This window comes from Microtus oregoni, unplaced genomic scaffold, assembly GCF_018167655.1.
Source record: "Microtus oregoni isolate MIOR12 unplaced genomic scaffold, Mior012 000140F_ref0000409, whole genome shotgun sequence".
Lineage (NCBI taxonomy): Eukaryota > Metazoa > Chordata > Mammalia > Rodentia > Cricetidae > Microtus > Microtus oregoni.
The window spans coordinates 410,877-549,368 of record NW_024544790.1 but is presented as its reverse complement, the minus strand read 5'-3'; the positions used below and the strand labels follow the sequence as shown (position 1 = coordinate 549,368).

The following is a 138,492-nucleotide window of genomic DNA, read 5'->3' as shown; positions in this document are numbered from 1 at the left end:
TTAAAAGAAAACCGAAAGGGAGACTGGGAAAGCTTGGGGTGTAGGTAGAGTGCTTTGTTAGCACCATGAAGCCTGGGTTTGAGCCTTAGCAGTGTCTTGAACTGTAATGTCAGCATTCGGGAGGTAGGGACAAAACCATCAGTCCCAGCTACACACTCAGCTAAAAACTCCCTTTTTAAAAGGCAGGGATGCTAGAAAAAAAAAAGAAAAGAAAAGAAAAGATCTTATGTAAAGGACGTCTTGGATTTCTGAGGAGCAAGCCATCTGTCTGTAAATTGGATCTCCCTGGTTTCACTGGATTCTTCCTCACATTGACCATCTCCCCTTTTGCAGGAGAAGACTTGTTAACTGGTATCTTCTATGCTGTGTAGAATTTAGTATGACAGAATAGAATTATCAATGTGACATTAGTGTGTTGGTACAATGGCCATCAGTCTAGTTCATCTTCGCTCCTTTTGGGGTATCTTGCAATATATTCACAACACAATTCAATACTTTATCATTTTCCTCCATCTATTATATTCAGTAAGACAGAATCTCGTGTGTCCCAGGCTGGTTGGAACTGTGCAGCCAAGATTACCATGAAGGCCCAATCCCTCGGCCTCTACCTCCAAGGCACAAGGATACACCATATTTCCTGGTTTATATGGTGCTGGGGATGGTACCAAGGCCTTCGTGCATGATAGGCAAGTACTCTACCCACTGAGCTACATGGTCAGTCCTCTTCTCTCACTGTTCTAGAATCCAGAAACCTGAACTGCCAGAGTTGGTTCCTGTCCCCAAGCTTGAGGTGTCTGGGGAAGTCCCTGGCATTGCTTGGGTCATAGAGATCCAGTCTCTGACTCCAACTTCACATAGCCTTCTCCCCCATGTGCCTTTGTGTGATCCTTTCCTGTCTCTTTATTTTTTTTATTTTATTTTATTTTGATTTTTGAGACAGGGTTTCTCCGTAGCTTTTGGTTCCTGTCCTGGAACTAGCTCTTGTAGACCAGGCTGGTCTCGAAATCACAAAGATCCGCCTGCCTCTGCCTCCCGAGTGCTGGGATTAAAGGCATGTGCCACCACTGCCTGGCCCTTTCCTATCTCTTTAAAGGAGATATCTGTCATTAGACTTAGAGCTTACCTAAGACTAAGACAAGATGATCTTTATTTCATGTGAATTGGTGTTTTGCCTGAATGTATGCCTATGTAAGGGTGTCAGATCTTGGAGTTACAGACAGTTGTGAGCTGCCATGTAGGTACTGGGAATCGAACCAGGATCCTCTGGAAGAACAGTCCAGTGCTCTTAACCACTGAGGCATCTCTCCAGCCCCTCAGATGATCTTATTGTAAGATCTTGCTGTGATTCTAGCACTCTGGAGGCAGGGGCAACAAGACTGCAGCAAATTCAAGACCAGTCTGCTCTCCACGGCCTGCCGAAGTTACATAGTAAGACGCTGTCTTAAACATCACAAGACTAGGCCAGACAGTGGTAGTGCAGGCCTTTAATTACAGGACAGCCAGGGCCACACAGAGAAACACTACCTTGAAAAAAAAAAAAACAAAAAAATCACAAGGCTGGGAACAGAGCTCAGTTGGTAGAGCACAAAGCTCTGGGTTCAATCCCAGCACCCATGCCTCTAACCCCAGGACTCAAGAGACAGAAATAGGCTGATCAGATATCTAAACTGGGGCTGAGGAGACGGCTCCATCAGGAAAGGACTTGTAATCCTAGCACTGAGGTAGAGAGACAGGTGGATCCCTAGAGTTCACTGGCCAGCCAATCCAGCCAAATTGGCAAGCTATGGATGCAGTGAGTGACCCTACCTCCAAAACTAAGGTGGGCAGTGGTTGAAGCAAACAGTGACCATCAACCTCTGCTCACCCGCAGACAAGTATGTGTACATATACATGAATATGAGAACACACACTGAATAAATAAACGAAACAATGAAAAACACGGACTGGCTTTGGGGGATCTTATTCTCTTTGGATGTATACCTTGCTCAACTTGGATTAGTGGGGAGGGCCTTGGATTTCCCACGGGGCAGGAGGCCTTGCCCTCTCTTAAAATTGAAGGGGGTGGGGAGAGGGGGTGTGGAGGGAGTGGGAGGGGAGTGAGAGGAGGGGAGGAAGTGGGAATTTGGACTGGTATTTTTTTAAGTAATAAAATAAAATAATAATTAAAAAATCAGGGGCTTGAGAGATGGCTCAGAGTTAAGAGCACTGGCTGCACTTCCAAAGGTCCTGAGTTCAATTCCCAGCAACCACATGGTGGCTCACAACCATCTGTAATGAAATATGCTGCCCTTTTCTGGCCTGCAGGGACATATGCAGGCAGACCACTGTATATTTAATAAATAAATAAATAATAATAATAATTAAAAACAACAAAGTAGAAGGCAACTAAGGAACAGCTGAGATTGTCTTCTAGCCTCCACAGGTATACACATACATGCACACATATACACATACACACATGCATGAACACATAAATATGTGCTCACACACACACAACTACAGTAGAACTAGTGGATGACCCAGCTATACCATCCCAGGGCATACTCTCAAATGACTATACCCTGTCACAGAGACACTTGCTCGGTTTATGCCCACTGCTGCTCTTTTCACAAGAGCCAGGAAATGAAAACAGCCTAGATGCCCATCAGCTGGTGAGTGGACAATGAAAATGGGATTTTAGCCAGTCATAAAAATATGAAGTCATGAATTTCACAGGAAGTAGATGAAACTGTAAATTATCTCGAGCAACATATCTCAAACTCAGAAAGAGAAATATCACACCCATTCCTCATACAAAGATCCTAGATTTTAATTTTTATATGCATGTATATATGTAAGGGGTGAGAAGTATATGCCATGATAATATATACAGACATAGAAAACTAGAAAAGGAAAGCAGATTTTAAAGGAAGGTTGGGGAGGGGAGGGAGGAATAAAACAGTGTATTAAAAGAATACGTGTGGCATGGAAGAAGAAGGGCGGTGTGGGAGAAAAGGGGCCAGTGGAGGAGCGACGGATTGGAGAAGGAGAGCAAGGGAGACAAGAAACAAAAGCAAGTGAGTTCCCATTACTGTGTATAGTGATGTCGACTAAATAAAGAAGAGGCTAGGAATGGTGGATTGCCACTGTAATTCCAGCACTTTGGGGCTGGAAACAGAAGGACCAGGAGTTTGAGGTCATCCTCACCTTCACAGTGAGCTCAAAGCCAGCCTGGGCTGCCTGAGATCTTGTGGTTTGTTTGTTTGTTCAAAAAAAAACTTAGCCCAGTGTGATATCACACTCCCATAGTCTCTGCACTCCAGATGGAGCTCCGTGAGTTCAAAGTCAGTCCAATCTTACAGTGAACTCCAGGCAAGCCAGAATTATGTGTAAGACCTTATCTAGAAAAGAGAGAGACTTATTTTAGTAAGGTTATACAAAAACAAAACAAAACAAAACAATTCTCAGCTGGGTGGTGATGGTGCATGCTTCAATCCCAGCACTTGGGAGGCAAAGTCAGGCAGATCTCTGTGAGTTCAAGGCCAGCCTGGTCTGCAGAGCCAATTCTATGACAGCCAGGGCTACACAAGGAAGCCCTGTCTCGAAAATAAAATAAAAAAATCTCCCATGTATTTCCTATTCCTATAATGTATCAGGCTTTCTTTTGGGCTGTCAATCAGCTCCCAAATCATGACACGGAGACATTTTCTTAGTTATGAATACTCCACCTTAGTTTAGGCTTGCCCCACTACCTCTTATAACTTATTTTAAACTGTTTCTCTTCCTATATGTTTTGCTTCAGGGCTTTTTACCTTTATTTCATTCTGTATGTCCTACTCTGTGGTCTGGCTGGCTACGCCTTTTCTTTTTCCCTGGTTTTCTCCTCTCAAGCCCAGATCCCTCCTCCTGCTTTACCCTCTCTGCCCGCCAGCCCCATGTGTCCCTCTGCTGCCTAGCTATTGGTCATTCAGCTTTTTATTAAACCAATCAGGTGCCTTAGTCAGCCCAAACAACACACCTTTACATTATTAAATGAATACAACATAAACAAATGTAACATACCTTTACATAGTTAAATCAATACTCTGCAACATAAGCAAATGTAATACATTGTTGCCTAGTTAAGAAAATATTCCACAACACTATAAAAGATGAACAAAACATAGAAGCCTTCATCTCTCTTTGGAGCTTAAAACACTGGAATATAGGGGCTAGGCACAGTGCCATGCATCTGTGATACCAGCAGTTTGGGAGGCAGGGGCAAGCGGATTTTTGATAGTTCCAGGCCAGGTAGGGCTACATAGGGAGGCCATTTTTTTAAAAAGCACTAAAATATCATTCCTTTTTTTTCTTCTTAGTTCAGTTTATTTAGTTAGTTTTGAGATAGTCTCATTCTGTAGTCCAGGCTGGCCCTGAATTTGTGATCTTCCTGCTCAGCCTTTCACGTTTGGGATTACCAGTGCATAAGACCATATCAGGCTTCTTAGTCTGTTTTAGTTAGAGTTTTTATTGCTGTGAAGAGATAGAACAACCATGTCAATTCTTTTTTTTTTTTTTTTTTTTTTTTTTTTTTTTGGCTTTTCGAGACAGGGTTTCTCTGTAGCTTTGGTGCCTGTCCCGGAACTAGCTCTTGTAGACCAGGCTGGCCTCGAACTCCCAGAGATCCGCCTGCCTCTGCTTCCCGAGTGCTGGGATTAAAGGCCCATGTCGATTCTTATAAAGGAAAACATTTCATTGGGGTGGGTCGCTTATAGTTTCAGTTCAGAGGTTCACAACATGGCAGTGTGCAGACAGACATGGCGCTAGCTACATCCTGATCAGAAGGTAACAAGAAATGGTCTCTAACACTGAGCAAAACTTAAACAAAAGAGATGTCGAAGCTTGCCCCACAGTGACTTACTCCCTTCAAAGAGGGCACATTTATTTCAACAAGGCCACATATCCCAATAGTGCCACTCCCTATGTACTCACGGGGGCCATTTACATTCAAACTACCACATTCCACTCCCTGGCCCCCATAAGCTTGTAACAATATCCTAATAAAAAATGCATTTAGTCCAACTTCGAAAGTCCTCATAGCCTATCACAGTCTCAACCATGTTTTAAAAATCCCTGGGACCCATGTAGCAGAAAGAAAAAAAGACTACAGGATATATGTTACCATTCTAAAACATAGGGAAGGGAGCATAGAGAGGAAATGCTGGGGAAAAAAGCAAAACTCAACACCAGCTGGGCAAACTGCAAACTCTGCAACTCTGTATCTGATGTCAAAATAGTCTTCATATCTCCAATTCTATTCAGCTTTGTTGACTGCAGCACACTTCTTTCTCGTGGGCTGGTTCCACTCCCTGTTAGCAGCTCTCCTCAGTATCCCACGACTCTGGCATCCCTAACATCTTGGGGTCTCCAAGGCAATCCAGGTTTCAGCCTCGCAACCTCATGCAACAGTCTTGGTTTTTCCTTTTGTTTTTGTTTTGTTAGTTGGTTGGGGTGTTTGTTTGTTTGTTTTGAGATAAGGAATAACTGTATGATCCAGAATGATCTTAAACTCACTGTGTAGCAAAGAGGTCTCAAACTCCTGATCCTTCTGCCTCTGCCTGCCAACCTGCCAAACTGCTGGCATTGCAGGTGTGAGCTACCATGCTCACCTCTTGGTCCAGTTTCAATGCCGTTTTGAAGTTCTCAAATATCCTATGAAATGGGGAAGCTCCTGACCAAATTCTTACGCTTACAATTTTAGAACTGCCATAAAAGAAAATGTTAGCCTTGCAAAGCTAACCACAAGCTGACAAACAAGAAGAAATGGGAACTAAGCCATTTATGGTGTTAAAAATAGGCATTCCAAATAGTAACAGTCCCACCCTGCATCTGGGTGCTTCATATTCATTTCTTTCAAAAAATTTTTTTAAATTTTTAAATAATTGATTTTTTTTTCAGATTAAGTGCTGTTAGAATAAGTGCTGTCAGAATGGCTAAAATAAAAAACACCACTGATAGCCTTTGCTGGAGAGGTTGTGGAGAACGGGGTACACTCACCCATTGCTGGTGGGAATGCAAACTTGTGCAACCACTCTGGAAAGCAGTGTTTCGGTTTCTCAGGAAATTCGGGATCAACCTACCCCTGGATCCAGCAATACCACTCTTGGGAATATACCCAAGAGAGGCCCTATCATACAACAAAAGTATATGCTCAACTATGTTCATGGCAGCATTGTTTGTAATAGCCAGAACCTGGAAACAACCTAGATGCCCTTCAACGGAAGAATGGATGAAGAAAGTATGGAATATATACATATTAGAGTATTACTCAGCAGTAAAAAACAAGGACTTCTTGAATTTTGCATACAAATGGATGGAAATAGAAAACACTATCCTGAGTGAGGTAAGCCAGACCCAAAAAGAGGAACATGGGATGTACTCACTCATATTTGGTTTCTAGCCATAAATAAAGGACATTGAGCTTATAATTCATGTTCCTAGAGAAGCTAAATAAGAAGGTGAATCCAAAGACAAACACATAGGCATCCTCATGAATATTAACCTTCATCAGGCGATGAAAGGAGACAGAGACAGAGACCCACATGGGAGCACCAGACAGAAATCTCAAGGTCCAAATCAGGAGCAGAAGGAGACGGAGCACGAGCAAGGAACTCAGGACCACGAGGGGTGCACCCACACACTAAGACAATGGGGATGTTCTATTGGGATCTCACCAAGGCCAGATGGCCTAGGTCTGAAAAATCATGGGAAATCCGGACTAGCTGAACATAGCGGACAATGAGGAATACTGAGAATTCAAGAACAATTGCAGTGGGTTTTTGATCCTACTGCACGTACTGGCTTTGTGGGAGCCTAGGCAGTTTGGATGCTCACCTTACGAGACCTGGATAGAGGTGGGCAGTCCTTGGGCTTCCCACAGGTCAGGGAACCCTGATTGATCTTGGAGCAGATGAGGGAGGGGGACTTGATCGGGGGAGGGGGAGGGAAATGGGAAGCGGTTATGGGGACGAGGCAGAAATCCTTAATAAATAAATAAATTTAAAAAAAAAAACAAAATTACAACACACTATAATGAAAAAAATATATAAATTTGTAAAAGAAAAAGAACAAATTCATCTTCAGGGAGCTGTATATTTACTTAAGTCTATAATTTCCATGCTGTTGCATATATTACAGCACTTAAAAAGAAATAAAAGTTTATGATTTATTTAAAAAAAAAAAAGAATTTGTTGTTGTTGTTGTTAATTTGAGACAACGTCTCACTGTGCCGTTCTGGCTATCCTGGAACTCACTACATAGACTAGACTGGCCTTAAACTCACAAAGAACTGCCTCCCTCTGTCTCCCCATGGTGAGATTAAAAGAATACACACCACTACATCTGGCTTCTTTTTTAATCTTCATTACATTTTGATTTCTTTGCGGGAGGTGGGCATGCTACAGCATGTGGGAATTTGTGGAAGCCCTTTTTCCCTCCACCATGAAAACTCATATTTTAAAGATTTGTTTATGTGCACCAGTGTTTTGCTTGCGTGTGTGTCTGTGTCATGTGCATCTTAGAACTTGATTTATGGATGGTTGAGAACCACCATGTGGGTGCTGAGAATTGAACCTTGATCCTCTGCAAGAACAAGTGCTCCTAACCACTAAGTCATCTTCCAGCCCCTGCAGTTATAACTCTTAATGGATACCCATTTCAAAGGAAATCGTTCAAATAGTCTTCCTTTTCTCCTTAATGTGTGATCTCTACATGTCAAGTTGAGCATGGTTGGCTTCTGTTAAGGCTATGTGTGCTTGCTGTCAGCATAAGCACTAATAGTAGTTTTAATATGGGTTTTCCTCCCATAAAATTTGCTCTGGAGTTTCTAGGTTTTCAGAGGTCCTTGGGATTTATTTACAAAGTCAATAAAATGAAACAGAGCCGGACGAGGGAGCATTCCAGAACTCAGGAGGAGGAGACAGGAGGGGGGGGGGGAAGAAGTTCAAGGTCATTCTTGGCTACAAGACAAATTTAAGACCTTCCTAGGACGTGTGAGACGTGGACACTAAGGAAAAAGAAGAAGGAAGCAGAAAAGAAAGAAGGAAGGAAGAAAACACAATAAAAGCCCCATAAAATACATATGTTTTGAGAATGTTTGAGTTCCTCACTTCACATAAACAATGTCGATCCCATGAGAAAGATTCAGATTTAAGCAAGCACACACATGAAAAATGTCTAACCAGTTGTGCTGGTGTGGTGATATTTAGTTCATGCTAAAACAAAGCTTGTCTGAAGATCAGAGTGTGGAGCGAGCCACTAGTTAGCCATAGAGGCCAGGCAATGGTGGCACACACCTTTAATCCCAGCACTCGGGAGACAGGGGCAGACTGATCTCTGTGAGCTCAAGGCTATCCTGGGCTACACAGTCTGGACTGATCCAGTCTCAAAGAGAAACAGAGCCAGGCTGTGGTGGCTCACACCTTTAGTCCCAGTATTTGGGAGTCACATATCTTTAATCCCAACACTAGGGAGGTGCAGACAGGAAGGGATATGGCTGGCGGAGAGAGGAACTCATGGCACTCAGACTGAGGACTTGTAGAGACAGGACACCCCATTTGGTCTGAGTATTTCATAGAGGTAAAAACTAGCAGCTGGCTGCTCTCCTTCTCCGATCTTTCAGCTTTCATCCCCTAATATCTGACTCCAGGTTTTTGTTATTAAAACCAATTAGAAATTGTACCACATGCTGACTAGTTTTTGTTTCATTTTGTTTCCTGAAACACAGTCTTCCAGTCTGGCCTTGAACTCACAAAGATCCACTAGCCTCTGCCTCCTGGGTGCTGGGATTAAAGGCATATGCCCAGCTATGTGCTGGCTAGTTTTTATGCCAACTTGACATAAAAACCTCTATTGAAAAATTGCCTCTGTAAGATAGGGCTATAGGAAAGCCAATAGGGCATTTTCTTAATTAGTGATTGACAAAGGAGGGCCCATGCCCCTGAGGGTGATGCCATCCCTGCATTGGTGGTCCTGGGTGCTATAGGAAAGCAGGCTAAACAAACCATAAGAAACAGACAGAACTCTGTAAGTTTGAGGCCGGTCTGATCTACATAGTGAGTTCCAGGACAACCAGGACTAGCTGCATAGTGAGATGCATCTCAAAGAAAAAAAATTAAAAATGAAAAGCATGGCCCAGTGGTGATGGTGCACACCTTTAATCCCAACACTCAGGATGCAGAGGCAGGTGGATCTCTATATAGGCCCTGCACCTGTTCAGTTTGCGGCTGCCCAGTGGCAGAGGCAGTCACTCTCCTGGATTCCTCCCTCCCAAAAATCTCTCTAAAAGGTTTAGGTGAGACCTTCTTTTGCCTGGTGGGGTGGGGCTGTAACACTTTCACTGCTGGAGGCCTTCCCCTAGCAGCACCAAGTTGTTACAACTTACCTGGGGAAGTCGGAGATGAACCGCAGTGGAGCTGAGTGGAGCAGGGCTGTAACACTTCCAATGGGAAACCTTCCCCTAGCAGAGCAGTTGTTACACTCCTGGGCACTGGAGTCGAACTGTAACAGCTTCGCTGAGGAAGTCCTCTCCTGCCAAAGCACAGCTGTTACATGGAAGAAGCCTTTCCCCAGAGCAGAGCTTATGTTAGCTGCTACTTCCTGGCTACCAACTGCCAGAATACTCTTCCATCCGAGATGTAACACTCAGCATTCCTTGGCTCCTAAGTGATCCCTTCCATTCGAGCCATAATGCTTACAGAAGCTGTTTAGGTATTTAGGTGTCCGTGAGACTCTAGGCTTCAAAGAAGGCAATGTTGTCCTCAGGAAACAGAGGTGGGCAGATCTCTGTGAGTTCAAGGCTACCCTGGTCTACGGAGTGGGTTCCAAGACTGGCTCCAAAGCTACAGAGAAACGCTGTCTTGAAAAAAAAAGTTCAAAAATCAAAATTCATTGTATTTATGGTGAGTGGCTAACCCTCTGAAGTAACAGGAACAAAGAGGACAGCAAGCGAACCTGTGGCAGTTTGTCAGACATCAAAAGCAAGGATTTGGAGCTTTACCTCATAGGGGCTCACTGGTGATAGACAGGTCAGTTCTATTTCTTTCCCTAGCTCATTCTGACCAGGGCAGCTATTATGGTCAACGATTGATATACTCAATCCTTCGCAAAATGACTTCCATCATATTCCTCTCCGTGCATCCATGCCTTAATTAGACCCTTCACTACCTTGTTCCTTACTCTAGACAATGTAATAGTGACAAACACTAGACTTAAAAGGGACTTGACTATTAGGGTTATACCTGGAACCTATTCAGCCATTACCACATAAAGAAGGCCAGAATGACCTGTCAGAGACATGTGACTCAGTCACCCTCATCACTCCAACCAACAATCCAGAATGTTCCCCAGGTATATAATTGGTGCACATGAGACAAACAGATGTTGTTTTGAGACAGAGTCTCACTATGTAACCATGGCTGGACTAGAGTTTACTATGTAGACCATCCTAGCCTCATACTCATAGAGATCCACATGCGTCTGTCTGCTGAGTGCTGACATTAAGGGTTGCATTACCAAGCCTGACAAGGCAGTAGTTTCTATGAATAAATACTCACTAGAGAAAACAGAAATAAGAAAATATTTCCCTGGTTATAATATATTATAGCCAGTATCTTAGTTAGGGTTTCTATTGCTGTGACGAGACACCATGACCATGGCAACTCTTATAAAGGAAAAACATTTAATGGGGGTGGCTTACATTTTCATAGGTTTAGTCCATTATCATCATGGTATGACATGGTGGTATGTAGGCAGACATGATGCTAGAGAAGTAGCTGAAAGTCTTATAATTTGAAGGCAACAGGAAGTGGTCTGAGACACTGGGTGTGGCTTGAGCATATATGAGACCTCAAAAACCCACCCCCATGGTGACATACTACCTCCAACAAGACTCCAATAAAACTATACCTCCTAATAGTGCCATTCCCTATGAGCTTATGGGAGCCAATTACATTCAAATGACCACAGTTGATATGAGTTTTATTGGTTTCTTGATTCCTAATCTTTTTCTGTACATATTCTTTTCTTTTCTTTCTTTCTTTCCTTTCTTTCTTTCTTCCTTTTTTTGAGTTTTTTGTTTGTTTGTTTGTTTGTTGTTTTTCAAGACAGGGTTTCTCTTTGGTGCCTGTCCTGGAACTTGCTTTGTAGACCAGGCTGGTCTTGAACTCACAGAGATCTACCTGCCTCTGCTTCCCAAGTGCTGGGATTAAAGGCATGAGCTACCACTGCCCAGTCATTATTTTCTTTATGGTTATAAAAATTAGATTTCATGCCGGGCAGTGGTGGCACACGCCTTTAATCCCAGCACTCAGGAGGCAGAGGCAGGCGGATCTCTGTGAGTTCGAGACCAGCCTGGTCTACAAGAGCTAGTTCCAGGACAGGCTCCAAAACCATAGAGAAACCCTGTCTCGAAAAACCAAAAAAAAAATTCGATTTCATTTTACTTATTTATTTTGTGTGTGAGTCTATGTGTGGGAATTGTGTGCCATACTGCACATGTGTGGAGGTCAGAAGACAACTCTTGGGAGTCACTTCTCTCCTTCCACCTTTATGTGAGTATCAAGGATTAAACTCGGGTTGTCAGGCTTGGCAGCAAGTGCCTTTACCCACTGAGTCACGTCACTAGCTCATAATCATTCTATATAGATAATTTTATATCCTGCATTTTGGGGTTTTTTGTTTGTTTGTTTGCTGTTGTTTTCAAGATAAGGTTTCTCTGTGTAACTGCCCTGGTTATTGACAGAGGTTTCTGTCCCACCTGGTCCCATAGCTATTCAGTCCCAAATAAACACGCAGAGGCCTACATTAATTATAAACTGGTTGGACTATTAGCTCAGGCTTTCTTTTTTTTCTATTTATTTATTTATTTATTAAAGATTTCTGTCTCTTCCCCACCACCGCCTCCCATTTCCCTTCCCCTCCCCTGATCAAGTCCTCCTCCTTTGTCAGCCCAAAGAGCAATCAGGGTTCCCTGCCCTGTGGGAAGTCCAAGGGCCATCCACCTCCTTCCAGGTCTAGTAAGTTGAGCATCTAAACTGCCTAGGCTCCCACAAAGCCAGTACGTGCAGAAGGATCAAAACCCAGTGCCATTGTTCTTGAGTTCCCAGTAGTCCTCATTGTCTGCTATGTTCAGCGAGTCCGGTTTTATCCCAGGCTTTTTCAGACCTAGTCCAGCTGGCCTTGGTGAGTTCCCGATAGAACATTCCCATTGTCTCAGTGTGTGGGTGCACCCCTCGCGGTCCTGAGTTCCTTGCTCATGCTCTCTCTCCTTCTGCTCCTGATTTGGACCTTGAGATTTCAGTCCGGTGCTCCAATGTGGGTCTCTGTCTCTGTCTCCTTTCACTGTCAGGCTTTCTTATTAACTAACTCTTACATATTATATTAACCCATAATTCTTGTCTGTGTTAGCCATGTGGCTTGGTACCTTTTATCAGTGAGGCATTCTCATCTTGCTTCCTCTGCATCTGGGTGACAACTGTAGACTGAGCCTTTCTTCTTTCCAGAATTCTCCTGTTCTGGTCACCCTGCCTATTCTTCCTGCCTGGCTACTGGCCAATCAGCATTTTAGTAAACCAGTACAAGTGACAAATATTTACAGGGTACAAGACCATTGTCCCACAGCACTTCCCCTTCTTTTTCAAAACAAGAACTCTAAATCTAATCTCCTTTGTTTAGCTTTTTTCCTATCCATAATCCAAAACAACTTGTAATCAACATCCTAAAAAAAGACAAATATCCATAATCCATTTTGGGGTAATGTGGGCATAGTTTTCTAGGCTACTTCCTGCAGATTGGGAGCACTAATATTCTTATAGGAACCTAAAGAAAATTTTGGATTATGGTCAAGTCCTGACTAGAATATTCAGTGAGACTTAATCATCTCATCCAGCAGTCTTGAAGCTGTTTTGGATATAGAACTCAGAGGAAACTCCAACAGAAGTCCTCTGAAATGTTGGATCATCTGGGCCATCTGCTCCTATTGGAGATTTTTCAGGGGGTCTTCCTTGATTGAACCTGATTTTTTTCTTAACCAAAAATGAATCCACAACCTCTTATTTCCTGTGGAAACAAAAGCAAAACCACCTCTCCAAAGTAACATATCTTTTGACTTAAATTTTGAAATCAAGGCATTTTCAAAATGTATATGTTGGATTAATCCAGCAGCATTTATAATCAAATGTCTTTTAGTAACTATTGTTCCTTCCTTAGCATTCAAACAATTCAAAGATAACACAATAACATACAGTATCCAGATTCTCTGTGTATTTTCCATTTCTACGTGGCCTTATTATAAACTCTATTTCTGCTATTTTTACTTTTAATTCTTGGTTTTTTGAAACAGAGTTTCTCTTTGCATCTTTGGCTGTCCTGGTACTCACTATGTAGACCAGGCTGGTCTTGAACTCACAGAGATCCACCTGTCTTAAGCTCCCAAGTGCTGAGATTAAAAGTGTGTGCCACCACACCCAAATACTCTCTTTTTAAGGACTTTATCCTTTTTCTTTTCTCTCCCAAGCATACATATATTTTTAAACATACTGTAAACCATTTAGGGTTTTTTTTTTGTCTGAATCTATCTTTACTGTTTATCTTTCTTTTTCTGACCACATGAGTCTTTAATTTGCTAAACAATATGGCTAGGATTAAAGCAGTGGCTTTGAGGGTTAGATCCACCCCATTCCTTAGCTTTCTGAGAGTCTAGCTTCATTGTGAAGGTACTAGGGGGAGCCATGATTATTGCCACAACTATATGGAAGTTTCAAGGTCCCTGCCACCACTAAGAAACAGATCCCACCGAAGAAAATGCTGCTACCAAGAAGCTGTGCACTGTTCTTTTTGTGTCTAGAATTACTTCCCAAGATCTCTCAGGTTTTATGTGGATGTGGTTGTCCACATTGGTTCCATTTGTTGTTGGAGGCTGTTCATGCATTTCCAGCTGTACAGACCAAAAATAATCACTTAGAAATTATATCATTTGCAATATTGTTTGGCCAATAGCTTTAGTGTATTGCTAGCTAGCTTTTATATCCTAAACTAACCCATTTCCATTAATCTGTGCATCACCGTGAGGTCGTGGCCTATGGCAAAGTTTCAGCAGACTCCAGGAAAATACATGGCTTCCCCTGACTCTACCTGTTTCCTCTACATATCTTTTCCAACCTGGCTATATTTTGTTAAGCCATTGGCTGAAAGTAGCTTTATTTATTAACCAATAAAAGCAGTACATATACAGAAGAATTTCCCATACCACCTGGCTGTCCTGGAACATGCTCTGTAGACCAGGCTGGCCTCAAAACTCACAGAGATCCACCAGCCTCTGCTTTTACCCTGCTTTTTAATTTATGCTATCAAGTATGTTTCTCATAAATTACTCTTTCAATAGTCCATATATAATGAATTTTCTGGGGGCTGGAGAGATAGCTCAGTGGTTAAGAGCACAGACTGCTCTTCCAGAGGACCTGGGTTCAATTCCCAGCACCCACATGGCAGCTCACAACTGTCTGAAGATCAGTTCCAGGGGATCTGACACTTCACACCAATGCACATAAAATAAAGTTAAATAAACCATAAAAATGTTAAAAAATGAATTTTCTGATGAAAAATGAACTATAATTTCTCCACAGTTTCTACAAGATTAGATATATGATATAATAAGCTTTTGTATAGATAAAGGTCCTACCAAATTAGGATTCTTTCTTCAGAAGAGTTTTATTAAGCACAACAATTGGATGAAAGCCTATAAGCGTTGTATTAGTTACTTTTGGATCACTATGATCACAATACCTAAAAATCAACTCAGGGAAAAAACTGCCCTTGCACAGCAGCTTGGATCAAGGGAACAGAAGCCTTTGATAGAAGACAAGTGTTCCCATCACAGGGAACCAAGAAGAGAGAGTAAGGCTAGAGCAAAGGCTGGGCACGATCTTCAGAGTCCCACTCCTAGCGACCTACTTCCTGCAGCTAGGCCATAGCTCCAGACATTTCTAGAACCTCCCAAAACAGCACCACCAGCTTAGAGCCAAACATTTAAAAGTTGAGCCTGTGAGAGACATTTCTGATAATTCTAATATTCAAATAACAAATATTAGTTAGGACCAATAAATAGTGACAAAATTTTTTAAAGGATTTCATTATTATTTACACACCTATCACCAATGTCTGGATGCTCTTTTGCTTTGCTTGCTTGCTTGCTTTCCTTCTTTTTAAGATGAGGTCTTGCTATGTAGCCCTGGCTGGCCTAGAAGTCCCTATATAGATAGATCAAGTCAGTCTCAAACTCACAGAGATACATGGCTCTGCCTCCAAAGGGCTGGAATTAAAGTCATGCACTACTAAAAGTGGCCCATCTTTTATTTTGGAAAAATTTAAATTTTTGATTGCATTTTATTTGCTGTTTGTTTATTTATTTGTTTGTTTGTTTGTTTTGTGGGGTGTGGACACATGCATACCACAACACACATGAGACAATCAGAGGATAACTTGTAGGAATTGATTCTCCTACTACTTTGGGGGTCCTAGGGCTTGAACTCAGGTCATCAGGCTTGGCAACAGATGATTTTGCCTGCTGAGCCATTTTACCGGCCCCATCACATGTTTCTTAAAGACAGGGTCTCACTGTGTAGCCCCCTTCACACACACTGAGCTTACAGATGTGTACCGCTGTATCCAGTTATGTTTGTTAATTTTGATCTGAGAGGAATTTTGATTTCTATTTTAATTGTTTCTCCAATAAGGTTGAAGAGCTGGAAAGTAGCATTTTTTCCATGCCTGTCAGAACAATAGGTTAGCTGATTTTTATGTTGCTTTGGTTTGGGTTTTGGTTATGTGAGCCAGGGTCTCATTTATCTGAGGCTAGTCTTGAACCCCTGACTCTTCCACCTCTGACTTCTGCATGCTGGAATAACATATATGCATCACCACACACAGCTTAGTTTCTTTTTTTGAAGTAAGTGTTTTATTTTTTAAATTAAACTATATTTACATCATTTCGGCCTCCCTTTTCTCCCTCCAACCACTCCTATGTACCCCTCCTTCCTTTCTCTCTCAAACTCATAGCCTCCTTTTCAGCTGGATTTCTTAAAATAATTTTCTTCATATGATTCACACAATAGCTGCTTCCAAACTTGTTCCTATATAGGAAGTATCTGGAAATAGCTATCTGTTTGAATCTGTGCTTGCACAGCAATGTACAAATACTGAAAGAATGCCAGTTGTCCATTTCTAAAAATGGACCTATCTACATGAAGATTATTGGTTGAGGCCTAAAGCTTCCCCTCCACTACTCCTGGCCAGAAAATTCACATCATGATATTGTCCTGATTTACAGATAACCACCTTGGATGATTATCTTGGAGATCTTTGCTTAAAACTAACTTAAAGATGAAATTCTGAGGTCATACCTCCATGGTAGAATATTTACCTCTCATGCACAAGGCCCTGGATTCAATCCTCAGCAGAATCCATATTAGAGAATGTAAATCGACTATCAGGTAAAATGAATGATAGTCACAGCTCATAAAATGAAATAGCAAAGAAGGATAAAATGTCATTTCCAGATCCTTCTTCACTGGCATAATGACACACACCTTCAATTCCAGCACGTGGGAAGCTGAGACATTGAGATCTCTATGAGTTTGAGGGCAGCCTTCAGAATGAGTTATAGCTCTGCCAGGGCTACACAGAAACCCTGTCTCAAAAATTATCTTTTGGGACAGTGGTGGTGCACACCTTTAATCCCGGCACTCACTAGGCAGAGACAAGTGGATCTCCAAATAAAAGGCCAGCTTTGAGCTTGTCTGTAAAGCTAGTTCCAGGACAGCCAGGGCTACACACACACACACACACACACACACACACACACACACACAAACTGTCTCAAAAAAAAGTCTTAGTATGAACATGTCAGAATGAAACCCATCATTTTACATATGCTAATTTAAGAAAGACTATATTGTTTATATCTCTTTAGATATTGCTTTAATTTATAATGTATGTTAACAGTTATGCAAACATCAGAAATTTATAGGCAGGATGGATGGCAAAGCATCCAGGTTAGGAGATGGAAGAGAAGTCATCAAGCCTTCCTTGATGCTTTGTGGGGAGTGGACTGGAAGAGTCCAGAGGGCAGCGGGAAGAGCACATTCTGCTCAGCCAATAGCTAATGGTGGCTGGGACTAGGTTAGTGGCTCTGAAGATGGAAAGAAGGGTTGGGTTGTAGTTCAGCGGCACAGCCCTTGCCTCCTAGCGTGGGTGAGGTCCAGGCTTCTAGCCCTAGCACTGAGAAACAAAAGAAAAAAGTGAAAATGTAAGGAATTGGCGGCGGGGGGGGGGGGGTGTCTCAAGCTACTTGTGACCGGTAGACTCAAAAGAGAGGCTTGGCAAGCATGGTGGCACACTCCTGTGATCTCGGCACTTAGGAGGCGGAGGCAGGAAGACCAGGAGGTTAATATCAGTCTTGGATATGCATTGAATACAAGGCCAGTCTGGGCTACATGAGACCTCGTCTAAACAAGCAAACAAAACAAAAAGGAAATTGCTTTTAGAATCCACTTTCACCACACCGTAATAGACTCATTTATTTATTTGTTTTCATTTTAATTTTTTGTTTTGAAAAATAGAGAGTCTCACTGTATAGCCCTTGCAGGCCTTAACTAACTATATAGATCAGGCTGGCTTTGAATTTGTGGCAATCCTCTTCCCTCTCTCTGCATTCGAAGTACTGGGATTATAGATCGGGGTCACCAGGGCTGGCTCATTTGTTTGTTTTTGATTTGCTTTGGTTTTGGTGTTTTGTTTTTTCTTTGATTCTTTAATTTTTGATACAGGGAGCGAGGTGCGCCAGGCTGGTCCCAAATTGGCTACACATTAGAGACGGCCATGCACATATGATCCTCTCATGTCCACTTCCTAAATGCTGGGATTACAAGCACGTGCCACCATGTGCTTGCTTGCTCTCTCTCTCTCTCTCTCTCCCCCCCCCCTTTCTCTTTTTCTGAGACAATGTTTCACTGTGTAGTCCTGGCTGTTCTAGAACTCGCTTGGTAGAGCAGGGTGGCCTCAAATTTGCAGAGATCCACCCAAGTGCTGGGATTAAAAGTGTGTGCGGCCACCACCCAGCTTCGTTTGTGTTTTTTTTTAATAGTAAAAAAAAAAACATTACCCCTAGATGAAAATGCCAAAAAGATAGGTGAAGATTGTTCTAGAAAGAAAAGATCTTATACCGTCAGTTGTAATTTAAATTTGAAATAATTACTCTGAAGGAATTGGATGAAGCAAGTACTTATGACTGATGACTGATGATTCATAATGTCTAATCTCCAAAAATAACTTCTGAAAGAGAAATCGCTTACGGGTAGAATGTAAATGGCAGAATCAAGGATGTTTCCAACGCAATAGCTGAGCCATTAGCTGACTAGCACTGTCTCATACAGGGATAAGGACAGCAGAGTAAGGCACGAGGCGATGGCTCCACGTGAGGGCTACGCTCTAGGTTGGGTGGCAGAAGATGAGGGAGATCATATGGGGGGAAAACTCCAATCAAATGGTGATTGGGGGCACTTTCTTCAGTGAGATAGCCACTGATAAGGTGCTCGCGTTCCAGTAAATACCCTCCCATCCATGTTTATGATGGTAACCCCATTCAAACTCAGTGGATCACACACACACTAAGATAGGAAAATAGGAGAGGGACTTGTTGGAAAGAAGAAGAGTTTCTGTGGGAGAAAGAGTGTCAGTGAGCTGGGGATGATGGGGGGAAAGAATCTAAAGTCCAGTGTATAGATGTAGAAAATTGTCAAAAATGAAAATGATGTATAAAGGACCTAGCAAAGGCACATGGAGCATACTCTTTACCTGACCTGTGAATACAATAGTGGGCAGTTACATTAAGACGATGAATAACTAAATGAACCAATGGTAATGCCACATACACGCCTTTGGATCCTAGCGCTTGGGAGGCAGAGGCAGGTGGATCTCTGAATTCAAGGCCAGCTTGGTCTAGGAGTGACCAAGGACAGCCAGGGCTACACGGGGAAAGCCTGTCTCAGAAAACCACTAAATAAATAAATAGCCAGGTGGTAGTGGCACACGTCTTTAATCCCAGCATTCGGGGAAGCAGAGGCACGGGGATCTTTGTGAGTTCAAGTCTAGTTTGATCTGCAAAGCTAGTTCCAGGACAGCCAGGAACCCTGTCTAGGAAAATCAAACTAACTAACAAACAAACAAACAAATATAAAAATCAATTGCAAAAGCATGTTTAAAAACAAATTTTAGAAAAAGAAAAAAGTTAAATAATTTAAATTAAAAAAAAATCAACCCCCCGGGCGGTGGTGGCACACGCCTTTAATCCCAGCACTCGGGAGGCAGAGGCAGAGGCAGGAGGATCTCTGTGAGTTAGAGACCAGCCTGGTCTACAAGAGCTAGTTCCAGGACAGGCTCCACAACCACAGAGAAACCCTGCCTCAAAAAACCAAAAAAAAAAAATCAACCCTCTAAAAATAGTCTGGCATAACGGCATATGAATGTAAGGCCAGCACTCTGAAGGGGGAGGCGGGGGGGGGGGGGGAATCAGGAGTTCAAGTCATAATGGAGTTCAAAGCCAGCCTCAGCTACATAGGGCCTCGACTCCAAAATGGTGAGAGCAGTCGGAGGTGCAGCCCGGTGGTAACGCACTTGCCTAATATGCACAGTACCCTGGCTTTGATCCTCAGGACTACAGTGGGGGCAGGGGCGGGAGGGTAACGTCACCCAAAACTACAGAGATAATAAAGATAGGCGTTAAGAACATATAAATTGCAGTAATTTGTGATAAACATAGGAAAAGATTACCTTATTTCTCTAAGACATTTTCTCCCAGCTCCGAGCCTGTGTTCTGACGGATGATGTCAGAAGGGCCTCTGAGAACATTTGCTTCGTCAGGTGCTCATCTCTAGGCTCTGCCAGGAGAGGGCGCTAGAGGAAGACTATGAATCTGGGCGCTAGTAAAGAGACTTCCTTCTGCCCTTCTGCTTTCTCGACCTTGGCCTAAGTAGCTCCTTCCCTAGGGGGAGAGCACCCCTCCTTGAAGGCTCTTAAGCTTCTAAGCATTCTAATTCCAGTCTCTTCCTTCTGTTCATTCAAGAATGACAACCTAAGAATTTTCATTTTTATCCTAGCCTACTTAAAAACTTCCGATATTAAATGATGTGTGCCTGGATTGGCAAATTGGATCAGCAAGTAAAGGCGCTTGCTGCCAAACCTGAGAGGATCTGATGTTGCTTCCTGAATCCCATATAAAGGCTGAAGGACCCAGGCATGGTGGTGTATGCCTTTTATCACAGCACTCAGAAGAGTCCAGACTGGTCTACATAGCAAGTTCTAGGACAGGCAAAGCCACATACAGAGACCTTGTCTCAAAGACAAACAAACAAAAAAAGGTGAAAGGAGAGACCCTAATCCACAAAACTGTCCTCTGATTTCCAGCATGCATTGTGGCGCATGCGTGTGCACACACAGACATGCACACTATGTCTATATCTACACAGTATAAAAGCATGTGACTAACGTGGTTTCTGTCTCATTATATCCCTAGCTGATAGAGATTGGAAACTATAAAATATAAACTGATGTCATTTTTAAATGTAGATGTGAAATCCTAAATCAATTGTTTTGTTTTTGTTTTTCAAAACGGGGTTTCTCTGTGTAACAGTCCTAGCTGTCCTGGAACTAGCTATTGTAGACCAGGCTGGCCTCGAACTCACAGAGATCCGCCTTCCCCTACTATCTGAGTACTGGGACTAAAGGTATGCACCACCGGGCTCAAATTTTATTTTTTTTTATTGATTTGTATTGAGCTCTACATTTTTTTCTCTGCTCCCCTCCCTGCCTCTCCCCTCCCCTTCAACCCTCTCCCAAGGTCCCCATGCTCCCAATTTACTCAGGAGATCTTGTCTTTTTCTACTTTCCATGTAGATTAGATCTGTGTATGTCTCTCTTAGGGTCCTCATTGTTGTCTAGGTTCTCTGGGATTGTGATTTGTAAGCTGGCTTTCTTTGCTTTATGTTTAAAAATCACTTATAAGGGGGCTGGAGAGATGGCTCAGTGGTTAAGAGCATTGCCTGCTCTTCCAAAGGTCCTGAGTTCAATTCCCGGCAACCACATGGTGGCTGACAACCATCTGTAATGAGGTCTGGTGCCCTCTTCTGGCCTGCAGACGTACAGACAGAGTATTGTATACATAATACATAAATATTTTTTTAAAAAATCACTTATGAGTGAGTACGCACCGCCCAAATTTTAATGAACTCAACATCCAAACAGTTAAGATACAGCCTGCAGCCATGACCTGGACTATCCAGGTAGAGTGGGCCTAGTTTGCCAAACCATTTATTTGTTTGTCCCCTCTTTCAATATGGTCTTTTATCAGATCTAGTCAGGAAGAGGGGAGACAATAGTGACCCAAAGGAGAGCCATTCCTTCCTGGAGCTTACTACCTTCAGGAGGGACAGCTGATGCTACTTCAATAGTCACATAACCCCATGAGAGCTGGTCATAAGATGTGTAGCGTGGTGAGGAAGGTCATGGAGAACTTACATAAAGGAGCCTGGGATTGAAGATACAGATATACATATAAATAAAGAACTATACGTAGATATCTTTCTGAGTGAGCACATAGAACAGCACACACAAAACGTTATTTGCTAGGTAGTAAGAGAAATTGAGATACCAATTTGGCAAGAGCTGAGAAAGCAAAGGCGAGTGACCTAGAAAGTAAGACTGAAGAACTAGACAGCACACCAAGTCACAATAGACCCTGTGAGTCAAATCTACAATACACCTAAGCAGTGGTGCACCGGTATGAGAACAGATATAGAAGACAATGGAACAAATTGAGATCACATATCTGTGGCCAAATGATTTTTTTTCTTTTTGAGACTGAGGTTGTATTTATTTGTAAGTTATGTGTGTGTATGTCTGGGCAGACAGAGTATGTGCAGTGCCCATAGAGGCCAGGAGATGGCGTCAGATCCCTAGGACTAGCGCTACAAAGCCTTGTGAGCCGCCATGTGGGTGCTGAAACTCGTCTCAGCCTTCTGGAAGAGCAAGCAGTAAGTACTCTTAACCACTGAGCCATCTCTCCAGCTCATGGCCAGTTAATTTTTACGAAGGCGACAACACCAATAAATAGAGAAAGAAGTTGGGCAGTGGTGGCACAGGCCTTTAATCCTAGCACTTGAGAGACAGAGGCAGGTGGATCGCTATAAATTCCAACCCATCCTGGTCTACAGAGTGAGTTCCAGGACAGTTAGGGGTACACAGAGAAACCCTGTCTCGAAAAACATAGGTAGGTAGGTAGATAGATAGATAGATAGATAGATAGATAGATAGATAGATAGATAGATAGACAAGAATTGAGACAGTGTAGTTTCTATAATAAATGGTACTGAGACAAATAGATACATGCTTGCAGAAGAATGGATTCTAAGTTCTAGGACTGTCTGGGCTAAATAATGAAACCCTGTGTTAAAAACATTAAACAAAAATGTACATTTAGCCTAGTAATTCCACTGCTAGGTATTTCTAAAAAGGAAAATGAAACATGACCATACAGGGCTTGTTTTAAAACAAGTACCATAATACCATTCATTACTCATGATCACTCCAAGCTGAAAAAAACAACCTAAAATACCTACCAACCAATGACTGTTTAGAGAAAACGTGGTGCTAAGAAGACCTGGGTAGGCCTGGAGATATGGCTCAGAGGTTAAGAGCACTGGCTGTTCTTCCAGGGGTCCTGAGTTCAATTCCCAGCAACCACATGGTGGTTCACAACCACCTGTAATTAGACATGGTGCCCTCTTCTGTCTGGCATCCAAGCATAGAAGAAGAGGGAGGAGGAGGAGGAGGAGGAGGAGGAGGAGGAGGAGGAGGAGGAGGAGGAGGAGGAGGAGGAGGAGGAGGAAGATCTAGATAATCCAAGCATGGTGGTGCATACCTTTGGAGGCAAATGCAGGCATCAGGCATATCTTATGAATTCAAGGCCAGCCTGGTCTACAGAGCAAGTTCTAGAACAGCCAGGGCTACACAGTGAAAATCTGTCTAGAGAAACAAAAAAAAAGCATCAGATCCCCTAGGACTCCAGTAATATGCAGGTGGTTGCATGCTATCTGATGTGGGTCCTGGGAACTGAACCTGGGTCCTCTGAAAGAGCAGCAAGTGTTCTCAACTGTTGAGCCATCTTTTCAGTTCCTAGGTTTGTTTTCTTGAAACAGGGTCTTATGTAGTCCAGGCTAGCCTCAAATTCACTAAGTAGTGAAGTATGGCCTTAATGATCTTGCCTCTACCCCTACCCCAAGTGCTGGGATTATAGGAACATGTTGCTACACCCTGCTTACCAGCTTTGAAAAGAACTGTTCTGTTCCCTATCATTCACCAAAAATAGATACATTTTTAATGTTATTTCTGGTTAATCATGATAGCTTCACTGATTAAAGTATATTTAAGGATGTTTAGCTTCTATTCTTAATATCTCTTCTTTTTTAAGATTTACTTATTTATTATGTATACAGTGTTCTGCCTGCAGGACAGAAGAGGGCACCAGATCTCATTAGAAATGGTTGTGGGTCACCATGTGATTGCTGGGAATTGAAATCAGGACCTCTGGAAGAGCAGCCAGTGCTCTTAACCTCTGAGCCAACTCTCCAGCCCCTCTTACTATCTCTTAAGACCTATTCATGTACCACATTACAAAGAAAAGCATTCCCCTTTGGTCCTGTTGACCAGAGATAGCAGTGCTAACACGTTGGGGTATCCCCCAGCTTTCATTTGTGCATATGATTTTATTGGGTAAGAACATACTGGATCCTGAACATTTTATCATTTCTTCACTACATCTGTGAAGAATTACCACAGGAAAGAGGAAGATCTAAACAATGCACCTAAGAAAGAGCTCAGAGGCCTCAGAGGAGGGGCCCTGTTATCTCACTTTACAGAAAGAAAAAAAAACAGCTCAGGGCTGGAGAGCTGGCTCAGAGGTTAAGAGCATTGACTGTTCTTCCGGAGGTCCTGAATTCAAATCCCAGCAACCACATGGTGGCTCACAGCCATCTGTGATGAGATCTGATGCCTTCTTCTGGCCTGCACACATACATGGATGCAGAACACTGAATACATAATACATAAATAAATCTAAAATTAAAAAAAGCTCATTTCTGTGACTCATGTCACCTTTCCAAGATTCTGCCTTCCCAGGCTGAGTCATCTCTGTCTTGTGGGACTGTGAGATGGATCTGAGTTTGAAGCCAGCCTGGTCTACACAGTGAGTTCCAAGACAGCCAGGACTGTTACACAGAGAAACCCTGTCTCAAAAGCCAAAAACAACAAAAGGATGTTTCTGTGGTGGGTTGGAGGGATGGCTCAGTGGCTAAGAGAGCATACTACTCTTGCCTAAGACCTGAGTTCAGTATCCGTCACTCACATCAGACTTCTCACGACCGACTGTAACTCCAGGCCCAGGGGTAGCCTTTATCCTCCAGCCTCTGTGGAACCTCTAGCCTCCACCTATGCCAGTAGTTTCTGCAGGCAGCTGAATTCACATGCACAAACACAATCACACAGAGATACACATTTTTTAAATGTGTATGGTGGTGCAGGCCTTCAATCCTAGCACCTGAAAGTCAGAGGCAAGTGAATCTCTGTGGGTTCAAGTCTAGCCTGACTACACAGTGAGTCCAGGCCAGCCAAGGCTACACAATAAGATCCTGTCTCAAAAAATATGTGTGGCGAGGGGTGTTTTGCTTTGCCTGTATGTCTGTATATCACATGGCTGCCTGCTACCTGAGGAAGCCAGAAGAGGACGTCAGATCCTTGGAACTGGAATTACAGATGGTTATGAGAAGCCGTGTGAGTTCTAGGAATTGAACCTGGATTCTCTCGGAGACTAGTAGCACACAACTTCTGAGCCACTTCTCTAGTCCCCATGTATTACCATGAGCCAGGTATAGTGATGCATGCCTGCAATTCTAGAAATCAGAAAGTGGACCACTCCCACTTTAAGGTTCAATACCTTACATAGTGAGTTTGAGGCCAGTCCAGCCTACCAAATGAGACTGTAGCTCTAAAAAAATAACAACAACAAAAAAAAACAAGAAGAAAATGAGGAAGAGAAGGGGGAAGAAGAACAGAGTCATTGCAAAGGAAGTCTCTGGGACAGACCCCTTGACCACATATTAGAACCATCTAGACTGCTTTTTGAAGGTCTCCGGGCCTGTTACAGAGGATTTAAGTCAAACTCTGGGCAGAATGAGCTAAGCATCAGCATTGGAAAGATCCCCTACGTGATTCCAAGGTTTAGAGTCACGAGATTACCGTTGTACCGGAAGTCTTAAGCTGTAAAAGCACACTAAGTGCACACCTACGTGCAGATGTGCTTTGCAAAGTTGTTTGTCCTTGAACATTTCTGTCTGTTCAAGCAACTAAAATAAACGGGCTGGTTTAGTCATTTGAACTCCTGTCTGTCTGTAACTTATTACTGCCCACTCCACTAGAGTCTGTGGGCTTAAGATGCAAATGGAAACTGTGATTTCAAAGCAATCAGAAAGTTAATGATTTGTCTTCTTCCGTTGTTATAGAACGATGACTTTGATAACCCTGGCTCCTGTTTTGAAAACACAGGAGATACCTATCTGTCATAAACAGTGATTCCAAACTCCTTTCCTTTCAAGTAGAAACCTAAAATGATAGCCACATTTGGAAGGTTTTTGTTTCGGGGTAGGGTAGAGACAGGGTCTCTCTACTTAGTTTAGCCTCATCCTCGGGAGTGCTTTTGCCTTTAGCTTCTCAGGTGTTGGGATTGCAGGTGTATGCCACTATGTCTAGGGTGTGTGTGTGTAACTGGAAACCAAACCCAGGATCTTACAACTACTAGGCCAGCATTCCTTCCACTGACCTATACCCCAAGCCTGAAAAAAGTTGTAAGAATGGCATAAAACATTTCCATACATTGCTTACCCCTTTCCCAAAACCCAATGAACAATTGCCACGTGTGCTTATACAGAGGTATGTGACAGATAACTAGGTAGATATAAATATATAAATGATAACTAGATATGGAGACAGTTTGGGTACATAAAAAAGTAAGTTTATCTTGTTCCTTTAACCCCTCCCCAAATGTTTCTCCATACTTCTCAAGGGTAAACGCAATCCCTTACAAAACCACAATTCAAGCACAAGAATCAAGATATTATCAGGGTGTGTGTGTGTGTGTGTGTGTGTGTGTGTGTGTGTGTGTGTGTATGTGTTATGCTGGGGGTTAAACCCATGGCCTCGTACATGTTAGGCAAGCCTCTACCAGGCTCCATATTCAAGTTTTTCCAACTGAACCAACAAAATCTTTTCTAGAATCTTCTCCAATCCAGGATTTAGTGTAAGAGTACATATGACTCGACCCACAATGGAGCACAGGACTGAAATCTCAAGGTCCAAATCAGGAGCAGAAGGAGAGAGAATGCGAGCAAGGAACTCAGGACCGCGAGGGGTGCACACTGAGACACACACTGAGACAATGGGGATGTTCTATTGGGAACTCACCAAGGCCAGCTGGCCTGGGTCTGGAAAAGCCTGGGATAAAACTGGACTCTCTGAACATAGCGGACAATGAGGACTACTGAGAACTCAAGAACAATGGCAATGTGTTTCTGATCCTACTGCATGCACTGGCTTTGTGGGAGCCTAGGCAGTTTGGATGCTCAACTTACTAGACCTGGATGGAGGTGGGAGTTCCTTGGACTTCCCACAGGACAGGGAACCCTGATTGCTTTTCGGGCTGAGGGGGGGGACTCAATTGGGGGAGGAGGAGGGAAATGGGAGGCGGTGGCGGGGAAGAGACAGAAATCTTTAATAAATAAATAAATTTTAAAAAAAAGAGTACATATGACTCTTTCATGGGGAGACACCAAAGGTCTCTTGTTCTTAAGGGTATGACGTCAAGAGTTTCACGAAGTTAGTTTGTCTTATTACTTTATCACTTTGGGAGTTGATTTGTTTTTGTTTTGAGACAAGGTCTTATTATGAAGCCCAGGCTTGCCTCAAACTCAAAATGATCCTCTTGCCTCAGCCTCCTAGTGCTGAGATGACATGTCTGACAAACCATGCCTGACCTTTGAGCACTTGATTAAGATTAAGATAATGTCTTTTTATAAACTGGGCGGTGGTGGTGCACACCTTTAATCCCAGTACTCAGGAGGCAGAGGCAGGTGGATCTCTGTGAGTTTGAGGCCAGCCTGGTCTATAAAAGCTAGTTCCAGGATTGACTCCAAAGCTACAGTGAAACCCTGTCTCAAAAAAACAAAAACAAAAACAAAAAAAACCAACCAAACAACAAAAAGATGATGTATTTTTTTCTCCAGGTTTCTGCTAGAAGAATTTCCTTTTGTCACGCCATTTACAGTGACACGCAGGGGCAGGTATCAGCCAAGTCTCACTTAGTGGTTCTCAACCTTCCTAACGCTGCAACCGTTTCATACAATTCCTCATGCTGTGCTGACCCCAACCATAAAATTATTTTCATTGCTACTTCGTAACTATAGTTTTGCTACTGTTATGAATGGAAATATAAATATTTTTGTAGATAGATGTTTGTCAAAGGGGTCTCAGCCCACAAGTCTGATCCTTTATGGGTTTATCCCCTTTTAAAAACACGTAAGTATTGGCTGGGGAGATGGCTCAGTTGGTAAAGTACTTACTGCACAAACATAAGGACCTAAATCTGGATTCCCAACACCCACATAAAATGCCAGGAGTGGCAGCACTGGAGAGACAGAGACAAGTAGATCCCTGGAGCTCAGTGGTAAAGCTGCCCATCCAAATAATGAGAGATCCTGTCTCAACAACAACAACAATGATAACAACAACAACAATAATAATAATGTGGAAAGAGGCTACAGAAAACATCTGGCACAACCTCTGGACTCTGACTCCAGGTATGTGTGCACATGCAGATGGGGTGGGGTGGGGGGGAGGAAGGGAGCCTATCAGCAAACCTAGCCCAGTAGGACAGGTCTGTATTCTCAGCTATTTCAGAGGCTGAGGCAAGATTGTAAGTACAAGGCAATCCTCAGTAACTTAACCAGACGCTCTCAAAACTGAGAGCTATGCCGGCGCTGAGGTGATAAAACCAACTGGAGGCCCTGGTTTCAGTTCCAAGCATTCCACACCGACAAACACAGACGCATGAGCAGTTCACCTGCCATCTCTCACCGGGTGTGGGTGATAGTTCAAAATAGAACTATCCGAGCAATGTGTTAAAACATGAGCTTGCTTACATTTTCTTTCTTTTTTTGAATTTTTTTTTTTACTTTATGCACATTGGCGTTTTGCCATGTGTGTTGGGTCCCCCAGAACTGGAATTACAGACAGTTGTGAGCTGCCATGTGGGTGTTGGGAATTGAACCTGGGTACTCTGGAAGAACAACCAGTGCTCTTAACCACTGAGCAATCTCTCCAGCCCCTACATTTTATTTCTTTAGGTCCTGATTGATAATGTTAGTTGATAAAATTTGTAGTTTGCCTGATAATTACAGTGAAGTTCTTGGTAAAGAAATAAAAATGGCCAAGCATAGACCAGCAAGAGGGCTCAGTGGGTAAAGGCATTTGCTGCCATGCCTGTTGATCTATGTTAGATTGCCAGAACCCCCACGGGGGAAGAAGAGAATTGACTCCTCAAAGTTGTTCTCTGACATACAGGAGCATGCTTGGGGCTACCCCCCCCACACACACACCACATACACAAAATGAATCGATGTAATTTTTAAAATAAAAAATAAGTAAAATTTTGTCAGGTCATATTTTAATAAGTCATGCTTGCAGAGCATTTTTAATATTTATTTTCTCTTGGTGCTACTGAATTATTTTGTAGCAGATATTTAAAAAAATTTTTCTTAAATTCATTTATTTTAAAGTTTAATGGGGGCCAGGCAGGGTGGCGCACAACTTTAATCCCAGCACTCAGGAAGCAGAGGCAAACAGATCTGTGTGAGTTCGAGGCCAGTCTGGTCTAAAGAGTGAGTTCCAGAACAGCCAGGGCTGTGTAAAGAGAGAGAGAATGAGACTAGAGAATAGAAAATGGAAGATAGAAAATAAGAAGAGACACTACACTTAATCTTAGGGCCTTTTTCCTCCTACTGGGTCGCCTCATCCAACCTTGATAAGAGAGTCTGTGCCTAGTCTTATTGTAGCTTCTTAACTTGTGTTCAGTTGTTATCCCTGGGGAGGCCTGCTCCTTTTTTTTTCCTTTGAAGGGCAAAGAGGAGGAGAGGACCCGGAGGACATAGGGGAGGGTCTGGGAAGAGTGCAGGGAGGGAACAGAGCAGTTGGGTGTAATGTATGAGAGAAGAAAAAAGAGCAAAAAGAAAAGGTAAGAAAAAAAAACTAGAAAATAATCTTAGCCTTTGTAATCTTGTAGGGTGGTAGAGGCTCACGTCTTTAACCCCAGCACTCAGGAGGCAGAGGCAGGCGAAACTCTGTGAGTTTAAGACCAACCTGGTCTACATAGTGAGTTCTAGGACAGCCATGACTGTTACACAGAAAAACCCTGTCATAAGAAAAAAGAAAGAAAGAAAAGAAGAAATTGCAACTTTATTTCCTCCTTGCTATTTTGAAGAGTTCTTCTTTTTGGAAAATATATGTTTATATCTTTATTGTAGATGTGATTTAGAATTTAAGTACCTTTAAATTTACATCAAAAGGATAAGGCCAGCCTGGTCTAGTGAGTTTCAGGTCAGCCAGGGTTACATAGAGAGACTCTGTCTCAAAATACCAAAAAAAAAAGATGTAAAAATTAAAATGAAACCTACATCACAGAATATACAACCTTTCCTTTTTTGCTATTGTCTCGAAGCTGGAAAGCTAACCTTATTTTTAGCACCTAAAATTATGCTATCAAAGATTTTAACGCAAAATGAAACTACAGTGTCAGTTTTAGTTTAAATAAGAAGAAAAAACGGGGACGTGGAGTAGGGCAAGGTAATCCAGGTGGATGCAGGTCCTGGAACAAAATCAAACACCGCAAGCAGGAACAAGCAGAGAAGGTAAGCCAAAGTTCCCTGGGGCCTGGAGCAGAGGGTGCCAGTGAAAATGGTCATGAAAGCCTCGCTCGTCCCTTTCCGTCCCCTTCAGTCTGTCTCAACATAGAAACTCCTGTGGACAAAAATGCCATTATGCAAGCACACCCCCACTGCCCCCAGAGCAAGAAGCTAAGGGCTCAAAAGGGGCCCTGTGGCTGCCCCCACACACGCCCCTTTCCGACCTCTCACCCACCACTGGTCATAGCTCACCGACCTCACCAGGCCACTCTGTACTGCTTAGTTCCACCCTGGGAGAACAAAGCAAGCTCTCTGCCAGCCTCCCCCGACCCGTCCCTTGCCTTGCAGGCCTTGGGCGCTATTAGCTACTTTGCTGGGCCAGGGACACTGTGTTCCTCTTAATCAAAGGGCTCCCCCTTCCCTTCTGCCGAGGTCGGCCTGTCCTCCCCAGTAAGGCCTTATCTGATAACCCACAAACCCCCCTCTGCTCAGTCGCCCTCCCACTCTCTTCTCTCTTTTTTATTGGATTTTATTGAAACTCCATCTCTGGTAGCTCAGGCTGGCCTCGACCTCCCTTGGACTGGGACTGCAGGAATTCGCCACCGAGGTGGCCTACCCTCTCCGTCTGTAATCTTGCTTTTCCAGCTTCCTTGCAGGCATCCACCATAAAACAAGCTTATCTGCTCTGTTTGCTCCACCCCACTAGAATGCAAGCCCCACACGGTGGGCATTTCTTAAAAGAATGTGTTGTTGGGGGCCCGGGGCTGAGGCTGGAAGCCAGGGCCCTGCCCATGTTATGCGAGTGCTCAATACTGAGCTACGTGTGAGCCCAAGGTGGACATTTCTGTTTCTGGATCCTCAGTGCTAGATGTACGTAAGGCTTGTCAGGGGAGAAAGAAAAAGGGAGAGAGGCAGAGATAGAGAAACAGAGACAAAGAGAGACAGAAACGGGGGAGGGGAGAGACAGAGAGAGGTTGGGGAGGGGGATAGCGTCAGAAACAAAGCAGCAGAGAGGAGAGGACCGAGAGAAGGGGAGGGGAGGTCAGATAAAGTGGAGAGACAGGTTGGAACTAGATTCTGTTGACTCTGTGACAAGGATTTGCCATTAAGTTAATGAGGCTTCGGGAAGAGCCCTAGCAACGAGTTGAAATTTGCCAAAGTAAAAAGCACAAGCCGTGATCACCGTGTCTCTTTCCATTCCAAATCAACCTTTGCTGTGGTCGCTTTGTGCTGGGTCAATTTAGCTAAGCTGAATGCTGTTTCCCAGAATTCCCAGCCCTGTGCTGTTGCAGGTCAGTGCTGGCTTCTAGAAGCATTCTGTAGGCAAATCATTAGGAAAATCTACTCCAGCATGTATATATTTAGAAAATTTTTGAAGCTTAATTCCAGGCATTGTGGCAGCTCTCACGGGGACACTGTTCTGATCTCAGTCCCACGGTCCCTTCGGCTGCTCTTGGAAAAGCCTCCACACGTTCACACTCTTGATCAGCTTTCACGGCGACAGGTTGAAGTCCTGAGGTTCAGTGATAGAGCAGCAGCCTAGGAAGCAGGAGGCTCCAAATCCAATCCGAAGCCCTGCAAAACAAGAAAGGACGAGGGCTGGCAAAGCAGAAGGTCTCAGGACAAAAACCACTCCGACCTAACATGATTTTTTTTTTAAATTTTTGTTGTTTGTTTTGGGGAAAGAATCTCACTATTTAGTCATGATTGGCTGCGCACTCACAGAAATCTATCTGCCTGTGTCTGCCTCTGCCTTCTGAGTGCTAGAACTAAAGACATATACCACCATGCCTGGCTTTTTGCTATTTATTACATGTGTATGTATGTATGTATGCACGTATGTATGTATGTATCTGCTTATTGTGTGTGGCCTATGTGTGGACATCAGAGGACAGTTTGCAGTTGGTATTTTTCTTTCTGTTATGTGGGCTCCAGGGATTGAACTCAGGTCTTGAGGTTTGGCAGCAAGCACCTCTACCCACTGAGCCATCTCTCGTGCCCTGCCTGAGAAAAATTCTTGGTGAACTTCAGTTCTATGCAGGCAGGGAGCTGCTGTGGAGATTTTTGAGTTTGTGTGTTGTGTGCCATGTTTTGGCCACTTTTAGAAGCACTGATTATAGCATGCGTAATTTACTATTCTACACTGGGTTTAGAATTACAGGAAAAGCTCACTGTCTTTGCCTTAGGGGAAATTAAAAAAAAAAAAAACATACACTAAGACAGAGGTTGGGGAGATGGTTTGCAGGACCTGAGTTCAAAGAGCCAGAACCCAAGTGAAAAATTGAACACGGAGCCAGGCAGAGGGGCACACACCCTTAATCCCAGCTTTCAGGAAGATTTCTGTAAATTCGAGGCTAACAGGGTCTACATAGCAAGCTCTGGGCTACCCAGGTTCACATAATGAGACCCTGTCTTTTTTTTTTAAGTGGCTACTTCTAACCTCAGTGCTGGGAAGGAAAAGACAGGAAGGTTGTTGAGATTTACTGGCAGCCAGCCTCGCTCCAGGCTCAATGAGTGACCCTGTTTCAAGGGAATAAAGCAGCCTTCACATTCGCATGAAGAAGCGCGCGCACACACACACCACAAACGTATAAATACCGTATTCATACACATATATACACAAAATAAGTAATTTTAAAAATTTTATTCTACATATAAACATTTTTCACTGACAGTCTTTCTTATTTTATACGCTAGAGATCAAACCCAAGGCCTTGCACGTAACTCAACGTGCTCTTCCGTTGACGTTCTTAAACTACAGAAGCCCTATTTTCTCAAGCACAAGATGGCATGATTAGAAGACACACCATTTTTATATTTTAAAAACCCAAAACACGGCTGGAGAGGTGACTCAGCAGTTAAGAGCACGGGCTGCTCTTCCAGAGGACACAGGTTCATTTCCCAGCACCCTCAGAGTGGCTCACAATTGTATGTAACCCCAGTTCCATAGGATCTATCTTCTTCTGGCCTCAGTGGGCCCTTGCCCAACACTCACGCACATAAAATAATAAAATGAATTTTAAAAAATACTAAGAAAACCGGCACCAGATGTACTGTGGTATGCTGTTGCTATCAGATGGAACCTGAGTTCCGGAGGTGACGCAAAGGTAAACGGTAAATGGAGTCAGTGACACATGAACTGGCGCCGAGAGTCCTGGAGCATCTGGAGCGCCTGGAGCGCCGGGGGTGCCTGGAGCTCTGGGAGTCCTGGAGCACCTGGAGCGCCTGGAACGCCAGGGGAGTGGGGTGCCTGGAACGCCGAGGGTGCCTGGAGCACCGGGACTGCCTGAAGCTCCGGGAGTCCTGGAGCACCTGGAGCGCCTGGAACGCCAGGGGGTGGGGGTGCCTGGAGCACCGAGGGTGCCTGGAGCGTCGGAGGTGACTGGAGCACCTGGGCCTTACTGCCTTGTTTGTGAAATGAGGAAGCACGGCTCTGAAGAGACAAACCATCCATCTAAGGCCAAGGCCTAACCAGTGACCTATATGGACACAGTGCCCAAATATTCGGCCTTAGATCACAGCTCGGTTTGCTAGACACGTATCTGGATCGGAGGCTGCTCTAAGGGCTCCTCCGTGTTCTATCAGCCCTTGGGAACGGGTGCTAAAATGTACTTATCCTCAGATCCTCACTTACCTTACATAGCCCAAGCCATAGACTAACAAGAACCCCAACAGCAAGCATGAGAAGCCCCCTTTTTGAGTTATTGGTCAGGGACATCCAAGAGACTCCCTTGGTTGCCTCTCAGAAATGAAAGGAAAATTCCTATTGCTGAAGACACCATACACTATGGACACAGGGCTCGCTCAGAGGACCTGAGCTGGATCTGGCATGAAAGTCTCCCTGAGGGCTAGATTCTGTGATACCGGAAGGCGCCATGCAAGCTTCCAAGGGAGGAAAGCAACCAACAGTCCAAACCAGCTATGATGTCGGGAAACCACAACAATCAGCATGGCACAGTCCCTCTAAGGGGACAGTAGTGGCACAGAGAACTGGGAGGTAATCAACAGCTCTCTAATCGGACTTTAAATATCCACTTAACAAGAGGGGAAAGATCTTAGCACTGGAAATGTAGACTACTCGAGGCTAGCGAAGTCGTGGATCCTGGAGGAGAACCCGCAGCCATCACTCTACTAAACCAGCATAAACCCAACTACATTCTGTATTTATCCCCATACTCCCAGATGAGTGGACCCTCACATCCCTCACCCAAGAAGCTGCTCTGCAACAGACAGATCCCATTGCAGAAAAACACAACCCATCAAAACGCAGCTGTGGCAATCAGTCTCGACTGACACATCTAAACACAATTCCTATACTCGAGGCTCAGGGATCATTGCAAAAGAGGGGGTGGGAAGATTGTAAAAGCCAGAGGAACAGGAAGTTTGCTGTGATATTGTGTTGCCTAGAAACAGCAGAGAAGCCTTGAGGTCTCATGACATCCATGAAGTCTCATCAACATGAGTGTCTAAACAACATCTGCACAAAGACAGCACCACTGGCCATGCTAACACGGAAGGGGGAACGCCCATGAGGCTTCCATCCGAGACAAAGAACTATAGACAGCTAAGGAGTGCTGAGAGTGGGGGAATAGCTTTCCCCGTGGAAGACCCCTCCCTCCAATTTGTTATCCAACATCAAATGATTAGCCCTGAAAGCATATACATACAAGTAACACTGTACAAACTAAAATGTGTGTCTATGAATATATAATGTCTATATGTAAATATAAAATCTCAAAATAAAGAAAAGGGAGCCATGAATTTGAAAGATATCAAGGTGGGGTACATAGGAGGGGTTGGTGAGAGGAAAGGGAAGGGGGGACAGGATATAATTATAATTTCAAGAATAAAAACAAATGTAAAAAGTGCTACAGAGGCTAGAATGGCAACTGCTTTTTTAAAAAGTCCCCATACCAAGCACTGGGTTCCTTTTCTTAGATTTTTTTTTTTTTTTTTGGTTTTTCGAGACAGGGTTTCTCTGTGATTTTTGGAGTCTGTCCTGGAACTAGCTCTTGTAGACCAGGCTGGTCTCGAACTCACAGAGATCCACCTGCCTCTGCCTCCTGAGTGCTGGGATTAAAGGCGTGCGCCACCACCGCCCAGCTTCTTAGATTTTTTTAAAATTATTTTTATTTCATATGATCGGTATTTTGCCTGCATATGTGTCTATGTGAGGAGGTCAGATCCCCTGGAACTGGAGTTACAGACAGCTGTGAGTGCTGGGACCTGAACCTGGGTCCCCGGGAAGAGAAATTGGTGATCTTAACCACTAAGCCATCTCTCCAGCCCCAGACTGATTTATTTTATCTCATGTGTATGAATGTTTTGCCTACATGTATATATGTGCACAACACATATGCCTGGTGCCCACAGAGACCAGAAAATTCCCTAAACTTGAATATTCATGATCATGAATCATCATGTGGGTGCTCAGAACAAAACCTGGGTCTTCTGGAAGAGCAGCAAGTGCTCTTTGCCACTAAGACTCTGTTCAACCCCTAAGCAGTGGTTTCTATTATACATTCCCTTCTGTATTATTTATTTGTAATAAATCTTAGGTGGGTATTTTTGAACTCAATGACTTGGGGCCAGTAGTTTCATCTCTCCGAATCTTTATTTGCAAAGGAGGTACATTAACAACCATCTTTCACGTGACTAGAGAAGGTTAAATGAGATAGACAGCCCGGACCAAATGCTGACAAACGGTGGGAACATCAATGTGAGTTTCTCTTGCCTCTAAAGCTGTTAATCAGTCAGATACCAACTTCATAATGCCTTTCAGAAAAGCCAATCTTCCTACCAAGTCTAAGGCTCTAGATTTGTTGAACCCAGTATGCTCACTAGTCCTTGTGGTTAAAGGTATAATTACACTAACTAAACTTTAAAATTAATTTCTAAGGCTAGGGAGATGGCTCAGTGGATCTTACTTGTTGTACAAGTAAGAGAGATCAGAATTGAGATCTCCAATACCCACATATAAAGCGGGGCATGGTAGCACACCTATAATCTCAGAGCAGGGAGGCAGAGTCATGAAGTCTGGGGGTCCTCCTAGCCTAGCCAATCGGTGAAAACCGAGGTTCAGTGAAAGGCCTGTCTCAAACATAATGTGGAGAACAATAAAGGAAGACATCTGGTCTCCACATCTGGCCTCACCTTCACTCATCTGTTCACACACTCACATCTTTGTCAGACTGGGCATGATGGCACGTCCCAGCACTGGAGAGATAGCAGAAGTAAGAGGATTAGAAGTTCAAGATCATCCTCAGATACATATCGAGTTCAAGACCAGGCTGGGCTAAATGAGACCCTGTCTCAAAAAATTTCATTTCCTCAGTTGTAGGAACAAAATTTCAAGGGCTTGAGAGTCACGTGTCATTAATGGACGATATGTGGTCAATACAGATGCAAAACACTTCCGTCGCCATAGAAAGGTCGTTTGGACAATGCTACTCCTCAGTATTAATAGCATAACGGTGCCCAACCTTTTTTTTTTCAAGTCAAGACACCCCAACATGTAATGCCAACCCTCATTCGTTAATATATGTGTGCGCCCTCCTGTGGCTGGAGTTAGGAATTGGTCTGCCCCTTCTGAGCTCAGTGAGCAACACTTAAAAACAGGATAACGTCGACATTTTAAAATCTGATCATGAGAGAAAGAATAGTAACAATGACGTGGGTGCAAACTGAACGCTCTGGTGACCACTAAAGGAAAACCTGTTTGGTTGACCACGAAATCACATCCTCCCGAAATCTCAGCATTTTCTGAACTATCTACGTAGATGTGACACTCTTCTTTTAAACAAATGATGGTACCGCACGGCTGTTTCAGTGTGGAATACCAGCGTCCCGCTAGCTCAGTCGCTAGAACATGAAACTTAAAACTGCGGAAGGAGAAACACGATTACTGGAAGAACATGGCAGGGGCTCTGTCAGTGGAACCTAGCAACACACAAGAACCCGAGGCTCACGGTGTGGGCCAATGAGAGGGCTAAACTGAAACTCCACCTCTCACTGGATAAAAGAGACGCCTGTTTCTGGGGTGCTGGCCACCTGGCCGGTCTCATCACTTCCTTAAACAGCTGGCATCTAAGCTTGGTTCTCCCGATATCTTAATATCCCAAAAATTTATGTCCCATTTCCTGACTCCCTGTACAAAGCTGTTTGCCCGCTTGCGCAATAAAACATGGAGGCCAGTGGTGTTGGGCGGGGCTTCCCCCTGGAGTAGTCAGAGCCTGAAAGCTGTGGTAACCAAGGACTCGCTCCACGACAAGCTGGGAGTAGGAGGTTAGGGTGTCTGGGGGAGGCGCTGGCTACTCTGCCAGAGACGCCAACTTCGACAATGATCCCCTGGTGTTGGTGAGAATGAGAGGTGCCAGCCTTCTTTGTAGAGGTTTTTTTTTCCTGACTACGCTATCAATACACACACAAGCCTGAAAACGCAGAAATACAAATAAAGATCACCCATAATCCCATCAGCCAAGGAGAATCGCATAACTAATATAACTAAATATAATCCTACATTGCAGCAGGGCATGATGCCACGTGCCTTTAGTCCCAGCACTAGAGAGGCAGAGGCAGGCAGATCGTTGCAAGAGTTCAAAGCCAGCACTTTCTAAATAGTGAGACCCTGGTCTCAAAGCAAGAAGAAAAATGCTACATAGAGTGGTACCCACCCCCACCTCCTGAAGCTAGTTTACTTAGCCTTTTAAAAGACATGAAGCAATACGTGGACTTGGTTGAAAAACTGCCACGTCCTTGGGACTGGACCCTTGACCAGGTGCAGCTTTCAGGCCTTTTCAACCCCCCTCCCCCGCTCCCCGTCCCCCCCCCCCCGCCCCATGCAGGTTTGCTCAGTGCAACAGCTAGGTTGAACAGGTCGCACAGCCATCTCCTCCGTGGAGCACGTGTGTACTGTGCTCAGTACATCGGCTCTGTCAGAGAGAAAGTGCCCAGTCATAGCGCTCTGATTGCAGCTGCAATCCATCAAATGGGGAAGGGGAAGGTCACAATGAACGTTTTTGTAAACCAGGTACAAGCTGAACTGCTAGCATTCCAGATTTATCTGAGCTCGCTACATTCCAGGGAACAGATAGTGTTTCTGTCCTTTTTTTTTTTTTCTCTTAGCTTTCTGAGCTGTATAATTCAGACTATACAATTCACCCATTTAAAATGTACAAGCGGATGGCTTTTCATTTCTTGGGCTTATTTCCTATGACGCTCACATTGACTTTAAAACGAGAGGTTATTTCTTCTCGTGCTTTTGTTTCCTGTATTGACCACAGTAACTTTAAAAATAGAGGTCAGTTTTAAAGCCTGTAAAAAAATGTACAAATGACTAGCTTTTAGTATTCACAATCTAATAGAACAAATTCACTCGCTTAAAAGAGACCACACAAACCATGTGTGGTGGCACATGCCTGTAAACCCAGAACTCTGGAGGCAGGGGTGCAAGAAAGAGGAGTTCAAATCCACCCTGGGCTACTTAGGGAGGTCCGTGTCAGTCTTTGTTGTGACAAGACCCTGTCTTGAAAATACAATACAGGAGACTGGAGAGTTGGTTCAGTAGTTAAGAAGTCTGGCCGCTCCTCCAGGGAACCTTGGTTTGAACCTTACAACTACATTGCAGCTCATAAACATCTGTAACTTGTGCTCCCTTGGGTACCAGACATGGACACGGTATACAGACATACATGCAGACGAAATACATATACACCTTTAAAAAAAATCTAACCAGGCATAGTGTTGCATCCCTTTAATCCCAGCATATGGGAGGCAAAAAGCAGGCTGACCTCTGTAAATTCAAGGCCATCCTGGTCTAAAGAGCAAGTTCCAGGACAGCCAGGGTTACACAGAGAAAACTTGTCTCAAAAAACAAAAGCCCTTTAATAAAAAAAACAATACAGTGTGGCTGGGAAGATGGCTCAGTCAGTAATGTGTTTGTTCCTCAAACCTGAAGACCCAAGTTTGATCACCAGCACGCGTGTAAAATCCAGCCGTGACATTAACTTCCACACATGCATGCAGGCCCTCTCTCTCACACATGAACATATGCGAATACACATGAAAATATAAATGAAGAAACACAATTATAGTTTTGAAAATGATACAGGGGCCAGGGAGATGACTGGGTTGGTAAAGCGTTTACCAAGCAAAGCAGGGAGACCTGAGTCCTGATCCCCAGCCCTCACGGGGAAAGTAGGTGTAGGTGTTGGTGCTGAGGCTCGGTTAGAGAGTGCCTACCCGGCACACACGAGGTCCTGGGCTTGACAGTACCGTATAGAAATCGTGTCGTACACCTGTAACCCCAAAATTTGTGGGGTAAAGACAACAGGGTCAGGAGTTCGGGGTCATGCTCAACTACATGGGAGAATTTGTGGCCACCCTGGACTGCATGAAACCTTGACTCAAAAAAAAAAAAGAAGGGTCCAATGGAGTGTAACTGTATTTCCAGCTCTGGGGGTCAGAGACAGACAGAACCCTGGCTCCCAAATATTCAGTGCACTCCAGATTCCGTGAGAGATCCTGTCTCAATAAATGAGGTGAAACATAATAGAGGAAGACAGTGTCAACCAACCTCTGGCTTCCACACTCACAAACACATGTGCGCAAACAAAAATAAGAAAGGAAATCTAGGTGCACTTCGGACTTTCCGTATGAATTTAAGGATCTGCTTCTCAATTCCACAAAGGTGGCTCAGGTTACAATGGGGACTTAATGGAATATGTAAATCACCAATACTTTTTTAGGGTGTATGGTTTTGCTTGCTTGTTATTTTTTAAACATCTCTTTTTTTTATTTTTAATTAGGTGTACATGCGAGGTTATGTGCACGTGTGAGGGTGGTGTCTGCAGAGTCCAGAAAAGGGGATCAGACCTCCTGGAGCTGGAGTTACAGACAGTTGCGAGCCACCCAACTCGGGTGTGGAGAACTGAACTCTGGTCCTCTTCAAGAGGGATACCTAATATTAATCACTGAGCAATCCAGTCCAGTAATGGGTCTCGCCATGACGTTTTCACACATGTATATAATGTATTCTGATCCTATTCACTCCCATTACCTTCTCTTGCCCTCCCCCACTCCCACTGATACGCCTCCTCTCTCCAGCTGGCCTCTTCTACCAGCCCAACCTTTTACCTCAGTGGAGTTGTTTACAGGAGAAAGAAAATGTCCCCCAGCTGTCCTCAGGGAGGGGACCCATGAGTCTGTCCCCTTCCACAACAGGGTATAATTTTCACTAATCTTTTGAGATAGTATCTGCAGTATCCCAGTATCACTGCGCTCCAGAGAAATCAAATTGAATTCTCTCTTAACCACTACCCTTCCCCAACCCTAACCTGATGAGTCACAAAGCGCCTGTAGGTATAAGGAAATGGAAGATCTTGGTATTTGAGGACAGAGGTTGAAAACTCTGTAAAGGGCCAGAGCAGAGCTCTTAAAACCGAACCATCTCTCCAGCTTCTTGCTTTGTCTATATTTTGAAGTAACCCCGGATGGCCCAGGACTAGTAATGCTCCTTCCTCAGCTTCATGAATGATGGAATTCCTGGTTTTGTCAATCAATACACCTCGTTATTTATATTATTTTCTAACTGGCTCCCCCCCCCCCGTTAAACATATTGTGAACAGCTTTCTATTTCAACAGCTACAACGCTCACAATTTCTCTTATGCAAAATAATTCAAGAAAGATTTATCAACAATCACAGGACACAAGACTCTCTGGTTGCTTAGATACCAAAAAGAATCTTGTATGTATCCCAGCTATAATAAAGGGCTTCCAGGTGGGTGTGGTGTCCACATTTGTAATAACCAGCGCTTGGTGGCTGAACCAGGAGGATCAAGACGTCAAGGCCAGCCTGAGCTACATAATGAATAAATTTCCCATGTAGTTGAGAAGTACTCTGAACTCCTGGTCCTCCTGCTTCACCTCAAAGTGCTAGAGTTTCATAACGAGACTTAGTCTCAAACAAACCAAGGCCAGGAATATTACGCATTAATGGAACATTTGCCATTGCATTCCTAACACTACACAAAGGAAAAAAACAGCTTTCAAGGATGAAAAATTCAAGGCCAACCTGGGCAACTGAAATTCTGGCTTGAAAACAGATAAATAATAACACACGGTTTTAATTCCAACACTCATGCTGAGGGAAACAGAGTACCCTGAGTTTGTGGCCAGCTTGGCCTATATAGTGAGTTCCAGGATAGCCAGGGCAACACATAAAGACCCTGTGTCAAAAAAAAAGACCAATAACAACAAAAACTAAAATCAAACAAACAATATTTTTCCCCTGAGGCAGGGTTTCTTTGTGTAGCTCTGGAGCCTGTCCTGGAACTCACTCTGTAGACCAGGCTGGCCTAAAACTCACAGAGATCCTCCTGCCTCTGCCTCCCAAGTGCTGGGATTAAAGGCGCGCACCACCATTGCTTGGCAAAAAGGTGAATCTTTATAAGAAACAAAGCAAAACTTCCACATTGATATAACCACATAGGAATATTGGGTTTTCCTGGTCTCAGCATCATTAATACTTGAGGTGCTGTCTTGAGTGTTGAAAGATAGTTAACATCCCTTGCCTCTATCCACCAAAAATGTTGCCAAACATTGTTAAACTGCCTCTAGTTGAGAATTACTGAGCCAGACCCAACATAATCATTTTTAATGGTTTTGCAGTACACCCCATGAATAATCTACAATTTATGCAACTTATACCCTGTAATTGTACATTCCTGTTGTGCCCGATTTTTCACTGCTTTCATTTTTAACAAAGCATAAGTTTTAGAAAACATGGCACTGTGGCCTGGGGAGATGCCTCAGTGGGCAATGTGCTTGCTGTGAACGCAATAAGGTCCCGAGTTTGGATTCTCAGCACTCACATGGCAAGTTGGGCATGATAATGCTTGTAATCCCAGAGCAGACAGGAGAATGCCAGGATCTTGCTGGCCAGTTAGACTAGCTGATTCAGTGAGTGCCATGTTTAGTGAGAGACCTTGTCTCAACAATTAAGACAGAACAGGGAGCGACTGAGAAAGACACTGGCTATTGTCTTCTGGTCTCCAGATGCATCCACTTGCACACAAACAACACACACATAAATATGTGTACACACATACAAATAAAAAACAAAAGATGACACCAGCTCCTTGGCATAAACCGCCACATCATATTATAAAAAAAAAATTGTAGAGCTGGCAAGACGGTTCATTGGGTAAAGGCACTTGTTGCCAAACCTGACAACCTGAGTTAGATCCTCAGAATCCACATGGTGGAAGGAGAGAACTGACTCCCACAAGCTTTCTTTCCTCTGACCTCCACATGAAAGCTGTGGCTCCACATGAAAGCTGTGGCATAGAAACACCTCCTCCCCATGCAAAATAAATAAATAAATGTTTAAAATTAGTATGAGAAGAAAAACAAAAGTAAATTTGAATGTTTCTGTGTGAAAATTATTTTTCACATTGTTTAGAACTCTCTCTCTCTCTCTCTTTCTCTCTTTCTCTCTTTCTCTCTTTCTCTCTCTCTCTTGTATTTTATCCTTAATGCCAACCAGAGTTGTGGAGAGGGGGTTTGAATTGGTGTCTCATAGTTAAGTACCACAAATCTCTATTTAGCCTTGATTATAGAGGCTGGTTGAACTGATACACTTTCTGCATCCCAAAGACTTAATCTTTTTTTTCTATTGGTACCCTGAGTTCCTTCAATAGGGAAGTGGATAATGACAGGTCTAGAGTTTGCTTTGATGATTTGGGGGTTGAATTATATTGAGAGTTTTTGCTAACCTCTGGACATTTTTTAGGGTAATAAGAGGTCAGCCTTTCTCTGGAATACTGATTTGGCCCCAAGGTATGAGTGTGTGCTTGGTGCTTGTCAGGATTCTAGGGTAGGAAAACCTGACAGGATATTGAGGAGTCCCCAACATCATATATTATCCAAGATGACAATCCATGGTGATATTGGTCTCAAGAATTATCAAGTTGTAGATTCTGCAAATGAGGGTAAGTCTGCAAATGGAGACTGTGCTTTCGTTTCCCAGCCACCTAGACTTGAATAACCACACAGAAACTATATTAATTACCACACTGTTTGTCCAATGGCTCAGGCATATTCCTAGCTAACTCTTATATCTTAAATTAACCCATTTCTATGATTTTCTATTTTACCACGAGGCTCAGGGTTTGTTACCTCTTGCTTCTTGGGCAGCTACATGGCCTCTGCCTCCTTCAGCAGCTACATGGCATCTCTTTGACTCCACCTACTTGTAGTAATAGGGGCGGCAGCGGGGCTGCGTCCCCAACACCCCAGCCGCCTGCCCGGCTATCTTATGCCCCGAAATAATTACACAGACACTGTATTCTTTTAAACACTGCTTGGCCCATTCTCTTCTAGGCTAATTCTCACATATTAATTTAACCCATTTCTAATCATCTGTGTATGGCACCCCAAGGTGCGCTTACCGGGGAGATTCTAGCCTAGTCCATCCTGGGTCGGAGCTTCATCCCGGGAGCGGGGCATGGCATCTCTCTCAGGCGTCTGCTCCAGGGAGGAGAGCTGTCGAGACTCTGCTCACTTCCTCTTCCTCCCAGCGTTCTGTTCTGTTTACTCCTCCCACCTATCCTCTAACCAATAAAATGGGCCAGGGCAGTTCCTTTATTAGCCAATGACCTTCCTCCATCACCTACTCACTCTATATATATCTCTTCCAGCCTGGCTATATTCTGCCCTGCCATAGGCCAAAGCATCTTCTTTATTAACCAATGGTAATAAAACATATTCATAGCATACAGAGGAGAATCCCACATCATAAGTCACTCATTGACAAGAACTATATAGGGTCCTTTCCCAATAGGATTCGCCACATACCCCCTGGAGGTATTCTCTCGGCATCAATACACAGCAATGAGTCCCTCGAGGCTTCAGAGACTATAGCCATATGGATTTTCTACACAAGTGAGGCTTAATATGGGTAGAGTTTTTTTTTTTGTCATAAGAATGACTCAAGAAGAGAAAAGCAGATCTCTATGAGTTCAAGGCCAGCCTGGTCTACAGAGTGAGTTCCAGGACACAGAGAAACCCTGTCATGGAAAAAAGAAAAAGAAAAACTTCAGGAGAGGCATCCAGTTAAGACTGTTTATTTTTTATTTTTATATTTTTTAGTTTTTCGAGACAAAGTTTCTCAGTGTAGCCTAGGCTGTTCTGGAAGTCACCCTGTAAACCAAGCTGTCCGCGAACTCACAGGCATCTGCCTGCCTCTGCTTTCTAAGTGCTGGGATTAAAGGCATGCACCACCACTGCCAGATTTAGACTGTTCATTTTTTTTAATAATCTTGATATGAACGGTGTTGCATGAGTAATAAAAACTCCGAGACAGATATTTGGATTCAAGCTGAAGGTCAGAAAAGCAAAACAGCCAGCCACTAGCTCTTACCTCTACCTCAGACTGAAATGGCAATCCAGCCTCCAGGAATCTCAGAATGAGACTGAGTTGACAGCTGTCTCCCGTTTTATATTCTTCTCTAGTGATGAGATTAAAGGCGTGCACCACTACTGCCCAGGTTCTATGGCACATTAGTGCGGCTGCTGGGATTAAAGGTGTGTGTCACCACTGCCTGGCCTGTATGGCTGACTAGTGTGGCTGCTTTGCATTCTGATCTTCAGGCAAGCTTTATTTATCAAAACACAAAAAATAAAAACATGTCGAGGTTGTATAAATTAAGCTATGTTAACTTCTTGCTGAGGGGAGGTGCAACATTATAAATTACTGTATCTTGTCTTCCTTATAGGCAGCAATAATGATTTGGTTTTGAGGAATGCTGAGGGCTGATCCCAGGGTCTTATACGTGCTCAAATTTTGACAGTCGTAAATGTTCAGTGACAATGTCCAATGAATGAGACTGACTGAAGGAAGAGGTACACAAGAACTAGATTCAGAACCGTCAGGAACGGCTGTAGTGCAGACCTAAGGCTTAAGCTGTAAATGGCGAAAAGCATTGTGGTTTCTTCCTTCCTTCATTTCTTTTTGTCTTTGTTTGTTTTGTTTTTGTTTTCGAGACAGGGTTTCTCTATGTAATAGCCTTGATTGTCCTGGAACTAGCTCTGTAGACCAGGCTGTCCTCGAGGTCACAGAGATCCACCTGCCTCTGCCTTCTGAGTGCTGGGGTTAAAGGCGTGCGCCACCACCATCTGGCTCAACAGTGGCTTTTAAGTCTTTCTTGGGTGTAGCCTACGGTGTTTATATAGTTGTTCTTACTCTCATTCTCCCTGCCCCACCCCTCTTCATCTCCCTCTCTAGTCTGCTTAGCTTTGTGACATTGGCATTTGTGGGAATGAAGGAATTAAAAGTGCCCTCTTAGCCAGGTGATGGTGGCGCACACCTTTAATCCTAGCCCTCAGGAGGCAGAGGCAGGCGAATCTTGTGAATTCGAGGCCAGCCTGGTCTACAAGAGTTAGTTCCAGGACAGTCTCCAAAGCTACAGAGAAGGAACCTTATTTCGAAGAAACAAAAAAATAAAAAAAAATAAAATAAAAATAAAATAAAAAAAATAAATAAAACTGCCCTGTTACCGCCAGGTATGATTAGTTTGCCTTTAATCTCAGCATCTGAGTGAGAGGCAGAGGCCAGCCTGGTCTACATAGAGAGTTCCAGGTCAGTCACAGCTACATAGTGAGACCTTGCCTTTTAAAAACTGTTTTTGCTATGCTGTGTTCCATCCTTGGTGAACTAACTGTTAGACTTCTCTTCCACCATCACATCTCAGGGTTCACATATTACTGCTCCGGTCACCTATCTGTCGGGCCATTCCCTGGCTACCCAAGACCCACAGTTCCTGCAACATTCCCCAGTGAGCCGGCAGGACTGGGATGACACAATGCATCCTGCTCAAAGCGCCTTGCTTCCCTTCCTTGCCTCCACAATCTGGCTTTTGCTCCCTCCATCCCAGGGAGCCTACCTGTCACCGAGTGCACCAGGTCCCTGCAGATCATAGAGGGTACTCCCCAAAACTCAGTTGCCCTCTGAGTTCCAATATCTTTTTTCCCTTTGATAAGGGACAGGATGAATGAAAACACTGTTATATTCTCTACTATAAAGACAGATTTGTACTCCATATTGTAGAAGGAATCAGCCCCTACATGTTATTACTTAGTTTAGCAGTCCACACTGCTAATGGTTTGTTTGTTATGAGCTGTCTCCTCCCCCCAGCTCAGCAAGGGTGCTACCAGCAGAAACTGAACTTTCAAGAGCCTGGGGGAAGACTAAAAGGGTTGATAAGGAAAGAAGCACAAGTTTCAGCTACGTGGCTGACGTGACTGACAACCTCACCAGAGGGACGAAACTGAGTTTGGGAATGATTGATTGCCTGCCCTTGCTCCCTACCCCACTTCCTCCCCATACAATCTACTTGCTGACAAGAAGACAGAAGACAGACTTCTCAGGAGGTTAATTCATTGTCTTCTTAGATTGCCAACTCTCCAAAGAAAAGTCAGCTTGAAAATTCAAAGAAAAATGTTATCAGAAACTGGGTAGTGGTGGTGGTGGTGGCGGACACCTTTAATCCCAGCACTCAGGAGGCAGAGGCGGGCGGAAGTCTGTGAGTTCGAGGTCAGCCTGGTCTAAAGAGTTACAGGACAGCCAGGGTTACACAGAGAAATCCTGTCTTGGAAAACAAAACAAAACAAAGTTATCAGAAAAGACTTCCTAAAGGATATTTCCAGAAAGGTTTAACTGAGGTAGGGAGACCCATCCTCACTGGGAGTGATACCATGGTGGTATCACTGTGTAAGCTGAAGTCTTACACAGAACCAAGGGGTGGGGGTGGGCAGGGGACTCACTCAGTATCAGCATTCCCCTGACCTCTGGATTTGACCAAGTAGCCTCATACCCTAGCCGCCATAGCTGAGAGCCACTCCACTGCCATATTGTTCCCACCATGAGGGACTGTACCAAACTATAAACTTCAATAAGCCCTTTCTCCCTTCAATAAAACAAAAACACTCTGTAAAGGAAATGTTTCCAATCTTTTCTGTGAGCCTGTCATTGCCGGAACAGCCACAGGCAAGCGACACCAGCTCAGCTGATCTACAAAGTAATGACCCAAGGCCACAAGGCAAGGAGAAACATAACGAAGGGAAAACTTTCAGAAACACAGATTGCAAAAAAAAAAAAAAAAAAAATCTCAGTTGAGAAAGAAGCCCAGTGGTTAAGCGCTTGCCTAGCATACACAAAGTCCCAGAACACAAGCTTGAGCAAATTCACAAACACACACACAGATACACAGACACACACAAATTCAGCCAGGCATGGTGGCCCTTGCTTATAATTCTAGCACTCAGAGAGGTCTGCGACAAGAGGATCTCTGTGAGTTCCAGGCCAACCTGAGATCAGGTCAGGTTTAAGTACCCACTCTAGAAAGACGATTTTTGAACATTTTGAATAGCCTTTAATGGGGGTGGAAGTTTTAGGTTTACAGAACAAGTTAAATGGAAAATAGAGCCTCGTATTGTTCCTCTTCTCACCAATAGTGCTCATGTTAATTTATATGTTAATCTCTACTAATTCAATTATTCTCCTGTTAAACTTGCATTTAGATGATACATAAATTGGTTATAACCAGTGAGCCAGTCAGGTTACATTAACTAAAGCCTATTCATTGTATTGAGACTCAATCTTTGGGTTGTGTATTATACATTTGACAAATGCATGACATGTATTCACCATTAGTTACAATATTATGCAGAATACTTTCACTGCCTTCCCTAGCCTTCCATGCCTCATCTATTCCGCCCTCCCCCCTTTTCCCTAGATTTCTGGCAAGCATTGATCTGTTTCTTATTTATTTATTTAAACATGATCTTGCTATGTAGCCATAGCTAATGATGAAATCTAGTTCCTCTTGCCCTAACCATCCCCAGTGCTGAGATCACAGGTGTACACCATCCAGTTCAGCTCTGATATGTTTACGGCCTGTAGTTTTTCAGTAGGGCTGGGGAAGTGGCTCAGGAGTAAGGCCCTTGACCTGAGAACATGAGGACCTGAGTTTGAACTCCCAGAACTCAGGGAACACCATTAACGTTTGCATATAAATCCCAGCACTCTTGGGCCATGGGAGTGGGAAACAGGATAATCCCTGAGGCGAGGGGAGTCAGCTAGCCTGGCGCATACAGTGGAAAACCCAACAGACAAAATCAAGAGACCCAGTGTCACACAAGGTGGAGGGTGAGGACCGACACCCATGGTTGGCCTCTGTCTTCCACATTCAGGGGCTCCAGCGTGAGCACACCCACGTGTGTGAACAAGAATGTGCACATGCACACACACACGGCAGACACACAAAATTTGGAATTCTGTAATTGCTCATGATGTGGGGAAGCGTTCCGGAAAATTACTTGCTACTGAGATATCTTTGTTTAGACCCTTGGCCCATTATTAAATTGCTGTTTCCAAGGGTTGTGTTTTCAGGGTTGTTTCCGTCCATTTTTTGGATAGCTAGCCTTTATTCAGTGCTGTTTAGCAAATTGTTTTGTCCTGGGCTGTAGCCTGCCTACTCATTCTCTTAACAGTGTCTTTTGTTTTGTTTTGAGACAGGTCTTACTAATCCCAGGCTGGTCTCAAACTTTCTATATAGCTGAGAACGAACTTGAATTTTTTTATCCTCCTGCCTCTTCTTCCTGGGTCCCGTGAGTATTTTGGTTTGGTTTTGCTTTGCCTTGTTTCTGAGAAGGTGGGAGTTCTTGGCAACACATCCAGGTGTTTTCCTGTCAGTTTTTTCTGTTGATAAGCTGCCTAGTGTTCAGCGTTTAAGGCAAAGATCTCTGGAGGAGCGTGAATTTAGCGTGTCACTGACAAGCTGTGACATCATGGCTGAGTTGTTTAATCTCTCTGAGCTTCGGTGTCCTCACCTGTACAACGGGTTTGTTGGTAATAGTATCAGTTAGGAATGACAATCTTTGGAGGGCCAGTGAGAAGACTCAGAGAGGAAAGCATCTTACTGCCAGGCCTGGCTGCCTGCGTATAATTCCCAGGACCCACATGATAGAAGGAGAGCTGACTCTTGCACTGACCTGTGCATGCTAGCACGTGCGTGCATGCACACACACAAACAAATAAATAAAATGTAATGAAATTTTTGTATATTTTAATGCTCTTTATTTCAGTTACTGGAAAATATAAGACATGTTCACAAGGCTCTGAAGTTATGCACAGAAGGCATTCTCTCAACAATTCCTTTGTGCTCACTGCTACACACTGCCCTGTGTGTTTGAATAATGCACGGCTCTCAGAATGGTTTTATATTCATTTGTTTTATGTGTATGAGTGTCTCAGTGTTTTGGCTGCGTGTCTTAGTATTCTGCACGTATGCCTGCAGGCCAGAAGAGGGCACCAGATCTCACCACAGACGGTCATGAGCTACCATGTGGCCGCTGGGAATCGAACTCAGGATCCCCCCCCCCCCCCCCCCCCCCGAACAGCAAGCAGTGCTCCCAACCACTGAGCCATCTCTCCAGCCCTTGGCTGGGTGTCTTTAAGCCTGCCATGTACCTGGCACCTGAGGGAGTCAGAAGAGCATGTCAGCGTCCCTAAAACTGGAGCTACAGATACTTTGGAGGCCCCAAGAGGGGGGCAGGAAATCAACACAGGTCATTTGCAAGAGCAACATGTGTTCTTAACTGCTGAGCCAGCTTTCCAGGGCATAATTTAAATTTTTTTAATAAATAAAAATAAAAGGAGAAAGAGAATGGAGCATCAACACTCACCACTCTGGTTTCTGACTACAGAAGCAATGTAGCCAACCAGTTCAAAATCCTGCCACCATGCCTTCCCTGCCGTGATGGACTGTACCCTCAAACTAGGGACCAAAGCGAACCCTTCCTTCCTTAATCTGTCTTTGCTAGGTAATTTTTCACAGAACACATACAAACATACATTCACAAAGTAACCAATACACGGAGCAAAGAAGGTCCTCAATAAATGTTAGTTACAACTCATTCCAAATTTAGCTTTTCGGAATTAATTTATGTGTATAAGTATTTTGCATGTATGTGTATGTACGTGCACCGCCAGTGTTAGGTGCCATCCAGCACTGGAGTTTGCAAGATTGTTGTGAGCTGCCGTGGGTGCTGAAAATCCAACCTAGGTCCTCTGAAACAGCAGATGCTCTTAACTGCTGAGCCATCTCTCCAGTTCCACATCTTTACCTTCTTTGTAAAAGAGCTGGCATCTTCATACATTGCTCAGACTGGCCTGGCTTTTGGAGACTTGGGTATTCCTTGAATTTCAGCCTCCTGAGTACCAGTGCGGTACACGGTGCTGAGCTTAAAGAAGTGGCCTACACCCAGTGTCTCCACACCCAGTGGTCTCCACACCTAGTCCTGCACACCAGTTTTCCTCCTACCTTCTAATGACAATGCATGAGGTAACCATAGTATCACATGTCGTTCTAAGAACTATTGGAGAAAGCTGAGCATGGTGGCACATGCCTTAAATCCCAGCATTCAGGAGGCAAAGGCAGGTGGATCTCTGTGAGTTCGAGATCTGTGAGATCTCTGTAAGTTCTGTTATACAGAGAAACTCTGTCTCAAAAAAAAAAACAAAGCAAAACTGAACTATTGGAGAGACAGCATCCCCCAGTTTTCTACAAAGGTAAGAAATACCCTAAAATAACAACAAAAACACCTACAGAATTGTGGCACTGCTAGGTTATTTTTGTCTTGTTTTCTTTTGTTTTTGTGTTTTGAGACAGGGTTTCTCCGAGTAGCCCTGGCTGTCCTGGAGCTCACTTTGTAGACCAGGCTGGCCTTGAACTCAGAGAGATCTGCCTCCCACGTCTTCCCAGTCCTGGGATAAAAGGTGTGTGCCACTGAAGTTTGTCCACAGCTAGGCTATTGATAACTTAGAAAACATACTTATCTGATTCAGATTTCAATAGGCAAGCATTCTAACAACTGAGCCACATCTCTAGGACAGATTTCTCCTTTGTATTGTTGAGTAGCATACATTGTGAGCGTGTCTCACAGTTAGTTTGTCTATTTACCCCTTGAAGGATGAGCTGATTTCAATTTGAGGCTATTACAAATAAAACTGCTATGAATATTCATAGATGCACTTTTTTTAAAATTTAAAAATGCTCAGGTTTATTACTAGCTAGCTCTTACATTTTAAGTTAACCCATATTCATTATTTATGCTCTGCCATGTGGCGGTACATTTATCAGCATGGCACATTCATCTCCTGCTTCCTCTGTGACTGGCTGGGGACTTCTGACTCCACCCTTCTCCTTCCCATCATCCTTAGTCTGGTCACACTGCCTATACTTCCTGCCTGGCTACTGATCGATCAGTGTTTTATCAAACCATTTTTTTTTTTTTAGAGAACATGCTCTGCTTTATTCTTTCTTTTTTCTTTTGTCTTTAATTTTATTATTTATTATTGTTGAGCATTTGTGCATGGGTGCTAACATGCGCATGTCATGGTATGTGTGTGTGGAAGTCAGAGGGCAACTTTCAGGAGTTGGATCTCTGCTTCTACCATGGGTTCCAGGGATCAAACTCAGGTCACAATGCTTGGGCAACAAGTTGTCTCACAGACTCTGTAGATATGTTTTTCATCAAATGTTTTGTTGCTAATACAAGAATTTTCCCCTGTAAAAAAAAGACAACCAGCTGGGTATAGTGGCGCACGCCTTTAATCCCAGCATTTGGAAGGCAGAGGCAGGGGAGTCTCTGTGAGTTTAAGGCCAGCCTGGTTTGCTCTACATAGAGAGTTCCAGGACAACCAGTGTTAGAGAGACCCTGAATCAAAAAAAAAAAAAAGAAAAGAAAAGAAAAAGAAAGAAAGGAAGGAAGGAAGGAAGGAAGAAAAGAAAAGAAACACAGAGAGAGGGAGAAAGAGAGAGAGGAAGTAGAAAGAAAATTTCAGGGTTGGAGGGATGGCGGATGGCTCAGTCGTTACTATCACTGGCTGCTCTTCCAGAAGCCCCACATGGCAGCTACCGCCTTCTGTAACTGGTTCCAAGGACACCAGGCATGCACATAGTACACAGATACTCATGCAGGCAAAACATCTATGCATATAAAAGTAAATTAAAAAAGAAAAGCACACAAAAATTAACCTTCTATTGATTAATCTCAGCTTTTCAGTAACTTTGCAGATTTTCCAAAGAAAATCTGTTAGCTTGACAGACCTATGCATTCGAAGTATGCATAAGTTCCCTTAAGACATTCCAATATAATTTTTTCAATGATCGTAATGAATTTTTCTGGCTTTTCTTCCAGCAGCTCAATTTTGTCTCTAGGAATCAAATGCAGAACCTTGTTCACACTATGGCACGGACCTTTTCTAATATATTTTGAAAAGCAATTTTCAACAGGAATTTGTAAACGACCTTACAATCACAGACCTTTTGATGACTATGATACCTTTACATCAACGCCGGTTTCCTCTTTGTGATAAACAGAACAATCTTACTGCACCTCCTGCACCTCATACATATGCATAGAGAGACAAATTCTCCAACTGATGTGTCCACAGGCCATCGCAAAATGCTAGAGAATGGATGGGTTCCGAAATTTTGCCCTTGGGTCCTTCAGCAGAGTCCAATAACAATCTAATTTACGTTCAGCCAGGAGTATATTGAAAATTTCCAATTAACTGGGGAATTCTATTTTCAAAAACTGTTACTGATCCTTCTAAAAATGAGGTGAGCTTTTGTGGTCGTTATTTGCCTCCCTCCTGTCCACTCCCAGATAATCATTTTTATTCTCTTCAGAGATGTGGGAGCCACAAATTGTTTTCTCGAAACTCCATGCAGATTGTCTTCTCATTAGATGCATGGTTTTGTTGGGATATTGGAGGGAAGGAAAAAGAACTCCTGATTGACAGATTCGCAACCCCCCATAGGCCAAGCCTCTGCCTTCTTTCGACTTTCCAAGCATCTCCCTGCCATGGCTCCACAGAGCTAGCAGCACCCCCCAGCCTTCTGTGCTCCCAGCCTGAGCTGAGTATTAGTTGCTACAGACAGCTGAGGTATGACTATGAGCGGGCCTCCAGTGAGGCCTTGCAGCAACCAGCCAGGCAAGGTGACTGCTTCCTGAGCTTAATATCAGTCCTAGGGAATTGGACGTGCCAGCAAATAGCTGGGTTACCTTTCTGTTCCTGCTTTGAGCCTTTATTAGAAGGCTATGTACCCAAATGTCTAAATGGAATTGGCACCACTTGAAATGCTCAACCTAGTTTTTGTTTTTCTAGAATGGTAACTGTTTTACACAAATACAAACAAAATTTGCAGATTTCTAATTTAAAATGACTTTTTGACACAGTGTCTTATGTAGCCCAGGCTGGCTTCAAACTCTTTATGTAGCTAAGGATGACCTTAAACTCCTGATCCTCCTGCCTCCACCTCCCAAGCTCTGGGATAACAGGTTCACATCACTTTCTTAGTTAGGGTTACTATTGCTGTGATGCAACACCTTGATCCAAAGCCAATTAGAGAGGAAAGGGTTTATTAGGCTTATATTTTCATATCCTAGTCCATCTTTGAAGGAAGTCAGGGTAGGAACTCAAACAGGGCAGGAACCTGGAGGCTGGAGCTGATGTAGAGGCCATGGACGGGGTGCTGCTTACTGGCTTGCACCCCGTGACTTGCTCACCCTGCTTTCTTGAAGAACCCAGGACCACCAGCCCAGGGGTGGTCTCACTCACAATGGGCTGGGCCCTCCCCCATCAATCACTAATTAAGAAAATGTTCTATACGCTTGCCTGCAGCCTGATCTTATAGAGGCACTTTTTTTTTTTTCAACTGAAGTTCCCTGTTTTCCAGTGCTCTAGCTTCTGTCAAGCTGACATAAGCCAGCACAACCACCATGCCTACCTGCAGCTCCCCTCCCCCGTATCTTATCTGCATCTTTAGCTAGCCTTATGTGGGATGGTCGGTGGTGGATGGAATTCAAAAAGAAACAAGTCTAGGCAAATACCAGAGCCCTCTGTCAATAAGCAACAGAACAGGGACTCGGGCTAAGTTCAGGAAAAGGTATCTCTGGAAGGAGCTGAGCAGCTCACAGAATTGAAAGGGTTCGTCTGGAAAGGGTGGGACACAGAGTCATACCAGAGAGCTGGAAAGAGGGGCCCACTTCCTGGAGGGCCTTCCTTCTGCTCACATTTACAGCACACACATTCCAGGAAGGGTGCGGCCTGCTGGGGTCAGTTGCCTGCCCCTTGGTTGGTGGACAGCTGGACATCCCGATAGATAACCCTCCAGCGTGGAGACTGGTTCACCTAAGGGAAATAGATCATGTAGGAGAGCTGGATGGTGGCTGGCAAAGAAAAGTTTTGAAAAAGTTTTTGAAAAGTTTTGGAAGAGGCCTTCAGCTGTAAATAAGAATGCCTTTTGTTGAAGAGGTAGCTCAGTGCTAGAGCACTTGCCTGCCATGTGCCAGGCTTTGGGTTCAAGGAACAGCACTGGGAAAAAGAATGTGTTGTATACAATCTGCTAACGTTAGAAAGTTCAGAGATATTTTAAAACATTCTACAGTTAAACAGGAGGGATAAACGGCAGTAATCTATGGTACAGAAAGTTGATGAAACTACAGCGAGTCATTGTATATTTCAAAATTGCTAAAAAGAATATATTTTTAATGTTTTAATCACAAAAAGGTATCTGATGCAACAGATTTGTTCATTGGTTTGACTTAATTATTCCACAATATGAATATTTCAAAACATCACATTAAGCCCAACAATATATGCAATTATCATTTGTCAATTAAAAGAAAAAGGAAATAACGTTTTCACTGGGAGTGGTAAAGAAGGCTTGTAATCCCAGCAGCCCTCAGGAGGTTGGGAAGGGAGAATCACAGCTCAAAGGCCAGCTTGAGCTATAGTGAGACCTTGCCTGAATGAATGAATGAATGAATGAATGAATGGTGTTGTGGTTGGGCATGGTGGTAAATGACTATAATCCCACAAAGGAAAGTGAGACTGAAAGAGTGACAAAAGTTTGAGGCTAGCCTGGTCTAAATGAGTTCCAGGCTGGCCAGGGCTACATAGAAAGACCTATCTCAAAAATAAAAGAAAATGAAATGAAAACAAAAACCCAAAACCATTTCTCATGTGATACCTTCTTATCACTGCTTACTGGATGGAACAAATCCAGGAGGAGTTTCATATTCATTATTTTTCGTTTGGTAAATATTTATTCACTACGCCCCAATGATTCTAAGTCTAAGCCCCAGTAATTCTAGTCTAGGTCATTTCCTTTATTTGCTGTCACCAATGAACCAATGTGAAGCTCTGTGTTGCTCACCACTAACAGGCAGCACAAAAGGATAAGCTGGCTTTTTAGAAGCCAGAGGGAAGGCCCACAGAAGTTAACTATTAATGCATGTATGCATAAAGACAATTACCGTAACTAATATCCTACCAGTGAATGCAAGAGTGTAAAGTTCAAACAAGCAGTATATTTTCAATTGTAATCATTTTCCTTCAACTCTCCTGCATAATTACCTTAAACAGTATTTAAGATAATCACTTCCAGTCCTGCCACACAAAGATAACTCTTCTCGTTTGTATTGCTCCTCGGCCATTCCCTTCTATAGTTTTTCCAAAGGACATGGCATTTTTTTTTCCGCTTAAAAAAGCCTGGTGGGTCCACTGGAGAAAATTTTAAAATAGGACAATATATGAAGGATAAAATAATCATCTACCAAGGCATTGGTAGAGTGCCTGCCAAGAGTTCAATTCCTAGTACTGCCAAAAAAAGAAAAAAGAAATCCTGAATGAATGAATTAAAAAAAAAATCTTCATCTGAGAGCAAAAAGACAGCAGCACTTGGTATATTAGTATTTTTTATTTGCTGCTAAAGAGTTGCATGAAAACTGATTTGGGAGAGTTCCTTTTGTTTGTTTCAAGACGTGGTCTCACTCTGCAGTTCTGGCATCCTGGAATTCAATATGAGGGCCAGGCTGGCTTGGAACTCACAGAGATCTGCCTGCCTCTGCCTCCCAGTTTGAACACTGTTTTTTAACAAATGCTTTTGAAAGTTTAAAACATTTTTCTGTGTGTGGGTGTTTTGCCTACATGTATATGTATATGCAGCACAAGCCTGTCTGGTGCTTTTGGAGGCCGGATTCCCAGGAGCTGGAGTTACAGCTGTGAGCCACACACTAGGCCGCTGCTGGGAATCAAACCTGGATCCTCTGGAAGAGCAGTCCTAGCTCTTAACCACTGAGTCAACTCTTTAACCCAAGGGAAACAATTTAGTTTGAATTAAAATAGGTGTTCTTTAATACTTCCCTTTTGTTTGCATAATCTGTAGACTTTTCAGTAAAGGAGTTTGTTTTCTTGCTATTGTTTTGCATGCTGGAGATAAAGCCTAGAGGCTTTCATGTGCTAAGTAGTGGCTCCTCTGCAGAGTTAGAGTCCCAGGAAAAACAAACAATGAGGAACAGAACAAAGAGTGAGATCTCCCCAGGCGGTGGTGGCCAGCGTCTCTATTCCCAGCACCTGGGAGGCAGAGGCAGGCCTACCTGCTCTACAGAGCTGGTTCCAGGACAGCCTAAGGCTACACAAAGAAACCCTGCCTCAAAAAAACAAAAAAACAAAAAAGGGGGGTGGGGGAGAGGAAAAAAGTGAGATCTCAGTGTTTCTTTTTCAGCCACGTGTCTCCAATTCCTACAGCACTATTTGGCACACAGTAGGGATTCCAAAATAATTTCTGACTAGCTAATAAGTATGCCCTCAGCTAGTGAGGCAGTGTCGTTGATAAACAATCACTCGGAAGCTACAATCTGGTATTATTGCTCTCGTACAATTTCAGTAAGTATTTCATTCTAACATACATGTTGGCTCGATGTAAGACTGAATAAATCCAAATTGCAAGTCCTGCACTCAAGAGCCATAATTGCAACCTGAGCAAAAAACTTACGCGCTCTCTGCCTCACCTTCTTCACCTGGTAAATTCTCCTCCAGGTGCTAGGGTGTAACAGAACGAAGATCTCAAATTTATGGTCCGGTGCAGAGGACCAACATGAGCCAACATTTGTCAGGTGGTGAGGAAGAGAAAAAACAAAACACTAAAGTGGTTAGAAAACAATTGCCCATGGAGACACATTAGAGTATGTTGCTATTTTATAAAGGCTCATCAGGAACAGTTAAAGGTTCAAAACCTACGGGAATGTCTTCCAACTGTCGAGTTCTGACTCAATGACGCAAGGCAGTGATGAACTCAATTTAGAAGGTGAGCTGCCTTTTTCAAAACTGAAATAAAACATCTGAGTGCCTCACAATACCAAAGGGCAGCACGTGTTTCGTCTCACTTGCTTCAGTTCATACACACGATGCACATGCGCCAGGCTACACAATTTACTGTCGGTCAAGCTTGAAGGAAATGGCAGCGAATGCTATGGCAACTTTGATTACTAGGACTGGTCCCTAACCACATGTGTGCATTCGTGCACAAATCTGCATGCAAAGGCCAGAGGAGGACCTCACTGTCCTCTTGCTTTCCGGTTTGTTTTTTGAGACAGGATCTCTCACTGAGCCTGAAGCTTGACTGGGCTGGCTGGCTGGCTAGCGAGCTCTCAGGATTTATCTATTTCTGTACTTCCCCCACCCCACATTGGGGTGACAGAGCAAGTGAAGTCACGTTCTGCTGAGTGCTGGGGACCCTAACTCAAGGTCCTCTTCTGGCAGAGCAAGTACTCTTATCCACTGGACCTTGTCAAAGCCCCCTAAAGAGGACCTTAGTTAAGGTAATCCGTGTCTCATGCATCAAACTATTTGTGCTTTATTTTCCAGTAGGACTTAACCGTGCACAGGAGAAACGAGCAGGTAACCATAGAAAAAAGTGCCGAGGCAGACTGAGAGCACAGCTAAGAGTTTGGGGAGACAGGCAAAATGAAACTGAACAAAGAGGAAACTGGTGCTATAATTTTATGGAAAAAATAGCACCTGATGGGAAAAACAAATTAAATTTAATAAAAACAACAACAAAAAAGTTAAAAAAGGAAGTGGCGATGCACGCTTGTAATTACAGCATTTGGGGAGCAGATTCAGGAGTTCAAGGCCAACCTTGACTACAAAGTAAGTTTGTGGACAAACTGTTCTACAGAGAGCTCATCTCAAAAAAAAAAAAAGAAAAAATAAATAAACAGATTCCAAAGTTAATGAAACATGGTTACATGATACTCTCAGAGTAAGTGTAGGATAGTGTGTGAATAGTCCCAGAATTCCTGAGATATCTGTTCCTTGCTTCCTTCTCACGTAAGATAAACCGTATAAAGAATTTAGTTAGCTGGGAAGCTCGGGATTACACTTGCCTGCCATGTGCAAGGTCCTGGCTGGGTCAGATCTCTCCAGGACTCCCTCTCTCTCAATCTCTCTCTCTCTCTCTCTCTCTCTCTCTCTCTCTCTCTCTCTCTCCACACACACACACACACACACACACACACACACACACACACACACACACACACACACACAGTTTTCGTCATGTTTTTTGAGACAAGGTTCCTAGGCATTCCAGGCTGGCTTTTAAACAATGTCCCCCTATCTCCAACCTCCATGTGCTGGGATTACAGGCATAGCACCGAATCAGGCTCTTCCAGTCCTTTAAACGTTTATTTTGGAAATCCTAACTACCTATCAGAATGAGTAAATTATATTAAAGAGAGACAGGAAAGTCACCTCCCAAGTCTCCTCTGAGTACATGAAGTTCCCATTGAAGCAGAGCTCTAGGACACAATTATTCAGAACGAGGTAGAGAAACTACAGTTGGTTAACTAAATCTCACCCACCACTGGCTTTTGTATGGCCCCGAAGCACAAAATGATTTTTCCATTTCCAAGTGTTTGAAAAAAAATGAGAATATCTTGTGACCTGTGAAAAATACATCAAGTTCAAATTTCAGTGCCTATAGTTTTACTGGAAGATGGCCATATTTATTCATATTTTCTATGGCTATTGTGCTACAACACGGAAGACTGTCTGGCCCCTTTTAAAAGAAAATGTTTGACCACCAGTGTTCTAGAACACGGAGGACACATGCTCCAACACTCTTCTAGCCCGCCCCCTCTCCAACCACCCCCTCAGCGTTAGTCACCGACAAGATTCTTGGAGCTGACATGGAGGGAGGGCGTTATAATAATGAATATTACCACATGGGAAAACACAGACCCAAGGCAGTAAATTTCTATATAAGGGAATATGACTGTTTCTGCCACATACTAGAGTAGCGTCTGAGTTTGTTTCCCGATCAGAAAAGAGGGCATCACCGCGGCATCTGCACACGGTTGCGTTTAAGCATGAAGGCACTTGGAAAGCTATCAAGGGAACAAATGTTCCGGGGGTGTTTCTGCAAGGAGAGCCTCTGCGACGAGATGTAGGACTGCGTTCCCTTTAAGCGTAGGCGCCCGGGCCCCTCTGTTCTAGCCCTCATTTTCTCTTCTCCAGTCCCCTTTGGAGAGCATGTGGCTTTCTCTGCAACGCCCGCATCCACCCCACCCCCCTCTCCGCCTTCGGGCAGTAAAGCTTGACAGCAAAGCAGAGCTCAGGTATGCGGACCTAGATGAGCCCAGCCCAGCTCTCTCCAGAGCAGGCAGCCAGCAGCGGGGTCAAGATGGGACCCCTTCTGGGAACGAGAATGACTCAGCAGGGGCCTAGGCAGGAGCTGAGCTAGGAAAGCCTGGGCAGGCCCCAAATCCCCTGCAGCGCGAAGCCAACAAACCAGTCTGTTAAGGACGCAAATAGGCGAACAAACAAAAAGTAATCTTAAGTCAGCGTTAGGCCACGGGCGGACAGGAGGCCTGCGCCATGGCAGGCTTCATATTTAGTTTAAAAGACCGGCCCCGTTTAAGGCAGGAAAAAAACACAGTCCCCCCCTAAAGGTCCCTTTCGTTTATGACAAACATCGCCGTGCTCAACTGGGCTCTCGAAACGGCTGGGTGAGCCCCTTTGAGGGGTGCAGAAAACTGCGTGTCCGTGATTATCTGGGAGACTTTGCGGGCACTGTAATCTCTCGAGACTAGGAAACCATTTTCCTCGCTAGCTCTGAGATTGTGCTTTGCTAAAGCGGCAGCAGCTTCCCCCATCCCCCTCGCACCCCCGCAGCTGCTGCCGCTTCCAGCAACCACGCCCCGCGGGCCCCAGGGCTCCTTGGCCCTGAGGCTCGCAGCCCCCGCGCAGCCAGCACACCGCGCTCCCATCCGCCCCACCCCCGCGTGGCCCCATCAGCCCCCGCAGCCAGCCCTGGGAGCCCGAGCAACGCCTTGCGCCTGCGCCTTGCTAATTTCCTGCCGCGGCCCGTCCCACCCACTCGGGAGAAGACCGCCCCCCGAAGCCTCGGAAAGCCCGCCCGCCGCCCGTGATTGGTCCGAGCGGTGGAGCCGTTGGCTCCCAGACCCGCCTCCCCACCGCCTCTCCGGTTTCCCAGAGCGGATGCGCCTGCGCTCAGCTGCCTGGGCGGGCTGAAAGGCGCGGGTTGAAAAGTCTCGTTCCAAGTTTGGAGAGAGAGAGAAGAGCGTCTCAGACCTCGGTACCCGCAAGCGGGGAGGAGGCCGGAGAGAAGGACGCGGCGTCTGGGGAGAGCACCCCGGCAGCCCGACCGAGCTCACACCACCCGAGCTAGGAGCGCGTGACGTGCTTGCGAAAGGCAAGAGCGCCTGCGATCCGGGCTGCTCTTGGCTACCGAGACAAGTCCGAGGCGGCAAAGGGGAGCGAACGACCGCGACGCAAGATGGCGAGTAAAGAGAGTAAGTAAGGAGGCCCTGCGGGGCGACGGGCGGGCGCGCGAGGCCGCAGCACGCGCAGGCTAAAGGCGCGAATTGGAGTGAGGAGCAGGGGGCGGGGCTGGACCCGAGGCTGGGCGCGCGCCTGGAGGGGGCCTGCTCTGGACGGGGCCTGCTGGCTCGGTGGAGGGCTGCGAGGACTTCCGGAGCCAGGCGCGGGGCCGAGGGCTAGGCCCCCTCCCCCACGCCGCCCCCTCCGCGGCCTAGCTCCCTCCCGCGCCCTTGGCTCGGGGCGGGGGGGGGGGGGGCGGCGCGGGCGCGGGCGCGGGCGCGGGCGGACGCCGCCGATCCTTCCTTGCGCATGTTCGCAGTCCATCTCAGGGTCGCGGCCGTCGTCCGTGTTGGGAGGGGGGGGTGGGGAGGCTCTGAAGCCCGCCGGACTATGGCTGCCAATGCTGGCAGGGTGGGAGCTGGGGCCTCCTCTGGAGCGGGGATGGAGGAAGCAGGCCTGTGGGGTTCTGTTGCACGTGGATCTGTCTATTCGAGTGGGTCGTGGCGCCTCTTTACAATACAGGTCATCTTCGAACAGGTGCGAACAGCTATAAAAGGCTGAAATTCTCGATGTTAGATCAATTAATGACCCAGTTTGTTGATCGCAGGAGATACTGATCTTGAACGTGGGGGGGGGGTGAAAAAGCTTCCTGGTGTTAGTATTCTCTTCACTTTTTGGAAGAGCAGTTCGTGTGCTGCACGTAATAGGTAAAAGGAAAGAATAGATAAGGTGTGGCCATCTCGAGGTGACCTCCAGTATCCGTATCCGTATTTTGACTTCGATCCTTCTCAGCCACTTATTTGCGGGCTTTCTCCAAATTTCAGTGTTTGAAGATACCGTGGAGGAGCGTGTCATCAACGAAGAATATAAAATCTGGAAGAAGAATACACCGTTTCTGTATGACCTGGTTATGACCCATGCTCTTCAGTGGCCCAGTCTTACCGTTCAGTGGCTTCCTGAAGTGACTAAGTAAGGGTTAAGGGTTTCTGGCAACTTTTATTTTTGCTTAGATTTAACTGCTCTCTCTCTTTCTCTCTTTTCTGATTTTACATACAGTGGCAAGTGGTTTTTATGTTCAAAACTTAAGATTTCTGGCATAGAAATGTAGTATTGAAGGGAGAGACTATTGTGAGACTACTGGTGTTTATAAGAAATGCTCAATATTTTGGCATTCCATGGGTTGTATTAGACCAGCATCTCTGGATTCCAGACCAGTACGATGTTTTGTTATATACATAACAAAAGCTTGATGGATTTTTGGTAACTGAAACATTTATTGATGCTTAAAACAAACACACACATACACACATAAAATCTAGCAAAGGAGAAACGAATTTGGCAATAGGTGATGAAAGAAACGGTTGTCATTTGTTTTCCGTATGGAATTTAGGTTGAGATTCTTGTTAAGTGCTTGTCTCAAATATTTGTAAAATTTCTCTGGCATAATTGCTGATATTTACTGAGCCACTCAGACGAGGACCTGGCAAATCTGAGGAGTTTAAGCCTCATAACGAAGTGTGATAGAGGTACATTTTATCATTCTAGATTTGCCGAAGAGGAAAAGGGCTGACAAGTAAAATACTATGCTCAGGTGCACACTACTGGTGATTGCCTGACTTACAAACCCCGGCTCAACCAACCCAAACCGGTTGGCTCCAGAATCAAGGCACCGCCTGCATTAGATTACCTTTCTTATATAGGCATGTACCTTTTCCATAGCAATATGGCCACATACCTTAAAGTATATTGAATTTCTGTGTTAAGAGTCTATAATTAGGATTAAATAAAACTGATATACAAGAAAGATTTTGTGACCAGTTGTAAAAGGAAGCTAATTTGAAGTAAAGTTACTTGTAATGGCTAGATTCCATACATGAACATTGAATTAACAGATGGGGGCTTACTTTCTCAAATCTGTGGTGTTTTTTATTTGCAAGTTTTTTTTTTTAATACTAAAAGTTCATTTTAAAATCTAAATGTACAGGGGCTGGAGAGATGGCTCAGCAGTTAAGAGTATTGCCTGGCTGGGCGGTGATGGCGCACGCCTTTAATCCCAGCACTCGGGAGGCAGAGGCAGGCGGATCTCTGAGTTCGAGACCAGCCTGGTCTACAAGAGCTAGTTCCAGGACAGGCTCCAGAACCACAAAGAAACCCTGTCTCAAAAAACCAAAAAAAAAAAAAAAAGAGTATTGTCTGTTCTTCCGAAGGACCTGAGTTCAATTCCCAGCAACCACATGGTGGGCTCACAACCATCTGTAATGGGGTCTGGCCTGCAGGCATACACACAGATAGAATATTGTATACATAATAAATAAACAAATATTTTAAAAATAATAAAATAAATTTTTTTGCTTTTTCGAGACAGGGTTTCTCTGTTAAAATAAAAAATTTTAAAAAAAATCTAAATGTACAGATGTGGGAAGAGTTGGGAATGGCTAAATAATGGGGACTTATAGGCATTAATTTTTTTTCAGCGCTGTGGGTTAGTCAAACCCAGGGCCTTAGCATGGTAGGCAAGTGCTTTGTGGCTGAGCTGTTTTTGAGCAGATTCTAAAATAGACTGAGGGCTGTCAGTGTTGCTCAGCATAATGGTACTTGCCTCTATGCCCGAGGACCTGCATTCAGTCTCCAGAACCCACATGATAGAATTGATTGCTGCAAGTTGTCCTCTGATCTTCACATGCACACTGTTACAGACATACACATCCACACAATCAATAAGTAAATGAGTAAATAGTATAAAAAGTAGATTGAAGTGGGTGTGGTGACACATGGCTGTAATTCCAAATTATAAGCCTGCCTGAGCTACATTGTAAGACTGTTTCAAAAAAAAAAAACTAAACTAAAACAAAGGAGAGAGATAGTTCTGCGGCTAAGAGCACTAGCTGTTCTTAAAGAATACCTGGGTTTGATTCCCAGCACCTACCTGGTATCTCATAACCTTCTGTAATGCAGGTTCCAGGGATCTGATGTCCTTTTCTGACTTAATGCAGGTCTGAAGCATGCATATGATGACCAGAAATATATGTAGTCAAAATATTCCTATGTGCCAGGTGGTCGTGATGCACACCTTTAACCTCAGTACTCAGGAGGCAGAGGCAGACGGATCTCTGAATTAGAGGCTAGCCTGCTCTACAGAGGTAGTTCCAGGACTGATGGGCTGTTACATAGAGAAACCCTGTCTCAGAAAAACAAACAAAACAAAACATTCCTATGCTTAAAATCAAATAAATCTTGAAAAAAATTAAAAACAACAAAAAAATCATGGCCTATATACAAAAGTATCCAGGTTCTTTGGAATTATGTTACATTTTTCTTTTTTGTCTTCCTCTTAATCAGGACTTAAAAATTATTGACAATTAAAGGTTCTTTTTAAACCTTTTTTACTTAACTACAGCATAATAGAAAAGAATGGGGCCTGGCGGTGGTGGCGCACGCCTTTAATCCCAGCACTCGGGAGGCAGAGGCAGGCGGATCTCTGTGAGTTCGAGACCAGCCTGGTCTACAAGAGCTAGTTCCAGGACAAGCCCCAAAACCACAGAGAAACCCTGTCTCGAAAAACCACAAAAAAAAAAAAAAAAAAAAAAGAATGGGGACTTAAGGTCAGAGACTTGGGTTTGAATCTTGACTCTGCTTATTAGCTTTGTATGCTAAGGCAGGTTGTTTAGACTCATCTACCTTAGTTGTCTCATCTACACATAACTGAAGATGTTAGTATCAGCTTACGTACATTTGGGGGAATTAAATATAGTCTTGTATGTTAAGTGTCTTGTGTAGAGTAAAAACACAGTTACATGATGACTGATGTTGATTCTCCTACCTCATCCTGTTTTTAATTTATTTATTTTAAAGACAGGGTCTTACTATGTTGCCCTGGCTGGCCTGAAACTCACTGTGTAGATAGACTAGTCTAGAACTAGATATTCCTGCCTCTGCTTCTATAATGCTGGGATTAAAAGTGTGCCTGGCCTATTTAGACATTTTTTTTTTAGAAAGGGTTTCTCTGTGTAACAGCCCTGGCTGTTCTGGAACTTGCTCTATAGACCAGGCTGGCCTCGGACTCACAGAGATCCACCTTCCTCTGCTTCCAGAGTGCTAGGATTAAAGGCTTGTAGCAACACCGCCTGGTGTTCATAAATAATTTTACAGGTTGAAATACCTCTTTATTTGGACTTCAGCAAAAGCTTTTTTTTCTTTCTTTTTTTTAAGATTTATGTCTATACAACATTCCTTCCATGTATGCTTGCATGCCAGAAGAGGGCGCCAGATCTCATTACAGATGGCTGTGAGCCACCATGTGGTTGCTGGGAATTGAACTCAGGACCCCTGGAAGAGCAGTCAATGCTCTTAACCTCTGAGCCATCTCTCCAGCCCCAAGCTTTTTTTTTTCTTTAGACATGGTCTCACTATGTAGCCCTGACTGGCCTAAAACTGCCTGTCTGTCTCTAGAGTGCTGAGATTAAAGACTTGTACCATCATACCTAGTAAACACTGCTTAATGTTACCTATGATGCCTTTTACTTAAGTTTTTTTTTAAATATTTTTATGGTTTATTTAACTTTATTTTATGTGCATTGGTGTGAAGTATCAGATCCCCTGGAACTGATCTTCAGACAGTTGTGAGCTGCCATGTGGGTGCTGGGAATTGAACCCAGGTCCTCTTGGAAGAGCAGTCAGTGCTCTTAACCACTGAGCCATCTCTCCAGCCCCTTTACTTAAAAGTTTTAAAAAATAATACAGACTGAATATTCCTTATGAAGTGTTTAGGACCAGAATCTGCATTTGGGAGAGTTTTATTTGCATATACTTAATGAGTTATCTTGAGGATGGGACCCAAATCTATATATAGCCTAAAAATAATTTTACACTATTTTTAATTGAGACAGTTGTCAGCTGTTATGTGTGGGTGCTGGGAATTGAACCTGGGTCCTCTAGAAGAGCAGTCAGTGCTCTTAACCACTGAGCCATTTCTCTAGCACCAAGAAAAAGATTTTTTTGAAATGGTTTCACTAGGTAGTGCTGGCCTAGAACTTGCTATGTAGATTAAGCTGACCCCACTCAGAGTGCTGCCTGCCTCTGTTTCTCAAGGGTTGGAATTAAAGGCATGCACCACCATGGTCTGACTTTAAATAAGGGTTGGAATTAAAGGCATGCACCACCATGGTCTGACTTTAAAGTGTTATTTGTGTAGAAAGAATTTGTGAGATCAAATTGTGGGGTGTTCAAAGACTTGAAAATTATAAGAAAATGAAAGGCACATGAATTGTTGAATATTGAGGGCTGCTGTGTGCTGCTTTGTGGGATTTTATTTTGAGGGTATGAAGTGACTTGTACTGTATCACCATATACAGTGGTGGAAATACTGGCTGATTTTTACAAAATGCCTGTCTTTGAGTAACAAGACCCCATTTTACCTCATGTGTCCTTCTGCCTATATTCAATATGCTTTCTAATAATTACTTTGACTTGCCCAAATGATTTAGCTTTTTAAAAAGTGTTTATAAACTTAGGATTGAATCTAGCAACATTCAAGGCAAGCTGAATTATATTCTTGTTCTTTGTTAAAAAAATTCTTAAGTAACAATGCGTACATAAATATATAATGTGAAAAGTAGGTCCCCTTACATGTTACATACTTCTAATTCCCCCTTCCCTAACAGAGGCAGCTGTTTTCAATTTCTTGCCCATCTTTACAGACTATAGAAGTACATTATCCTTTGTTGATTTTGTGTTTTGGTTTTGTTTGTGTTTTTGTTTTCTTTTGGTCTTGAAGATTGAATCCAGGGCCTGGAGATTACTAGTCAAGCACTCTACCACCAAGCATTATTCTTAGACTTAAAAAAAATGCATGTGGTTTTCATTTTGAAATATAGTCTCAGTAGCTGAGACTTGAAAGTAGAATCCTTCTGCCACCTCAGCTTTTGAGTAGCTAGGATAACAAGACCTGGCTTTGTTATCTTTTTTTTTCTTTTTGAGACCATCGAACCCTCAAACTTACCATGAAGAATGGGTGACCTCTACCTTTCAGTTCCTGGGATTTATTTTGTATGGTAGCAAGTTTTTATTAAAGAATGTATTGGAAAGCCAATCATGGTGGCGCACAACTTTAATCCCAGTACTTGGGAGGCAGAGACAGGAAGATCTCTGAGTTTGGGGACATCCTGGTCTACATAGACCCCCTCTCAAAAATCAAACAAAAATATATTGGAGACTCTTCTATCACTATGCTAACATCCATTCTTTATAAGGATACCACACAATTTTATTTATGAATACAGTTTATGTCTTTGTTTCCTTGTTGATAAATGTTTAGGTTGTTTCCACTCTTGCTGCTACAAATAGTGCTGCAAAAACAGCCTTGTAATAGAGCACATTTTAAACTTGAGAAAGGGTCTGTCTCACTGTGCAGCTTTGGCTGTCCTGAACCTCATTATGTAGACCAGTGAATGGGTCCTCAAATTCCCAGAGATCTGCCTCAGCCTTGGAGTATTGGGATTAAAGGTGTGCACCACCACACCCAGCATAGTTTTATCAGTGCCTTTGAGTTTATCCTATATTGAGGAAAATAATGTAAGTTTAGGAAAGTAGGTTGTGTTTTTAATGATGGAGATAAAAGGAAAAAAATCCCTATGTAATAATCAAGTCATGGTAAAACTGAAATATTTGCATTTGATTCAAGAGAAAATTTTTAAGATTCCTCTAGTTTAGCCTCTTAGAAAGGTCGTACAATAAACAAAGCTGTCTACCTGCTTTAATTTACCTACTGGTCTTCGTTTTCTTCCTTAACCCCACTTAAATAGTCACTTTTTGTTGTTTTCTTTTCCAAAATAATTCCCTTATGAGATATATTTAAGATCATTTTCATTTTAAGTTACTTCCCTGTAAAGGTTTTAATTTGTCCCAAGATTTCCTAAAGTACATTATTTTACTACCCACCCCAACACTAGAAATTGAACCCAGAGTTTCATGCATAGGAATCAAATACTGTACTACCAAGATAAATCTTTTTGTTTTGAATCAGGGTCTTTGTTTAGTTACGCACACTTACCTTTGAACTCATTACATGGTCCTATAGGCCTCAGTTTGTGATCATCCTGTCTCAGCAGCCTGAATAATTGAGATTATAGATGTAGGCCACCCAGCTCTAGAGCCTAAATTATCTGTTATTTTTGCTGAGTAAAAATAAGTGTGTACATGTGTACATGCCTATCCCCGCATTTTTGGCTTGCTGTGTGTGCATCAACTAAAACTTAACCCCCAAAGTAACTACTGCTTAGCTATGGCTACCTATTCTTTTCAGGCGTTGTGTATGTTTTACCATAAGCCAAACTTTACCTTGTTGGAACTTAATTTTGTAACTTACTACTAAATAACGTGTAGACGCCGGGCGGTGGTGGCGCACGCCTTTAATCCCAGCACTTGGGAGGCAGAGGCAGGCGGATCTCTGGGAGTTCGAGGCCAGCCTGGTCTACAAGAGCTAGTTCCAGGACAGGCTCCAAAGCTACAGAGAAACCCTGTCTCGAAAAACCAAATAAATAAATAAATAAATAGCGTGTAGGCATAACCTCCAAACCTTTTTGTTATTGAAAGTCACTGATAACCTTTGTAGAAGTGAAATTTAGGAATAAAAAGATAAACGGCCTAACTTGAATGTTGGTGGGGCCTAGAGCCCTGCTTCTATGTGGGACTATGGTACGTGGTTAAATTGCTGTTCTAGATAAGACAAATGGGAAAGCATTATTGATATGTAGCAACACAAAAATCACTGTTTGGTTCAAGGTCCAAGAGGCATTGGGTAGTTTTTCAGCTTCAAAACAAGGTAACAAAAACAGTAACATTGAGAATTTTCATTGCATAGGCATCATAAACACAAATAAGTGGTTTTATATCTTGCCATTTGCACTTAGGCTAATTTTTAGGTGAAGAAAATGAGACCAGAGGGAGACTGTGCTTTAAACAATTGTATATAGCTAGTTCTAGTTTGAACCAGGATATAAACACATTTTTCCTGAATTAAACACTTTACTCATTCTATTTTACCTCATTGTCTCTTACGGAAAAAAAAGAAACATCTAGCTTATTAAATGTCAGCTGTGTTAAAATGTGTCTAGGGGGTTGAAGGTATAATTTGAGTAGGAAGCTGGAATATATGTGTATATGGACTATGATGTAGATGTTGGTGTGTTTGAGGAGTTGATCTGTCTTCAGAGTGCTGTTCTAGGAAAGGTAGCATTTATGATGGTAATTGAGGTCAAGGAAGATAACTTCAGTGGAGGGGAGAAAAAACAAACCTTCATAAAGAACATTTTCATGTATTTGAAAGTATGGGGATAATAAAACTGGTAACTAGATGGGAAGCAGGTTTATAGTTGGTCCTCTATATATTTCTTAAAGAAATTTTAATGTATTTTGAGGAAAACAGATTGAATTTGTTAGTAACTGAAAAATTTGTGTAGAGTTGGTGTGACTTTTTTTTCTCCTAAACAGACCAGAAGGAAAGGATTATGCCCTTCATTGGCTAGTGCTGGGCACTCATACATCTGATGAGCAGAATCATCTGGTGGTTGCTCGAGTTCATATTCCCAATGATGATGCACAGTTTGATGCTTCCCATTGTGACAGTGACAAGGGAGGTGGGTATCCTGCACATTACGATATTGATGACTAAGAAAATATTCCTTCAAAGCATGTATATTAAAATTTTATACTGTTAGCTTTAGGCTTAGCAATGTAACTTTAAAGAACTATTCATGCAGCATGTATGTCAAGTTTTCACAATAACATTTACAGGATTTAAAAATTTGGATCATAGTAAATTGGTTAAATACATTATGGTATGTTTTAAAGTATTACTCAGCAGTTTAAAATGAGAAAAAAAACTATATGCAGTAGTACAGAAGGTGAGATTTTTGTCAGTGATCACATCTTAACAACTGAAAGACTAGTTTGCTTTAAAAATTTAATCCATGGTAGAACTATATTAACTTCTATGAGGTAGATATCAGTATAGTGCTGCAAATGGGCTTTGAGAATAAATTTCATATGGCAGGGAGCCTATATTTTGGAGATTTTCTTTTTCTCCTCAATTTGTGTTCTATTTTGTCAGTAAAAACTGTTGGGTTGATTGAATTAAGCGACTTATGAGTTTTAATTCTGACTGTATGTTTTGTGTGTTTCCGCACTCTAGAATTTGGTGGCTTTGGTTCCGTAACAGGAAAAATTGAATGTGAAATTAAAATTAATCATGAAGGAGAAGTAAACCGTGCTCGTTATATGCCGCAGAATCCTCACATCATTGCCACAAAAACCCCATCTTCTGATGTATTGGTTTTTGACTATACAAAACACCCTGCTAAACCGGGTATGTAATAATAAAGCCAGGCCATTACTTAAATTAACATCTTTTTTATTCAGTATGGTAATATTTTAAAAATCATTTCAAGTACTACACTATGGAGACTGAAGAGATGACTCAGCAGGAGTTAGGAACTCTGCTTTCTCTTCCAGAGAATCTGGGTTTGATTCTCAGCACCCACATAGCACCTTACAGCCTCTGTAACTCTAGTTCTAGTGGCTCCAACACATTTTGGCTTCTGGGCACCACATATGTATATGACATAGACGTACATACAGACCAAACACCTATACATAAATAAATAAAAAAACTAAATAGTATATACTGTCTTAATATTTAGGTTTACAAATTGGGGTAATCCTATAACCATCTACAGGTTTCTGTAATTCACCAGAAGAATCTTACAGCAGGTTACTTGCAGATGTAGTTTATTACAGCAAAGGATCCAGAGCAAATGCAGAAAAAAAAAAGAGCATTAGTCAGGTAGATAGGCAGTAGATAAGTCTCTAGAGGGAACATACACAGGCTTCTGAGGTACTTTTTAGGGTTAAATGGGACACACTTTTTCTATAGCAGAAAACCACAGGAATATGTGCTAAGTGACTGTCCAGAGAAGCCTGTTTGAGTCCCAGGGTCTGGAGTTCCTAATGGAAATCTGGTCACAGACTCCATGTCCATTCATGGTAATGAAAATCAACAGCTTCAACAGTAAAATTAGATGAATCCTTGATAGACAGTCCTACAACAAATTGCTACAGCATGCCTTCACTGCTCTGAGAATGTCACATTCTGAGAGGCTGGCCAAGGGTCATTCATGGATGGTTTCAGGCTACCCCACAGATATGCAAGGACTAAATGAGTGGCAAGATCTTCTATGTTAGATAGATTTCTAAAAATTGCCTTTGGGTGAGAATATGGGGTGCTAATACACTGATTTATGGGATAGATGTAGTTTTCAACATTTTTATATTGGTGATAATACTAAATTTTCCAAAATCAGTCAAAGCAGTTGTAGGTTAGATGTGCTCCTTATTCTTGTAGAATTGTTACTTGGTTCACTGAGTGAAGGAGTCTGAAACTTGGCTCTTACCAAGTCTGATAAACAGATAACTTAGTGGTTAATTTGTTTTCTTTATTTCTCTTAGATCCAAGTGGAGAATGCAATCCTGATCTTAGATTAAGAGGTCACCAAAAGGAAGGCTATGGTCTTTCTTGGAATTCTAATTTGAGTGGACATCTCCTGAGTGCATCTGATGACCATGTAAGAACCATGATTTCCTTCTGTATCTTATATTAAGAGTAAAAGAGTCATAGACAGATCTAAGCTAAAGGATCTCTGTATAGATGCAAAATTTTCTAAGATAATGCCATACATTGTTGTGTTAACATTTTTCTAGGTTTTAAGACAGTGGCTGCAGACTACTCTGTTAAGAGTCTTAGGATATCACAAAGCTCTTTGAAGATTGGAGGGGTACCATTGTTTAAAAGAAGACTGGCAGATTAACTTTTTATATTTATTATTTAAGTGTAAAACTCAACAGGTTTTATTTTGTTCAAAAGTTGTGTATTCATTGTTACTAATATTAGACTATTTTCATTAGTCCCCAAATGAAATTATACAGACGTTAAGCAGTTACTCCTTGCTAAGTCCTTCTGCTAACAGCAGCTGTAGCTAACCCACTGTGGCCTATGGCCTCCTAAACCATGAGCTTTGACAGGTTTACAGTGCAATATTTCCTTCCTGTGGAATGGGCCTCTCACATACAAATAAAATAAAGTGGTTAGTCACTTCTGTAACAATCTTGCCACTATTGTACCAGTATGTACATTTTGCCTTGGTATGCAGAATTCAGAGCTGAATAAGATTGTTAATGACTTTTTTACCCTTCTGGAACCAGGGTGGAGGTGGAAGGCTAGCCAACAAGTAGAAAAAGCTTCTGTCTCAGTTCCAGTTTGATTTCTCTATCCTATAACCATAGGCCATATTGTCTTCAACATTAGGATCTTACCATTTAGTTCTGGTTGACAATAAATCACAGTAGCAATTGTCTGTTTGGTTAAATAAGATGTTAACTTTTAAATCTGACATTTTTATAGCTTTAGTTCTTTTTCCTTCTCCCTTAGACTGTCTGCCTGTGGGATATAAATGCAGGACCAAAGGAAGGCAAAATTGTGGATGCTAAAGCAATCTTTACTGGCCACTCAGCTGTTGTAGAGGATGTGGCCTGGCATCTGCTGCATGAGTCCTTGTTTGGATCTGTTGCTGATGATCAGAAACTTATGATGTAAGATGGAAGGTTCAGTGGAACCATGATGGGTGATCTGGATGACCATCACTGATTGATAGACTGAATTTTATTTCATTAAAGTTATGTTTTTGGCTAAAAATGAGAAATAGCTTGAGTGGCGATAAACTCAAATTAGTACAGATTAGAGTGTGTGGCTATAGAGCTGCATTAAAATCATTGAACACCTTGCTTCATAAGTAACTACTGACACGAGAACAATATACTGAAATTTGACAAGGCTAATTATTACATTATTCTGTAGTCTGTTTTGTGTATACTGAAAATAGGCAATTAAGATTAGAAAGCCAATAAAAAGGACCTAGAAATAATTGCTCCAGTTGTTATCTGGAGGTTTAAAATATGTCATTTAGTAGTCAAAATCTAAATTGCCACCTGTGTATGGGTGAGCACATCAGAACTTGTGCAGAAAGGAATAAGCCTCTCCTGAGTCAAGCATTTGGGAGCTATAAGTGTTGTATGCCTTGTGTTTCAGATGGGACACCAGATCCAATACTACTTCTAAGCCAAGCCATTTGGTGGATGCACACACTGCTGAGGTCAACTGCCTCTCATTCAATCCCTACAGCGAGTTCATTCTAGCAACTGGCTCTGCGGATAAGGTTTCATGGGTCCCCCCCTTTATAGTGTTTACCAAGCCCTGTTATTTTGTACTTTATGTATTATAGAAGTCATTTTCATTTGGTTTCTTCTCTATAGACTGTGGCTTTATGGGACCTGCGCAATCTAAAACTAAAACTCCATACCTTTGAATCGCATAAGGATGAAATTTTTCAGGTATGTGACATTCTTTTTGCAAATTTTAAGGGTGTTCTTAAAATTTTTTTATTTATAATTGTGTGCATTTATATAGGCATATACAATATACATGTGGGGGGGTCAAGATACCTTCAGAGAAGTCAGTTTTCTTCTACTACCATGGGATCTGGTTGGTGAACTCAAATTTTCAGGGTTTTTTTTTTTTTTTTTAAGATTTATTGTGTATACAGAGTTCTATATGCCTGCAGGCCAGAAGAGGGCGCCAGATCTCATCTTGGATGGTTGTGAGCCACCATGAGGATGCTGGAAATTGAACTCAGGACCTTTGGAAGAGCAGCCAGTGCTCTTAACCTCTGAGCCATCTCTCCAGCCCAGGGTTTTTTTTTTTTTTTGTGATAAGCACTTTTATTCATTAATCTGTCTTGCCAGCCCAGTTTTTTGATGTCTTTTTGTCAGGTTATAGTGACTTTTTTAGTGTTTTTTTTCCCTAAGATAGGGTTTCTCTCTGTAGATTTGGGTATCATGGAACTCATTCTGTAGATGAGGCTGACCTTGAACTCATAGCTCTTGATTGCCTCTGCTTTCCTAGTGCTGGGATTAAAGGTGTATGCTACCACCACCTGGCAAATTTTTTCTTTGATTTGGTGGGTTATTGGACATTAAGTTCTTGTCAAAGTTCCTCTTGGTTTTACTATATGTAAAACTATCAGGATGATGGATTTTTGTTGCTGCCATTGTTTTTGAGAAGCGCCCCCCCCCCATCCAGAAGTAGAAGAAAAATTTCAAGAACAGAGTCAGTTTGAAATGTATGTTTCAAGGATTCTTTAGTTTAAGAGTGACACTGTGGTGGATCCACTAGCAAAAAAAGGTCTTATACATGGTTTTAGAATAGAGGATTATGGGTTAGGACAGACTGAATAGTTTTAAAAGTTTCATAAATGGTTATGGGCCTGAAAAAGTTTTCTTGAGTTTCTACCTGAGTTCTTTGGTACTAGAGAATTTGACTTTTTTGGGTGCAGGCTGGGGGGCAAGGCCCTTTAAGAGATAGGAGATGGAGGTAAGTGGTAGAGGAAGCACAAAGCATTGGGTTAAGACATCAGGGTAGTGGTTAGGGGTCACTTGAAAGCCTTGGGCCTGAAATGGATATAGAATGTGAAATGGGGAAATAGGGTTTAGAATGATAGCTACAAACCAAGGAACGGAGAACTCTTTAAATAAGTTTTTGAAATATCTATTGCTAGGTTCACTGGTCTCCACATAATGAAACTATTCTGGCTTCAAGTGGTACTGATCGCCGCCTGAATGTGTGGGATTTAAGGTAATGGAGGATCTTGTGATGAGGTACTGCACAAGTGTGCAAATCTGACAGATTACATAATAGAACTCAAACCAGGAAAGTCATTTGCTAGTCCAGCTTCAATAAGCTTAACTACCTAAGAGTTTTTGTTCTGTAATATAAAAGTAAATCAGCAAATAAGAAATTGCTCATGAGTATGGTGCCTCTGTGTGTGTATGTGTAGCACATGCATGCCAGGTGCCCACAGAAAGCAGTAAAACAGCATCAGTTCCCCTGTAACAAGAATTATGGATAGTTGTAAACCGTCACTATGTTGTAGGTCCTTGGAAGTAAACTTCTGTTCTGCATGGGCAGCAAGTGTTTTTTTATTTTTTGAATTCATTACTATTATTATTATTATTTTGGTTTTTTGAGACAGGGTCTCTCTGTAGCTTTGGAACCTTTATTGGAACTCGCTCTGTAGACCAGGCTGTCCTCAAACTCAGATCTGCCTGCCTCTGCCTCCCGAGTGCTGGGATAAAGGCGTGCGCCACCACTACCCAGATCAATAAGTGCTCTTAACTACTGAGTCACCTGCAGCCCTGAATTTTGTTGCTGCTCAAGTTTGAAACTCTGATATATGTGTTTTGCTAATTAAAACACCTTTTTGCTTCACATGACTAGAAATGATGTAGTTCAGTGAGATAGCTAGCATATAAAAAGGCAATGGGTTCATTCTCTAGCACCACAGTCATTAAAATATTGACTATATCTCATTGGAATCACATAGCATATAAGCAGAATTATTGTGTTTGTGTGTGTCGGGGTCTTGTGTAGCCCAGACTGGCCTCAAACTCCTGATATTCCTGCCTTCCTCTTCCAAATGCAATGATCATAGGCTTGCACTACTATGCTCAGGCCAGAGGCTGCAGTAGACAACCACAAGTTCAAAGCCATCTTGGAACTACATAATCTGACCCTGTCTCAAACCAACAAAGAAAATTTAATTTGAGGGGCTAACTCAAAAAGATTTTTTTTGTTTGTCATGTGTGGGGCCCTGGGCTCAAGCCTATCCCACCCCAAATTCATGACATAACCATTCTTTGTCTTATACATTGCATAGCCAAAAGCTGCTATATTGTTAGACAGATGTGATGTGCTAGAATGCAAAAGGCCTAAAGAATATAGAGGCTGTACATTACTTTTGTATGTGTATGAATTGTGATGCATCAATACCACCGTTAAAATATTGAAGGAATTTTAAGCTAATGTTTATTATGAGCAACATTTCTCCATTCTGCAACTTTAATTATGAATGGCTCCAGCTCATTTCTAGGAAATAAACCACAATACTATAATAGAAAAATAATCCTAAGTCAGTGGTTCTCAACTTTCTCAACCTGCATGTTGTGACCCCCCACATAAAATTATTTTTGCTGCTATTTCATAACTATAATTTTGCTACTGTTATATAAGAGTCATAATGTAAATATCTGCTTTCTGGTGGTCTTAGGAGACCCCTCTGAACCCTGAGGTTAAGAACTACTGTCCTAAGTAATTCTCATAGAGAAATACTTTTTTAAAAAAGATTTATTTATTATATATACAACATTCTGCCTTCATGCATGCCCGCACGCCAGAAGAGGGCAACAGATCTCATTACAGATGATTGTGAGCCACCATGTGGTTGCTGGGACCTCTGGAAGAGCAGCCAGTGCTCTTAACCACTGAGCTATCCCTCCAGCCTGAGAAATACTTTTATAATGGATGGGTAGATAAAAAACTTCATGGAAAACTTTTTGATGATGAATGTTTTATTCTCTTAATAGTAAAATTGGAGAAGAACAATCTGCAGAAGATGCAGAAGATGGGCCTCCAGAGCTCCTGGTATGTATTAGGTTAAATATCAGATGCATACTATATTTCTCATTAGTTTATCTCAGGAATGGGTCAGAGCTTCAAGTTTTAGCTTGCCAGTGGTTTCAAAGAGGAAGTCTAGGAAGTTATTGTGAATAGGTTCTGACATTTATCAAAAATGTTAAATACAGCCCCAGAAGTTTTCTGGAAATGTTTAAGTGACGGTAACTTGAATATAGTATCTGAAAATCTTTTGAGAGTAAGCCCAAGACACAGGTGTTTATTAACTCCCACTTTGTGAAAGCTCCCTAGTCCCTTTGGCGCTTGTGCCCAGCAGCCACAGGCAAATAAAGGATAGGAGTTTTAGATAGACCAGTAGGTTCGGCACTCATTGTAGCTTAACGAATAATCTGACCACCCAGGAAGCTCAAGCAGGAAAGGAAAGTCTTGACTTTTGAGGCTACAGTGGACAGCGTGTTACCCTGAGGAAGGGTAAGGGGAGCAAGTAAAATTATCTCTCAATAAACTGATACCAGAACCAGATGGTGGCATCTAAATATTTTATTGTGGCTTACGTATTCCGAAGTCTTGTTTGTGAAGCAGAGCCTTCATGGTTTTATAGTATTTTCAGAAAGTTATTTGTCTATAGGCAGTTTTCTCTTTATATATAGTTGCAATAATTTTATAATATAGTCCTTATGAAAAACCACTAGGGGGTTAGTGAGTGAGATAGCTCGGGAGTTAAGAATACCTACTGTCCTTGACAAAGGACCAGAGTACAGTCCAGTCCTCATACCAGGTAACTCACAATGATCTAGAGGAATCTGGGATCTGACACATCTGGCTCCTATGGGTACTGCACCCACGTGTATATATTCAGACATACACATAAATAAATACTTTTTAAAATCTATTAAGATTTTGCTGTATTCAAAGAAAACTTGAAGTCAAATAGTACTTTCACTATTTAAGAGTAATAAATTTGGAGCTAGATAGCTAGAGAGGTTCAATAACTAAAAGCAAAGGGGGGGGGTCAGAAGCTTGAACCTGGCCTACAGAGCAAGAGCCTACTTGGGACAGGGGAGGGAGTATGTGGCATGAGATTGTTCATTTGTAACAGATTACCATACCATTCACTTATGGGAAGTTGTATCCCCCCCCTTTTTTTCTTTTTTTTTGTAGATGGCCTCTAGCCTCAGCTTCAAGTGTTGATATGATTTTTTTACTGATAAAATTAGGGAGTTTTATTTAGATTGAATATAACCTAGTGGGCAGAGGACTCGTCAAACTTTTTGTTCTTCTGATGAATCAATTCCTCTAAGTGCTAATATGAAGTATATTGGGCACAGTGACCTTTTTTGTTTTGTTTTTTCGAGACACTAGTTTCTGTGTAACAGCCCTGACTGTCCTGGAACTTGCTCTGTAGACCAGGCCGGCCTTAAATTCAGATCTATCTGCCTCTGCCTCTTGTGTGCTGGGATTAAAGGTGTGCACTATCACTGCCTGACTTGGCACATTGCCTTCTTATGAGGTAATCTCTTGCAGAAAATAAGATCCCTTCTTGGGTATTTCTTGGGAAAGTTCATTGCTGCAGTTTGGATCTTAAGAGTCTTAGTATTTTTTTTTTTTTTTTTTTAAGAAAGGAGAGGAAGAATGGCTACTGTTAAAGAGGGCTAGAGAACAACCAGGAAATTTCCTTGGTTAGGCCCATAAAAGAGTACATGATCATACATGTTGGAAATGCTTGGTTACAGGAAAATGTTTTTATTATAGGCAGAGGCCAGAGAACTTAGGGATGAAATGTCCTACCTGCTATTTAAGATATGAATAACTTGCTTGAGCTGTTTGAATGTGTGGGCACATGTGTGACTAGAACATAGCAAAATACTATTAGGTGTTCACTGTAGTATTCTGGTCCTTTTTCTGAAAGTTTGGAATTTTTTAGAATATTGGGGGTGTGAATCGATTATAGAGGTCAGGTCACTCTAACTCTAAATTGTGGGGCAGCCTAAGAAGGCTTCTAGAAACTATTTTAAAGTCTTGAAAGTTTTACAATAGGAAAGGATATGAAATCAAGACTTTCGTGGGTTTTTTTTATTAAGTTTATTCATGGAGGACACACTGCCAAGATTTCAGACTTCAGCTGGAACCCCAATGAACCTTGGGTCATTTGCTCAGTGTCTGAAGATAACATCATGCAGATATGGCAGATGGTGAGTTGAAATATTTTTTTCATAACTCTTGTAAAACTGTTTCGCTGGTGATAGAATGTAATAGAAATCTTTTATTGTTTAGGTATAGTATGGGAACAGTTTAAAGAAACTTTTTCTGAGCCTGGAAAATGGCTCAGGGGGTAAAGCGCTTCCTTCCCAAACCATATGACCTAATAATATCATTGCCTCAAGTAAAAGTGGAAGGAGAGAACCAACTCCACAAAGTCTTCTTACCACCACACATTCACATGTGTATACAGAGTAGTAATAGTTAAAATTCCTAAACCTTTTCCATTTTAACAACATAGTAAGGTTTAGCTCAATACCATTTTATCCACACATTCATATAAGTAAACATGCACAACATCTGCTTCACATTTGTCGTGAACTGTCAGCGGGAGCCTTGACATTGATTGTTCTGGTCTCTGGTATCATCAGTGCAGTCACAAGAAGAATATGGGAGGAAAATGTTAAGGTGTTCAAAGATGCTGAGTTTTCTAATGAGGAACACTAAATATCTGACTTTCTGAGTTAACCATTCCAAGTGATGCTTGAAAAAATTTTAGAAAATGCCTTTTCTGAACAGTGATTAAATAGTAAGTATGTGGGTGACTAAGTATGTCTAGGGAACTTATATATTGGCAAATAACTTAAAGGGTACTGAACACTAAAGCAAATTGACAGTAAATTTTAAAATGTATATTCACAGATATAAATTCTGTTTTTACCTGTGAATTTATTTGGTTATCTCCAGGCTGAAAATATTTACAATGATGAAGAGTCAGATGTCACTACATCGGAACTGGAGGGACAAGGATCTTAAACCCAAAGTATGAGGTGTTTCTATTGAATGTATTGCGCCAAAAAGGCATTGTATAGTAGGAAATGTAAGTGGGATGGCTTATGGCGTTCTTTACCCTCTCATTCTAGCACTTTCAAGTGAGCTTTTGCGTATTGTATCATATTGTAGCTATTAGGGGGAAAAAAAGGAATGTTGCTTAAGAAAGGACATCATTATTGTTTTAAAATACATGTTGCTGGGTATTGCCTTTGATTCAATTGTTTTAAGTCCTCATTTTCGCAAACTTTTAAGTGCTTGCTGCAGTTCCCAAATATGCAAGATACCTTTTACACTTTTTCCTTTCAACACTCTTGATTGGCTTTGCAGAAATAAAGTTTTAAAATAAAGTTTGCTTTGTTCTTTTAGAAGCTGGGAATGGGTGGATGTATGTGCACGCTCCCATACATATCTCCTTTCTCCAGGAGAAATAGGTAAAATTGTTCCTTTGGATTTGTACGCAATTAAGGCCACATGGGCAACCAAAGAATACACGAAAGCTGTTAAATTCATCATACATATTTACTTAATCTATACAGAATCGAGTAGATAAAATCAGATTCACGTTAGTGAAAAATCTCTACAAAATGTATTTGAAAAGCAAAACAAGACTGCCTCTTAACAATTCATATCCTCATGAAAGACGTGGGCTGTAAAAATAAAGCAGTGTGTTTAGCACAAACTAGAAGATATCTGCATCATTTTTTCACAGTTATTTCCATCTACAGTCTGAAAGAGGTAGATTTTTCTGCAACACCTGAGAATTGAATTGTAATAACCAGGTGTGTAATAAAGGCAGTTGCATACATAACTAAAAAATACTGGTCTCAAGACCAGGAAATGTACTTCTACAAGTCTGAGGATGAAATGGCCTGATATCCAAGACCCAAGTTTTTGCTACATTTTGGGGTCTATTGCCACTATAAATATACATCAAGATTGCATGGTAGTGCACCAAATGCAGTAAGTGAATTCAACATTTAAACCTTTTCTGGGCCAGCCTAGTAGCATTACAGTGTTCTAGATTATGGTAGATACAGGGCGTGCTACAAAGCCACAACACTGGGCTGGTGAGGTGATCACTTTAGGGGGAGGGTATCCTTCTCTGAGGTCCCATTTGTTTTTATTCACAGAGTAATGGGAGGAGGAAAGATTCTGAATACATTACCAGACAGAATCACTGTCCTCCAAACATGTAGCTAAAAATGCACGTAAGCCAAAAGCAGCAGGCCAGGACAGTTAGTCACATTGCTTTATAAAGCCCTTGAAAATATGCAACAGGTTCAAGATTTACAGTCTTCCACACAGGACAAGCACCACAAAAAAATGTGGCAGGCTACACACGTGGCTTAATAAAATGTTAAGAGCTATGTATCCAGCAGACTTATGAAATGTGATCATTAGTAATAATTTCAAAGTAGATTATATTTCTGATATACCTTCAGGGGAAATGATCCAGTATTTCTAGTAGCTGAAGGTGGGAGAGTATTTATGAGGCTATTGGAAGGGATTGTTCTTGTTTCTGATGAACTGACAGTAATAATCAACTTTATGAATTTCTTCTACTGTCTGACCCCTTGATTACATGACCAATGCGGAATAGTTTTAAAAAGATACTCTATTCCCGCGACTGTTTTCTATTTTTGGACAGTTTTCAATTCTTTGAATCCAGTTTAGACCATGAATGTCACAGGAGTTTACAGATAAAACTTTTAGCAAAGAGAAATGGAGTTTATTCAGTCCAGTAAGCAATTCAACAAGTGTCAGTCAGTCTGAAAGATTTGCTGAATAGAATGTGGTGTGTATTACTTGAACCTTTTGAAAAATTACTTTATAAAGCATTTCATTGCAAATTATACCAAAATAATGAAGACCTTCTAGCAGTTTGCATGGCTGAGCCACATTCAACACTGAGAAAACAAAAAAAACTAAGACATGTTTTGCTTAGTTTTGAAATTCCCCAATTTAAAGTATAGAAACATTAATACTGGTTTGTTTTAAGTGACAACATCTAAGAAAAGAGAAATGAACCAGAAAGCTTATATAAGTTATAGGTTGTTTTCACTATGTAAACAATCTGCCAAGTCTTCCCAAGATTAAAAAAAAAAAATACTGGTTCCAGTGTTTTTTACTTTGGAAATTTCTTTCTGGAAACAAAGTGCTTTGCTGATGGAACTTGTAGGGACTGAAAAAAAGCTTTTGCCTAATATAAGCTTCATATGAATTTATTCTTGTTCTAAACTCACAGCAGTGAGCAGTTTTCAAAGAATAAGCTTTTTGTGGGAAATGGAGAACATGTACATAAACCACCACCATCTACTACAGTAATCATCAGGTAGTCCAAATTAATTTCACATGTGGTACATTCTATCCCCAAATCAGCACAATATGACTACTTTTAGTCACAGAAACATTGTCTGTTCATCCAATACTTTGCCTATTTTGTTCGCAAGTAACATCTTTATATATGTTCTGTCAGAACTTCAAGGTTATACGGTCATCTCAATTTGTCAAGTAAATCAAGAAAAGCTAATTTGAATGAAAAATGCTAAGCTTGTTTCTGACATGTTCCCCCTTTAAATAGGCTATTAAGCAAAGGTAATCACCTTGGTATTTTCCTTTGTATTAAGGGGCCAAAATGCTTAAATTAAAATTGTTTTCACATCAAGGAACCATCATGAGGACATAGTTCCTTTAATGGCCCTGTCTTGAATGATTTTAGTTGGGAAAATTAGGTGCAAGGAGCAGAAAGAGAAAGGACAAATCAATGAAGACATGCACTCCAACAAAGGGGAAAATGAGGCAGATGTGCAACATAGATGAAGGAAATTTATAGATTAAAACTATTTCAAACTGCTAAGCAGCCTCCTGTACCACATAAGTCCAGTAGTTCTAAGAAAATACAGATATGGTAGAAAAAGTAAGAAAATTTTCACCACAAAACCAATAGTTACTACTAACAGAGGAAGTTATACACAAAATATATCTCTCAATACAGTGATCACATTTCACCCTAGTCAACTGACTCAATGCCTTGCGCAGAACCTGAAGATGAGGGCTTTTGTGCAGCACTTCTTCTCTCACTCACTGACTTGGCTTTGCCCCTAGCCTCCAAGTGCATTCCCAGGGCTCTTCTTGAAGTGTTCATCTCCTTGAATGAATCCAGGGCAGCACAGGGCTGCATCGCAGGTGCCACCAAGTCCCCATCTGCTGCTTTGATAGAGACCTGCTCTTTCAGGACTTCGACCTTCTCGTTGAGCTCATTTCTCTCTGTCTGAAGAGCCCTGCACAGCTTCTCTAACCGTTCCAGTTTTATTTGAAAGGCCTTGTACTCTTTATCACGGACAGTTTTCTGTTGGTTTTTTTTTTTTTGTCAAATGAAAAACAAAACCAGTCGACAGTTCCATAACCTCATTAAATATAAATTAGGTGTTGTTTTTAAACAAAAATAACTGCACTGAACCACATTGTTAACTACCTGGTATTATTATATATGTCTAGTTTAGAAACCTAATACTTTCATGCCTTGATGGTCTGTGCTATTTAATAATAATGGCTTTAAATTTTGTTCTTAAAAGTAGATGAAATCCCCTTAACTTGAAATTTCACATTAACTTTAAAGAAATTGAAGGTAGTTGTCAAAGACTTGCAAAAACTAAGATTACTTAGAACAATAATTTGTTTTTCACACATGATTTCTCTTTAGCCCTGGCTGTCCTAAAACTGACTCTGTAGACCAGGCTGGCTTTGATGTACCTGCCTCCCAAGTGTTGGGATTAAAGGCAGGTGTCATCACTGCCTGGCAGAATAAGATTCTTATACACATGTGCTCTAACATTGTGCAGTCCTGTCAAATTTATGAAGATGTGTAGTGACTGCAAGCAATACATTTTCACTTGGAACATGGCCAAAAAGTTTTTTTGTTTTTTTTTTTCAGGTAGAAAGGCATTCGGGGTGTTTGCTGGTAGTCATACTAGGAAGTCCAACGAATGAGCTTCCCTAGGCCTGGACAATGCATCAGCACCTCTCAGTTGATTTTGTTTTAGTCTCTCAAGATAAGGTCTCACCATGTAGCTTTGACTGGCCTCAAACTCATAGAAATCCTCCTGTCTCTGACTCCTGAGTGCTGGTAAGGTGTACACCGCCAAGCCCAGCCATCTTTTAGCCATTCTTGCAAGTGCTTGACCTAACTTAGACAGTCAGCACCTTTGGCTGGGACCTAGTAATCCTGGCATTTTATAGCAAGAATTATTATAAATTCAAGTTTGAGAAAACATTGTCTCAAGAGGATGCTTGTATTAACTGGGCAATAAATAAAATGTTTGATCCTTCATTCAGGACTCTACCACTATCCATCTACGAGGAAAGGCATCATCAGTCTACTCAGTAACTATCGTACCCTGCGCATAACTAATGACACATCCTAATCTCAGGGAACCATCTTACCTCTTCAGCCATCTGGAGAAGTGCTTTATTATTGTTTTCCCATTTGGTGCGCCATACCATTGTCTCTTTTTCCAGTTTTTTAATCTTCTTTGTCATCTGTGAATGAACATAATTCAACTTTAAAATCCTAAATTACCAGTTAAATTTTCCTCATATATGTGAATGTTTAGACTGCATGTATGTCTGCACAACATGTGCCTGGTGCTCTTAGGAGGTGAAAAGAAGGCATCAGATCTAGAACTGGAATTATGGATGGTTGTGAGCCACCGTGTGGATGCTGGGAACTGAACTCGCGTACTCGGCAAGAACAAGTAAGCTTAACTGAGCCATCTCTCCAGGGCTTAATTTAATTCCATATCTTATCCTACCAGCTGTCCTATCAAAAAAGCTTTAACGTTGCTTCCCTCTCTGCATTTGCCTCACTGAGCTGTTACAAGCATAAATCATTTGTGAATTAGAAGCGGTGGAATTTAATTATCTACCTTAATTTTGCTAAAGATAATAAAGTAGACCCAAAAGAATCATAGGAACATTTTTGGGGTGTGTGTGTGTGTAGCATTGACTGGGCTGGCCTCTGATTGCCCATGCCTCTGGATTGTTAGGACTAAAGGCATGTAATATGCCTGGGCAAAGGAAAATTCTTAAACCTCTGCTACAAGAAAAGTTGAGAATGAGATTTATCTATGCTTATCAATTGGTCACATTCTCAGTATTCCAGCTGTGATTTTCAAGTCAGGACACTGAGCCCCAGGTGCTATTAAGGGAAACAGAACAAGGCAGACCAGATGCTTTCTACTGGTAGCTAACACAAATTAGGACAAAGGCGGTGGAAAGAGCTCATGGAAGAACTGAGTTGAGTACTGACCCACAGTGATCTGTATTTTTCCATCCCACAGGATCTTCCACAAGGATAGCAAATTTGGGGAATCCCTGTCTTGAACTGTGTTCCACTTCAACAGTGAGCATGTGCTGGAATTCAGCTAATACTTACTGTGCCTAACAGTTACCCCTCGATCGGATTATCAACTCAAAGGACTGGTAGGCAGAACAAATCACCTGCTCATGGAAGTCTCCAGATTACTAGGTCTAAAAATACTTGAAGGTGGTAATCTGAGTACTATTTAGCTCCTGGTAATTGAACACATGTTTAATGAGCCAAACACTATCTGAATTTGGTGGGTCTTTTTATTTCCTTTAAAGGGCCAGTAAGGCCGGGTGGTGGTGGCGCACACCTTTAATTCCAGCACTCGGGAGGCAGAGGCAGGCGGATCTCTGTGAGTTCGAGACCAGCCTGGTCTACAAGAGCTAGTTCCAGGACAGGCTCCAAAAACCACAGAGAAACCCTGTCTCGAACCCCCCCCCCAAAAAAGGGGGGGGTCAGTAAGAAGGTGTTTTCCACCAAGCCTGATGGACCTGTTTGATCCCTGGAACCTACAAGGTGTAAGGAGAGACCCTACTCACAGAATTAGTCATCTGACCCTCACACATGTGCCATTGCACATGCATGTATACACACAGTAAATGGGGGGGCACAAAGTCAGAACAACTTGTTTACAATCACGCTTTTTAAAGATTTATATTTTATTTATGTGTATATCTATGTGCACGTGGCTGTGGGTGCCCATGCAGACCAGAAGAGGGCATTGGATTTCCAGGAGCTGGAGTTACCGGTAATTTATGATTGACTTGACTTGGGTGCTGAAACTGAGACCTCTAGAGGAAGGAATGACAGCCACTATTAACCACGGAGCCATGTGTGTATTCATGTGTCTGGGGGGTATATGCACATGAGCAAAATGCCCAGACTAGGGATAGCATGAGATCACTTGGAGTTACAGATGGTTGTGAACCACCCAACATGGGTGCTCTGGAACATCAACCAACACTCCAATTCAGTGGAATAATAGTCATGGCTTACACTGTACACTATTATAATACTTTTGAACACTACTTTTTTTTTAAAGGTTTATTTATTAAGCATACAATGTACTGCTGGTAAGGAAGGCACCAGGTCTCATTACAGATGGTTGTGAGCCACCATGTGGTTGCTGGGAATCGAACTTGGGACCTCTGGAAGAGCAGGTAGTGCCCTTACCCTTTGAGCCATCTCTCCAGCCCCTTGAAAACTACTTTTAAAAATTCTCCATTATAGTCTGATGTGACATGTACCTATAGCGGCAGTTACCTGGGCTGAGAGGCTGAGGATTGAAGCAAGAGAGCTGCTTGAATTTTAGAGGTTAAGACCAACCTGGAAATCATAGTGAAACTCCTAAAACGTAAAACATGAGGTGTGGCAGGCTAAGCTTATAGAACATTAAATATTCAAGGTCATGTCAAATTATGCCAGTCTACTTTTAATGTAGCCAAGAAAAGGAATTTTTTTTTGAAATGATTAGAAGTAAGCCTGTTACGTGACTGAAAAGGCCTATTTCTAAGTTAGCTGAGAATTGGTGTTGCAAGTCTTTAATTCTAGCCCTTGGGAAGCATAGGCAGGCAGATCTCAAGGGCCATCCTGGTCTATGGGGCAAATTGCAGGAGAGCCAGGCTGTTACAAAACAACAAAAAAGGAATTTATTGCAATTAAGGAAAAATCTTAGAAGTATAAAGAAGCTACTTGGTTGGGGGCACACTAATATATAAAAGACAGTATCATAACAATATAAACTCACTCTAAGTAGTAATAAAGAGCTCAAAATATCCCTTTTATATTTCAGTCTACTAAAAAACATACAAATACCTTTTCCATTTCCTGCCTGAAGGTTGTAAAAAGTTCATTGCTTTTTGCCATAGTAGTCTGGAATTCTTCAAATTTATCCATATAAAGAGAAAGCTACAGAACAAAATAAAAAGTTGGTTATTCTGAGTTCCAGGTAAACAATTCAAACTCATAAACTTAACTACATGATGGTATTTGTTATAAATGACAGAACAGCAAACACCCAATCTCTGGATAGCAGCCAGATGCCTGAAATTCTAATAACTCACAGAGATCTAGTACTTGGGAGGTTATTGCTGTTAACATATATTTAAATTGCAGGAATATTAGCATTAATTATAACCCCATTAATTAAAATGCATTGGGTGTGGCAGTCAGAAATTTCATGCCCCTGCAAAGCTTTGAGCTATGCCCCAACCTGTGAAAATTAAAAGACCATGTTTCTGCTTAGTATCAAGAATATCTCCTGAGTGCAGGCAGAATGGTGGTTGGGGATAGTGAGATGATTAAGGAAAGAATAAAAAGTAAGAAGCACCATTTTTTTCTTTTAAGTTCAAGGAATTTGATGTATGTATGTATCAAACACGCACGCACACACACATATATCAAACATAAGCTAGCCCACCCTTTATTCTACTTTAGAGAAAACCTCCAGAGAGGAAAGGACATCATGTCAAAAGAAAGGAAAAGCTTTAAGATCCAGGAGGGAACCGTTCAGAGATAGTCTAATGTTATTACGAGGAAACAAGTCCAGAGGAAGAGATTCTTTCCCTCTCCTGAGATCACAAAATACACAGAAGTAGAGGGGCAGGATGGAAAGAGTGCTTGGTGTTCTTGCAGAGAACGTGGGCTTTGGTTCCCAGTGCCTGCATGGAAGTTCACAACTATTTGTAATTCCCTCTTCTGACTCTGCACCAGGCATATACATATATTACACACACACACACAGACACACACACACACACACACACACACACACACACACAGACAGACACACACACACAGGCAAAGCATTCATGCACATAAGATTCTTAATCTTAGACACCAGAAGACCATGTAACCAGTGATGAGAGGAATATTATACATAACATCTAACAAAATGTGGGAAGTTGAGATGGAAGGCAGCCCGCCCACAGTTATAGGTGGGTGTGCCATATGGGAAGCACTTGGAGCAGGTGCTGCTGTGGGGGAAGCAGCAGCAGACAAGTTCATCAGGCTAGAAGTGATCACTAGGAGACAGGCAACAAGGAGTATCTGCATAAAAGTGTAGGAAAAGAATAGAACTACAATAGAATGCTGAGGATTGAGCATAAGCTAGTGGAGGTGTGTTCCACTCTAACATCCGAGGCTGACAGCCTGAAGTCAGGGACAACAGTGGTGCTCAAGTTGAGTCGAGAGCTCTTAATGCACTTGGAATTAGACTCTCCAGTAGTTTCAGTGAAGCCTGTTTTGATGATGGGACATCCAAAGGAAGTCTGTCTGTCTCTCTCTTTGACACAGGATTTCTCTGTGTTACAGCCCTAGCTGTCCTGAAATTAGCTCTGTAGACCAGGCTGGCCTCGTACTCCCAAGTGCTGGGATTAAAGGTATGCGCCACCACCGCACCTATACCACAGCTGTCTCTTTAGAGAGTTCAATGTTGGCCCACAGTAGTGAATAGACAGTAACTATCATTACACTTGGACTTACATGGCTAATCACAAAACAGTGGGCCAAGGCAACTACTATGAAATACCACAGTAAAAGCAGCAAATGAGATCAACTCTTGAAAAGGATAGTGACAGCAAAGGAAACAGATGGCAAATGTCAGTTTATCAACATCTGCAGAAACATGGACTTTATACTTCATCCACATTGATACTCATCTCCATTCGTACAACTGAATGTATAGGACTGAGCAGTAATGGGATTTGAATTTCCTACCAGTCTTCTGGCATGATCATAACTTATGGTGAAAAATACTAAAATTTGTACTCTTAAATTAGGCTAGCTTTGCGAGGTTGTGGTGATGTATGCCTTTAATCCCAGTATTTGAGAGGCAGGCAGATCTCTAAATTTGAGACCAGCCTGGTATACAGAGCACGTTCCATGACAGCCAGAGCTGTTACACAGAGAAACCCTGTCTCAAAAAAGTTAGAATCGCTTTGTAAGAAGTTTATCTCACCAATACTGTAGAATGTCCTACCCGACTCAAAAAATAGTATCCAGGGGCTGGAGAGATGGCTCAGAGGTTAAGAGCACTGACTGCTCTTCCAGAGGTCCTGAGTTCAATTCCCAGCAACCACATGGTGGCTCACCTATAATGATCTGGTGCCCTCTTCTGACCTGCAGGCATGCGTGCAGACAGAACACTGTATACATAATAAATAAATAAATCTTTTAAAAAAATAGTATCCAGAAGAGGTGATTATAAAGATTGATGCCAACCAGGGGTCGTGGCGCAAACCTTTAATCCCAGCAGAGACAGGTGGATCTCTGTGAGTTCAAGGTCAGCCTGGTTTACAAGAGCTAGTTCCAGGATGGCCAGGGCTGTTACACAGAGAAACCCTGTGTCGAAAAAAAAGACTGAAGCCAGGCTTAATGTATCTAGAGTATTACTTAAAGAGCCTTGCACTAAACTTGATAATTATTTCAATAATATTTAAGCTAAAAAGGGGTAGATTATAATTACAAACACCTAATTTCACCTATTAAGACAGAAGTCTCTCGGACCATCTCCTCAAGAAAAGAGATGAATAGTACACACTATTATTCCAAACATTGTAACAACTGCAGAATTTGGAGTGAAAAGGAGAGAAAGCCTTGGCTAAAAGCATTTCACAAAACTACCTACAAGTGAAACTATGGTTACAAGTAGTTTTAAAACCGTTTAGGTGCTAAATTGGCACAAAATTACAAATATGTTAAGGTATGTGAAATTTTATAACATTCCTTGGATCTGGAAGTTTGTCAGTTTCCTTTAGTGAGAAATGAGGTAACACAAATGAAAGCCATGAAAGATGGATAACTAATTTTATCCCAGCTGGGCTGAGATTTGGGAGTGGGAGCCTACTAAGACATAAGTCTTTTAGTACTATAAACCAGGGACACTCAAATTTGGAAGGACACCCTAAATGAAAAGAGACTTCCAAGAGATATGTGTGATTGCTTCCTTTTCTGGGAACAAGCAACACCACCTTAGAGAAGATTGAACGTACTTATTAAATGAACGATTTTTCTTAAAATTCGCTATCCCGAACTATCAAGTTACCTGCTGTTTTAGTTGTACTTCTTGCTGTTTCATTTGTTCATATTTGTGCCTGGATTCTGTTGCTTCTTTTAGTAACTAGAAAACAGAAACATTCTTGCAAAAGTACTAATAGCAATTACAACTGTGAATATATCGAATAATGATCCAATTCTACCGCACCCTTTTGTTCACTGTTTTAGCAAGAATGACTACCCTAAAAATGGAATACCTTCTTTCAGTTGCTGTCTACATTCACCTTCCATTATTATGCTTCTTAGCAATGCTTACAGAAGCAGAAAGGCATCTTTTACTTCTTAATTAGAAAAAGGTAAAGGTACTGTGGAGGCCTAAAACAATTTACAAAATTGAGGTTTAAGGGTGGTATTTTAGGTAAAAATAATCACATGTCTAATATTAGCAGAAAACACTGCTAAGTACCTCAAATGGCTGAGCTACCTGAGGAGCAAGATAAGACTGGTAGAAGGCTATGGACAAAAGAAATGAAATTAGATAACAGGATTCTAAGCATAAAAAAACAAGAAAAAACTGGTGAAGGATGATGCTTCGGTTGATAGAGCGCTTGCTGTATGCCCACAAGCCCTGGGGTCCAGTCCTTCGCAAATCATAAATTGGGTGTGGTGGTTCATGAGTTCAAGTTCATCTTCTGCCAAGGCTACAATAAGACCCCAACTCAATAAACTCACAAAATAGTTACACCGATCATAGTGTCAACTTATTCAAAAACAAAACTAGGGCAAGGTATGGTGGTGCCTATCTTTACTCTTCTATTTTACTTTTCTTTTTCTTTCTTTCTTTCTTTCTTTCTTTTTTTTTTTTTTGCTTTTTAAGACGGGGTTTCTCTGGGTAGCTCTGCTGTCCTAGAACTAGGCTGACCTCGAACTCCCAGAGATCTACCAGCCTCTGTCTTCTGAGTGCTGGGATTAAAGGCATGCGCCACCACCACCTGGCAGTGGGAGACAGGCAAGTGGATCTCTGAACAGAAGTAGCCAAAAGCTTTCTAGAACTAATAATTAACTATCATACCCCTTGGGTGACATTAAATGTTTTAGTTAAAATACTGGCAATACCTTTTTTCTTTTTTTTTTCTTAAGGAACAGAACTTACAAACTCTCTTTCTCTTTGATGTTTTTCATCAGCTTCTTTTATCAGCTGTGTCGTTTGCTGAAGTTTCGCATCCACAAGCTGTTGTTGCAATTCCTTGTGTTTGAATACTTTATCAATGTGCTATGAAAAAAGAATTCCTTTCATCACTTCATGAAGGGAGGAACACAATGGGGAGGAAATATAAGATGTTAAAACACTGCTTGCCCTGCTTTCCTGTAAAACTCACATAGCTAATAATCTAGGTCTTCCATCCCTACACCTGTAACAATGTTTGACACCATCTGCAAGAACATTGCACTGTTGGAGCTAGGCACCACCACTACAAGCTTTGAAATTCTTGTTTCTGCTGTGTACTGAGAAAGTAAACATCAAGACACACACATACACACACCTTTTATGCCCATTCCTTTTTTCCCTACCCATTAAATTTTGCTAAATTCCTCAATTGAAGGTAGCATAAGTCAAAGCCAAACGAAGGCAAATTTATCAATTAGGTAAGTTTCTGTCCTGCTAAATCTCAGTGCCAGAATCTGTTTGCTGAGTCAAACCAAAGGTGTTTGGTGCCTTACCAGACATCAAAACATGCCACCTTGGAACTGCAGAATTGGGATTCTTCCAGTTATAGTATGATATGTGACAGGAAGAATACTAGTTGGTGATAAGATAGCCTAGGTATTAAAATGGCAAATTATATTTTCATTTATGAATTTGAACACATGATTCTCTAATGAAGAAACAGTCCATTAAATAATAAAAGAATCGTTGTAAGAAAATTAGGATTTGGCCTGGAGGCACACTTCTTTAATCCCAGTGGGAGGATCTTTGTGAATTTGAGGTCAGCCTGGTCTACATAGCAAGCTCCAGGACAGCCAGGATTACAGAGGAAACCAAAAAGAAAATTAGGGCTTTAATAATTTAATAGTAAATCTTAGCCTGAATGACAACAAACCCACAAAACTTTATTTAATAAGCTCTTCAATAATAAAAACAGACCAAGGAAATCTGTATTTTGGAGATGAGACATAATCTAGTGAAGTAGACAAACTTTATTTAGATTTTAATTCAGATTTTTTAATAACAGGAAAGTAGGAATGCTTAAGCGTTCTTGCTGCTCTTCTTGTTGTTGCTCTTGCAGAGGACCAAAGTTTGTTTTCCAGTACATATGATGGGCAGCTCACAAATGCCTGTAATCCCAACTCCAGGGAATCCAATACCCTCTTATATGACCTCTTGGGGCACCCACACACATATAAATTTTAAAAAGACAAGCAGATGCTAACTTCACCTTTTAGATGTGAAAATTATATGGCCAAAAAGAGCTTTCTGAGTTATATACTGAAATATCTATGAATTTAAGAATTTTAAGGCTGTTCTTCCAGAGAATTTGAGTTTGAATCCCAGCACTCACATGGATGCTTACAACCAAGTATAACTCCAGTTTCAGGGGATCTGACACCTTCTGGCCTCCTTATGTGCACAGATACATGTGCAAACAGAACACCCATACACATAAAATAATTTTTACAAATTTTTAATGAGTTCAAGCCATAGGAAGTAGAGACATGACTCAGCAAATACAAGTGCTGCTCCGATTTTGGTTACCAGCACCCACCTTGGGCAGCTCACTGTCACCTATAATTTCAGTTCCAAGGGATCCAGTCCTCTTCTGGCCTCTGTGGCCACTGCACTCATGTGCACAAACCCACATCCAGACAAAGACAAACATGAAAAATTAAAAATAGACTGTTGATAAAATAAACAAAAACAGAAAAGACAGAGGTCCGGGATATAAGTTCAATGATGAAACATACTTAGCATACATAAGGTTCATGGGATTGATCCCAACACTAAAAGATAAATAAAAAATAGGGCCGGGCGGTGGTGGTGCACCGCCCGGCCTTTAATCCCAGCCTTTAATCCCAGCACTCAGGAGGCAGAGGCAGGCGGATCTCTGGGAGTTCAAGGCCAGCCTGGTCTACAAGAGCTAGTTCCAGAACAGGCACCAAAGATAGAGAAACCCTGTCTCGAAAAACCAAAAAAAAAAAAAAAAAATAGGGTTGAGGGTAGCTATGTTAGGAACAGAAAGTTCATATAGTATGGCCAAGGCCTTGGATTTGACCACTAGCAGTGCAAAAACCTAAAAAATTAGTTGTTGCTAGGCAATGTTGGCAAATGCCTTTAATTCCATCGCTCAGGAGACAGAGGCAGGTAGACCTCTGAGTTTGAGGCCAGCCTGGTTTACAGAGCTAGTTCAAGAACAGATAGGGCTGTTACACAGAGAAACCCCATTTAAAAAAAAAGAATACTTTTTTTTTTTAAAAAATATTTATTTTATTATGTGTACAGTATTCTGCTTGCAGCACCAGAAGAGGGTCCCAGATCTCACTACAAATGGTTGGGAGTCCCCATGTGGTTGCTGGGAATTGAACTCAGGACCTTTGGAAGAGCAGTCAGTGCTCCTAACCTCTGAGCCATCTCTCCAGCCCAAAAAGATGTAAATAAAGGCTGGGCTGGGCTGTTCAAACAGGAAAATATATTTAAGCCCATGAATTGGAAGTCACCCAGGGCAATAAGCAAAACCCAATATCAACAGGAAAAAAAATCAAAAACAAACATAAACCTGAGACACAGATGTAATGAAATGGCTATAGATTATCACAAATGTCTTGAGATGCAGGTTATTCCGGGGCCAAGCATTCATTCATTATTAGTCCAGATAAGAAAATAATGTAAAAATTGCCATCTTCTAGTACTTCATGGAACTAGTATTTAACAAAACTGGAAATTATCTTGCCTATTCATGCAGATAGACTCTTATTTAATCTTTCTGGTTATGCAATGGTTTGATCCTTTCCCTAGTCAATAAACCTACCTTATACTATACACGAAGAATTCTAAAACATCCTGTAACAATACTTTTAAAGTAAACAGAAGTTACTACTAATAGGGAGAAACTGTGGAAAGCAATTGAATGGTATTACCTCTTCCCTCACTGCATACTGCTCAATGAGCTTCTTCAGCTTCTCTCCCAGTTCGATGTTCTCCTGTCGGAGTTTGGCATTATGTATGTCATGCTGTTCTAGCTGGGCTTGTATTTCATTTAGAGTAATCTGGAAATGTGCTGTTGCTTCTTTACGTCGCTCTTCTTCCTCTCTTGCCTGCTGCATATTTTCCTCCTAATACCCAAAGGAATTTTTGTTAATAGTACACCCATGAGCAAAATGCTCAAAGAAGCTGCTGTTGCCAGGCCCGTGACCTCAGCTACTCAAGGCTGAGAAGTTCAAAGCCTGCCTGGGTTTAAAGAGTGAATTAAAGAACACTTTGGGCAACTTAGTGAGACCCTGTCTCAAACGAGAGGGTAGGGGAAATAGTTTAGTTGGTAAAGTGCCTACTGTCTAAGCCTAGGAACTGAGTCCAAATCTCCAGCACCCACATAAAAAGTAGGGCATGGCAGCCTGTGCCTGTATTCCTAGCTCTGGAGGGATTCCATATGCAAACTTACTCTACTACCCGCAACACACAAATGGACACACACACCAAAAATAAAAAAGGTTAGAAATGCAGCCTGGTAAAAAAGTATTTGCCTAGCATGTGGAGAGGAAGAAAAGCTGCTGTGGCTGCCCTGAAACACTGCTTCTAAAGTACAATTTGTCCTCCTTACTTAGGATCAGAAACTTTCTCTGAGTTCGAGGCCAGCCTGGTCTACAGAGCAAGTTCCAGGACAGCCAGGACTGTTATACAGAGAAATCTAGTCTTGAAAAAAACAAGGCAAAAAAAAAAAAAAAACCATACAGAGTGATGAGATATAGAGTCCCAGTTATATCAATTGACTGTATACTGGAACAGGCTTCTTGATAACCACACAAGAAATCAACTTAGATGAGTCTGAGCAGACAACCCTCCTTCAGTTTACTTTCTAGGCCACACCTCTCTTACGAGGTCAAGAGACCAATGGTATACTTATTTTAAAAAGCTTACCTTCAAATGTAAATTTTACTACATTTAAAACAACTCTAGTTATAGGGAAAAATGCCTAACTTTTAATTTGGGGGTAGTGGAAGTAAGTTAAAAGGATTGATTGAAACAAGGGCTTTGAGCATACTCGGCAAGTGAGTAGGCTATATCCCCAGTCCAATTTTTATTTTTCATTTTGAAACAAGATCTCATTAAGTTGCCCAGGATGCCATTGAACTTGTTCTGTAGCCTAGCAGGTCTTAAATTTGCATTACTTCTGGCCTCAGTCTTCTAAGTAGCTATGATTACAGGCGTACACTGTTAGCCCAGGCATCTCATTAAGAGGTATCTTATTTAAAGGTTCAGGGCTGGAGAGATAGCTCAGTGGTTAAGAGGACCTTGGTTTGATTCCCAGCACCCATCCATAACTTCCAGTTCAGGGTAATTCCCATTTCTGATGCCTGCTTCTGATTGTAGCCACCAGCTATCTACTGGTACACAGGTATACATGCAGGCAAAAATCTCATACACATAAATAAATCTATTTTTTAAGTAAAATAAATATAAAAGATCAAAAGTAAGACTGAAGAGATGGCTCAGGGATTAAGAGCACTTACTGCTCTCATACAGAACACAAGTCCAGTCCCCAGCATCCATATCAGGTGGCTCACAACCACCTATAACTCCAAGAGATTCAGGTTCTCACTGTGAGCGTGTGTGTGCACACCCGCCCCCCCCCCCCATAAAATCTTAAAAGGAAGCAAATGTTAATTCCTATCTGGTGAAAAATCCATGTCCTAAGTGCTGTTGTATCTAGGTCCCTGGGATGTAGTTAAGAGATTCGGTGTTTGATCAGAGTTCCACCTCAAAATCCCACTCTGTTGTATGTAAGGACAGGCCAGCTACAATGTTAAGAGGCGGATCCTTTTCATGGCTCTTTTTTCTCTCTTCCTCCATGCATACCAAGTCATCTTTGGGTATCTGCTCACTCTTCCTGTATAATCTGCCAAGATCTACGTGCAACTGCCAAAAGTACTCAGTACCTGGGAATGGCCACGGAATGTTGGGCAGTTCAGCCCTGACATCCACCTAGTGCTCAGCAATGCTCCTTTCTGAAAACACTGATTCTAAATTTACCAGTTTCTCATTTCATGGCAACTTCTTTAGTTTTCTACAGCAACTCTGGGCTTCCTAAACCATGGCTTCAAGAGGGGGGTGGGTGGGCTGGAGAGATAGGTCAGCGGTTAAGAGCACTGCTGCTTTTGCAGAGAACCATGTTCATTCAGTTCCCAGCACCCAGCAGATAGTGGCTAATAACTATCAGTAACTTACTTCAGTTACAGCATATCCAACACCCTCTTTTATCCTCTTCCAGCACTAGCCATGGACACGGTACATATATATACATGCAGGCAAAACACCATACACATAAATAAAACCTTTTAAAAAGGAAGCTAGAGAGTGGGGGTTGCAATGTTTACTTATTCCCTGTGACCAAAATATGAAGGAATGAGGGAATTCCTTTTTTTTTTTTGAACAGGAAACCCACATTTAACATACAATGTTAACTATCAGTCTCACATTATATTGTCTCATATGAAGCATCAGCCCAAGCAAACCAGAAAGGCATATCTCATCTCTGGGTAGGCACAAATTTCAAATAGATACAAGATGACCTCTTGTAAAATCAGCTGAGAACATTATTTCTGTAAAATAGAAAAAAATAAATAAAAACTAACCTTTAAGGTCTTATTGTGACGCTGAAGTTCCCTGCAAAGAGACTCCAGTTTGCTTCTTGCCAAGATGGCCTTGCTGTGTTCACTCTGCAGGTGAACTTTCTCTTTCACGATCTGGGCTTGCTTCTTCTGCATAATCTTCATTTGTTTCTGAACATTTCTGCTCTCCTCCAGCTAAAATTATCAAGTACTTTACATTCAGGAAACATATCAAAAGCCCCTCAGTACCTCAGTGAATGCTAGAAGAATCAATTTTCTTTTTTAGACTTACTATGCAATTTTCTTTTTTAGACTCATTATATAGCCCAGGTTGGCCTACAACCCTCAATCCTCCTGCTTCAACCTGAGATTATAGGCATGTGCCACCAAACTCAACTGAGAGCTAGGGCTGGAGGGGTGGCTAGGCAGTTAGGAGCACTTACTAATCTTCCAGGGGACCAGTTCAGGTCCCAGCACCCACATTAGGTGGCTCATGGTTGCCTATAAGCTGGAGAGCTTCAAGGGATCCATCACACTCTCCTGACCCCCATGGGCACGGGCGTGTGTATACACACACACACACACACACACACACACACACACACACACACACACACACACACACACACACACACACGACATTTTAATTTAAAAAAATAAAATAAAATGTTCATTGCCCAGCATGAAGGTCCTGGAAAAAATGTGAGCATCACAAACATTTTATTCAATAAAGATGAATATTCAGATGTCATGAGCCCAGTCTAATCCCAGCACTCAGGGAGGCAGAGGCAGGAGGATCACCATGATTTCAAGGCCAGCCTAGGGGTACATAATGAGTACCAGCATAGCCTGGGCTACAATATGGGCCTTTAAATACAAAAGAAGCCAACTATTGGACTGAAGAGATGGCTTCATGGTTAAGAGTGCTTGCTGCTGTTCTTGCAAAGGATCTATTTAAGAGTTCAGTTCCCAGTACAATCTGTAACTCTAATTCCAGGAGATATGATCCCCTCTTCTGGCCTCCTCAGATAATGCATTCAGTGTGTGCCAAATACTAAGAGATTAAGTTATAGCTCGCCCAGTAAAGAGCACTTGCCTCCCACATGTAACACTGGGGCAGGGTTCCATCTCTAGCATCACCCAATCATAGGGCATGCAGGAGGGGGGTAATACTGCATCATATAATTTTATTCAAACTGTTTCATGCTATGTGACACTACCAATGTCTCTGTTCTAGTTGTAAGGAAGGTAAGCAATTTAGTGTAGACAAAAATGACCTTAATCTTTCTTCAGCCATTTAGATATACTTCATCTTCAGAACAACCTTTCAATATTCAAGTTCCACTTTATTATCCAAATTTTATATAACTATATCATCCCAAGAATTGCCCGAGAGTACAGAGTGTGGTGGGAATTGGAATCTTGAAACTTTCTACATTGACCTGCGGACCTTTGACAGACTTCAGAGACTAATTACAGATCTTTTTGGTTTCAAATCAGTGATTCACAGGTAATTTAGGCTCCTCAGTTTCCAGCTATAATCCTATGAAGTGATCTATTTCTTGTCCAGAAGTTTCATGTTCTCAGTTCGTAACTTAGTTGGCAAAGCTAGCGTCTCTTGAGTTTCTGCTTCTTGGGTAGCTCTCTGTCTATAGACTCTTTCCTATCTATTAAGATTTGCTGAGGGGCTGGAGAGATGGCTCAGCGGTTAAGAGCACTGCCTGCTCTTCCAAAGGTCCTGAGTTCAATTCCCGGCAACCACATGGTGGCTCACAACCATCTGTAAAAGAGGTCTGGTGCCCTCTTCTGGCCTGCAGACATGCACACAGACAGAATATTGTATACATAATAAATAAATAAATATTTAAAAAAAAAAAGATTTGCTGAAATCAAAGAGGGATTGTTGGGACTGGAGAGATGGCTCGGTGGTTATTAAGAGCACTGGCTACTCTTCTAGAAGACCTGGGTGAAATTCCTAGAACCTACATGATGCTCTTAACCATCTGTAACTCCCTGGCTTCAATTTCTAGGATACACAGGCAGCTTACAATTGTCTGTAACTTTATTCCCAGTGATCTGAGACCCTCTTCTGGTCTCCAAGAACACCAGGTACATGCACGGTACACAGACATACATGCAGACAAAATACCTATATACATAAAGTAAAAAAATTTAAATAAAAAAAAACAGGATTATTGTGCTTTTTGTCTTTATTATAAAAGAAGCTGATGTTGTTTCGGCACAATAAGGTCGCTGGGGTTGGGAGGAGGCTTGCCACGCAAACCTTATGGTTTGGGTTCAATCCTTGGAACTCATTCTGGAAAGTTGTCCTCTGACCTCTACATGCACGTTATGGCACTCAGGTACCAGCACTCTTTCTCTCACACATAAACACACACATACACAAAAAAGCTGGTGTTTTATGAATCAATACTGAACTTTTTTTCCTAAAATATCCACACATTATTGAACTAAATTTAGAACTTTTTAACTAAGCAGTACTCAGGGTTCTCTGTAAGAATTGCTACAATTTTAGGCTTGAATAAAATGAATCCCTTTCAAGGTGACATCCACACTAACAGATAAGATGGCAGCCTTACCAACCTTCCTGAACATCTTTGAAGAAATTCATGCAGAGTCATAGAGAACAAGAGTGCCATCTTGTGGCTATTCAAAATGCACTAAACCTTGTAGAAAGATATAGTGGCTCATGCCTGCAATCCCAATACTTGGGAGGGTAATGGGGGCAAGGCGATCAGGAGTTCAAGGACATCCTTGGCAACATGAGTTCCAGAATACCCTTGGACAAATAAAACCAGCTAACCAAAAATTCCTACCAAACTATCTACTTACTGATATTAACACTTTTACAGAAATTCCTCCAGGAAGAATTGCTGGTTTTATATAATATATAAAGTTGCCCTACTATGGACTAAGCATAGCAATATAATTTCAGAGGCTTAAGAGTCAGATTGAACTACTTACTGTCAACCACCTCTACTCTAGGACCATCACAACCCTGTGTTCACTAATCCTTTTTATGTTATTTCATCTGTGTAGTCCTAAATTAAATTTTAAAAAGCAAAAACACTTTTTGTTTTTCTTGTTGACTGAGGAACTGATATTTTTGCTTTCTTTAATAATTTCCATTAATTTACACTAAGCAGTCACATGGTGATTCTGGGACGCCACATTCTGGATTATATTGCTACAACTCAACAATACTGTTGGCATGTATCTACTGATCAGGAATTGTTAGGGGCATTGTGGGCCACAGACCCTGCCATGTTAAAAAAAATATACACTTCTCTCATGGTCAGGTGGGGATAAAACTGGAAAGGATTCCTGTAGGTTTCATTCTAATGACTTACAGGCAGGAAGTGAGGACCTTCAGGTTGAAAATTTGGGGAGACATAATGCCACAAGTCAAGAAGGACTCAGGCATTCACAGATTCTTCTGGGGGTGATGTAGGTGTTTCAGCTGACTTCAACAGAGAAGGGCAAAGAGCAGAAAAAAGAATCTAGCCAGTAATGAAAGCTCACTTGGCAGTTAGTCCCAGCAGGCATAGAGGATTGTTCAGGACCAACTCCACATTCAGCACACTGTAGACATGGTGCAGCACAGCTCAGATGGAGCCCACATCCAAGTCAGCAGCATTTATGGCAACTTCATAGTGATGGAGATTCTAATAGCTAGCAAGTTTTGAAAGCCAGAAAGCCATGTTCCATGTCTAGCAGGGACATGTTACTGACAAAAGAGTCAACAGAGAAGTGCATCCCACACATAAGCTTATATTCCTTATTTCTCTTCTTTTGAGATACTGATTTCTTCTTGCAGTACATGTGTATAGTGCAGACATGCTCCATTCTGGTTAAATAGGTACAGGGTGTAGGCAGTCATAAGAACTGCTGAATGCCAATGACAAGCCACTTCCGATTTCCAAAGCTTATCATGTATTCATATATATATATATATATATGTGTGTGTGTGTGTGTGTGTGTGTGTGTATGTATTCATGTGTATATACACACACACACACACACACACACACACACACACACACATATATTTTTTTTTCAAGACAGGGTTTCTCTATGTAACAGTCATGGCTGTCCTGGAACTCGCTTTGTAGACCAGGCTGGCCTTGAACTCACAAAGATCTGCCTGCCTCTGCATCCCAAGAGCTGGGATTAAAGGTGTGCACCACCACCCCGCTTCATGTATTCTCTTTTTGAGCATGGTATCACTATGTACATACTCCAAGCTGGCCTCAAACTCAGAGGTCCAGCTGCCTGCAGAGTGCTGGAATTAAAAGTATGCACCACTACTCCAGCCATCATGTATTCTTTAAACAGATTGAAAACTTATTCTTTCTTGTGGACAGTTGAGAAAAAAACAGGCTTTTGATGGAGGAAGGTCATTGGCTAATAAAGGAACTGCCTTGGCCCATTTTATTGGTTAGAGGATAGGTGGGAGGAGTAAACAGAACAGAACGCTAGGAGGAAGAGGAAGTGAGCTCAGAGACTTGACAGCTCTCCTCTAGGGAGCAGACACCTGAGAGAGACGCCATGCCCCACTCCCGGCATGAAGCTCCGACCCAGGATGGACTAGGCTAGAATCTTCCCGGTAAGACCAGTTCTCACAGATGGGTTGATCGGGATGTGAGAATTAGCCGGTAAGTGCTAGAGCTAAAGGGCCAAGCAGTGCTTAAAAGAATACAGTGTCTGTGTAATTATTTTGGGGCATAAGCTAGCCGAGCAGGCAGCCGGGGTGCTGGGGACGCAGCCCCGCTGCCCTTATTACTACAGTTGGCGCCTGACGTAATGGACTAAACCCACTTAAAAAACCTGAGAAGGCTTAAAAATAAGGGAGAGAGAGTTTAACACAGATTTTTGCTGTTTGTTGGTGGCATGCTGTAGAGAGATTTCCTGATTGGGCAACAGTAGCAGAAAAAACGCTGTGTCATTTTAAAGCGCGACTTCCTGGGGCTGTGCTGCTATTGCTCCTGCGGGAGACAGAGCTTTTGAATGGAGCATTTGGAGTAAAGTGCTACGATTTGTTTGATGGCAACTAGACTCGCTGTGTTCTCGGGTCTGCTCTGCTTGCTAACAAGCTAGCGCCTCATCTAAGAGAGGCTTCCTGACTCAGCTTCAGCTGCAAAACCCTGCAGCTCTTAAGAGGTCCTGCCATGAAACACTTAAATGGTGTTGACGAAAAGCTGAACGCATGCTTTTCGGGTTTCAGCCATAACAGGAAAAAAGCTGCGCCGATTAAAAATGCCGGCTTTCTGGGCTGTCCTGCCAGGACAAACTCTGACACTTTTACACAGGCGGTTTGTGCGGTTTGCAAGCACAGGCTGCTGAAGCTCGCTTGCTGGCTACAGCCAGTACCTCAGCCATGAGGCTGGAAAGCTAAGGAATGGGCTGGATCCAGCCGGCAAAGCCACGCCTTTAATCCTACTGATATTGCTTGGTAAATTAAAGACTCGTGTGGTCAGAAAAAGAGAGATACAGTAAAGAGAGATTCAAAGACAGAGAAAATTTCTAAATGATTTACAGTGTGTTAAAAATATATGCAGACTAAAAGTCAAAATTATTAAAGTAAAATACAAAAAAAAAAGGAAGAGAGTTGTTGTGTGTGGTAGCACACGCCTTTAATCCCAGTGCCTAGAAGGCAGAGGCAAACAGATCTCTGTAAATTCAAGGTGTAGTAGCTTACACCTTTAATCCCAATGCCTGGGAGGCAGAGACAGGCGGATCTCTGAGAGTTCAAAGACAGCCTGGTCTACAGAGTTACTTCAGGTCAAAGATACAGAGAACCTGTCTCAAAAAGCAAAGAGTTAAAAGTAAAAATAAACAAAATAGAGGTTAAAACAAAGCTGCACAAAGATGGAAAATACACAGAGAATTTTGATACTGTATGCTATTATGCTCTCTTTAAATTATTTAAATGCTGAGGAAGGAGCAACAGATGCTAAAAGATATTTATTTATAAATGCTGCTGAACTAATTCAACAAAGATATTTTGAAAATGCCTTGACTTTGAAATTTGGCTCTAAGGACATGATGCTTTGGAAAGGAGTTTCTTATTTTGTTTTCACAGAGGATGAGACGCTGTTCATTTCTTCTATTCCAATTTGGTATGATGGACCACGCCCTCCTGAAGGGTTGTTGTGAACATCTTCAGAAAATTGCTTTGCTCAACTGCCAACTGAGATGAAACTAGCACACAGGTTATACCATGAAAGACCTAATTAACGACACCCCCATTCAGCAGGAAGCAGTTTGGAGAGAAATAACTGCGCCCATATTCCCAAATAATGTTTATAAATGTTCTTTTACATTTAAAGGGGGATATGATATAGGTATGAATAATTTGCATTAATATAGATTTTGCTTTATTGATAGAGATTTACGGTCAATTTTGTTATATGTATATGTATTTCTGATTTTGATTAAGGTATTGTGATTGTGTAGTTCATTTAAATATGTACTGTATAATTAGGAAATATAGGTTGTTGATGGATAATCATAAGTAATCGTCAAGTTTGTAGTCATGTTAGTTAGATTTTCTAGATATATAGAGATATATTTTAGATAGACATTCTTCATGTCTTTCAAAGATTACAGAATAGGACATTTAATGTTTTAATAACTTAGGACTTTTCATGACAACGAGACACTCTGCTCCTGGCAGCACCAATCTACTTCAAGAGGAAGATGGGCATCGAAGAGGATCCTTATGGAGTTTGATAGCCATTTGGGCAAGAAACAGCTCTCGCCTGGACTATTGCATAAACTGGACACAGAGAACCCACAGAGAGAGGTCTACTGAACTTGCCTAAGGTGAGATGATCTTTCGGGGTTCCTGATTCATGAAAGAGTCTGGGAGACATTCTGCAGGACACAACAGATAGTGACTGAACTGACTTTGAATTTTCCTGCTTTATGGAAATGTCTGCTGGATAGCATGGGCCTGAAGGCTGAAGATGGATGCCCCAACGGTACAGAGGAACTTTGGGTGACTGTCCAGGCAGCAAGATGTTTCTGTTATTTCTAGAGTTTTAAAAGTTGCTTTTTTCCTGTTTGCTTAGGTAGTATTGTATCTTTCTGGAGTCTTTGATGGAATTAAGAATAGTTAGTTATAGTTATAGTTTTCCTTAGTTATGATAAAGATTATTGTAACTTTTACTTGATAACTGTTTTGTTATATGCAATTTTGCTATGTTAAAGCCTTTTTTTTTTGTTTAAACCGAAAAGGGGGAAATGATGGAGGAAGGTCATTGGCTAATAAAGGAACTGCCTTGGCCCATTTTATTGGTTAGAGGATAGGTGGGAGGAGTAAACAGAACAGAACGCTAGGAGGAAGAGGAAGTGAGCTCAGAGACTTGACAGCTCTCCTCTAGGGAGCAGACACCTGAGAGAGACGCCATGCCCCACTCCCGGCATGAAGCTCCGACCCAGGATGGACTAGGCTAGAATCTTCCCGGTAAGACTGGTTCTCACAGATTATTAGAGATGGGTTGATCGGGATGTGAGAATTAGCCGGTAAGTGCTAGAGCTAAAGGGCCAAGCAGTGCTTAAAAGAATACAGTGTCTGTGTAATTATTTTGGGGCATAAGCTAGCCGAGCAGGCAGCCGGGGTGCTGGGGACGCAGCCCCGCTGCCCTTATTACTACAGGCTTTGGTTGGATTTAGCCCACTAGCTACATAATATATTGTCATTGTGTGTGTGTGTTTCTTTCATATATATGAATGAAATTCTCCAGGGTGCTGGCTTCTAGATGTTGAATTCATATGGCATTATTAAACTGTGTTTTCAGAGTGGCTGGCAAATCTGTATACCCAACAGCACTGTACAAAAGATCATGCAGGGGCTGGAGAGGTGGCTCAGTGGTTAAGAGTACATATTGCTCTTGCAGAAGATCCTAGTTCTATTGCCAACACCCATGTAAGGAAGGTCCAAACTGCCTATAATATAATCCTAGCTCCAGGGATCTGAAATCCTCTTCTAGCTTCTGTGCACAAATGTGCAAACACACATAAATAAGTAATTAACAACAATTTCTTAAACAAGTAGGAAAAGAGACAAGAGACCATGCAAATCTATTCTCTTTAAGTCATATGAAGATTATATGTCTTAATTTTTTCCATGTTAGAAACATAAAATGGATCAGGCACGATAGCATATTCCTTTAATTCCAGCATTCAGGAGGCAATGACAAACACAGGTAGATCTCTGTTGAATTCTAGGGCAGTCAGGGATAAATAGTGAAAGTCTGTCTTGAAAAGAGAGGGAGAGAGGGAAATGGCATTTCATTGTGGTCTTCCTCTCTGACCACTATATGAAGTTAACACATCTACATGTCTTTATGGCCCATTAGGCTAAGTTATCTTTGTATCTTGGTTTTCTAGTTTTATGTCATACCTCTTTGTTATCTTCTTCCTTGCTTTCCACTGTTCTTTTGTTGTTTCCTTTCATATTTGTAGGTATTCATTTTTTTTTCATTTTTATTTTACTGTGCTAAGGACTGAATACAAGACCTTGGACATGTAAGACAAATGCCTTACCACTGAGCTATACATCCTTAGTCCTAGGCGTCCTTTCAGATATAGTTAGTAAAATGTTCTGTGTATGGGCATTTTGCTGCACATATACAATATTTATGTAGTACCTACAAAGGCCAGAAGAGGGCATCAGAGTCCCTGGAACTGGAATTATAGGAGGTTGTTAGCTGCCATGTGGACTCTAACCCTAAATCTTTTAGACAAGCAGCTAGGGGCTTAAGCCTGCTTCAGATATTCTTGTATTAAGTCTTACTCTGTTGGAAATGTTCCAGGTTATTAATGTCATCTTTTAAGGTACTTTGATTTTTTTTTTCTGTTACTACAGATTGAACCTGGGGCAGCCTCACGACCACTAAGCCCTTTTTTGTTGATTTATTTTAAGGCAGTGTCTCACTAAGTTGCCCATATAACCCTTGAACTTGTGATGCTCTTGCCCTAGTCTCCTGAATAGCTGGCATTACAAGTCTGCGCTAACAGGCCCCAGTCTTTAAAATATTTATGGAAGGAACATATTAATTTCAGCAAGACCAATTTCTACAATTTTTATTTAGTCACTTATTTATTGTGTGTATGTGCCACAACATGCCTGTGGAGGTTAGAAGATAACTTGTAGGAATCAGTTCTCTACCACCATGTGAGTCCTGGGGATCCAACTCAGTTCATCAGGCTTGGCAGTAAGTACCTTTAGCAGCTAAGTCACCTTGCTGGCCCATTTTTTTCTGTTTTTTTTTTTTTGGACACAAAGTCTCATCGTATAGCCTAGGTTGGCCTCAAACTCACAGCAATGCTCTGGCCTTAGCATCCCAAGTGCTCGAATTACAAGTGTGTATCACCACACCCAAACAATTTGTGTAAATTCTTAAAAAAATATCTAATCTTGTGTGTATGTATGCATGCCCGCCCAAGTGTATGTATGTGCACCAAACCACATGCATGCAGGAACCCACCAGACTCAGAAGAGGTATCAGACCTCCTGGAACTGACTAAATTGGAGTTCCAGGAAATTGTGAGGGACTACAGGGGTGCTAAAAATCCAACCCACGTCATCTGCTAGAGCAGTAAACATTCTGAACTGCTGAGCCTAGCTTGTACATGTTTGATAATGCTTTTCATGTTGTGAGAAACTCATCCCAAAAGCACTCAGTGGGGTAAGAGTGCTTTTTGTGCAAGTATATTAGTTCAAACCCCCAGTACACATATAAAAAGTAGACAGTTATAACCCTGTGTTATTTGGAGAAGGTATGTGTGTGTCAAGAGGATCACTAGCAGCTTCAGTAAAAGACCCTATCTCAAGACAATAAAATGGAAAGACCCAATGTCCTTCCAGTGACCTTTGGCACAATTGTATCCTCACACAAGAGAGTGCCTTAGCACTTGTTATCTCAACATCTGGGTTATAAAAGGAGGAGTCTAAGGTCAGCTTAGTCTATATATCAGGTTCCAGAACAACCAATGCTATTTCAAAAAAAATTTTTTTGAGTAGGTCTTATGTATGTATTCCAGTCTAGCCTCATACTCCCTATGACATTGAATTCCTAATCCTCCTACCTCTACCTCTCAAGTCCTGTAATTACAGGCATGCACACACACACACACACACACACACACACACACACACACACACACACACACACACACACACACACACACTAAATAGTAGTAACACTGAGTTTTAGAAAATCTGTGCCAGCCAGCATATGCTTGTAGTTTCAACTACTCAAAAGACTGAGGCAGAAGGATCATTTGAGCCCAGAAGCTGAAGACTAGGATGCACAATAAAACCAGACCCTCAAAGACAAAGGAAAGGAAAAGGTCTGTCTATACCGCAGCTTTTGGTCTTCTCTGTGTGCTAGAAAAAGTCTCTCGGTGTGCTGGCACACACCTTTAATACCAATGCAGAAAAGGCAGAGGCAGGCTGACAACTATGAGTTATTTAATACCAATCCAGTCTATATAGCAAGTTCCAGGCCTGCCAATACTACATAGCAAGAACTCGTCTCTAAAAACCAAAAAATAAATAAATAAAACAAAATAAAATCATGAAACCAACAAAAAAAGGCCTCAAGAAATCAGATTCTCTTCCAATTTTTGCATAAGATATTTTACATTTTAAGATACATCAAAATTAATATTTTAAAAAGCCTATCAAGCATACACATATATTCTGTTATATTTGTATGGCCCTCGCAGTTGACTGAATACTCACGAGATCAGCATATTTCTTACAAAGAGCTGCCAGCTTCTCCTCTGGGGTTGAAAGGGTGTTTAGTGCTTGCATCAGCAATAAAACTTCTTTTCCTAATAATTAACAAGATAAGAAAGAAATCCTGAATAATACGATCAAATCTAACCTGTGAATTCTACCAACACTTCCCATGTTCTAATCTCAGAACAAAATAATTTATACCTACAAATAGGAATATAGTATTTGCCAGCTCAATTCTGAAAGATATTTTGAGCTGGTCATGTTGGTTCAAACTGCTAATTGTGGCATGCAAGAGGATTATCAAGTTCAAGACCATCCTGGGCCATAGAGTAAAACCCTGTATCAAAAAACCAAAACCAAATCAAACTATTTAGGATATATAGGTAAGTGGAAGAGCAATTAGTTACCACTTGTGTCCTAAGTTTGATTTTCATCAAGGAAAGGAGCTACTTTTACATTCCAAATTAATGGACTCTACCTCCTCTATTCTTCATTCATCCCCATGCCAAATGTCTACACCCAATAACACTGCTAATTAGGCCTTTTTACTTTTTTTGATTTTTTTTTTTTTTGGAAACAGGGTTTCTCTGTGTAGCTTTGGAGCCTGTCCTGGAACTTGCTCTGTAGACCAGGCTGGCCTTGAACTAACAAAGATCCACCTGCCTCTGCCTCTGGGATTTCTTAAACTGGATGACAAGTACCATTTTCTTTTTCTGAGATTTATTTTATTTTGTGTGTGTGTTGCCTGCATGTATGTACACCTTGTGTATGCCTAGAGCCTACAAAGTGTCTGATTTCCTGGAACTGGAGTTACAGATGGTTGTAAGCCATCATTTGGGTGCTGGGAACCAAATCTGGATCCTCTGCAATACCAATGAGCCATTTCTCCGGCCCCAAGATATTTCTCTCTCTCTCTCTCTCTCTCTCTCTCTCTCTCTCTCTCTCTCTCTCTCTCTCTCTCTCTCTCTCTCTCCTCTCCCTCCCTCCCTCCTTTCCTTTTTTTTTTTTGAGTCAGGGTTTCTTCTAATAAAAAGCTTTGGCTGTCCTGGAACTCTCTTTGTAGATTAGGCTGGCCTTGAACTAAGAGAGATCCGCCTGCCTCTGCCTCCTGAGTGCTAGGATTAAAGGCTTGCACTACCATTGCCTGGCACCATTTTCATTTTAAAAAAGTTCACTCTTACACCCGAGCTATATATGTATATGTCTTAGTGGCTCTGGTATATAGATTGCTATAGAAATAAAATAGCGGAATGACTTCAAAACTGAATACTTTTAAATGTGAGTACAGTGATGGCTTAAGCCTATGAAAGACCCCTGTAGCCCAAGATTTCAGGCCAATAGAATAAGACACTGTCTTCCACCTCCCAAAGGAGGAAACTTTTCTAGCCACATGAAATTTTATTAGTAAAACTCAAGACTCATTTCAACAAGAACATTATGAGAAAGCCTGGCAGTGGTGGCGCATAACTTTAATCCCAGCAGTTGCAAGGCAGAGGCAGGCAGATCTCTGAGTTTGAGACCAGCTTGGTCTACAGAGTTCCAGGACAGCCAAGGCTATACAAGAAAACCCTGTCTCAAAAAAAGAAAAAGAAACAAACCATAAAGAACATCGAGAATTCTTAAACTCAAGGGTTTTTGTTTTGTTTTGCAATGTTAGGAATCTTTTGTTTATAAAACAGAATTTGGATACTATAATTTAGTTTTCATTTATTTTAACTTTTTTGTTTTTAGAGATATGTTATACAGTTTGACCTTGAACTCCTAGGCTCAAACAATCCTCCTGCCTCAGCCTCTAAAGTAGCTGGGATGATAGGTATGTACCATTCCCCTACATAAAATTCACTTTTAAAATACACCATTTAGAGTAAACAAAAAGTAGACAATTTAGTATATTTACAGGGTTGCACAACTAACTGTCACAGCTATCCACCTGGGTAGTGTTCATTAACACCCAAAGCAAACCATACCCAACAGCAGTCACTTCTTGTTCCTCCATCTACCTCTAGCCCTGGCTATTGATTTAAGAAATGTATCATTTTTAGGGAATTAAAAATATTTTTTAGCCAGGTGTTGGTGGTGCACGCCTTTAATCCCAGCACTCAAGAGGCAGAGGCAGGCGAATCTGTGAGCTTGAGGCCAGCCTGGCTTACAAGAGCTAGCTCCAGGACAGGCTCCAAAGCTACAGAGAAACTCTGTCTCAAAAACTATTTTTCATATTCCTTAACTTTTTACATTTTTTTTTTCGTTTTTCAAGACAGGGTTTCTCTGTGTAGCTTTGGAGCCTGTCCTAGAATTCACTCTGTAGACCAGACTGGCCTTGAACTGTGAGATCCACCTCCCAAGTACTGGGATTAAAGGCGTGTGCCATTACTGCCTGGCAACTTTTTACATTTTAAAGAGTAGCAGGAGATTACGTTAGTAAGAAAGGTAACCCAAGCAAGCCATGGTGGTACACACTATTGATCTAACTTGGGAGGTGAAGTCAAAATGTTTAGGAGGCTAGGGTCCTCTTTGACTACACACAGAGTTCAAGTCCAGCCTGGGATACATATGAGAACTTGTCTCAAAAGAAAAAAGAAAACCCCTTCCAAAAAGAGCTGGTGGAAGCGGCAAACACCTTTAATCCCAGGTGAGTTCAAGGCCAGCACAGTCTAAGTAGTGATTTCAGGTCAGTCAGGGCTCTAAAAGAAGATCCTGTCTCAAAACAAAAAACAAGCCTTTGAAAATTAGACCTGATGCCACTTGAATGTTCACCAAATAAAATTTGGTAATTTTCCAAGTATGTATGTAGATATTTTGATGAGTTGTGTTTAGCATAGCAGTTATGTTTTCAGCATGGTCAATTTGACACTCCTATTAAAATTGTCATTGCCACTTTGATCAAATAATTTAGTAGAATTATAAGACTTTACAATTGCAAAAAAATCCACAACTTATCAATCTAAGATGTAAAGTATGAAAACCTGAGGGGTTTCAGTTATAGTGGTAAACTTTTAATTGCAGCACTTGTCACTTGGGAGACAGAGGTAGTTATCTGTAAGTTTGAGGCCAACCTGGTCTACATAGCAAATTCCAGGCCAGGCAGGGCTACATAGTAAAACCCTGTCTCAAAAATAAAACACAAAACAATAAATAAATAAATAAATAAATAAATAAATAAATAAATAAAAAGGCTGAGGGGTAAGACTCAAAGGAGATTTCAGTTTTCTTCATGAGATTCAGCACATCACAAAATGGTGATCTAGCACAGTGGTAGAGTCTTCGCCTAGCATGCATGAGGCCACAGGTTCAATCCTTGCTGTGAGGGAGAATGACACAACATACAACACACAATTTAATGGTATGGTCAGGCATGCATGCCTTGATGCACTTGAGAGCTAAGTCAAGAGTTAAAGGTCAGCCTCAGTTACATAAGAAGTTTGAGGTTGGCTAGGTGGTGGTGGTGTGTACCTTTAATCCCAGCACACAGGAGGCAGAGGCAGGTAGATCTCAAAGTTCGAGGCCAGCCTGGTCTACAGAGTGAGTTCCAGGATGGGCTACACATAGAAACCCTGTCTTGGGAGAAAAAAAAAGCAAAAAGAATTTTGAAGTCACCCTGAACTATATAAGACCTTGTCTCAAAAAAAAAAATACCAGATATAAAAATTAAGCATATCACATCCTTGATCTGAAATACAAGCAATATAGAAGAAAGAAAAAAAGTTTTGAAACTTGGTGAGCTCATTTTCTGCAGTACAGTTAACATACTATCTATAAAATTTTATGTCCAGGGGCTGGAGAGATGGCTCAGAGGTTAAGAGCACTGGCTGCTCTTCCAGAGGTCCTGAGTTCAATTCCCAGCAACCACATGGTGGCTCACAACCATCTGTACTGAAATCTCATGCCCTCCTCTGGCATGCGGGCATACATCGAGGGAGAATGTTGTATACATAATAAATAAATCTTTAAAAAAAAAATTTTATGTCCAATCTTTGATCAGCCTAGTAAAGATGCAAATAAGTCAATTGTCATTCTGTCCTCAAAATATTTTTAGAATTCTTGATTATATAGAGAGAACTAAGCTTCCTATTGTTCTTTCCACCTCCTGTACATAGAGCTACAGCAGACAAGATGACTCACCTGAGGCAAGAGGTGTTTATTTTAAATTGATGTACTGTGTGTGTGTGTGTGTGTGTGTGTGTGTGTGTAGAGGGAGAGAGAGAGTGCATGCACACAGGCATGCACAGAAGAAATGTGTGTGTGTGTGTGTGTGTGTGTGTGTGTGTGTGTGTGTGTAGAGGAGAGAGGGGAGAGAGTGCATGCACACAGGCGTGCACAGAAGAAATGTGTAGCAGTCCTGCTCTCCTTCGACAAAGTGAGTCCCAGGGATCAGACTCATGTTCCCAGGCTTAGCAGCAAGTACTTTTACACACTGAGCCATTTCACTGGCCCGCAACAGGTCACCTGTCTCACACAGAATGTGAATAAAATGAGCACTAGATGAAAACAACATTGAACTATTGACTAGAGTTTATTACCTAAGGTCTTCTCTTTGTTTTTGCTGCACTCTGAATCTTGCTGGCCATCCGGAGGACCGGTTCGAGCTTCTTGTCCAGGAATTTCTTCTCTTGATTCCTGTGCACAGAATGCTGAGCTCACCAAATTCCTGTTCTTTGTTATAAAGTCACTGTCTTCATCCCCTTCCAATGAATGTGTCTTAGTTGTGCCACCACAACTGGAGTCTTCGTGTTGAAGACTATCATTTGCTTGAGAGTTACACATGTCTGCTTTCACTCCTAACCCACAAATTCCAGCTTCTTCCATTGTACCAATCTCAAACTAGAGGGAAGGGAAGAAAAGATAGAGTTAAATATAATCAATATCTATAACCAATGGCATGCCATATCTTGACAGCTTTTTTACTTAGTGACTTGTGAATGTAAATAAGGTAGCTTTTAAGCTTCACTGAGACATGATCTAAACTGTTAAACATAAGGTTATTAATAGCTCTGCAGTAGCAGTGCTTTGCTTCACGAGCCCCTGGGTCTCATCCAGAGCACTTCCAAAAGATAAAGCTAAAACAAAGCATAACTATATGCTACCAAAGGAGGCAAAAATGCCAGTCAGTAATAAATTTAAACTTATTTCCCTATAAAAAATTCACTACTTCACCGGGCGGTGGTGGCGCACACCTTTAATCCCAGTACTTGGGAGGCAGAGGCAGGTGGATCTCTGTGAGTTTGAGACCAGCGTGGTCTACAAGAGCTAGTTCCAGGACAGGCTCCAAAACCACAGAGAAACCCTGTCTCGAAAAACCAAAAAAAAAAAATCACTAGTTAAAATAACTATCTTTTAAACAGTAAATTGTCCCAAGTTGATGAACATTATCTATCCTGCTGTTATTTTAAAAGATGACAGTACAGTTAGCTAGCTAGGTGGCTATCTACCAAAAACTAACTCCCAAAGTACCCAGTGGTAGGCACCAAGGACAAGTGCCAGCACCCAGTAGAAGCACACTCCATTTCCCAGCCCCTTGACAGCTAAGTGAGACTCCCATTTTAGTCAAGGCTGTGATTATCACTTCAGCAATGAGATTTTTATTCTCAGAAGGTAGCTGAGGCTATGACTGTGTCATTTCAGCAACCAGATTTTTATCCACAGAAGGACATGTTCTTTGTCCTCCATCTCCATCTCTATCTCTTTCCCACTCTGCTTGAATACAGAGGTCACCAAGGTTCTATAAGATGGCAGGGCCAAACGACAAAAGCAGCCTGGCCAAATGCCATATAGATACACGAAAGATACTCCATCTACAAAGAAAACACAAATTAGACTATTGGGTGAGTAAGTAATAAACTTCTCTCATGTTATACCACAGAAATTGAGACTGGTATGTTAAATGGCTCTCCCTATCATGAATATAGAAGGCATGCATACAAAAACAAACCAGAAAAGCATTTACTATGGTTTTCTTCTCCCTTGAATCATTATTTTTTACCTTATTCTATTTCGTAATATTTCAAGACAGGGTCTTGCTATACATACCTCAGACTGGCCTAGAACTTGATATTCTTCTGCCTCCTGGCCGCCTGAATTTTGAGATTATAGGTAAGTATCACCACACCTGGCTAACTCTACTTACTTGTCTTCTTTGTATCCTATTTGTTAATATTATTTGGTCACATGATATATCACAACTGTAAACTCTACATTTCCCTTCTGGTTGAAAAGAGGGTCTTTTTTTTTTCTATCTGAAAACAACTGAGATACAAGGTATCTAATACAGTTCTCTTACAAGAAGAGAAAAGATACTTTGAAAAATTAATGGAATTAGGATTGTGGCTCAGTGGAAGGATGATTGATTACCTAACATGTGCATGGCCCTGGGTTTAAAAACCAGCAGCAAAAAAGAAAACAAACAACTATAACAAAACCAACAATACTTTTTTCAAATTATGGCCGCTCAGCTTGGTAGTTCACACCTATAATCCCAGCACTTAAAATGTTACAACAGACAGCAGACCTGGGAAGAATTTGAGGGAAGGAAAAAACATAGTCAAAATATATTGGACAGAAATTTTTTTTAAGATTTTATTTATTTTTTATGTATACAACATTCTGCCTCCATGTATGCCTGCAGGCCAGAAGAGGGCGCCAGATCTCATTACAGATGGTTGTGAGCCAACATGTGGTTGCTGGGAATTGAACTCAGGTCCTCTGGAAGAGCAGTCAATGCTCTTAACCACTGAGTCATCTCTCCAGCCCCCTAAAATTTGTTTTAAATGAAAAAAAAAAACGTAAAAACAAATAAAAGGTTAAAACAGGAAGACTGAAGAAAATTCAAGACCAGCCTGAAAAGTATAATGAGTTCTGGGCCAGTCCAAGCTACAAAGTAAAACCCTGGCTCAAACCAAAACACAATTAATGGGAGTCAGACACTTAGAAAACTCAGGTAGGAAAATTTTGAGCCTGAGCAAAGATGATAAAAACAACTAATGAGGGGGCTGGAGAGGTGGCTCAGTGGTTAAGAGCATTGCCTGCTCTTCCAAAGGTCCTGAGTTCAATTCCCAGCAACCACATGGTGGCTCACAACCATCTGTAATGAGGTCTAGGGCCCTCTTCTGGCCTTCAGGCATACACACAGACAGAATATTGTATACATAATAAATAAATAAATATTAAAAAAAACAACTAATGATAGAGCAGAAATCTGATTTTTAAGTCTTTTAATATGCTTATTTATTTTTGTGTGTGCATGCAAGTAAGCATGCCATAATACATATGTCAAGTTATTAGAGGACAACTTGTAGGAGTTGGTTCTCTCCTTCTACCTGTGGGTCCCAGGGATTGAACTTTTGTTTTCAGGCTTGATGGCAATTGCCTTAACCCACTAAACCACCTGTTGTTTCCAATTGTGACATACTAGGGCTGGAGAGATAGCTCAGTGGTTAAAGTGTATACTTTTCTTCTGAAGGACCTAAGTTTGGTTCCCAGCAGCCCATACCTGTCTATGACTAGTTTCAGAGGGATCCATCATCTCCAGCCTATAGGAACAGTGTCCACACATGCACATAGCTATAAACACATTTATATACATAATTAGAATATTTCAAACTGCAACATATCTAACTGAAGAGCTAAAAATAATTGAAGAATCAAGGTAGAAGGGAATAAAGATATTAAGGCAATGAATATTTATCTTTCACAATCTAGGATTGATATAAATAAATTACTATACAATTGATATAAATCAATGCTTTTGGGAGGTTGTTTGCATCTTTTTAAGACAGGGTCATGAGTAGTCCAAGCCTAGAATTGAAAGTTTCTCCAAAAAATGACTTTGTGAACTCCAGATATCATGTACCAAGTGCTAAAATTATAGGCCAGTGACACTGTGCTTTCTGGAGAACAAATTGGCACTGCAATTCTTTGGCAATATGGATAGCTTCTAACCCACTTAATTCCACTACTAGGATTTCACCCAAGTGTTGCATAGGTGCACTGAAAGGCCAAATATGCTTAAAGCAGCACTACTTGGAAGTAGTGCTCTAAAACAAAATCAATTCAACAGAACTGATCAAGTGCAGTATGTTCAGACTATTGAGTAATGAGAATGAACTACTGCAAATACAACAGCATGGCTTTCACAGACCTAACATTAAGAGGAAGGCATCACAGAATACTTAACTGAAGGAAACAATTTATATATAAAAAGAAGATAGGTGAATAGATTGTACTAGAAATGAGGCACTGGTTGGGCTTTCTAGAGCATTTGGGTATAACGATAGGATAACATAGATGTTGTCCTCTTAAAAATTTATTAAATCCAAGCATTCATAATCTATGTACTCTGAATACAGACAAATATTACTTCAAAGTTTGTTAAAAAATTATACAAGGATGCTGGGTGTGGTGGTACTTGCCTTTAATACCAGCACACTGGAGACTGCAGCTGTGAGTTCAAAACAAGCCTGGTTTACATGAGTTACATGGTAAGACCTGGCTTTGATAAATAAATAAATGACAAAAATTTTTAAATGATTTCTAATGCCTTGTATACTATACTAGTTTTAAAACTAGCCAGGCAGTGGTGGTATATGCCTTTAATCCAGTATTCAGGAGAGATGCAGGCAGATCTCTGAGTTCAAGGCCAGCCTGATCTACTAAGTGAGTTCTAGGACAGGCTCCAAAGCTACAGAGAAATCCTGTCTTGAAAAGAAAAAAAAAAACAACTAAACACACACACACGTTGCAATTTAGGGGCTAGCTCAATGATAGGATGCCTAAGACCAAGGGTTCAATCTCTGGTACAGAAAATACATACAAGTTACAATTTACATATATACTACTTATTTATTTTATTTCTATTGAGTCAGAGTCTCACTAGTAGCCTGTCCTGGAACTTACTATGTACAGGTTGGCCTTGAACTCACAGATTAAAGATGTGTGCTACCATGCTCAGCTTACTTAAAGAGTTATAAGAAACAAAACAAATATTTATTCCTAAAGTGATAAAAATCAGTTCCTATGAAAAGCAGCTACAATACTGAAGGAAGCAGGAATCTGAGTTTGAGAAGCAGCTAGTGGGTACCATGGTTGAGATGTAGCACTAGATCCAGGTTTCACAGCAGCAAGGCCATGATGCAGGATACAAGTGCCTCCAGAGGAAGTAAGGGAGAAATGTGTACCCATGAACAGACAGGCTGACATAGCTTCCTTGCACCACAGAATACAACTGGTTAAAGTGGAAGAGTTGCACAATGCTCAGGAGCAAAAGCTCTGAGAAAGCAGAGAAAGTTGCTGAGAGTGAGAGAAATTTGAAGGGATGTGGGATGTCCTTCTGTATATACGTTGCTTTTATTGATTAATGAATAAAGCTGTTTTGGGCAATGGCTTAGCAGTGCAAAGCCAGGAGGGAAATCTGAACAGAGATATATAGAGTAGGTGGAATCAGAAAGACGCCATGTAGCTGCACAAGAAGCAAGAGGTAATAAACCACAAGCGTTGTGGTAAAATACAAAATCATAGAAATGGGTTGATTTAAGACATAAGAGCTAGCTAGAAATATGCCTGAGCTGTTGGCCAAACAGTGTTGTAATTAATATAGTTTCTGTGTGATTGATTACTAAGGTCTGGGCGGCAGAGAAATAAACAAGCAGTCTCCATTTATAGAATGTATTGAACACCATACCCTAAATGATAAAGATGGAACTTTAGAGAAGTAAGCTCAAAGAAGTAAGACCTTGAGTCAGAGGTTTGCTCTGAGAAGTCCCATCTTTTTGCTAACTCCTCTATCTCCTCCCAGAGATTATAACTGTGTAGAGACTGAGTTTCTATGGGAACAACACAATTCAAAGTGCCTTTAAAAGAAAGTTGTGATATTATAATTATTTTTTAATCTGTTATAGGTAGGCAAGGTAGTCTTTTGTCACTTTAAGAAACCTTGAGGGCTGGAGAGATGGCTCAGTGGTTAAGAGCATTACCTGCTCTTCCAAAGGTCCTGAGTTCAATTCCCAGCAACCACATGGTGGCTCACAACCATCTGTAATGAGGTCTGGTGCCCTCTTCTGGCCTGCAGGCATACACACAGACAGAACATTGCATACATAATAAATAAATAAATATTTAAAAAAAAAAAGAAACCTTGAGTCCAGTGTGATTGTGGTTGTGTGTAATATATATATATATATATATATATATATCAGTGTGATTGTGGTTGTGTGTAATATATATATATATATATATATATATATCAGTATTAGGAAATTGGAGATAGAAGGACAGGAATTCAAGGCCGTCCTGGGCTATAACAGATGCTTTTTTTTTGACACAGGCTTTTCCTATGTAGCAGCTCTGGCTGTCTTGGAATTCACTCTGTAGACCAAAATGGCCTCGCACTCAGAGATCTGCCTGCTCTGCCTCCTGGGTGCTGGGATTAAAGGCCTACACCACCTTGTCCAGCAAGAGATGCTTTCTTAAAGACCAAAAGCAAACAAACAGCAACAATAACAGAAATCCCTTGAACTTTTTAGCTATTAGCCTTTCATCTTCCACACTAACTCCAGGCCTAGGTAACTAATCTACTTTCCCTATATATTTTTGTCTATTTTGGACATTTTCTACAAATGGAATCCAAGTCTGTGGCCCTTCCTGACTTCTTTCACTTAACATGTATTCCATGCTGCAGTACCTATTAATAATTCACTCCTAATAATTGAATATTACTTCACTGCAGACACAAACCACATTTTATTTATCAATTTGCTAACTGATGGGTATTTAAATTATTTCCAATTTTTGGTTATTATGACCAATTCTGCTATAGAAACTAATGTATGTTTTTGTGAACATGCACTTACTGCAGAGTATATAACCAGAAAAGCTGCTAGATCCACAGCCATCCCATTTAACCTTTTGAGGAACTTAACTGTTTCCCCAAGCCCACTGTAACATTTGAATTCACCAGCCATGCATAAGGTTTCTAATGCCTCCACATACTTGCCAAGGCTCATGATCTGTCTTTTTAATTGTGCCCATCAAGAGTGCTGTGATAGTAACCAACTATGATTAGGGTTAGCACTTTTCTGAGGATTGAATATGTTTGGTATCTATCTTCTGCTTATTAGGCATTTGTATACCTTCTTTGGAAAAAAGAACATTTATTCATATGTTTTGCCCATTTTGTAATCTAGTTACTTGTTATGTTAACTAGATATAAATCCCTTATTAGATATAACTGGTAAACATTTTTACCCATTTCTGATTTTTTTATTGCCTCAATTTGGAGAAAAGGCACAATTTTGCCTATTTCAAAATGTCAAAGAGATTAAATTAAAAATTATTTCTGGGCCGGGCGGTGGTGGCGCACGCCTTTAATCCCAGCACTCGGGAGGCAGAGGCAGGCGGATCTCTGTGAGTTCGAGGCCAGCCTGGTCTACAAGAGCTAGTTCCAGGACAGGAACCAAAAGCTACGGAGAAATCCTGTCTCGAAAAATCAAAAAAAAAAAATTATTTCTGGGCCAGTGTGAAAGGGGCTTAATCAGAAGCTTCCCAAAGTTCAATCCTCAGGTCCCATATAGAAGGAAAGGACTGAGTCCTGAAAGAGTTGTCCACACATTTTCTATGCCCACACACAGAAACACTAAAATAAATAGAACTAATTAAAAAAATTTCTAAGTTGTTCCTGTCTGATGTAGTGGTACAAATCTGTAATCCCAGCACACAGAAGGCAAAGGCAGGAGGATTGCTACAAATCCTAGGCCAAGTTGGTCTACAAAGCAGGGTCTAGGTTAGTTTCATCTACAGAGCAAGGCCTTATCTCAAAACCTTGAAAATTAAATTAATACATAAATTTAAGTTATACTGAAAGGTTGGGGAGATGGCTCGGAGGGTAAAGGTCTTGCTCAAAACATGAGGACCTAAGGTAGAAACCCAGCAGTCATGTAAAAAAGCCAGGCATGGACACACCAGTAATTCCCAAGCTGTGGAGAGTGGAGATGGGAGAATCACTGGGGCTAGCTGGCCGCCAGTTTTATCTGCAGGTTGAGTAAGAAACCCCATCTCAAAGGAATAGATGGCAGATGACTGAAACAACAGAACATATCAGTCAACAGGCAGTGTGGCATACACCTTTAATCCCAGCACTCTGGGGGTAGGCACACAGAGGCAGGTGGATCTCTGTGAGCTCGAGGCCAGTCTGGTCTACAGAGTGAGTTCCAGGACAGTCAGGGCTATACAGAGAAACCCTGTCATGAAAAAGAAAAAGAAAAACAAAAAAAGAACAACTCTATCCTCTGGTCTACACACACACACACACACACCTACTTTAAAAAATTTGCCGGTAATTTCAGCTTTGGGGAGGGAGAGACACAAGAATCATAGGACCTTGAGTGATTGAGGAAGACACCCAACACTGGCCCCTTGCCTCAGCACATACATGTACGCGACATGTGCACATGTGTGTGTGTGTGTGTATGTGTGTGTATATATATATATATATATAACACAAAACATTATTACTGTTTTCAGATTAATAGTATATAGTTACACTTAGCATATATGGAAAAGACAAGTTAAAGATTTAAGAAAAGCAGTGTATAGTATCACACACCTATAATCTAAGACAAGACAGATCTCTAGGAGTTTGAGGTCAGCATGGTCTACACAGCAAGTCCCAGGCCAGTCCAGGTAACATGGTGAGACCTGTCTCAAAACATAAAATAATATAAAATGACTGAAGAAAGGCCAAAAAAGACCCAGCAAAGATAGCTCAGAAATTAAAAAGTGCTTGTTGCATAAGCCTCACAACCTGAATGCTATCTCTGAACCCACATAAAAGCACAAGTAGATAAAGAACTCCACAAAATTATCTTCCGACCTTCCACACACCATGACACATTCACATGCACACATACACAACAATAAAAATAAGGACTTTTTTTAAATGCCAAAAACAATCACCCAACTCAAAATTGCCAGTGGCATTCAGTATAAAGATGGTACACAGTGCACCATCACATCTCATGTTTTCCTTCTAATTTTATGCCTGTGGTCATTTGAATGTAATTGGCCCCCATAATCTCTCAGGAAGTGGCACTATTGTTAAGTGTGACTTTATTGGAGTGGGTATGGCCTTGTTGGAGGAAGTGTGTCACTGTAGGGGTGGTTTTGAGGTTTCCTATGCTCAGGATACCACCCACTGTCTCAGTCGATTTCCTGTTGCCTGCAAGATATAGGACTTTCAGCTACTTCTCCAGCATCATGTCTACCTTACACCACCTTGCTCCCTACCATGATGATAATGGACTAAATCTCTGAAACTGTAAGCAAACCACCCCAAATAAATGTTTTCATTTATAAAAGTTGCCATGGTTATGGTCTCTTCACAGCAATAGAAAACCTAAGACACGGTCATTCCCTATGTAGTTAAAACTTTCCATTTTTCAATTGTTTTCAGTTTTTTTGAGGCAGGGTTTCTCTGTGTAGTCTCGTCCTGGAACTTTCCCTGTAAACCAGGCCTCGGATTCAAAGATCCACCTGCCTCTGCCTCCCAAGTGCTAGGATTAAAGGTGTGTGCCACCACTACTCACTAATTTTTCAATATTTGTAGCTATTTCTACCTCTGAATTTCTGTCATATATCAAAGGAAGTGCCATTATTGTTGTTTTATCTTTAAACAAGGCAAGATTACTTCTCCCTTCTCTCCTATTAACTACTTTTGATGTAGTAGTATTATAGAATTTTTCATATTTGTTAATGAAAGGCTTACTTTGGCTCTATAAAAACTTTCTGGTTTTAAATAAGCCTAGTTCCAGCTAAGGTTGAAGTCAACAAATATCACTAAAACAGAAAGTTCATTTTTCTACTCTCCATTTTTACTAGTGTACTTCAAGCTCTATACTGGACTATTTGTTAAATATAAAGCAAAATTTTAGGCCAATATGTGAATGACTTTCTAGTCCTTGTGTATTCTGCATAATGTAGTCAATATAATTTCTTACTCTGGAAGCTGGGATGTAGCTAAACTTGTATAAAGCCCTGGGTTCAGTTCCCAGCAGCATTTTAAACCTGGCATGATGGTGCAGTGCATGCCTACAACTCAACACTTTGGAAGTGAAAGCAGGATAATCAGAATTTCAATGTCAATCTTGGATACATAAGATCCTATCTTTAAAATAAAACAAAAAAGAAACTTGCTTTATTATTATTTCATAAGCATTCTAGGTATATTTTCTTTCACACATCTTTTCTATAAACAATATCTGGAGCAGCTAACACAGTGACTACTATAGCCAGGGACCATAATAAGCACTTCCTATTATTAACTAACTTCATTTACACAAGGTCATGATGAAAGTTTTATCACTTTCTTGCACAGATAAACAAATTGTGGCATGGCAAAGTGTATGATCAAAGGTCACTGTATATTGCAGGGCGAAGATTTGAACCCTAGTAATTTAAGGTTCTTAATCCATGCTGGTAACCTAAACAACTGACTGCTTTATAATTATCCTCTATCTACTTCTATACAAACATCTTTGTACGGTGTCCTAGCCATCCTACCACAGTCTACGAATAAACAAGGAGAAATTGGTCATGGTGGCACACATTTGTAATCTCAGCACTTGCGAGGCCAAGGCAGGAGGATCAAAAGGATCAACATCATCTAGCATGGCTATACAAAGAGTCCCTGACTCTAAACAAACAAAAAGCAACAATAATAGTATTTAAAAAAAAATCAAACAGCAGGTATGAAACAGCTTAGTGGTAAGAGCACTTGCTTAGCATGTGCCAGGACCTAGGTTTAAATTCTAATACCAAAATTTAAAAAATCCAAAAAACAGTACACGTACACACACGCATGTGTGCGCGTACACACACACACACACATGTATTTTTTGACACAGGGTTTCTCTGTGTAGCTCTGGCCGTCCTGGAACTTGTTCTGTAGACTAGGTTGGCCTCTAACTCAGAGAGATCCACCTGCCTCTGCCTCCAGAGTGCTGGGATTAAAAGCATGCACCACCACCACTCGGCATGCCCTATATTTTATTTTTATTTATTTTTCAAAAAATATTTATTTATATTTATTTATTATGTATACAATGTTCTGTCTGTGTGTATGCCTGCAGGCCAGAAGAGGGCACCAGACCTTATTACAGATGGTTGTGAGCCACCATGTGGTTGCTGGGAATTGAACTCAGGACCTTTGGAAGAGCAGGCATTGCTCTTAACCACTGAGCCATCTCTCCAGCCCCTGCCCTATATTTTATATGCGCACTATTTGTGTGCTCATGTATTTATATATATATATATATATATATATGCATGCACAATAAAATGGTGAAAGGAGATATATTTTACATGGTTATTATTTTTATTTTTGCACAATATTATAGTATATATCTATAATCAACCACTTGCGAGGCTTAGGCAGGCCAACTGTAACAAGTTTGAGGTCAATCAGGTCTATGTATTATATAGCAAGATCCTATCTCAAAATACCAGGGAAAGGCTGGTAAGATCAGGTAAAGATCCTGAATCTACAAGGTAGAAGAACCAATTCTCCCAAGTTGTTTTCTGACCTCCATTTGTGTGCCATGGCATATGCTCATCTACATACATGAACATGTGAGAAATTAATAAATGTTAAAAACAAACCAAACACCTAGATATGGTAGTTTCTACCTATAACCCCAGCATTTGGGAGGTTGAGGAAGCAAACTCTGAGTCCGAGTAGCCCAGACTGCATTACAGAGTTAATTCCCAGCTACTCAGAACTGTATACTGAGACATCTGTCTCAAAAGAATTAGAGGGCTGGAGAGATGGCTTAGCAGTTAAGAGCACTGGCTGCTCTTCCAGAGGTCCCAAGTTCCATTCTCTGCACCCACATGAAGGCTCACAATCACCTGTAACTCCAGTTTTAGGGAATCCACCAGCCTCTACATGTGTACCTGTTTTCCTCAGAGCCAAACAAACATACCACTATATCCAAGAAGAAAAAAAAACTACCCAAATACTAGTAAAAATAAAATAAGTGTATAATTCAACTCAGTGTCTCCGTTTGGGGAGCAGGGTCTCACTAAGCAGCCCTGCCGGGCCTTGAATTCACAGAGATCAACCAGCCTCTGCTTCCCGAGTACTGGGATTACAGGTATGTATGCACCACCACACCCAGCCTCAAAGTTTCCTTAAACAGTGGCATGTTTTTCTGTGTTGGGACAGAAGAACCAAATGAAATGAAAAGGTTTTTACCTTTAACAGAGTAAATGATAATTACTGTGTACTAGTGCATATTAGATTTATATATATATATATATATATATATATATATATATACACATACATATACACATACACAATTTTTTATGTGAATTTGTTTGTTTGTTTTGGCAGCTTTTGTCTTTTGAGACAAGGTTACACTATATATCCCAGACTGGCCTTAAATTTGTTGCAATCCTCTTGCCTCAGGTTTCAACATGTTGGGATTTCTATCACGCACCACCATACCTGGCTTAGGCCTAGATTCAGAAGAACAAATTAGGAACTAGGGAAGTGTTTCAATCAGTAAAGTACATGCTGCAAGAGTATGAAAACCCAAGTTCAGATCCCCAGCATCCACATAAAAACAAGAACAGGGGGGGGGCTGGAGAGATGGCTCAGTGGTTAAGAGCATTGCCTGCTCTTCCGGGGGTCCTGAGTTCAATTCCCAGCAACCACATGGTGGCTCACAACCATCTGTAAAGAGGTCTGGCGCCCTCTTCTGGCCTTCAGGCATACAGACAGAATATTGTATACATAATAAATAAATAAATATTTTTTTTTTAAAAAAAAAAACAAGAACAGGGGTATGCATCTGTAACCCCAGCATTAGAAGTGAGGGTGTATAGGGAATAGCAGATCTCTAAAAGCTCACTAGCCAGATGGTTTTGTCAAATTGATGAGCTCCAGATTCAATAAGAGACCCTGTCTCAAAAAATAAGATTCAGGCTAGTTATAATAGCACACACCTTTAATCCCAACACTTGGGTGTTTGAGGCCAGCCTGGTCTACAGTGAATTCCAGAACAGCCAGAGCTACAAAGAGAGAAAATATCTCAAAATACATAAATAAGGTTTGGAGAGTTACCACAGACAATATCTATCTGATGTTAACTTCTTCTGGACATACAAAAAAGTGATAAAGTTCTTCATGTCTTTTCAAATCTGTTTTTTAAAAAAAAGTTCTTCATGTCTCAAAATATAAACTCATGACAGGTGACAATTTCTATTTCAGTCATGAAGTACTTATTTGAGAATTTCTAATTATATAACACTATTTTCACATATAGACCACACGAACATTAAAAATGGTGTCACTTCAAATTGGCAAAGAAAACAAATGATTTGGGACATATCCCAAACCATATTGGGAGGGAGTGGGATGGGGGAACGAAGGCAAAGTGGTACTTTCACACCTGCAGGTAAACCAAAACTGAAACATAAAAAGTGAAAACCACAAACAACAGGAGGTGTGGGTATGTGTGAGTAGAATTAAGTCACTAGATGGTAACAGAAAAATTCAAACTAACCCAAAAGCTACAGGAAGCCCTAATTTTCAAGGGTTTGTGAATAGATATATCACAATTAAAGAACTGAAGATACCCTATAGAGAAAATATTTTTAACCTCACTCATAATAAAAGAAATATGAATACAAATGTTAGTTGGACTGGAGAGATGACTCAATGGTTCCAAGTACTTGCTGTTCTTGCAGAAGACATGGGTGAGGTTCCCAGCACTTACATGGTGGCTCACAACTCACTTTAATCCAGTTCTAGGTAGATGTCTTCTACTGGCCTCCAAGAGTTCCTACAACACACAAACTCACAGAGGCGCACACACAAATACACAAAAATAGAGAAAACTTTAAAATGCCAATCAATGGGTCTGCAAGATCTATCAATGGCTAAAAGTACTTGCTGCATAAGCCTAAAAACCTGAGTTCAATCCCTAGAACCCATGGTAAGAAGAGAACCAACTCCCAAAAATTCTCTGCTGATCACCACACATGCATCCATATTCCCACATGCATATGTAATAATATATTCTTTTTTTTCTTTTTTCAATTTAAGTTCTAAACAGTGGGACAGTGGTGGTACACATATTTAGGCTGAGGCAGGTGGACCTCTGTGAGTTTAAGACCAGCTTGGTCTACAAAGGGAATTCCAGGGCAGTCAGACCTACACAGAGAAATCAAAACCCTATCTCAAAATGCACCCCCCAAAAAAGAAAAAAAATGCATCATCTTTTACCTACCAATATTTGTTTTTCAAGACAGGGTTTCTCTGTGTAGCCCAGGCTATCCTCGAATGCTCTGTAGAGCAGGATGTCCTCAAACTCAGAGGTCTGCTTGCCTCTGGGATTAAAGGTGTTGACACTGTTACCCAGCTACTACCTACCAAATTTTAAAGATTAAAAAATAAAACAACACAAGAAACCCCAATGTGCCTAAATAGGCCAATCATATAATATCAAAAGATTTAAACTAGTAGTTCTGGGGTTTGTATTAACATCTGAATACATATTCACTTTCACCTAGCAATTCTGCTTGATTTACTATCCAGGCATTCTCACTTGAATACAAAAGGTTATTAACCAAACCACTGTTTTGTACACTGAAAATATGGAAACAATCTAAAAACTGACTAAAAAAATAATGACAATCCATACAAAAGAACAACACTATTCAAAATAAGATTTGAGGATCAGTGACATAGCACAGTGGGTAAAGGCACTTGTTGCCAAGCCTAACAACTTGAGTTTGATGGTCCTTTGAACACACGTGGTGGGAGAACCAAGTCTTCTAAGTTGTTCTCTGACCTCCATATGTGTACTGTGGCACACACACACAAACACACACACAGAGTCACTGACTCTCTCACATGCATAATTATAAATTATGCCAGAAAAATTAAAATTAAAGCAAATTCATTTAGAAAGGGAACTGATTTTGTGCCAGCTGTCTATTTCTTTTTTTTTTCTTTTTTTTGGTTTTTCGAGATAGGGTATCTCTGTGGCTTTGAAGCCTGTCCTGGAACTAGCTCTGTAGACCGATCAGGCTGGGCTCGAACTCACGGAGATCTACCTGCCTCTGCCTCCCGAGTGCTGGGATTAAAGGCGTGTGCCACCATCGCCCGACTCCAGCTGTCTACTTCTGTGTTCATTCATATCACCACAAAACTTTAGTAGTTTGACATACTTATGATCTCAATTTTCATAGTTTGGCAATCTGGGTATGGCTTGATGGGGTCCTTGACAGGGTCCAATAGGTTGAAATTATCTCAAGCCTTCATTGGGAAAGATTCACTTCCTAGTTCACTCTCATGGTTGTTGCTGGGGTTCAATTCTGTATGTGTTATTGGATTGAGGCCTCAGTTCCTCATGAGCTGTTGGCTAAAGGCCTTCTTTGGTTGTCTGCCATATAAGTCTTTCCATCAGCCTCTTAAAACAAGATAGCTAGCTAGCTTCTTTAGAATGAGCCAAGGAGCACCAATGTAAGGGAAAGACAAAAAGGCAGTCTTGTAATCATACAAATGACATTTCTTCAGTTTCTCACTCTGCCCTCTCTTGACAGTCTTGCTACCTTATAAAGGTTGTTCTCAAATTGCCAAATTGCTAGACTCAAATGATCCTCCTTTAAAATAAAATAAAAAGCAGCTGTTTTTCCAAACTAAAAAAAAGAGCAATTTTCTTTTTTTTGGGGGGGGGGTGTCATTTTATTGCATTTTATTTGTGTCTCCAGCAAACTTTTTTTTTTTTAATCTTAAAAAAATGTGTTAAGCACAAGAGCCAGGCATGGCAATACTTGAAATCTTGGCAGCTGGGAGATAAATGTAGGAATATCAGAAGTTTAATAAGGCCATCTTCTGCTATATAGCAAGGTTGACACTAGCCTGAATTCCGTAAGACTCTCTCAAAATAGGTCGGGAAGACCACCAAGTTACATGGAATATAAACAAGGACTGTTGAGCACAAAAAGCCCAAGTTCTAAATATATCACTCACTACTGTTTATGTGGCCATAAGGAGGTCAGATTCTCAATTTCCTTACCTGTACAGTGTGAGTATACAATCCCTTCCTTCTATTAGTTGTAAAATCACATATAATGAATATACATTCCTATTCCACAGCAGAACTTTTTAAGAGCACTGGTTGCTCTCACAGAGGACCCAGATTTGATTCCTAGCACCCACAAGGCAGCTCATAAATATTAATTCCAGTTACAGGGGTCTGATGCCCACTTCTGGCCTCTGAGGGCACTGGGCACATGTACACATAAAATAAATTACTTAATAAGTAAGAAAATAAATAAATTAAGCTGGGCATGGTGGTGCACACCTTTAATCCCAGCACTCAAGAGGCAAAGGCAAGTGTATCTTTGTGAATTTGAGACTGGCCTACATAGTGAGACCTTGTCTCAACCCTTCCTCCCAGTAAAGTAATAATAACTTTTTTTAGATTATTTGAATAAAGAATATATTCTATAAAACATATGTGAGGCTTGTGGGATGGTCCAGTGGGTATAGGCACTTGCCTCAAAGCCTAACTATTTGAGTTAGATCCCTGGAATATTTATAAAAGTGGAGAGAACCAACTCTACAAACTGTCCTATGATATCCACATTCATGTCATGGCAAAAATTACTTGCACACATACTATATACACACAATAAGTTTTTTAAAAACATATATTCACTTTTTTGTTTGTTTGTTTTTCGAGTCAGGGTTTCGTTTTGTGTAGCCTTGGCTGTCCTGGAACTAGCACTATAGACCAGGCTGACCTTGAACTCGCAGAGATCTGCCTGCCTGTACTGCCACCACTGCCTGAACATACATTTTCACTTTTAACGTGGCCTACACTTCAGTCCAAATAATACTTAGAGAAATGTGCTTGTTAACAGAGTGTAGACACTCACCCCTATAATCACAGCACTTGGGAAGCTAAAGCGGGAGTGCCACAAAATTAAGGTCAACCAGGGTACATACTGAGTTTACCGATAGCCTGGGTTACTGTCGGACCCTGTTTCAACAAAAGGGAGAAGGTGCCATGGTAAGGGTCAGAAAAAGAAAAAGTGTTTCTAAACTACTGCCTATCTTTCTCGCCATTCTACTTTGACTTTTCAATGAATAAAGAAGATGAAAATATTTAAGTGTTACAAGTAATTATTAATCACAGAGGGGATAATAAAGGTTATTTTGTAGAACTTTTGAAAACACAACATAGAAATCAACACTCAAAACAATAAATTCAGCTGGGAGGTGGTGGCATATGCCTCTAATCTCAGCACTTGGGCGCCAGAGGCAGGAAGACCTCTGAGAGTTCGAGGCCAGCCTGGTCTACAGTGAGTTCCAGAACCAAGGCTACACAGAAAAACCCTGTCCCAAAACAAACAAACAAAAAACCCAATAAATTCTAGTAAAAATTATTTTGATGGGTCAGGCAGTGGTGGTACACACCTTTAATCCCAACACTCAGGAGGCAGAAGCAGGCGTATCTCTGTGAGTTCGAGGCCAGCCTGGTCTACAGAGCAAGTTCCAGTACAGGCTCCAAAGCTACACAGAGAAACTCTGTCTCAAAAAAAAAAAAATTATTTCGACAACATAGTACAACACTGATCATTTCATGTACCTTTCTCACACCTAATAAAATTTAAGTAGTTGCAAGGAGAAACAGAATTTCAACTAGGAAATAAATTGAATCGTTAAAATATATTGTCTCATATGTGTGTGTGTGTGTAGGTATATATATAGTCTCATATACACATATGTGTGCATATATAAGTATGTACGTATGTGTATAATCCAAGTGTGAATATATTTTTGTGTTTTATTTTTTGAGACAGGGTCTCATTATGCAGCTCTAGCTATCGTGGAACTCACTATGTAGACAGGCTGGTCTGCAACTGAGAGATCTGCATGCCTCTGCATATGCCACCACTCCCAGGTCAGTTGTGAGTAGATCGTAAATGCTGTGGAGTAAAAATACCGTCACTGTGGAAATCAGTTTGTAGATTATTTGCACCCACCATGTTTATTGCTGCTTTATTCACTATAGCAAAAAACTTGGTATCAACCTAGTATGAAGACAACAGATGACTGGAACAAAAACTTGGTATATATAAAAGAATATAATGCAACCCAGCTCTAAAGAAAAATGAAGTTAAAAAATTTATAGAAAGCACATGGGTCTCTCTGAGTTCAAGGTCAGCCAGAGGTCAGGTCAAGTATACATAGCAAGTTCCAGGACAGCCAAAGCTCTATAGAAACTTTATTTTGAAAAACAAATATCAGAACAGAAATCATGAAAAAAAATTAATTTAAAAAGTACATTAAGTTCGCACACTCTCAGCAAGAAAAAAAAACATATGTTCTCTTATATGAAGAATGTAGCCAATCATACGTAAATAAATCTACATGAAGAAACAAAAACAAGAAAGGCTAAATATAAGGATGGACTGAATGCAGGTAATGGACACGAGTTAAGAAAGAGGCTATAAAGCTAATTGTTTTTCCAGTTCTAATTCTGTTGGGGGCTTTTTGGTTTTGGTGGTGGAGAAGTACACAATTTAGCATGAAGCTCCACAGCTTCTGTTCCAAATGCCTATTCTGATTGTATAGAAGTTCACTTGGATTTGGTCATTTTAGTTATTGATTTTTTCAACTGCAAGATTTTTTAATGATGAAATATATAAAAATTTAAAAATAAAATGAAAGGAAAAATATTTGAACAAAATTCAGTTAAGACAAAATATAAATGAGAATATGAATTGCTAATATTAAAGATTATATATCAAATAGATTTTTTAAAAAAGTGATACCACCTACTTTGCAGAGCTCAGATATTAAAATGTATGAACATTCAATATATCTAATAGTATATGAAATCAGTAAATTTTGATCAAATTCTTTCCTTTGAAATTTAACTCTCTGAAAAATATAAAATTCGGTTTTTTAAATATAAAATTTGAAAACAGGTGGTGGTGGCGCAAGCCTTTAATCCCAAAACTCGGGAGGCAAAGGGAGGTGGATCTCTGTGAGTCTGAGGCCAACCTGGTCTAAAAGAGCTAGTTCCAGGACAGCCAGAGCTAAACAGAGAAACCCCTGTCTCGAAAAATCAAAAAAAAAAAAATTAAAAATATATATAAAATTTGAGTACTACCTACTTGAAAAAAAATTTATTTTAATGAATCTTGTAAAGAATCCAAAAGGGGCTGAGAGATATGGGTCCAGTGGTAGAGCATTTAACTAGTATGCAAAGACCCTGTGTTCTATCCCGAGAAATAGGAAAAGGTGACCATACAAAAGCAAATCTATATATATTCTATTTCACGTGGATTTTATGTTTCCTACATAAAATTTCTCCAGTCAAGGCTAATAAATGATACACAAAATGGCATATAAGCTACCTTCCAGTCAGGTATGGTAGTGTACAACTTCAATCCCAGTATTCTGGCAGCTAAGATTGGGGAACCACAAGTTTGAGAGCAACCTGGGCTGGGATACACAGTGGGACCTTGTCTCAAAGGGAAAAAAAGGGAAGAAAGAAACACAAATGAATATTGCATTCATTATAATGTGAAAATGTGAAGATTACTAAAAGGAAGCCTGTATCTATATGTTCCCATTGTAGCTTCTCCTGTAGACCTAGGTTTTTAATAGATCTCCCATTAAAAACATGAAAGCTTATGGGTCAGAGAAATGGTTCAACAGCTATGAGAACTTGCTGCTCTTGCATAAAATTCTGTGTTCCGATCTCAGCACCATGTCAGGATTCTCACAACTGCCTATAACTCCAGCTCCAGGGAATTCAATGCCCTCTACTAGCCCCCACATTCTCATGCATATACCTACACACATGCATACAATTAATAATATTTTTTAATGAAATCTTAGCAATAGCTAAAATAATGTAACTAGATCACTTTACTTATTAATATCTTTGCCAGAAAAGTGGAAGTTCAACTTCGCAAATGGAGAAAAAAAATAAAAATTAATAAAAATGATTCCTTCCTGAACTATATATACTCATGCCCAACCCTCACTGCTTTATCACAGAGATTCTGGGAAGGGAAGAAAATACAAAGCCTAGAAGGTGGATTAGAAAATTAATAGCACCCTAAAAGCAAGAGAATCTGATCTTCCATATATTATTCCTTCTAAACCATATAAAATTTTATATGCCCTACACTACGCCCACTGTCACATCAAGTCATTTCTCACAATAATCCTAATATGGTGTGCACAGCAGCATTCCCACTTTCCGGGTGATGCAACTGAGGCTTGTAGCCTGAGAAATGTGCCCAGGGTTACAAGGCTATTAAGTGGCAGAGAGCCAAGAGTCTTGACTCTAGAACCTACACTATTTACCCACTACTATACTACTTATTACCATAGTATAGATGAAAGGGCACTGGGTTCCAAACTTAGCTTTATCCCTTGGGCAAATCACCTGACCTTACCTAGCAGTGTGTCATCAGTAAATGAGAGCAATGATAGCTGCCCAACCTTCTCTACAGCATCTGAGTGATGCTAGAAGAGTTAATGTATTTGCAAACGTGCTATAAAAATGATAGGACATAAATGTAAGGGTTTGGTAAGGTGAATCCAAGTATCATATACTTTTTGTCTTTAAAAGGATTTACAGATCTAAAAATAGTTAAAAATTGTAAAGATTTTTATTTTTAATTATGTGTATGTGGATGGGTATGTGCAGGTGTCCATGGAGGCCCGAGGCATTAGTTTCCTGAAACTGGAGTTACCAGCAGTTGTAAGCCACCCGATATGGGTGCTAGGAACTAAACTCTGGTCCTCTACAAGAGCAGTTGTGCTCTTAATGGCTGAAGCATCTCTCTTGTCCCAAGTCAAATCATCTTTTAACATTCCCAAAAGCAAAACTTTTGTTGAAAACAAAAACACTGAAACATTCAGAAAAGACGAAACTATGGAGACAGTTAAATGACCAGTTTGGTAGCACACTCTAGGCTACACAGTGAGTCCCTGTCTCGCAATAAATACATACATACAGTGACAAGTTGTCATGGCATGGTGGCACATGCCTGTAATCTCAGCATTCAGAAGGCTAAGGTGGGAGGATCAGTATATTTGAGGGCAGCCTGGGCTTCACAATGAAACACTATCTCAAAAAACAACACACCAGAAACTGGCAAAATAGTTTAGTGGATAAGGCACTTGCTACCAACCCAAGTTTGATTCCTAGGCATCCCTGTGGTAAATGTCTTCTGACCACCACACATATAATATGACTGACACACACACCTAAATAAATATCATCCAACTAAAAAAAAATCAGCTGGGAAGAATGACTAGGTGGAGCACAGGCTACTCTGGACATATGTTATTATATACTTGTCAAAATTTATACATTGTAGAACATCACCGAACCATGTAAACTATGGGCTTAGTCAGTAATAATGTATCTATATTGCTTGAACAATTTTAACAAATTGTAACACATTGCTGCAACATCTAAATAAGGGGATGGGATATGTGTGAGCAGAAATAGAAGAATTCTACTTTCTGCTCAATTTTTCTGTAAATTTATAAACCACTTAAGTGTCTTGATATTTTTTATGATCAACTTTATGAAATAGGAATATGAGTAAACTTAATAGTTCTTTGTTTTTAAGAAATGCCTGTAATATTTAATAATGTATACCTAGTTTCTTAGATCAATGATGTATAACAGAACTTTACACAATGATGACAATATCTTGAAGCCAGGTGTAGTGGCTAACACCTGTAATTCCAGTACTAGTAAAATTGAGGCAAAAGAACAACTGCAAATTTGAGGCTAGCATGGGCTACATAATGAGTTCCAGGTTAACATAGGATATACAGTAAAACTCTGGCTTTAAAAAATTAAGAAAACAGCCGGGTGGTGGTGGCGCATGCCTTTAATCCCAGCATTCAGGAGGGAGAGAAAGGTGGATCTCTGTGAGTTCGAGGTCGGCCTGGTCTGCAAGAGCTAATTCCAGGACAGGCTCCAAAGCTACAGATAAACCTTGTTGGGGGGGAACCAAAAGAAAAGAAGTAACAAAACAAACAAAAACCCAGGAAACTGCACCACAGCCATATTAATTACTGGAATACTTTTACTGGAATACTTGAAATCTGGCTAGTATAACTGAAAAAGAGAATTTTAAAACTTTATTTAACTTTAACAAATTGTAGTTGGTCCCTGTGGTACAGCCTGTAATCTCCACTACTCAATCCCTAGTATTAAAAAAATAAGATAGCAACATGGTTAGTGCCTATAATACCAGCAGTTTTAAGACAATTCCTTAAATGACACCTAGATATATACTGCAATGTTACCTTTAGAATAAGTCACCCCAAGAGCCCATTCAAATGAATATAGTTATGAAACCATGCTATAATTAACTGAGAAGGTTAAGAGTGACTAGGCACGTGAGCCCAAGAGTTCAAGGCCACCCAGATGAACATAGCAAGATTCTGTCTCTTTTTAAAAAGTGGGTGTAGTAATGCCACTTGTATAGTACTTGGGAGGTCAGCCACTGCCTCAGAAAAATCAGTGACTAGGCAGATGATTTGAACCAGGAACCAACAGAGCCCATCTCCAGTTTTCTTCACTTCAGGTCCTATAATATAACCAAATGATAACAAGTCATGTTTTTCAATTCCTCCAGTATTTTAAAAACAACTGAATTTGTGTAATATTATTTCTGATTCCTGAAAAACGAAAGTATAGAGGGTAAGTTAGAAAAAAGGAGTTTTTCTCAGGTCACTAACCTAGAATCAATAAATCGAAGATCATAAGTGAGCAACTAAAAATTAATTTTACAGACACAAGATGTTCATTCAATTTTGAACTGAAAATTCAAAAATAATGTTAATTTCTATTCTATTTTATAGTCAGATAGAAACCAAAAGAAAGATTCCCAGAAAAGCATGAGCAAAGTAATACAAAGTAATACAAAGTAAAAATAAGACAATAGACATATAAGACCATTCATATACTAGCTATTAACCAGAGTTCTGAATTCAAAGAGTCATTACCTCTTATCCTCATAGTTGAACATACTAGTTGATTAAACCTTACTTCCTAATTCAATGACTTTTTGTCCTTATTCCAGTGGCATAAAAGGGAACTTATGTCCTCAATTGCAGTGGCTTTTTATCAGAGCTCTCCCCTGGGGAACCTATGAAATCAAACACTTGAGATTGGCTCCCCACCCTCAGGGAATAAATGTCCAAAGTGACAGTGTTGAATCCCAAAAGAAATGTTGGGCCACAGCTTCTTTTCCAGTACTTCAAGCAGCAGATCCTATTTTTATGAGAGACAGAATAACATGAAAATACTTGAACTTAGAGGGAAAAGCACCAAAGGCCAGAGTGGTGGCTCACAGCTGTAATCTCAGCACTCAGGAAACCGAGGCAAGAGAAGAGGATTGTCTCAAGTCCAAGGCAAGCCTGGGGTACATAGTCAATTGGGATCAGCCTGCTACAGGGTGAGAATCCATCTTAAAAACCAAAAAAGTGAGGGAGAAAAGGACATGCCCCAAAAAGCCAATTCTTGACATTGCTCAAATGTAAACCAGACCTTTGTTCTCCCTTTTGAAGTTCATGAATCGCATTAGAAAAATATTATTTCGTAACTTCATACAGGAGTGGCTTTTAAGATTAGTCAAATACATAATTAAGTAATATTAAATAGCCCTCAGTGGTCAAGCAGGGTGTCCAACAAGTTGAGCGGTTTCGGTGTGTTCTCCTGCAAGGAAAAAGGATGGGATTTCCACCTTTCCAGTACCATACACCCCAGTTCTCAGTTCCTGGGGCCCGAAAGCCCTGTACCCTATTCGTTGTGCAATCGTTGTCAAAACTCCACCCACTGAGCTCCAGAACAAGTGGAATTCTCCCATTCTGAAAGAGATCTCGATTTTCCTGTATCCAGGGAGACGCTGAAAACTCCTTGACACGAGTCAAGTAAGGCAAGGGGGAACAAACGGTCCAGCTCTTCTCCTAGATTAAGAAAAGACCAAAACCCAAGCCCAGGAGGCACTCAAGTTTCCACTTAGCAAATTAAAAAGAGAGAAAAGAAAGAGAGGGTAGTAGCAAGAATGAGGAGACTGCTACCAGACGATGATGCTCTTTCCCCAGCATCACCTTCTCATCCTCAGCCTCACACGCAAGGCAAGTCGGTGATGCCCAGAGACCAAGCCCCGGCTGTGGGTCTTTGGAGCCCCGCAGCGTCCCCTGCGTAGCCGCCCGCGCACTGGCGGGGGGGGGGAGGGAAAGCTGGGGGGGGGTGGGGGGAAGGGGCGAAGCGCAGCCCCAGCTCCCGCGCTGTTATCTTACTGCGCAACAGCCTCAGCTCCGAGGCCGGGGAGCACCCCGCAGCGCGCCCTAAGCACCTGCTGGTGGCCGAGAGGGCAATCCTGGACCCCGAGGAGCCTCCCCCACCCCACCCCACCGCCTCCACGGGCAGGGGAGTCCCAGCGCAGTGACCACACGGGCTGAGAGAACACCTGACGCCCCGGGGCAGCACCGGCCGCACGTGGCTGTCATACCTGAAGCGCCCCAGCCTAGCACCCCTTAAGCCCTCCCTGCCCCGGGTCTATCCTGCCCTCTCTCAATCTCCTATCGCCGAGTGCCCCCAACTCCCAACTGTAGTCCTTTCCCACCCGATCCATTTTAGTCTCACACCCGCACCTGCTCCCAACTATCGTCACCCCTCTGAGGGAAAGGGGCCGGATGTTCGTCCCGCGGCTAAAGGTAAAGGGGGGTAAGTGAAGAGGTAAACCCCGAAAAAGCTAACCCAATCATTCCCGCGACCCAACCCCAACTAAAGCATCCCCTTCACTGACCTTCTGCCTGGGACTGCGTGGCCGTTCTTCCCGTTCGCCCTCAACAGCCTCCTCAGTACCGCCGTCTCTTCCCCGCGCTGCCTCCTCAACCGGAGTCGCCATGAGGTGACGGCAGCAGCCAAACAAGCGGCTGGACCAGGGGCACGGAACCTCGCAGGGGCTTCGGCCCCGCCCCCTTTACACCCCAGCCAATCGCATAGTGAGAGTTCTCCACGTGACCGGAGGAGGTTGGCTCCAGAGAGAAGGCAGCTTGATGGGGGTGGGGAGCATCGAATTCTGGGCTGGGCTTCGGTTGGGCCGAAGGGCAGACAGAGGCCGCTGGAGTCTGCGCGGACAGGAAAAGGGAGTAGACTACAAGTTCCAGAAGGCTATGCGGCAACAGCGTTCAGCCAGGGATCTGGATAGGGGCGTCCTGGGGAAAAGTACCCGCTGCTCCGCGTGTACAGCCTACTGGGGCTTGTAGTCTCTGAGGGACAATGTCGCGGTACCGGAAGGTAGTCACTATTAACCTACAAGAAAAGTTTTAAAATACTCCAGAGTTTGAGAAAGAATAGAACCAGAGACATTTTTTTGTGTTTCTACTTTTATTGCTCTTCTTTAGAAATGATTTGTGAATAAAGGACTCTAACTTGGCTGTTTTCGAGCTAGGACGTGTAATCTCAGAATTTGAGACATTGGACACTTGCCCAAAGTACAGTTTCTCTACCAGAGTTCTCACAATGGGTTAACTGTCCAGAGTTCCTTTGGGCTGGAGGCCTGTTCACCTTGGCTGAACTGCTCTGACTTCCAGCACAGTTCTCCACACTGAGTCCAGGATTAATTCGTGTTGAATGTTTCTTGCCTTCTCCACCATACGTTTTCTAGTTAAAAATGTCAGTTTGAAAAATGGTTTACTGAAACCCTCATTTTCCTTGACATGATGGAGAAGGTCCTCCCACAGAAATAGTCTCCGTTCTTATCTGATGGAACCAGATCTTCAGTAGCCTAGCATCTAGAAGTCACAGACCATCGTGAAATCCAAACGCTTTTAAAAATAATTCTTTATAAAAATCTGTGCAAATATACTTTTCCTACAATTGAACACAAAGCAATGATAGCAGGAGCCAAAATTTAATAATTTAGGAAACTTCAATTTAGCAAGTTCTTAGGACAAAGCAGTGTTGGATTTGTTATTGATATTTGTTTAGGGGTTTCCATTGTTTTTTCTTTTTTTATTTGTTTGTTTTATGGTACTTGTGATCAAACCAAGGGTCTCATGCATACAACACCAGCACTTAACCAACCTCTGAACGACAGTACAACTCAGTTCGATTAAGAAAATTCTTAATGTTAATTATTATTATTATTATTATTATTATTATGGTTTTTCGAGACAGGGTTTCTCTGTGGTTTTGGAGCCTGTCCTGGAACTAGCTCTGTAGACCAGGCTGGTCTCGAACTCACAGAGATCTGCCTACCTCTGCCTCCCGAGTGCTGGGGATTAAAGGCGTGCGCCGCCATCGCCCGGCTGTTAATTATTATTTTTAATTTGGGAAAAGTACCATTATTCAGATACCTTAGTCCACGTTTTAGATTTCAAAACAAAAGCATTGTTCAAGACACAGATGGTGAATGACAAGAACTGAGAGCAAGACTCTATATACCATCTCTCATCTTCTATAAGGGAAACTGTCTGAGCAAGACTTCGAATAGATTAGTAGTGCAGTTCTCCATAGCTTTGAGTGACAAAATGCACTGTAGATAAGTTATAGTATAATAATTAAAATATAGTATAATAGAATAACCAGTAGCTACTAAAATTACGAACATGTTTTGACTTAGGAAAAAAGATCTCATTAATACATAACAGCATTTTAATTTATAACAGATGTCAGAAAAATACACAGCCTGGCACGGTGGCGCACTCCTTTAGGACCAGCACTCAGGAAACTGAGGCAGGTGCGTCTCTGTGAGTTTGAGACTAGTCTGGGCTACATAGTGAGTTACAGGCCAGCCAGGACTGCATAGTTCTTGAGAAGCAAAAGAAATAGCCGGGCAATGATTGGACGCACCTTTGAGAGGCAAAGGCAGTTTCTGTGAGTACAAGGTCAGCCAGGTTACAGAGCAAGTTCCAGTACAGCCAGAGCTATTACACAGAGCTATTACAAAACCTTGTCTTGAAAAACCAAATAAATAAATAAACAAACAAAAAATAAGCCTGACGTGGTGATACACAACTTTAATCCCAGCATCAGAGA

General features: G+C 41.5%; 2 protein-coding genes across 3 annotated transcripts; one reads left to right on the top strand and one right to left on the bottom strand.

Moving 5' to 3' along the window:
* The first annotated feature begins 60,479 nt into the window (after positions 1 to 60,479).
* Positions 60,480 to 79,783, top strand: LOC121444769 (histone-binding protein RBBP7). Its single transcript, XM_041646676.1, has 12 exons — positions 60,480 to 60,801; positions 61,654 to 61,798; positions 69,317 to 69,462; positions 70,017 to 70,190; positions 71,330 to 71,445; positions 72,309 to 72,469; positions 72,966 to 73,092; positions 73,190 to 73,267; positions 74,491 to 74,567; positions 76,355 to 76,412; positions 78,485 to 78,595; positions 79,350 to 79,783. Exons 1-12 carry the CDS (start codon positions 60,786 to 60,788, stop codon positions 79,416 to 79,418), a joined length of 1,278 nt encoding a protein of 425 aa, XP_041502610.1. The 5' UTR covers positions 60,480 to 60,785; the 3' UTR covers positions 79,419 to 79,783.
* Positions 79,784 to 79,936: 153 nt separating this feature from the next.
* LOC121444768 (gamma-taxilin) lies at positions 79,937 to 136,361 on the bottom strand. 2 transcript variants are annotated; one of them, XM_041646674.1, is made up of 10 exons: positions 136,256 to 136,361; positions 111,910 to 112,210; positions 107,393 to 107,484; positions 96,643 to 96,813; positions 93,931 to 94,125; positions 90,950 to 91,069; positions 89,846 to 89,920; positions 86,617 to 86,709; positions 83,880 to 83,975; positions 79,937 to 82,785 (listed from the first exon to the last, which is right to left on the bottom strand). In XM_041646674.1, exons 1-10 carry the CDS (start codon positions 136,355 to 136,357, stop codon positions 82,447 to 82,449), a joined length of 1,584 nt encoding a protein of 527 aa, XP_041502608.1. In that variant the 5' UTR covers positions 136,358 to 136,361; the 3' UTR covers positions 79,937 to 82,446. The 2 variants fall into 2 exon arrangements, with proteins under 2 accessions (XP_041502608.1, XP_041502609.1); XM_041646675.1 differs by lacking the exons at positions 86,617 to 86,709; positions 89,846 to 89,920; positions 90,950 to 91,069.
* Between the last annotated feature and the right edge of the window lie 2,131 nt (positions 136,362 to 138,492).

Excerpts from the sequence above, each read along its gene's own strand:
- LOC121444769 (XM_041646676.1), top strand. Across the intron at positions 73,268-74,490 it reads ATAAGGATGAAATTTTTCAG|GTTCACTGGTCTCCACATAA; the intron begins GTATGTGACATT and ends ATCTATTGCTAG. Across the intron at positions 76,413-78,484 it reads ATGGGCCTCCAGAGCTCCTG|TTTATTCATGGAGGACACAC; the intron begins GTATGTATTAGG and ends TTTTTTATTAAG.
- LOC121444768 (XM_041646674.1), bottom strand. The coding sequence starts at position 136,357 with ATGGCGACTCCGGTTGAGGAGGCAGCGCGGGGAAGAGACGGCGGTACT. Across the intron at positions 91,070-93,930 it reads AGTATGCAGTGAGGGAAGAG|CACATTGATAAAGTATTCAA; the intron begins GTAATACCATTC and ends CTTTTTTCATAG. Across the intron at positions 89,921-90,949 it reads ATCAAAGAGAAAGAGAGTTT|TTACTAAAAGAAGCAACAGA; the intron begins GTAAGTTCTGTT and ends TCTGTTTTCTAG.